Genomic DNA, 144,179 nt, shown 5'->3' on the forward strand with positions numbered 1-144,179 from the left:
TGATTAGTGGCGGGATGCTCTGGATTGCCGCCTGTTATAATTCAAAAGACGCACGCTCACAGCGAATATCAAAGATTATAAACCCGTAGAACGGTATTCATATTTTTTGAGAGTATCTGAAATCCAACATAAAGGAACCCGGCCGTTTAGGGGCCGTCTTCACAGGCGACTATCGTCGTGCCATGCATTTCTTTATAAATACTCTCATTTCTCCACACGGTTTTGTCCTTATCATTTCTAAGAAGTTTGCAATAACTTACTTAGCTATTAAACCATTTTTATATCGGGTAACCACTATACAGGCATTTAGCCTAGTGTGGAGACCACAGTAATTGGTGTTGTAATCTCTTTTTATTAAATAAATTCTGATTCTGATTCTAAATCACTATTTTAACTTTGCCTGGTCTACCTGATTAGCCAGCTGGACACCTGGACAGTCTGCAAACTGACTGACAATCAGACTAATTGGCTTTAATCTTTAATTGTTTTTTATTACTTCTAACTTCTAAATATGTCATGTCGCTTCTGCCCCTTGCTCCATGGCGCGATGACGCGGGCTGCACGCGGCCGGGCCATGCCGCCGCTCACAATTACTCGTAGCGCCGACGGAATAAGGATATGTCGTGGACCGGCCGCGGCCGCCATTAACTAACAATTACATGCAGCCATTACGCGGGGAGTTCTTTGCTCAACAATCATGGGACCAGCAATACAAACAGTGGAAAAACCTGCCAGCCATATTTACTTTTTTATAGACTTTTTCTATGCGTATGTGGCTTTGTGGGGCGTCCTTTCCATTCGTTTCATTGTGTACTATAGGAATAAATATCACAACGGAAAATACATACATACATGTCACGACTGTAATCCCTAAAGGAAAATAATGTCCCAATAACTGGCACAAAAGCTCGCTAACATTTCCTTCCCATTACTGTCATTCTGAGATAGTGTGATTGGTAGCTCCTCTCGTTTTCTCCTAGTGTTAACGTTTCAGAGAAATTGTGAAAATGAAATACATGACATCATGACATGACTGTGTCCATTACAAAGTTTTGCTTACGCTAACATTACGTTTGTGTGTAGGTCTCAAAAGTTTAAGATGAACTACTGAATACTTTGGTTTCATTTCTAACTCTGTAATAAATTTGGCCTATTTAATTAGCAACTCATTATTTATCAATCTCAGGCATAGAATTATAATCTATGATCGAAACATTTTAGTTTACTTGAATTTTGTTTGATCCTTGAAGAACTAATATTTGAGTGTTCCTTCAACAATTTGATTTTTAGAGGTTTTTTCCTGCGTTTGTGTACGTAACTAAAGCTGAAAGTAATTGTAGGTACGAGTATAAGGAAATGTGTAATTTGAATGTGTAATGGAATATTGCGAAGGGTGTCCTCGGCGTGACAATTATACCGGGACGGTGGCAATTGATGAATTCAAACGGGATCTATTAAAAGATAGGTAAATGCACCTATTCTTATCGCATGATGGATCTTGTACATCGTCTAATACCTATGGCTGAATCCAGACATGTATGTGTCCACTGCTGGACAAAGGCCCTATGCAACCATTATCGGTTAACTTTCATAGTTCAATTGGGCTGGAGAGCGTCCTAAGAAATAATTAATCTATTGTATCTTTGGTTAACTTTCCCTACATTATCCTTTGATTGTTCTGCAAAATATGTTGACAGAAGAAAGAACGCTTCAGTACGAAGTACTTCATCATACATTTAAGTACTAACAAGCTTAATAAGTTACTTACTTCTTCTTACAATGATAAAGTCGATCTATAATTTAAAAAAAAAAGATCTTACTTTAATTAATAACCCATCAAATAATTAAAGTACTTAATATTTAATAACAATGTAGTATTCAGTAAGATTGCAACCAGTTCCAACATTCAAAAGTTATTCAAATGTTATGCAAACTGTGAACCCACCGCCAAGTTCGTTCACAGTACAAGTGCTCCGAAGTTTGACGTCAGACCTATTATAGTTAAAAATAATCCAGTGTTTTGCCGCATTTCTGGTAAACGATCTAGGACACTCAGGAGGTGAGCACTAGGTCTAGACTGGGTCAGGTCAGTAAGGAACTGCATTTGTGCTAATGAAAGGATGGCCATACTTTCTTTTTTTTAAGTGGTATGTATGTCCTTAGAAATATTTTATTAAATACAAGGTTTACTCAATAAGATAATAATATAATTACGTAAGTCTTGTCATGCAAAACATGTGACATGAAACATCATCTAGAAGGTACACACACAAATCTTAATAACTTATATCCTGGAAAATATACTTAGCTCCGGTAAAATGATTCCATAGTCCTTAAAAAACCTAAAATTATTGTCGCTTTAAAGATCTTTTGAATGAATGACGTATTCTTTTATAACTTAATGGGTTATTTTTGTAATTATGAAAAATTACCTGAAATAAATGAATTTATTATTATTATTATAACACAATATTCTTTTATAGAATGTACCCCTTGAGTTACCCCATTTCGGCTTATTATATTCATTTTAACACCCAACACCTGTATGTATATAGGTATAGCGTAGATATGTAAGTAAAACGAGAATGCACCTTTATAAATGCACCTTTGTAATACCTTTACAACTTAGTTGCGAAAATTTTAATTCAGAAGTATCCAAATTTAATAATAATTTGTAAGTAGTAATATTGTGTACAATTTACCTGCTCAATCAGTATTGGTTTCATTCATTTTTCCTTCTGATAACTGCTTCAAAGGACCAATAATAATAATAATAATGTACGTGACTATTTTCATAAAAAACCACTCGTACCCTTGCTTTGATCCACTTTCCGCAAAAGGGTGAATATTTGAATTTCTTTAATAATACTTTTACCTATTTCAGTAATACAAATAGCTCGATTTCTTTTTTTATATGAAAACGGAGCCCCTATCGCTAAGGAAAGCCAATACAAGAAACTTTGATAAAGAGAATTGATAAGAATAAAATAGTTAGAAAGCAAATAGGCGCCTAAAATTTACTGTTGTTTGAACAAAATATTGCTCGTTAGATGAAGGGTGCCTTGCAGCAAAACATAAATTGAGTTTAAACATTTTAATCTATTGCAGTAACTTTATTAGTATAGCTGTCAAAGCTTGAGAAGAAAGATAACAACAAGGATTTAAGGATAGAGGTAGGAACTTTATTCAAAGCTTTGCAGAGCCTTTACATGTATGCATCAGTCAGTTGTAGGTTTCATTATACAAACGGCTACTAGAGGAGCAAAAATAATGATGCCTCTCGGATACTGTTGAGGCGGCCACGGCTCTGTGGTGCATCGGGCCGGTGTGGGAAGTCTAGAGTCCTGGAATTCAATGCGACTGATTAATTTAATGCGAAAGTTTCTGTGTACATCTCTTACTATTTCACCTATTATTTATGTACTTGATACTTTTTTATGAATGGCCCAGAACAGATGCGAATGGCCGGGTCAGAATCGGAAAGCCCGCCCCAAGCGCTCCTACGACTATAACATACGACTCAAGTGGCCGGCTCTTCTGCTGCACCTGCCGAAGGTATTCAAGTCGAAGTTCGGGTGCGCCAGCCACTGCCGAGCACACGCCCGGAACTAGCTCGGTGTCGCCGTCGACGGATACGTCGTGGATGACATCATCAGTATAAACAGATATTAAGTTGGTTTTTAAACCTTTAGCAACAACAAAACAATATATCATCGAAAAACCATCGCGTTTTTTTTATTATTAAAAAAATAAGAAACAAACATAGCATATGAAATAAACTATTAAGATCATTTACGAGTACCTACAGTTCCATCATGTAAGTATATATGTACCTACTTAGTGCATCATAACATTGCAACTGAAACTACCTACACTAGAAGCGTGCAAGCCGTTTAATGTATTTGCCCAGGACTCGTGCTGGCTATCAAGAGTTATCTGCTCGTCCATTGTATTACCATAAGCACCTTTATAACCTCAAGGTCAGCCCTGGTCGGTCAATGTCGCAGAACGGGCCGCTCATGGGATTCCCGCCCTTGCGTCGTGGGCGGGCGCAGGGAGGGATGTTTGGTTTGCCGTGGCGCGGTGCAGGGCTCGTCGAAATCGTAACGTAAGTAGAGTGGCGCGATCGTCGCATGTCATATTACCAGTGGTTGCCGGTGGGAAGGGGTCGCCAACATTTTTATGCGCCGATGATTTTTTAAGCGGTAATTTCAGAGGCGCGGCCAATGGTGGCCTGTATTCAGCGGGGTTTGTAGCAGTGTGACATGTTGAGAGTAACCAATCTAAAAGCCTTAAAATGGTTACTCATAATCATTAGCATAATATTTTATGGATAACTTAAAAAAAAAACTTATCATAATAAATTTCCGTTTCAGTATATTTACTTACTAGGTACTTACAAATTATTTTCATAAGAGCTTAACTTTATAATTTATTTACCGACTATTGATGAAGCATTCAGAAGGTTAATGAGGATAACTTTCAAGGGAATTATAGCACACTAAATATAGACATATTAAATTTTACACTGATGAAGTTTAGTATTCCAATTAATAGGTACCCTCGACACAAGTGAGGAAGCTCTCTTAAGTGGAACCTTTATACGCCCCTTTATTACATACATATGCTGTAAGCTGTACATGCCCGTACCTTACTTATTAAACAAAAAGCAATTAATAAACTATTTAATATACTAGCTTTGCCAGTGTTGAGTTTTTAATTTAAATTCTACCCCTGGATTAACTTAAATCACATAATTTATAATTTAGGCTACGTATGTAATGAAACAACGGTGTGCGTATTTTTACCCGACTGCCGAAGGAGGAGGGTAATGTTTTTTGACAAACGGTTGTGAAACTTGTGAAAACGATACGGTCGTGTTGTGGATTTGCTATATCTAATAGTGGAAACTTTACTGGTATATCTATTAATTAACAACTTAAATTTATTGTATTATTATACTGTATGTTTCCCTAAAACCAATAAACACACAAATAAAAAAAATGGGTACGTCATTGAAATATTTACGTAGGTATTGACAAAAAACTTTGCTTCCACATACAAACTTTGTTGGCCACGTGTCTTTTTCCTACTGGAGAGTTGGAGTAAGAACTGGTTCTAATTACCGACGAGCTAATGAAGAGAAGAGCCGCACAGCCACCATCTCAACTTAGAAATTAGTTCACTTCAAAGCTGCTACTTAGGTTGGTACACTGTTGGACCAACTATTTGTGTTTACTTACGCAAGACAAATAGGCACCTATTTAGCGGTTTCACTGAATTAGTAGAGGTGCAGAGGAATGAAGTATTCACGAGTAAAGGTAACAAACAATTGGCAGCCGACAACATGCGGTTGCAGGAGACGCCGTGTTGCGACGTCACTACTCTAATACTACTACATCTATTAACGTCTAAGGACTTCTCGTCGGTGTCGTGACGCTAACCACCGAATGAATCCCAGAAAACAGAGAAAAAGTTTTAATTTATTATTCATTTTCGGGGCTACTTTGTGCCGAGTTGTTAGTCCCAATTTAATGAGGACCGGGATATTTCCTTCTTTAGAGACAAATGTAAATGTTGTCAACGATGTACCCACATATTTATTTAAATATTTTGGGTTCGCTGCTCCAGTCGAGAATCGAACTAGCTACCTCTGTTAATATAGAGAATAATTTTATTCAATAACATCATTATTTGCTACCGGATGTTTTGAATGTAATCCTCTAGTTAGCTTAAGCCAATTTTATCAGCAAACACTTTATACGTTACACTGTAAGACATTTTCTTGTACCTACTGTATGCATGAAGCATGTCTATCAAATTAGCACAGAAGATAAAAATAAACTTAAGCATTTAAATCCAATATCAGGAAAACCAGTACACGAAGTGTAGAGCAAGAGAAAAGGCAGTGCAATAACGAAAAGTAGGAGTGAGTGTTAATACGTTTTTATTCAATAACGCTCAATCAAATGGTTGGCAACAACTGGGTAAGCGGGCGGTGGGTGTCTAACATCGTGGCCAGGCACGCAACCCGACTGTAACGACTTTTCAGTTAAAACTACCGCGAGGCCCGACCATACCGCGTCAAGACCTTTGCCTCCGTCGAAAAAGAAAACAAAAAAAAATAGGAACGCGCGCACACTGGCCGGTTGTGAAGTGATTGATATCTGTCATAGACAAAACCACTGTCTATGATATCTGTGTTCGTTTTTTGAAACTGTTGGACGTTCGGACTTGCAGCTGCAATGGAAGGTTTGGCGTGCTCGACATTCCGAACTTGGTAAGGCTTGTTGTATGCACAAACTTTTTGTACAGTATTTTTTATTGACTAATAGTTATAATAATTACAAAGGTTATACGGTGTATAGTACAATGTAGTAAATGTGCCTCACACTGCTTATTGTTAATTATTGTATGAACCTAATGATTCTAAAAACATTTAGGAACAGAAAATTAGTAATTATAAACAATCCTGCAAAGGTCAAACATGTGTTCACTGTCTCAATCACGTGGCTATGTAGAATCAATAGTTTAAAACTTTACTTACCTAAAAGGTATCCGAGGAATGAATTTCCATGTATTCATGGTCAAGTCATAACCAAGTAAGTAAAAGTTTTTGAAATAAGTCCCTTGATTCAGCAACCTTTATTAAAAATGGTTTTACTTTCATAGTTTGCATTTTCAGTCGCATTCATATGAGACTAACTACTACTATGTATAAAAAAACAGACACTCAATTATTCTTTGTAATTTCTGTACTGACCTTCTTCTGACACATCGCCCATGCGAACTTGTTTTGACAACGATTTTTGGATTCAAATTGTATAGAATTTGACACTTGTACCTCTTCTTACTCTTTTGATTATGAATTACAAGCTAGCAGTAGTTAAAGAAGGAAATAATCTCTCATCTTCTACCCGTTAGCATTGTCTTGTCAGACTCTAGTGGTCACTGCTTACATCGTTTATTTTGTGATGTCCCAGCTTGTTTCCCGTTTACTTTAACATTGTTGACGGTAGGAATCAAATATTATTATAGTAATTGCACTGTAAATAATGTACCGGTCTCTGTATTTGTAACAGTAGCTATGAATATGGATAGGTATTCTATTATACAGGCTGTTTCAAAAAGTGTGAGTGTGTAGGTAGAGCCTATACGGAGATATATTAACACCCAAGACCCGAGTTCAAAATATATTATATGTCTTTCAAACAAATATCTGGCCCGGCTGGGAATCGAACCCCCACGGTCACTAACCACTACACCATTCGGTCGTGTATTGGTCTTGAATTAGCACTTTAAAACCGTTTGCTACTACGTACCAAGTATAAAGTCGATACAAATAGGTACAGTTTATTTTTTATTGAACAAATATGTAGTTAATAGCGTTCAGTAAATGTGAAAGTTATCAATAGAAGCTTTCAAGAAACTTAATTGAATTCAAGTTAATAATAAGTTAAAGCAAACAACTTCGCATTCATTTAATAGTTGTAGCCGATTCAGAAGCAACCAATTTTATTCCTTTAATATCTAAATATTTATAACAATAGTACTTAAGAATAAGTTACTACTAGAACGATAAAAGTATTTAAAAACTTAATACCTGAAAACAAACTGAGGTTTCAACTGTTACTCAAAGCTGAAAACATAAATGAAATCGATGAAATGGCAATCGAATTTACATAAGTAACCTTAGAAACTTCTAATATAGATACTGGGGGCATTTAAAGTATTTGATATTTCTCTTTGACTTTTGGGTTTAATAATTATTATAACGATACTGAGATAAATTAGAATAAAAATACTTATGTATTTAAATCTGGTTTAACATATTTTCATCTGATTCGGACTTGGCTGGTTCTTAAATGAGTTCCCAGGGGCGAGCAGAGACGCGATCCTCGAGATAGGAACCCGACACTGAGCCAAAAATCAATAGAATACGCAATCAATTTTTATTGAAAACGACTGACACAGACTACTGCTCCGAAACCATCTTCAAAGGTAAAGCCAATTAAAAAATCTAAGCTTGTAATAACTCGTCGGTAAAGTTGAGATTTATTAAAGTCTGGAAATGGATTAAGATCTTCTAGTTTTCCGTTTATTGATATTTCCCTTTTTAATGAACTCATTATGATTAATCTGCTTAGAAAAGTATAATAATTAATTAAACCCTAGATTGTTCAGCAGTTGATTATGTGCTGATGATTGTTATTATTTCACTCATGGGACTGATGTGGATAACCAAGTTATTAAAATCATACCACCAGTGGAAACAACCAAAAAAAAGTAGGAACAAAGTTGATAAAAACTGACAACACCGATAAGCCAAAAATTACAATAAGTTTTATTATGTATGTGTTATTTATGTACTTATTATATAATAAAATATGATCTGATAGCATATTATTGGCATTGCGAGACCATTATAAGTACTAAGTCAAACCACTTAGTACTTATTTTGGTTTTGTATTTGGATAGCGCGGCATAGCTCCGAAACTTGGTATTCAGTCAAGCAACGTCCCAGGTGATGATGGGTGAAGCACAGGAAGGATCAGGATATTACGATGATTACCTAATAGCACCGTAGTGGAGCGTTGTGCAAGAATTGTTCTAAGTAGTCCACTTATTATCTTATTAGTGTTGAGTAGAAGGCCGCCAAATTTTACAAATTCAATGTCACAGACTGATACTAGGTGAAGACTGTAACCGCTCACGTCCCGACAGTCCATTAGCACGCCACACAATGAGGCACGGCACAACGCCTGGTGCCCAGTCAGACAGTCTCATTTCCTGAAATAGAAATATTATAGAGGAAATATTGGACTTTATGTAATTTAAATCATTTATTATAGTTAACAGCTTATTTATGTAGCCGCGCAATATAACATAATTATTATTAGATTTACAGAAAAAAAATCATAAGCATAAAGTAAGTCATAGTTTTACTATGATGTAGAGCTTAAAAAATGATTTTTGCTATGTTTAATCAGGTTTAAACTACATACATACTACATCTTGTAGTTATATCAGAGATATGCCAATGTTAATTTAAGAGATTTTGTAGTTTTACACATTCCAAACTTGTTACCAATAGTATTAAAAGAGAAAACGAAGAATGGAATTTTGAAACTACTTACCGTCTGCAAACTTATAAGATCAACGGCCGTTGATACGCGGGCCTTACTCTGACGATACCAATATGAGATGTGTGGCTTAAGATTCTGATAAACCAATTAGATAATTGTTTGATTTGAGTTTCATCTTGATCGTATATTATTGATCCCATGTGGTATACAATGTGTTTAAATTTAAATAATTCTTGATTGCCTGGACGTACAGATACCCTTTTTGGCATCATTGTTTAGCTTAACTCAAATACTTTTAAAAGAATACATAAAAATACCATCAAAGGGGGCTATTTTCAATGTTATTCAAATGTTATTCTTTCTTTCTAAATGTAAATTTTTGCTTTTTTTGTCAAAAAACTATATTAGGTTCTTGTAACTTATTTTATGTAACTTTTTAGCAGTTTTGCATATTTTTATTCGATAGAGATGACTTTTTGCGGATAAAAGCATTTTATTTCATGTCCGTAAGTCATTTGAATCTCGAGATATGATTTTTTATGAAAACTAAGGATCTAAAACTTTAAAATGGCCGCCATTTCTAGAATATTGAGATTTGACCCCACATATGGGGGTGTTTTCTCGATGAAATCACTCGTAGAATACACCCTTAAAGTTTGTCGGGTTCGAAAAACAACACATTGTATAATTATTAAGAGTGTTCACGTTTCGGTTCAAATAAACCGCTTATTACATACATAGATTTTTAACGGTTTTATCGAAAGTTTACAATTTTAATACCTACTTAATATTAAGACAAGAAGAACATACAAAAACAGGTCTAACCTAACTTTTGGACTTTGAAATTTGAAACGTAATACCAGCTAAATCCTTGCTGTCAAACATCTGTCAGATTTGACAGATAAGAGTTGATTGTTAATGTTCGGTGGTACGATAGCCCATTCGATCGTTTACGCAATCTCAGAGTAGGGACAGAGATTTTTCGCATTTGAATTTATCGTTTGTCTCCGCCCGGTGTGGCAGATTTATGTATCCCTATTAATAGGGGGCACAGCTGGCGAGAAAAAGATTTTTTTACTATTTTTTGTATAATAGATGAGTACCTACATTTGCCTCCGAACCCGATTGCCTTCCACGGAGATGTTGGCAATAAAGTTTAAAACTCACGTTTTAAACTTTATTGCCAACATCTTATTTGCGGACTTTTTATGTTTGCCTAAAAAAGTATTCACATTTCTGCGCGAGCCAGACTTATGGCTAGTTATAATATCTTTGTTTCATTTACTACAACCATTTTGAATAAGTATAGTTCCGTGTTCTAACCCAATATGAGTAGGTATTACACGATTAATTAACAAGCACGCTAAGGTCAAAAACCTACATATCACTATACTCATTCAAAACTTATGCTCATTAAAAATATTTTTTGTTGAGTAGGTACTTATTTAAAGTTATGAATAGTGAATATTATTATACTCACTGTTCTTATACTTACTAAACAAACAAAATAGCTTTTATGAAAACGCCATCACGGCAAAAGACGTATTTCTAAGCTTAAAAAAATAAACATAAACAATGCCAAATAACCTTTAACTGCATAATTTTAAAGTTTCATCTTGAGCGGCACGGCAAGCTGCTGTCGGGTATCGATTGATGGAATCGATGAAGTTATGAATAATTTAATTGCCTGCAATTGCCAGGGCCGAGACTTCACCAGGCACCGGTTAAATAGGACATTTAGGTCGCATTCGCAGTATTTGTCCTCACTACTTTTCCTCCCAAGGTGTGTTATTGCGGCAACCCGACGTAGATACCTAGGTGTTTGAAAAATGTACGCAGTCATATTGTGTATTACTATGAGTAATTCTGTAAGTACTTTACATACCCCTATACATTTAGAAGAGCAACTTTGTAATGTTTCGAAATTAGCAAGCCAAAAGGAGGTGACTCGCACGTACAGGACAAAATATTCGGAATGACATCGTGACTCGTGAGTCACTCTTTCGGCTCACCGTACGCTTTTAAACACCCTATGGACAGTATTCAGAATAAATAAATAGAAATTTCATACATTTACGGCAGGCTGTCGGATCAGATAATAAACCATTTGAATAATAAAATGTCGGGCTAAATAAACATATTTTTAGTATTCAGGTTTTTGCGATAATTAAAAAAGAAACAAAAAGAAAATCGCTTAAAGTCTTACAGCTCTACATGACCTAATTGTAAACCTATTGTGTATTTGGGATAATTAGGTATTCCAGGAGAGTTCGAGGGATAAGAGGATAAAGTGAAAGTCCTGACTCCTGACTAAGAAAACAAAACAATGCTAACTAATTTACTTCATTCATTAGTGCAAATGAGTACCGACAAAAACAGAGTCAGATTCGCATGTATACAAAAAGTTTTATCGCATCGTCCCTACACGATTTAATACAGTGAGTAGTTAGTTGTTTCCTTATCTAATAGAGATAGCATCAGGCAGGGCAATGAACCCGACCCAAATAATTAGTTAAAATTAAATTAAAAATGTTCTAGTTGGTATCTACCAAGAAAGTATTTATTCTTTCTGAAATTTATATGTTTCTTTTAGCAGATCCTTTTACAACCAATTTAATTTTTACTTTGAATCGGGCTATTAATTGAATATAAATTTAAGGAAATAAATGCATGACGCAGATATATAAAACCGATAATATTTTCAATACGTGTATCCTATTTCACAGTGTCTGGATAAAGTGTTGCCTTATATCTTCGAATTCGAGTAAAACGGCGGCAAGAGCAGATACCTCGATTTGTTTCCTACAATTCCACTCGGGACTGTCCGTTTGACCTTAGATTATGCAATATTCTCAGAAGGAAGCAGCTAATATTGGCTCATCCTCAGTGCGACTACTCGACGTCGCTGGAGCCGCAAGCCACGACATAACACAAGATTAATAGACGTCTACACACTGTTTAAGACGAAGTGAATTTGTTATGCCGTTCCGTCGGGAAAACCAATCTAGCCACAATCTGCTTCACACAATTTTAATTGCGACACGTGCCGCTTTAATTTTCCGTGTAAATGAGAGTTGCGGATTGTAATAAGTTGCTAATTATTCATGACCTAGGTTGTATCTCCATGATATGCATGAAGGATGCATGGAATAGCAAAATGTGGGCAAATGATAGTAGCTGAAAGTGAAGGTTATTTTACGATGCGCGGTTTATTGCACAAGTTTTCGAAGTTAAAAGGAGATTGCAGCATTTCGTACCCAAGATGTATACGGTTGGATCGTAACTATAAATGCCACTTAAAAGTTTACAGGAACTTCTAGAGTTAAATGTAAAGTTTTAAATATACAAATATACCATGCACTTCAGCAGCTGGGGTAAAACTTTCATAGAAAAATGTTCATTCTCTTCTGAATGAGCGTGTTCGTTTTAAATAAATGCTAGTAAGAAACTACAGGTCTTTACTAGCGTAAAATCGTAGTCTTTGTCAATGCAGTTGGAGTCTGAATTGAGCCCAATCCCACTGCATACAACAATAGGTTCTTCAGAATTCAAGCACAATAGCTGTAGTTTGGTTCCAGTGGCAGTGGATTTAAGATGCGTGACTATCATAATATCTTTACTTATACTTGTTTATTTACTTACTCACATCACAAATTTCAAAATATAATATATCTAAGTTCTCATTTTATTATGTTTTAAATTACGTATATGGTATTGAAAAGACTGGCTTTAAGATTTTATTGGCTTTTATTTCATTTTTTATAAAATAATTCCAAATAAGTACACGTCTTTCGTTGTCTTTCAATATTCTTTTTTCACTCACTGTCATTCCCTTCGATCACCATAGACACTTCCTTCCTCTTGAGTTCCAAACTCCACACGTATAAACCTTACCTTGTGATCGAAATTACCTTTCAACGGATAGCTAAAAATCTGTTTAGCTGTTATTAGGTGTGCTTTAGTGCCTACCGCACATGCTGAGCTGGTGATGTTTGAAGTTTCTGTAACAACAACAACCTGTATTTTAAGTTACTCTACGTTCAGTCAGTCGGCTGTGAAACGCCTCATAAATGTGTCAAGTTTTGATTTAAATACCCATTCATCAAAGTTTTTTTTATGATTAAATAGTAGGTAATACATTTATTCTTTATCTATACAGTGACATCATGAGTATTTTTTTATTATATTTTTTGTATTGACAGATGGCGTAACTCGGTGGTGATGCCCGCCGCGGCCGCCCCCGCGCCCCCGCCCCGCCCCGGCCGCCCCGATGATGATGCTACCTTATTCCTGGCAGACCACACTCATTTTCTTTATATGGTAAGTTAGCGTAATATAAGTAAACATATTAATTTTCTAATCATATTATTATTATATCAATTTCAACATACAGACGAATTGAGAACCTCCTCCTTTTTCGAAGTCGGTTAAAAAAGATATAAAAATATTCAGAATCGGCATATTTATAAGTATTTCACAAATTACCTACTTAGACTATGATAAATAATGGCGTTTCGGGAACCGGACAACTCTTTGTAACAGTATACATATACTGCCAGTTTCTATAACTCTATCTATCTATAACTGGTAGTTACTTTCATACGATTTTGACAGATTGTTACTTTTGATTATGTCAAAATCGTATGAAAGTAACTACCAGTTATGGATAGATAGAAACTGGCAGTTAGTCAGACTTCCTCTATAGCGAGAGTCGAAAACGACAACCTAACCTTTCGTATAGTTTAGCAACACAAAGCAAATTTTAGGAACTTAATGGAAAAATATACTTTCATCCACTAAACAGTGAACTGCAGATAAAGTTTGCCACTCGAGACTTACAAAGTAAATTGAGTGTCGAGTATTATGCACGCTCTCGCGCGTCGAGAATGCGAGAACGCTTTACTTTGTACGAGGAATATGCTCGGAATTGCAAGAAGGTGTTACGGAGTTTGGAGACTTTAAGAATTTTTATGCTTTGCGTTTGGTCAACATACATATTAATATACTCAGGATCACTGAAAAAGTTCTAGTGACAAAAGCACAAAATTCTCCTAAACAGAAAAGGCTAGCATAATGACGCCGATTGAAATACTAAAGTGTACGTAAATATTTCCAATAAAAAAGCGAATATTTTATGCATTCTAAATGATGCACACAATACCTGGAAATTTAAATGTTTAAAAGAAATTGGGTCATTTGGTGTTGTCATTTTGTAAGTTGAACTTTTTCATTGTTCGTCACCTCGTCAGTGTATATGCTCGCGACTGTAATTCCCGAAGTCAGCTGATGTGACTCGCTAGACACCCACTTCTAGCTGTAAATCTCGGCACACGGGCACATTTCAGATAGTTTTATAGATCAAACCCTGGTGTTGTGGGTTTGTGCCCGTCCGACTGACTCGCCTTGTAGTACGGTGACCTTGAATGCATAAATGCCTCCCTACGTTTATCGCGGGTGGACCGGAACAAACCGTGCATGAAATTAAGGCCTTTGAAGGTTTCACATGCACTATGCCTGCTGTTAAAATCTCGATGTCAGTAATCTTTGGTTTGAAATTTGAAAAAGCAAGATGAATATTGTTTCAAAGAAATTATGGTTATTGAACAGCTATATCACCGTTGAGACTTCCCAGGTTTGCATTCTGTTAGGGTCGACATTTTGTTTAAACAACAAGAGTCCACTCACCGACCACAACCAAGGGATGTTTCCTGTTCAGGCCCATGGATCTTTAAAAACATTAAATTTAGGGCAGTGAAATTTCCGCACCAAAATAAAGTAGAAGGCATTTTTTTATAAAAATTGTTTTTGACAGCTTTTTAATTGATATTTGATGGCATCGAAATCAGATATGGCGTATGCATAATAAATTTGTCGGTGGGTACTTACAAAGGTAAAAACTCATTATGTATGAATAACACTCAGTTGTATCCTACTTCCTACTAGGTAATTAATTAATTAAACTAGAAAATTTGTATTCATCGATGGATGGAAGAAGTGTGTTTCTTGATAAACAAACGCCTCGACCTAGACTTGTGTGGCGAGGGGGTAATCTTAACTGCAGACTTGACCTTTCACTGATTAATGGCTTCAGGGTTGCCAGAACTGATACCTTCCGGTCTAACACTAGCCTCAAGGCTAGATTAGCCGCAGCCTAGGTGACCTAACTGATAACATTTTTACAGCTGTTGGGCTCGGCCTTTTTAGGGATAATTTATGTAAAGACTATCGTAATTTCGTGATTCGCGCTTCGTTTTATTTCTAAACGAGTCTAGACTGTCTCGTAAAGTTTTATATCATTCAGGATCTTCTGCTGGCTGTTTTTGAAAGATAACGTTCCTCCGGTTTTGTTAATTACTCAGCAAATTTCAAGACTTTTATATTAGGTACAAAGTGCCTTGAAAATTAGGGACAAGTGTAATATTATTAGTGTTAAAAAATATCATCATAATGAGAAACAAACACAGATATTTGTATCTCGGCGTAAGTTCTAACAAAATCTTACTGTACATACGAGTACATGTAAATGCCAAGTTCCACCATTTGTCACAAACTCATAATCATAAGTATTATCAAATATTGGGTAATGTGGTTCGATTATGTGAAGGTGGTTCATGGCCCTGACTCCTGGCCTCGGCGCAGCTCGAGCCGGCACACTGCGGTGGATGAGGGGTTACGTAAAATACAAGTAGAGAGTTTTCTCACTATCAAAGAGACTTACAAAATACCTTTATGAAAACGAAAATTTTATGGATGTAAAAAATGAAAAGTGCTCAAAGTAAAGTTTATGTTTGTACCTATTGTTTGGAGAGGACGTCGACTTCTACTAAATATATAGCATATTATTAATTATCACGAAATGGCATAATTATTATGAAACGCTTCTTTTCACGGTTATTGTTTGTTTTGTTCTTACGACGTTGTACCGGTGAATCCCTTAAGCCAATGAATGAAATCAATATGGATTATTATTTTAATCATAATGATGTAATTTAAGTAGCTGTTATTTTTTTATGTTCAATAAAGAATTGAGAGAGGTATTTTTAAAAGTTAACTAGTAGGTATTGCTTTAGTATAATAAAGGACCATGGTTCTTAACGATAGCGGCCTCCATCCGCTAAAATTGCAGGTGCGTGAAATGATTCAGATTTAGTTGTATTGAGCAAAAGCAAAAAAAACATTTCTTTATCAAATAGCAGCAGATTATGGAACAACATACATAATAAGGTCTTACTTTCTTTTACTGGGGCGATGGGATATAAGCCGCCTTTTACTGGTAAATGAAAGAGAAATATAATTATTAATAACAATTTATATAATGTCTAGGTCTCAGTGTAATCTGCCATAAAATATGATTCCACTTTTCATTTAGTGGTTACCTATTTTACATTATACATGTGGTTGTCTGGAAGAGATTACTTTTAGTAATAAGGCCACCGATTGTACTATTTATTTTATTTTCTATGTTTGTGAAACTGTTTCTGTTTGTGTGCAATAAAGAGTATTTTATCTTTATCTTTATACGTTAGCCGCCATTACCAATTGCCGCTTAACTATAGGTAGGTTGGTAACCTAAAAATATTAATAAAATTAACTACTACTTCATTAATTACTACTGCTTCATTAACAACAGCAAAAATTGGCCAGACAGAGGTGGATCAAACTATTAATTACTTTTAATTATTGCGGTAAATTTCAAACGAGCCAATTAATTACTTATTCATGCTTTAACCAAAACCTGTATCCGCTCGGTTAATAAAAATATATTAAGTAAGTATCATTATATTAACCGCTTCATTACAATGTGTTTTAACTTCATTAAAACGGATTCTGAAAATGTCGTGTACATTTTATATATAAGTAGTTCATACAGTATTCAATCTTTCATTATTTAAAGCCGTTAACCATTCTGATAAATATTAAATCACTTGACAGGATGAAAGTGATTGGTTGTTTGAATTTTTACATATAGATTGTTTGTCCATGTAATAATTATATACTGTAATAATTATATATAATATTTACTTGTTAATAGTAAGTATTGAAATGCAATACGTGTACGCCTTCCAAAATTTATTCCTTGGGGTTCGCCAATTTTCACTGACAAGGGGTTTTCGCAAAAATGCCTGCCACCGATGAGAGGTTCCATGTCTTTCATACACTCAAAGGTTGCCTGGTAGAGATCGCTTGTATCTCTTAGTGTAACGTAATTCATGATGTGTGTTTCCGCCTTACTACTTATACCGTGCTTGCAACACTCTGTAGATTACAAATAGTACGGACCCATCGTATGGGACTCCGACTCGCATTTGGCTGGCTTATATTTTATCAGACACTTATAAAGAATATGATCTATACTCTCTACACAGCAATCCCATCATTTCTTGTAAAAAATACATCACATAGAGGTGAGAAGGTGCTCAAATAGTCATACCTCAGAACGGCACTCGTGACCTTTCTAGCTCGCGCGCGCCTCACGAGCAATTCCACTACTTATTAATGTCTGAACCTAAATCTGGTACCTAATGCTGTTTGCTAATGAAAAGCTTCACCTAACTGCGGGTTGCACGGAGCACGCGAAGTGACATGGAGTTTGATAAATTGCAGTCGAAAGTTTTCGTGATAAAGGATTTTGAACGTTTACGTGGTGTGTACCTAGAGGTCGAAACTCTGATAGCGAAGCTAATATAATAATTTATTACCTATTTATTACCAATGGGTGTAATGTCGGGGAACTGGGATGGGGGTGATTAATGTTTGTGTTTATAGAAGGTAGTTTTTAGATAGGTAGTACACAATTATTATGAGTAAAAAAGGAGAGTAGTAGGTTAAAATAAGCATTTTATACCAGTTAATTAGTTAGTAATTCTAGATTACGTAAGTTTATTCCTAAAATTAAGCAATCGTTAATCGGTTACCATAGATAGATAATACGCGCAATTGTCCTATTCAAGATCCAAATGCAGACATGTACACCCCCTCAGAATAGAATAGGAAGAAATAGGTTTTGAAAATACTTTTTTAAGTTTAGATATTGCTTTTTAATCGGCGCATTTTTTTCTAGCTAATCAGAGTGAATAACTGTACAATCGATTTTGAGGTTATTTATAGCATCGCGATGGCGTGACAAGCATATAATAACGATTGCGTTGCCTTGGCCTGCTTTTCGATAACGTTGTGAAATGGCACATTTGTTTGTTTATGTGCCAATTTAAAGAGCATTGATTGCCATATTTTAGCCTATAAAAGAAATGGGGAGTTTTACCTTAGGTATATGTATAATCTGAGGCAACGTAGAGTTGAAATGACTGGTTGTGTCCGTTTATAAGGTAAGATACCTACTATAAACGGACACAAAAGAAAGAAAAAAGTTATATTTTATGTCGAAAACAGTTAAAGCTATTGAAAGTCACTTAAAGTCAACATTAAGGTTAAAGAAATCAAGTATCACAAAAAATTATAATCAACCAGTCTAGTAAGCACCCAGTTAAGAACTCTTCAAAAACCAGATCAAATATATTTACGATCCATTTCCTTTCCTTCGTCATAATATTTAAAGCCAATATTTAAAATCCACAATATCATCTTTAGCTCTAACAAGAGTCTCCTTCACTAGAACTCTAATCGATTCAGAGAACATCTAACGGGTTCTATTAAAGTCTGGTGCAGCGCTTCAATTTCCTTTTTTATACAAATAAGTGCTTACTTTTAATTTAAAACTTCATTTATAAACTGTATATTTTCACTCGCTACAGTGTGTCTAGATAACTTGGTTGTTGTTATGCTGGGAACATGGTTGTACCATTTTTTTGGGACTGCAAATATTACGTGATCGGTACATGACGAGCCCAAGGTACAGAGATCTGATACGGGGAAATGGTACAAAGCGAAGGTGTAATTTTGCTGAATGTCCGCATTACGTCTGTGTCGAATGCATAATCATCATAATCATCAGTCCACTATATGACAATTGGACTGCAGGGCGTCCCACGCTACGCTTCCTTGGCAGTGGTATCTTGCAGCAGTGATCTTATATATGTATAATGTCTGGATTTTACGTTTGTAACTACTTTATTAGATAAATGTTTGTTTTTCTTTACAGGTTGTGCGATGACGTAGTGTCTAAAAGGAATCATACACTTAAGCCTAGAGTAGTGTTACCAGAAAGTTATGTAAAAGGTAAGCGTATATTATGAAACTATCACACACTATTAAAAAAAATTGCTACGGCTACGGCGTAGCCACGTAGCAAAATATTCGTAGCTCGTAGACAGTGTCGTAGTAGGCCGTAGTAAAATTATAATCAGTGCAGTTTATTATAAAAGTATGACGATATTCTTGAGTTATTTGATGTCGTAATAATATCATAAGCAATACAAAATGTTTGCTCTATTTTCGTTTCAGAAATGCGCCCTCCAGCTAGAAAAGGCCAACCAGTAATGGTAGAATTTAGTATTTACGTGGTAGATGTCAATTCTATTAACGTTGAAGACATGGACTTCAGGTGACATTTTTATTTTTTTTATTGGGTAAGTTGTCACTGCGCAGACCCCATGCGGTCAGGGTGATAGAATGTAGCGGCCATAATGTCTGCTGCAAGACCGATGCTGGTTCAGGGAGACGAGTTATTTGGATAAACATGAGAAGTAACTTAAAATTAGAAGAGTTGCAGTTAATGAGTGTTTACATCAACATTTAGAATCCTCTGTCAATGAATCTCTGGAACCAAGTCTGTCTGCACAACAAATATAATTCGATAGTTATAAGTTAACGATGATTGGAGAGCATTACGTGATTTATAAATAGAAAATATTATGCATGAGTGATGTTCGTATGTGTATCAAACAATAAATCATTTTTTGTAAATATTCGCTTGGCGGCCCACTGGAATATGACAAATTTTGCCTGTGAAAGTACTTTACATAATTATAATATTAAATTGGAATACTATTTTGGAAGCAATTAGCAAGATTAATAAGACTATAATTAAATATTTTAAACATACAAGACCTTTGAATTTGGCGTGTTTATATTTAAAATTCTCATGAAATCGTTGTATAAAGTCTTATTATTAGAATATTTCGTGTAATCGTATTACATATTAATTTAAGCTCAATATACTCTTTATCTTTAAATAGGCATCATAAGTACTTTAAATTGATGGATGCTTTAGTGCACAACATTTCTCAACTTTTCAACATTTCTGGGTTTAGGACTAGACCGACGACTTAAAACTGATTGTTTATCCCGTGAAAATTTGAGATAGGTCGTTACTGTACCTACTAAAGGTGCGGTGTGCCAAGCTGTAAATTAACAAAAATCACAACTTTTATCTTTATAATAATAACACGGTATTTTCACCAACAGAGTAGACATGTTCATCAGACAGACTTGGAGAGAGACGAGACTACAACTTCCAGAAGACATCTTCGAGGAGGGCGACGACCACGTCACCCTGCCGCCAGAGTTCTTCGACAATCTATGGCACCCTGACCCTTATTTCCTAAACTCTAAGGTCACTGGTAAGTTTTTTTTATAGTATGATTAAAGTATACCATGTTTAATAGGTGTAAATATTAAAAAGTAATAATGATACAAAGTACAAGTACATAATAGGTCTAGTTACGTCTAGAATAGGTTTTTAGTTTGTCGAAAGCAATAAAACTTTACGTTTTTCGCATCAAAGTGGTGCCTATAGCGAAAACTATCATGAAACTTTTGGCCCTTATAGAACAATGGTTTTTCTCGTATGATTCGGTGATCGATGTACACTTGCAATAACTAGAGGTTTAGCGATAGTAAATAACCGTTCGAAATTGGACTCAACTCATATTTGGCACTTTATTTAGTTTATTTTGAGTAGAGTTGCCCGGAGGCATGCAGAGTGTGTTATTAGTGGTTGCTGAAGTTAGATTTCGTGTCTCTTTTTTAGTCTAAGTACTAACTTAAAAGCTACTAAAGTAATATTTAAAACATCATTATTCAACACAAAAACTATTAAAACGTATCATACATAGGTGTTTACAATATACGTTAGTAAATAAGATCTGTTTTGGTTTCCGTACACATAAATAAGTTATTTATATCTACAGTAAATAAATCGATACAGTGGGGAATGTTTACATTGAACGGGCGATAAATCTATAAGCATGTGAAATATTAATGAAGGTTCACGCACAATCAATATCCGGACCACACCGGAATACTTTGAGCATGTAAAAATTGCATTGTGTTATCGGTAATAACTTTTTTTGATTCATAAAGAAATGATAATTATTATCTTCAATTATTTTAAAGAGTATTTAATAATCATGCATAAATCTTGTGCTACTTCCGTATGAAAATACCTACATAATTTGTGATGTTTACTCGCATTTTCCTGGTAACAAGAATATATTCATTTGCCTCAGCACATCTACTAGTGTAAATGCATTAAAATCACCCCCACTAATTGGTCACTACGATGAAACAAAATGAAAGATGAAAACGCAATCCTTGCTTTTTAAATAATAATTGTTTACACTCTATGGAAGGTCAACCATTCTTTTTTTTCTAAACTGTATTTTAAGCTGAAAGGAACTGACATATAATTCGATTAAACCCTATACCTTTTGTTTGCCTCGAACTCAACAATGAAAATCGAAAAATTAAATGATACGATTTCTAAGGTTTTTTTTCGCTCTCATAACAACTTTGCTGTACGATATTGGACATAAGACACGTTAGAAATTTAATTTCTTGATTCTTTAATTAATTATGTTACAGACACTACCTATCCATATACCTATATGAAGGAACTATTATTGGTAATTTAATTAACCTCATTACTCTCGTAGATCCTGAAACACTTCTATCAAGTTCCATTAACTTCCGAAATGAGATGGCTCTACCGAAATAGGCATTTTTACTTAATAAATACTTATAGCTTTTTGTACTCTTTAGCTTTAGTAGCAAAATTACCTAGAAATTTTAATCAAAATGTCCAATATTGAATACTATCTGCTTTAATGAGTACTTTATAAAGAAAATAAGAATTTAGTTATATTTACGTTTTGTTATTACTGAATCTGATGAAGTTATTTTCATTTTATTAGCTTTACTGGACCGTTTTGGTAAGATAAAACATTTTATTTGGCATTTTTTATACCTTGCACTGTTTTTAATTAAAAATCTTATTTATTAAATATTTTTTGTTTATTTTAAATAAACCAACCACTATACAACGAACAGTAAAAGGGTAAAACAAATATTGGAATTCTCATGCTTATTCACATAATATGCACTGCCAAGTTTACATAACAATCTACTGATATGTTACATAATTTTATTTTAGTGTCTCTATTCCTACCTACTTCAAAATGTAAACTTTAGGGCAAACTAACCTTACCTAACCTAACTTATAAGACTTTATGATGTAATAATACATAATTTTAATTGATATTATGTTGGGCTAACAGTCCTAAAGGTTTTGGCGTCCACTTTTCGATCGGCAATACCGCGGAGCGCCCGTTGCGGACATGTAGACACTTAGCTTTAACTTAACATCAATAATCAACGTGAACTGGAGTAAAAATATACATACTCAATACATATACATAAATTAGTAGGTAGGTATGTAAGTAGTAAGTACACAACCTTATTTTATGTATGTTTTCTATTGGTATTGATCCGTACATATAAATTGTAGAGCAACACCAGACCGTTGGAAGAATTAGAATCACAATACATGGAATATACATGTATATTCCATGTATTGTTTTTTAGCCAAAGCACACGACTACCTACGCCAACATACTTATTTGAAACGTGCTGATGCGGAGAGTGTAGGAGATGCTGATTGTAGCGTTTGAATTCTATCTGACATTCCCGTTGACAAGGATATCTGCGCACATGGTTGAGTAGTCACTAGTCAGCCAGAATGTTTGGTATTGCTGTATTTTTTCGCAGTTGTAGATAAATGTAACAATAAGCAAATTGGCACACACAGTTTTCCCAAAAATGCTTCTCACTAATAATAGGAAATTGATTTCTAATTTTTTTCCATTGATCGATATCATAATTTTAATGTTATATTCTTAAAACTGTTATCTAAATACAATACCTGAAGAACTCAACATTAAAATGACTAATTTAACCACAAGAACACAAATTCTATCCACCCGTAACGAAAATGCTAAAACACAAGTAATTATAATTTAATTTGCTTATCGTAATTCCTCTCTATTGTTTTAACAAAGAGTGTATTTTTATTTGCAGAAATTGCAGAGCTGACGCACAAATTTTCTTCGGTCACATTGTACAGAAACCAGACGGTGCGGTACGCGGCCCGCATGCACGCCATCATCGCCTGCCAGATGGAGTTCCAACTCTATCCCATGGACATACAGTCCTGTCCCATCTACATTGAGAGCTGTTAGTATTTAGCTTCTTTTTTAACCTTCTTTTAAAAAGGCAAAGATAAGCAGAAGTTATTAAAAAGAAAATTCAAGCTCTAAGCCTGGTTTTTTGATACATTTGTAACTGGGTAGTCTTGTGATAAATCAATAGAGACAAGATATCAAAGGAAAATTTCCAATAAGCGTTATCCTCGGTATGCGTTTTCGAGATTACCGTGATTCTGAGAAAAAAGTATAAGAGTTGTATAGGACTTTATTTATGAGTTTGGGGATATCTTTAGCTATTACTTATGTTTTTTTTTTAAAGCTATCGTTTAGAATGTCTGATTATTGTTCAAAGCTAATGTGTTATTTAAATTCTTTTAAGGTGTTTAAATAAATATTTTTGTTTTTTTTTTTATTCAAACTGATTCTCTTTAAAGCAGATCATGCAATCATGTAGGCACTTAACTTAAAACAATGTGTTAAGTTATTATCATCATCAGACCGTAATCCCACGCCGGTTCTAGTAAGAATCCAACATTCTGACTGACATTATGATTTGTTTCCAGTCTCGTACAGTAACCAGAAGGTGCGTTTCCGCTGGAGTGAGGCCGGCGTGACCATCAACCCGGAGCTGAAGCTGCTGCAGTACCACATCGGGGAGCCGCTTCGGCTCGAGGAGACCAATGGATACATGATCGATAAGGACGGTATGCGCGTTACTAACATTTAAATTCGTAGTTTGTGAGTGAATACAAATACCTACACTAAGGGTACGGCTAGCTAGATGGTTGTGACGACTTGCGAAAGGTGGCTGGTTATGATTTTGGAAGCGGAAAGCTATAGATCGCATCCAGTGGCGTTACTTTGTTGTTGTTAATGTGATTATCTAAAGAAAGAAAGAAAAATAGTATTGCCACATTGCAGAAAATATGGTTTAAACAAAGAAATAATTACATTTACAAAGTAAAATAATCTAGAATCTTCTTCTTGTTCAGCTTTCCTCATGATGTTTTTCTTGAAAATAATTCGTTGGTGTTTGGCCTTTTCGATATGAAGTTTGTTTATAGGTATTTTTATCTTGTCTATTACCGAATATAAATAAAGGTGCAGTAATCCCATCCTCGTCGCCAAATGTTGTATTTATATATTTTGCAGGAGTTGCTGCACCTTCATTTATAGGTACCTAATTAACAATATAAAAGTACCAATAAACAAACTTCATATCAAAAAGGCCAAACACCACATTGGTACCTATATACCAGGATTTGAAACCACAGCATCTCGAATGAAAGAATGAGACCTTACCCGCTACGCAGCAGCAAGAGCCTGCCAGTACCATGTCTGCTGAACTAAAAGCGAGCAGCTTACGTTACAGGCAACTACTCGCGGCTGGTGGTGTACTTCCGCTTCGAGCGGCAGATCGGCCACCACCTCATCCAGACCTTCGCGCCCTCCTCGCTCGTGGTGAGCAAGAATCCATACTATACTGTTTTCATTCTTATTTGGCACAAAAGGTAAACAATATTTGTGTGTCTTTTTAATTAAAATACTATTAAACAAATAAACTACAGCCAAGAAAAATTGTTTGATTACCAAATCAATCAATTTTCGTATGTATTTAATTTGTCATTATGTTTTATTTTATAACTTAGTTTTTAAATTACTTAATACAAATAAAAAGACACTCCGAGACTGCTCAAAATCTGTGCCCAGTAAGAAAAAATGCATTATACTCAGTAGACGATTATCTAGATGTTAATATAAGCGTATGGTTATAAATCGACCATTAATCATCACCATGCTACTCATTATGTTTTGACGTTTTCTGTATTAGTTTATTTATATGAAATTGTTGTATATGAATTGTGACATGCCTAATTTTTTTAATTTACTGTATTATATTGTTAATAATAATTCTATCTATGATGATTTATTGAACTGTCCCTGCAGCACGGGGCGCTATTAAGACGTGATAAAAGCTCTCCGTCGCGCTCGCTCTTGAGGCTGCTGCGCGATGTGAGTGAGCGCGATGCAAAACTCTTGTCACATCTTAGGGAGAGGCCCCACTAGTGCGTTACGTCGTCGCAGCGACGTCGCTGCCATACATTTTTGGGACGATCGTTTCTTTGGGGCAACGCAGCTCAACTCACTAATGGGGCCTCGCCCTAAAATGCGCCCCGTACTAGCCCTCCTGAATAAATGACTATGAATGCAGGTGATGCTGTCGTGGTTCAGCTTCTGGCTGGACCTGGACGCGATCCCGGGCCGGGTCACGCTGCTGGTGACCTGCATGCTCACGCTGGTCACCATGTTCACTGGACTCCGGGCTGATATTCCACCCGTCGCCTATGTCAAGGTTGGTGTAGCTGTGTTTATCGCTTTTTTATTGGGTATTGTATAGTGTATAGTATACAGGTGTTGCAAAAAGTGTATACTAAGCCAAAACCTGTATGGTATATCTAAGCCTGAAAATGAAATAGGATTCGGCTTAGTTTACCCTTTTTGCAACACCTTGTATAATCATTTTATGGATTGTAAAAAAAGGGTAGGTAGATAGTCTTCGGAAGTTATTCTGAACAACTTTTGTTTTAAAAAAAATTAAGTCGTTTTAAAAAAGTGTTTTTAGAATGAGAGGCTGATTGACCTGCTTTTGGGTTACTATACTGTATAACTTTAGCAATAATTATTAAACAGGAGGCTAATATTATAATCACTGCTAAAATTGCACCCTATAATATTTTACTACAGAACTTTTGTCATTCAATCATTCAACTTTTAAAATGTAAATTTTTGACATCGGAATAGAAAAGTTTTAAATGAAAATTAATTAAACAGTTAACTAAAGTTTAGCCGAACAAAGGGTCTCCGAAGTTCAATATTAATGATAATTCTTAAAGGTATCTTATTAAAATTTGAATAGAATCAGAGATGGCGAAATTGGTGGATTTGGAAATACGTAAATATTTAGCTAATTGTTTTAGTTCAATTTTGTAAGGTCTATAAACGTTAACGCGATCCCATAGCGCCGCAAACAACGTTTAACAACTCCATGTCTCCAGTTTTATATCAGTCGGTTCTGTTCCTAGCAGAATACCAGCGCTGTGATTATTTATTAATAATCATAGGATTATGCTGAACCAGAACCCTTTTGCTACCATGATCAATACACATTTTGCTTATCATCTCTCTGTCTTTTATATTAATGTCGTGTGTTTATGTAATCTTAATCGTATTAACCTTTCTATGTAATCAATACTCAATACTCAGTAATATGTGGCATCCATAAGTTTAACCTGTGTATGTATTGTGTTAAGGAAATAAATAATTTATCTCATATCTCTTCTCCCTCAGGCGCTGGACCTGTGGATGGCGGGCTGCATGATGTTCGTGTTCGCGGCGCTGGCCGAGTTCGTGGTGGTGAAGGTGCTGGACAAGCAGTACCAGCTCAACAAGACCCGCGCCCAGGACAGCCTGCCCAGGATCATCCCCGTGGTAAATATACAAGCAGTAGCAGAAGGGCTAGTACAGGGCGCATTTAAGACGTGACAAAAGTTCTCCGTCGAGCTCGCTCTTGAGGCTGCGCGATGTGAGCCAGTCCAGGATCATCCCCGTGGTCAATATACCAGTGTACACCCGGGACACAGATAAAAACGGTCATCGCCCTTTGTAGCACAGAAATGCCCGCCTGTAACTGACAGCCTCGCTCAACCCACCCTGTACCAAGTGAAAGCTGTACAAAAGTGGCAGAAGTGCAAGAAAGCCGTTTATTTTGGCTTACTATAAAACTTTTGCAACACTTTTCAACTTAAGTATAAATTTCCACCGAAATTCGAGTAGCAAAATGCACTCACAAACTTTCACCTTTATAATAATTTTAGTCTGTAAATTACATCTGCAGTTACGCAATTCAGTATCTACCATATTATATAATACAATCGTAACTTAACAAATCGGTTCTGCTGTTCGGTTGTGAAACGTGGAGAGTGACTAAGGGATTGATGAACAAACTACAAGTGTTCGTCAACAAATCCCTGAGGTCGATCCTCCGCATCTTCTGGCCGAACACAATCCGGAACGTTGACCTGTGGAACGTGTGTAAGCAGACCTCCATCGAACAAGAAATCGCATTGCGAAAATGGAGATGGATTGGCCACACAATCAGAAAAGGAGCCGAGAGCAAAGCGAGCATTGCCTTCGAATGGAAACCGCCGGGCGGCCACCGCAGACGCGGTCGCCCTGTGCACACATGGCGGCGCACAGTGGACGGCGAGCTGCGAGCGCAAGGCCTGAGCTGGACGGAAGCCAGAGCGGTTGCTGAGGACAGAACGGCGTGGCGCACGCTTGTGAAGGCCCTCTGTACCACTGGGGTACCATAGGACAGCAACAATCGTAACTTCAGAGAATTCGGAGTTTGACCGTACGCCAAGTTAGTTCCCAACATAGCTTTATCTTTGACCGACTCGAATAACTAGAAGACAGGAACTAACGTTATTCCCTATGTTTATGTTGGATTCTAAAACTAGTCTTTGAACTAATTGAGTCAAACCACACAAATATGTTACCTAAGGTTAAGTTAGGTCTTAAAATAGATTCTGATATAAGTTAAGTATCAGGAATTCTGGGAAATTTCCCCATTCACTCGAGCATGTTCAATATAATACGTTTTTGTGCTCAATAATATTGTTGGGTATCGTTTCATTTGTGTCACAAAGAACAGAAATAAAGTAACTAAGTCGGAAGAAACTTTAAACAACTCGTAATTCTAGAAGAATTTTTTATTTTAAGCTTCTCTTTCATTATGTGTCTATTTGTATACTTATTCCAAAAATACGGCATACTTAAAGAAAGGCAGTAAATACAAATTTTAATACAAGCTAAGGTCTAGATTATTTTCATCTCGTACCTATACTTAATCTTCTAGCTCGGCTAAGCGTTAGCGACTTTTTTTATAAACCTTTAAAAACAGAGTGTTTTCAAGATTTCTTAAGTAAGAGACGTCGTAAAGTAGACGAGCGTTTAGCTTCAAGTCATCACGTTTTGGTGCTTAAATGTTTACGATTCAATTTGAATAAACATCCTAATATGCAGTTTACAGCGTAAAAAGAGAACATATTTGGAATTTCATTGAGATGGATGTGCCATAAATTTTACGGTTTACGTACCGTTGTCTGACTCGTTGTTGTTTTAATAAAATGTAGTTATTAAACTTTTAGGAATATTTTTATTAAAATAACAGTGTTTCACAAATATATTGCGTCAAGGAGGATGCAGGGCGCATACAATTTGTAGAGGGCTGCATTCTGCAGCTTCATACTATGACATATTATTTTTTTATTGAAGAGTTGTTTCCATAATGAAAATATGTCGATTATACTATACTACTCATACTTGTATAAAACGGACAAAGTCTACAACATTTTCCGCAAATTCTTAGCAGTCTAAAATGTGTTTATTTAATTGTTAAGAATGACGCTCTATTTCACTTATTTTCCGCTTACTATACCCTTTCTAAACACCCTGTATAAATCAGAGTAGGCAATCAATTAGGTACTACACATATTTAATGCCGTTTTCCCCGGAACATAACATATTTCACGGCACACTTCCCGTAATTACAACCCTATCAAACCAGAGAACATCTGCCGCCGCAATCATATTCCCATCATGTGAAAGAGCGGTTGGCCGGTGTGGTAGCTCAGTTGGGTAAGCACGTCTGCCTTTCACGCTAGATATGAGGGTTCGAATCCCGGCGCTGGCATGTAGCTCTAAGTTCTTTGTAATTTAAGTACAATATACCGTCGCATCATGAGATTGCAGATGATGTGTACCGTAAATGCGTTGTACTCATGCAGAAACGGCGATACGGCTAGCGACCTATCACGTGAGTACAAATGTACAGCGAAGAGCAGGTAATGCGAGTCACTTCTGACTTTTCCGACAGCCGTGAGAATTACCTATGTATGTATTCATGTATGTATGTGAATGATTGCAGAGGATAAACGGCGAGAAGGGCTCGTGCGGCACAGTCGCTGCCTGGGAGGGGGGCGGCGTGCGGTGCCGCAAGCTGGACATGGCGTCGCCGACCTCGCCCCCCGCGCCCGCCGCGCACCCCGCGCACCCCGTGCACCCCGCCCCCGCCGCCGCCTCGCCGCCGCACCCACACATCGTTGGCGTTGAGCGACGACAGAGCATATTACAGGTGAGTGTTCTATACAGCATTCATTCTTACTTGGCACAAAAGGTAAACAATCTTTGTGTGACTTTTTATTTTAATTTATTTAAAAACTAGGTTTTAAAATACCCTAATTACGTCTACCGAGGCGAGAGGTCGGGACAGTATCCTTGGCTGAGAACTCGGTCAATTGCTAGCCGTTCACTGGTCGAGGATCGGCCGAACTAGGCCTAAACCGTCCTTCGTTGGAAGGAGACTTGTGCCCCAGCAGTGGGGACGTAATGGGTCGTGATGAAGCAAGCTGCCTGCCTTTCCAGCCCCTGGCTTACATTATTATTATAATTGTAAATAGACTAAAATAGATTGTCAAATTCATAACACTGCTAATTACAAGTTTTACCTTTAACTAGACCAAATCTGTATTTCTTCGAAAAAAGTTAATAGCTACATACTAAACAATAAATTACCAACTTCATTTAATTATTGATAATCCTACTTAATTTACGTTGGTTGCTTATGGGCAAGATACTCAAGTTTTTAACGCCGTAACCCTAAAAGGATGCCATATTCACATCAAGATTACAAAGCACAGACTTCAGAGGGACTGCTCTAATTTCTTGTCGTTTTCCTCCACAATCTATCAAATGGATCTCTTCATGCTCACAGCCACTAGCTTCCTTTCTTTCTTTAGCTCAAAAGAAAAAAAGAAAGACTACTTTTACAAAGATTTTCATAATGTTGTGGCTTTTTTATGGTTCCGTTCCGTACCTCAATAGGTAAAACCGGAACCCTTTTCAATACCATTATTGGAGATTGGAATAGCATTTCTTTTCACATCGAGGTTCTTAATTATTTAAATAGTTTTTGTCGTCAAGATTCACTTAACTTTAAAAGAATTTAAATGAGAGTCTTTAGCTATTCAGGAGGAAGCGGTGACCCTAATCGGGAAACGCTTGTTCCTTTTTTAACCGACTTTGAAAAAGTGAGGAGGTTCTGAGCAAGTTAAGTCAATTTCATACAAGTCAAGTATAAATGGTGTCCCAATAATAAAGATACTTTTTTGAAAGTTTCAACTACATTGTAGTCATGTTCACGGCAGATGAGAAATCTGTACTTTGGTGCGATAATTCGCATAATCATTTCAAAATTATTAATCGAAGTGAAGTGCGTAGAAGCGCGCCTGAATATGAGGAAAAAAAATAGTAATAAAGACTTATGAGTACACATTTCATTATATTCAACTAGTTCAGCTCAGCTGTACAAATGTGATTAGCCATTTTTCATAATAATTAATGTAACGCAACAAATTATTATTATCTTCCTATACAATTATTTATTTAGTTCTTTAAACAGCTGAATTTAGGATCCAAATTTTATTTGCTTTTTTATTCAGCTTCAAATGCCTATTTTATTATAATTCAGTGATGTTTAAAATTATTTCAATACTTACTTGAAAAACCTAATTTCTGTATATTTTAAACTTGGTTAACATGTACACTCTGGAATACTCTTCATAATTGCATAAAAGCATTGAAAATGACTTAAACAATTATGCGGTCGCCATTCCAGGCCGTGGCGGGAATGCTCCGCTACTTGGAATACTATTGGATAATGTGAATCGATGCGCCATCTATTTCAAGCTTATATTATGCTGGACTATTATGTAAATAAGCTTAAAATCACTGTGTCTGTGTATGTCTAGCCGAGCCTGCTAATCCGAAGGTCCCGTGTTCGATTCCCGGCCGGGGTAGATATTGGTTTACAGACAGATAGACAGGAGTATTGTGTGTTAATATATATATCTATGTTGATATTACTTTTTTTTAAATCAACCCCGTCCGGGATTCGATCCCATGCAGGACCTTCAGCACCTACCAAGTTGTAATGTAAGGCTGTTTTTAACAGCATGCGGATTTCATCAGGCATGCGGGATTGCCACACTTTCCCGCGTCTCACGTGCATATACCACGCATTACAATGAATAGTATGACCGCGTGCCGGGCAAACCCACGTGCGTGATCAAATCCGCATGCTGTTTTGATCACGCACGCCGATCAAATCAAGATGCTGGTAAAAACAGCCTAACATGTATGTGGTTGTATGTACAGGTGGCGTGGCTGGATGCGGACACGGGTCAGGAGCGGGTGCTCTGGCGCGAGATCGACAAGCTGTCGCGCGTGGTGTTCCCGGCGCTGTTCCTGCTCTTCGTCACCATGTACTGGCCCGTGCTGCTGCTCAAGACCAAGACCGTCTCATAACAATCAGTCGAGGCGTGAGAGAGTTGCTGCTTTACGTCGTGGAGTCGTTTGTCCACCGCACGACGTCAACGTCACGAGATCGAGATTATTTCAGGGCCTCTAGTACGGGTTTGGCAATTTACGTAAACGAAAAAAGTTTTGGTTTTCTTCTGTCACCTGCATACATTATCTGTCAAAAGTTTCATGATAGTTTCCGCTAGAGGCGCCACTTTGTATGCGAGAAAACTGAAACTTCGACAATCTATCAAACCTGTACTAGACCTACAGGTCGAGTTTAGTATGATGGTGGACACGCGGCTAAGCAAAATATATGTGCCGATACTTCAACGACGTCATCTCGTTCTCGTGACGTTGACGGCGTGCGGTGGACAAATGATGGTTTGTCAATGAAAGTTCTGGAGTTTCGAAACGGCTAGCGTTGAAATTCAGCTTCAAAGTTAGGCGTAGCTCTGTTGTAATGAATCGGTTTCGCTGAATTTTGTTGGAACAAAGCATGTACAAATATACTGAACATATTATATTTTTATTCCAATCGTCACGATGCGAGTGACAACCCTGTCGTTTGGCCATAAACTCATAATTGAATGGCACGCGATGATTCGTGCTTCGTATTGTTTGTTGATTTTTAGACCGAGCCGGCACTTGGCCGGTTTATAATAAGTTAATCCACTAATTAATAGCATAGTTAAGGAAAGTAAGTACCTACCTACTAAAGTTTGTACTTGATATCTTTAGTTGTTTATATCGTATGGAATGATATCGTGTAAGTATATAAAATATTAATATTATATATGCGGCCAATTAACTAAAATATACACATTAAATCAGAAAAAAGCTATTTAACTGAATAAGTAGTTATGCTCATTCAATAACAGTTGGGTCAGATAACCTTTCTATGGTATTTATTGTTCAAATCTACCTGAAATAACTTTCTACTGATGACGATGTGGCAAAAGCATACCAACTGAATTGTTTGTGCCTTCAAGTATGCTTAACAAAATTGAAAAACATACCTAATATGTAATAAAAGCATAGTTTCCGTAAACTCTAAGCTTCGTTATACCTGTGGAATAAAGAATAATGTAGGTATATAATTTTATTTGAAACACTGTGTTAATAAGGTAAGTACGGTATACTAAGATCAGTAGAGTGTAAACTATACCTAAACACGCATAATTAATTAACTTATATCAATACTTTTATTATGAGAAGAAAGGGACTAGAAATAAAATATATATGCTAATTATATATTGTAAAAATGATTAAAATTGAGAGAACTCTGTAAATAAGACGTATTGCTTTGTAGTTAAACAGATTGTGGAGCTTTTTCTGTAATTAAATGTATCTAAATGAAAAGTTAGAAAAGCTTTGAAATGACAATATGGATGGTGCTTAAAAATAAGAAACGTACCTTACATGAAAAAATAGTGAGTATATAAAGTGGATTCGTTTAAATTCTGTGAAAATACAAGGACATAGTAGGCTATATTTTTATTTATCTTACTTTACTTTAATATTTTATAATGTTGTTTTTTGTTTCAGTTATATTTATATAAGTTATCAAACACACACATGAATAAAATAGTGTCTAGTACTTAATAAAAATAGTATGAACCCGGTTTATCACAAATTGCAGTTAGTAGTTTCTATAATATTTACATTATTTTGTGTAACTAAAAAGTGAAGTATAATGAACCTAAAATAAGTCTGTGTAAGATAAACTGGTCACGTTGTGGTAGTAGAACCTTGCCGATATAAGCTCAATGAGATTTGATGTTGAAAATATGTCGACGATGATGACCAAAGCAAGTTAACTATGAGAAAGTAGTTACATATTTTGTAATGAGGTAAGTACATAGCTACGGTTATAAAATTATTTGTTAGTAAATAAATAAAACAATAAATATTTGCTTATGTTAGTGAATCTGCCATTATGATTGTGATATTGTGATTGTAAAGTTCAAATGTTTAAGAAAAGTTGCTACTTTAAATTTTAATGTAGATAGTACCCAACAAAAATCATTTTGCACAATTAAATATGCTTTAAAATAAAGTTTAGGAATATAAAATCGTGTTCTATTATTGTACAGTCTCAAAGAGCTCATTAAAATGATTTAATTAAACGTGTCGAAGGGAAATATTTTCTTTTAAATATTTTTTTTGTTTTAATTTACAGAGGTTACCAAATTTAGTAGATACCAAAGTAGGTGTTAAACAACCCAACTTGTAAAACACCACTTCAATTTCAATAAATCTGTTAAGAAGTAACTTTACTAGCAAAGCACTCACGATCATCAATCAAAATAATTTAAGCAAGTAGGTATCTTAGCTGGAGCGAGGCCAAAAGTACAGCCGAAGATTTTATTTTATTTTTTATTTTAATTTATTGCATGGAAAACCAACAGCTTTATTCTAATAACAAGTTAATCTTATTTAAACATAAATAGACGAAAAGCTAATTATAGGTTTTCGCATATGGAGACGATATTACAATAACAACACATACTCACCTAATAATAAATTCTACTTAGATTATACTTATGCTACTTATTTATTTGGTATCTATTACGTACTAAAGTTAGTTATAATATGTTTTCTAATAGAACATAAGCTGCCGCTAAAGAGGTCCACACTATTACTATTACACATCTGGTTAAAAGTATTACTAGCTCTTACTAAGAATGAATTTTGTCTGAAGTTGCTGTTACATTGAGGAATACTAAGAAGCGGTCTGTTACGCGTTCTTCGCCACGGAACTCTTAAACCAAGTTTACCTAGCAGATCCGGACAGTCAACGTAACCTCGAAATATTTTAATTAAATAAATTATATCACCGATATCCCTTCTTAATTTAAGAGGAAGCAAGTGAAGTTTGATACATTTACATTCGTAACTTGAATCAATAAGTTTGAATTTAAAGCCGAGATACCTAACAAACCTTTTTTGGATACGTTCGAGTCTGTCGATATAAATATCATACTGGGGATTCCAGATCTGGGAAGCATACTCAAGGTGGCTTCGGACATAGGCGCAGTATAATATTTTAACTGTCTTCATGCATTTGAACGGGCGAGAAGAACGTATTAAGAAACCGAGGGCCTTAGAAGCTTTTGTGATTATGCTATCGATATGTGAATCAAAAAGAAGCTTACTATCATGCACTACACCAAGGTCTCTAATTTCTGATACGCTTGTAAGGCTCTGATTCTGAAGCATGTACGTACTCATATGTTTGTTGCGTTTTCGAGTGAATGAGATATGAAAACATTTATCTACATTTATGTCGAGTTTATTATTGAGGCAGTACACACTAAGTCGATCTAGGTCATCCTGCAGGAGTTCCTCATCAATTGAGTTATTTACAGCTTTGAAAATTTTCATGTCATCAGCAAACATTAGATATTCGGAATTACGAAAGCAATCATTGATGTCATTTATAAATATAATAAATAGAAGGGGCCCCAGAAGAGATCCTTGCGGGACACCAGATGGAATGTTTATCCACGAGGATGTAAAGCCATTTAAAACAACTGCTTGAGATCTTCCCGTGACATAAGATTGGAACCAGGAGAGCAATGCACCGTTAACACCTATTCTACTCAACTTTTTTAATAATAAACTATGGTCTATACGATCAAATGCTTTACTATAGTCAGTGTAAATAACATCTACCTGACTACCACCATCCATTTTCTCGGTGACAAAGTCATTGAATAACGCAAGATTAGAGACAGTAGATCGCCCTTTTAAGAACCCGTGTTGCATGGGGCTGAAAGAAGATTTAATGCAACTATATAATTGGGTATAGACTAATCGCTCAAGTACCTTAGCCAGAAGACAGAGCTTAGATATTGGCCTGTAATTGTCAATCTTATGTTTACTGCCCTTTTTATGTATAGGAGATATAAAAGCACGTTTCCAATTTACAGGCATAGTACCTTCAGATAATATCTTCTTGAAAATTAAGGACACAGGAATGGATAGTTCAGCAGCACAGGGCACTACAAACATAGCAGGTAACGGGCGGTAATGGCGGAAGTTAGTGGAGACCCTCTGCACCTCTGGAGTGCCATAGGACTTCAACACAAGTAGGTATCTGTAGGTTTCACAAGTTAAATAGTTAACAGTGTCACGAAGCACTGTGATTGACTGAATTTTTATTGAGTATGAAAGTACGGATTAAATTTACTTAGATACGAAACTGGTCCTCAAAATGAATGCAAAACTTCGAGCCAAGCTTCCTACGTGGCAAATACGTAGTTGGTTGAATTGGTATGCACACTTATAAAATATATATTATGATATTATGTATATCAAGGGTCTATGATATCAAGGTACTATAAAAACTATTTTTGGAAATAGACATTTCAAATATTCCAAACACTTTTACTTCGTCCGGCATATATCTCAAGAATTTGCAGGAAACTCAGAAAATAATTTAGAATATTCCTGTTTATGGTTGCTTGAAAGAGTGACTTTGATTTTTATCTTTCCAAAATGCGGAGAGGAGGCCAGCGCAGTGGAGATGATATTAGGTATACATTTACAGTTGACTCTAACAGTACCTACCAGTATTTACTTAGCAGTTGTTTATGTGACAACATTAATACCTACTTACGTAGAAAACAAGTTAGAAAACATAGCTTAAGGTTTCTCTGTCCTCTTTTCCAGGTAAAATAAGAAATGTTTAAATAGTTCGTATTGAACGAGAAATGGAAAATACAATCCATACTGTTTTTCTTTGCAAGACTTATGTTATTTACAGTTACTATTCTTAGAAAGTATTACTCGCTGGGAGGGTTCACAAAGAACCAAAGTAAGCTTAACAAACGACCTATACATAGTCAGTAAAGCAATTTATTTCCGCTCGGTTTTGATTTTATTTCTATAGGTACATTGTCTAATTATGTTACCAATACAAATAGGGTAAGTATATTTGAAGATAGTATAAATACTAGATTTGGCACAGTCACAAATACAGGTTATAATCATTAAATACCTATCTTTTATATAGTTTCCTAATAGGCGGAGCATTGCTGCTGGGAGTTAGGTTCGGGCACTGTGCGCTGTACAGGAGAGATTCTAACTGAAGAATGACGTCGAATGGACGTTTCAGTGGACACGGTGACCTTGCCCCGCGGGAAGAACCTGCTCGAGAACGTCACCTCTCCTGATCCGCAGAACAGCTCAACAGAACTGGCATCCACTAGTATCTTCCAGGTGAGGTACCTCCCTTCAGGCCTCCACTGGGTGCGGCGGACGCTGTCGGCGCCCTGGCGGTCGAGCGTCACCGTTCCGTTGACAGGATCGTAGTGAATCCTCACACTCGTGTAATCTTCATCAGTAGCATCTTTCTGGGCAATCACGACATCAACCGCACTGTCTTTTTGGGCGCGAATACTTATTTCTGCAGTCTTGTCAGGAAGCTCCAGAGCAGCGTCAGCGTGGGGAGGCCCTGGTTGGTGGAGAGCGTGGTGCCTGTGGGCGTGTTGTCTGATCGGCTTCTGGACGATGTTGAGCTGTCTATCGAGAGTCAGCACCCGCGGCACGGTCATGAGGCCCGCGAACCCGTCAGCTCGCTCGGGGTACACGTTGTCCCACATGTCCATCCACGCAACCATTATCCTCTTGCCATGATCATCAATAGTTTGTGTAGCATAAAAATCGTGGCCGTGGTCCAACTCCTTGAATTCGGTCAGAGGAGTAAACTCGTTAGTAGCATAGTCAAAATCTCCGACTACATACCCTGTTTGATACAAATTGTTGTATTTATCACCCTCTGCCTTGATTCCTTGAGGAGAGAACAGTAGAACGAACTTTCCGTTCAATTCAAAGAAATCGGGACACTCGAACATGAAGCCCAACGAGCCGTTGGACTGCAGCAGCGTGGACGCCTGCGTCCATTGTATCTTATCGTCCGACGTGAACAAAAGTGCCTCACCGTCAGTTCCGTTAATGGAATGTCCGAGAACCATATAAAATTTGTTGTTGTGCTCCCAAACCTTAGGATCCCGAATATTTGGCTGTAAATCAGCTCCAGCTATAATAGGGTTCTGTTCGTATTTCTTGAAATTTAGACCATCTGTGGAGGTGGCTAGCGCCTGATGCTGCTCGTGGTCGGGAGTCTGCCCCGGGTGGTCCAGGTTGCTGGTGTAGTACAGGTACATGGTGTCATTGTCGACGAGGGCACTTCCTGAAAACACTCCGTTCTTGTCGTACCATTGATCAGGGAACAGAGCGATGGGCAGATGTTCCCAATGGACCAGGTCCTTGCTCTTGGCGTGACCCCAGTGCACGTTGCCGGGCTTCTGGCTGCTGTAAGGGTTGTGTTGGTAGAAGAGGTGGTACTCATTCCTGAACTTGCTAAACCCGTTGGGGTCGTTCATCCAGCCATAAGGAGGGGCCAAGTGGTATCGAGGGTAGTACTCATCTTTCACCTCAATGCACTGACACTGACATTGATAGTAAGATAATGCTAAGAGAGCAATTAATTTATTAATTGTCCCCGCCATTTTTTATTGGTTAAATAAATTTTAGCTCACGACCGTACTTTGCGTTAATTGCCAGAGAAATGATAGCCGTCGGGTAATTTTCTTTATTTTATACCTACTTAGTATCTATTAACAATCGTGGCTCAATGGATAATACGTTGGAATATAACCTACTTAAAGAAAACACCTTTTCATACTTTAATGATATACCATATTTTTCCACGAATAAATATATTCCATAGACAAATAAACATCTTACAGAGATTCGGAAACAATATGAGGAAATCAGATAGCCAAGCATTGTAGACATAACAATACATCATTTACTAAGTATGGAAACTGTTATGATGTTATTTATAACATCATACAGTGTCTACGTGATCTACCTCAATAGATGTTTTTCAAGACTCTTAGATAATAATATCGTAGGTCGTAGAATTAAAATTTATCAGAATCGGTAGCTTAATCAACCCCTTTCGGCTTAATATTCCTTTTTAACACCCTATTAATTTAAAACACTCGGGGTGGACGTAATACGCCACTTTTAATGACTTTACATAGGCGATCTTACTGTTAATAGCATTATCTACCAGTTAACTTTGGATGTTTTGGATGGTAATTAGGTTAGATACTCACAAGCCACAGCTAATGGGGATGTGGCTTGCGGAGGTCGACTAAAAGTGCCGCGAGCGATAAGTAACAAAACAAAAGAGGGAGTTTTGTAACCGTTCGAGCATTGAAAATTAACACGAATTTGTATAGGGTAGTGTAGCGCGGTACTTCTAGGTGGCGACTTTACTCTCCCGGGACATATACATTCAAGTTTACTCGTCACGACTCCAGCGGTGTAAAAAAATCGCACTCTACGGCTTCGTAAGTAAGTATTCTGTCGAACTTGAGAAACCATTATCCAGGTTTTCCTGTTTAGTAAAGGTTTTAGTATCCTAAACTGACCCCCATTAAACCTTTAGCTAGTATTAGTACATAATAACTCAATGAGCTAGTTATTTGTTTTTCGCCTACGCCACGAAATCAAATGTTGGATGAGTTTCGCCCCCGTAGGCGCGGAGCGGTGTCGATTTCATACGCTAAATAAAAGCAACATTGCATTTTCAGCAGTTTGTTTCACAAAACTTTTTCCATCAAACAGTAGCCATGTATTTTTTGAGCTTCTGCATCTGAAAAATGCCAACAGGACACATAAATACCCTGCCTGTCAGTGGGTTCCAAGTTTGCAAACGCCGAAATATTCACATTTTGCATTTTAATTGCCGCTATAGCAAATTTATTTCTGCAGTTATTTATTCATATATTTTTTTCTGTACGTTTTTGTTATTTTGCTCGACATGGCTTACATCCCTTTATCTTTAAACTGTTACTTTCTGATAATATCTGTAGGAAAATGTTAAGAAATTCGTCTTCAATAAGATGTTAACGTGCTTCTCCACGTGCACCTGCACCAGGGGGGTCACTACAGCAGGCGGCAATGAACGAGACTTGTCAGGTAATCGGCACGTTCAAAAATTCACATTTGAATTGCATTGTACCTACTACATACATTTGAAAGTAATTTACCTGTGGGTAGGTACCCGTCTAAGATGCGGAGAAGGTTTTATTTTGATAATATTTTTTTATTGTAAACGTTCCTGATGTAATGTTTCGCAGTACTCTCTTACCTTGGCGTGTTTTATCAGTAATTCATGGTGGCGCTTGCAACAATTGCACACTGCAAGGGGTCCAGATGGTGATCTCATGACGTTTCATTAACTGTCTTACTAAACTTACATAGTTTCCTCGCTGACCAGGACCCTATCTCGTTATATTAAGCGTTTCGATTTTATTACAGCTCCCTCTTAACTTCTGTAGTGAGCCCCCAGTGCCAGAGATAGTGGTGAAATTATGGCCAGCTTATTTTATTTTAAATCTAGGTTTTCCATCTAACTTAAATAAATTTTAAAACTAGCTTTTTCTGTGAGATTCGAAAAGGTTATCTCGTGGGAATTTCGAGATAACACAAAGCCTGTTTGTTTTTCTGATAAAGGTAGTACTTATAAGCTATGTTACAGCAATTTTTCATGTGAATCCATCAATTATTAGTCTTTGCATAAAATTGTATAATTTGATTCATACAATTTACCTTAGGTCAATAAAATTATTATAGATAAAAAACTATGATATTAAAAACGTAGTTTTGGGGTGGCACATTTGAAAGTTCTGAATTGTTGTGAAATGGGTTAAACACCGTGTTTACTTTAGTTCATAAATCATCAGCTACTTCCTTGATTCTCGTCTGTAGCTGACAGTCGAAGATTCAATTCATTATAACTTCATAAAGTATTCTCCATTTCTGACGTTCCTGTGGATTGGGCGCATAAAGTTAGATAAGGTATTGAGTATTATCAATTTATTTAGGTAGGTACCAGGCAGAGATTTGTAAGAAGGATTTTATCATAACCAAGGCCTGAGTGTTTGTTTTCTTGAATCCATTTTTTTCAATTGAATAGAAACTTCTTCCTACTTATCAGGTTTTTCTTGGAATCCCAATATTACTAATAGTTCAGTGAAAATTGCACATTTGAGACAAGATAACAAAACTCGTATAATTTATGAAAAAATATTTATTTCAAAATATATGATTGCTTACGAAAACTTGTGATTTTTTTATTGAAATAAAGACTGTACACGTGCGAGTATACAGTTGAAAAACTGTATGCAACTACATTTAGACTGACAAAAATACAAATAAAGACTCTTCTACAGCTATTCAATTAAAGACTGATATACTATTTGTTGAAGCCCTGGACGGTTCAGTAATAAATATTCTATAGGCCAGTGTGTTTCTTGAAAAATCTCCCGATGGGTGATGCAATAAGGATTCCACAATTATACAATTAAAGACTTGTATGTTCTTTGATGAAGACTATATTAAAGACTCTACAATAGCTATAGACCTAAAGTCCACAGTCTTTCTTGATGAAGCTCCCGACGGGCTATACAATAAGGACTTAAAGTCCAGTGTGTTCCGTGATGAAGTTCCAGATGGGCTATGCTCTAGTACATGGATGGATGGTACAGTAATGAATAGTCTATAGCTACACCTAAAGTCCGGTGTGTTCCCTGATGAAGTTGCGTATGGTGGGCGCGGCGACGTCGGCGAACACGCTGGGTGACAGGCGCTGCCCGCAGCCGCGCCCGAACGACACGATGCCCACCGCCATGCCGTCCTGGATGGCCGCGCCGCCGGAGTCACCCTGCGGATACATACAAACAAACAGTATTATATAAGCTATATAGCGGGTCTTTCTCTATCATCTCCTGAAAGGATCAGGTCTACTTGCAAATAACCCTGTATAAGCTGTACTTAATCAAAACAGCTACACTTCGATTTAATCTATAGAAGCTATAATCAAAACAGGATATCTCTGCAACAAACTGATAGCTGCTAAAAGAAAGGTGGGGTTACCAACACCGAACATTACCAACAAACAATGCTTAAGCAACATCGCTCGCTTGTCAAAGCTATCGTAACTTTGTATGGATCTGACATGATGTTTGACAGGTTAGCGACACTGCTTATGAATGTCGGTGGTGGTATGGTTGCTGTTATAGATTCCAATAAGTACTGATAAATATTAAATTTATTTATATTTTAACTCTGATATTTAGTTAAATTTTAGACTATCCTCATCACACACCCGAGTCCGCGAATAATGGTCATCACTATCAGCAGCCCATAGTCCTTCACATAGGCCTTCTCTGCTTGAGCGCCACAACACTCTGTCCTCGATCATCCACATCAAGACACTACCAGCTACTTGTCTAATGTCGTATCGAGAACTCGTTTAATCGACCGGTCATCGATTCTTCAGCATAAATGCTGCTAAAGCTTGCATACTTTACTGCATATAGTTTTTTATACTGCGCAAACAGTAAAGGGTCACTTTAGCCTTACAAAACCGAACGAAAGCTATCATACGAAATCGTCCCCGGGCTAAAATTGAATAGGTAGACAAGAGATACGAAGCTACGTTCGACATGACACAATATACGGCCGTGCTGGTGCCGTGCTGTCACAGGCGGGCGGAATTGCAGTCTTTTTATTTCAAAACGTGGCAACATTGGTCCGCAGTTTTCTTTTCATAAATTTTCTTTAGAATTGAGCATCGAATGAGCCGTTTTCCTTGACAGCTGTCAGTTGAGCTTTTGGGTAAGCCGATAGATGGCGTGAAAACGCAGTGTACCAACTGTCAAAAATTACATAGAGAGCAAAGAGTACTAAACTCAGAATAAGAACTCACTAGTTGTGATTAAATGTCGGGTGGTAGCGCGAGCCATCCTTCCGAGGCTCAGACTGCATGTGGCTTGGGATAGTGCTAAGTATTCTGTGAATAGTTCTACCCGCACCGTCACGTAGTGTTCTTTTCTCTATGCGCGCCGTTTGAACGGGTGCTGCGTGCGAGAACTGATTTTCTATTTTTATTTATTGTATGATCCTAAATAAGATTTCCATACAAAGGTTCTAGAACCTTTTCAAAACCTTTCTAAAACCAAAAATGTTACTTGGGTATACTTTCCATTTACTTCACCTTTTACAAAGGATTTGGATGACAATGACAAAGCAAATATAACATAAGCACTACTACGTTGCTACTATATTATTATTGTAAATGCTTTGATCAAACTTACCTCTGAACCAAGACGGCTTTCCGTCCAGTTAGTTTGGCATTCCGTTTTCGTAACTCTATCTTCAGATTGGCAAGGGACCATGATCCATAGTCCTTAGGCATTATTACAGTATAGCAGTCACTATCACAAGAGTCACTATCTCAAAAGAGTCACTATCTCAAGTGCACTAACTCTACAGTATCAAGGGAGGAGGAGCAGATAGCTCAACTAAAACTCAATTAATACAGGAGAAACACAAGGAAACTGAGAAAACTTGAAAAGAACGGCTGTACGCACAATCGCACTGAACCATTGACAAAGGAATAAAGATTAATAATCCTTCCTTAAATTCCTTTGTCAATGCACTGAACGCTGAAGCAACAGTGACATCGACATCATAGAGAAAATAATACTACAATTCTACCTACCTACGTCACTTTCACATTTCGTTAGCCTCACAGAATAACATATTGTGATCTGAGTGTGTTCTGAGGGGGTTCCGCTCATCTGGCATAATCTTTATTGACCAAAACTCATTTCGCATAACTCGTATGGTCTAAACTTTTTTGGCCGAACCATCACTTTGCCAAGACTTATGTGGCATAAGGCTCGTTTCGTCTAAAACTCTTTAGGCACAATCTTTAAACACCTAAGTTTCGTTTGCTCAAATTTATGTTCGTCTATACCTATGTATAATCTTGTTTCTCCTAATGTTATCTTAATAAATAATATATTAAGTATGTAGTAAATGTACAAATTGTGATATTTTTCTCCTACATCGCGAAAATCACGATATTGTATGATCAAAAAATCGAAAGTTAACGACCAGTATAATTATTACAAACCCCATGAGATCGAATCCTAAAAATAGGTGCGACGACGAGCAAAGCGAGGAGGAGCGTGTTAGGTGCACATGTTCATCAAAACCAAAGCGGAGCGCAGCGAAGCGGAGCGGAGCGTTTTCCAAACAGCGGAAACAATACAAGGTACCAGTTTGCGCTATGTAGGGAGACGCTCCGTCAAAGTTAAAGCCAAACGAATATTATTACTTTGTATAAACCTATGCCATAGCATTATTAGGCTATTCAAGATTTGGCCATACCATTATTAGGCTAAACAATGTTATGCGAAATAACTTTTTACTAAACGAGATTTATGCCATACGATTTTCGGCGTAACGAGACTTTGACCAAACGTTACTATGCAATACGAGATTAGGCAAAAAAAACTTATGCCAAAAAAGGTAGAACCGTTCTGAGGGTTTGAAAGTTGGTACAACCCCAGACAACGCCATCTATTTCTCCAAAAAGGAACTTTTTTTTTTTTTAACAAACGCCTCATTGAAATGCCACTTTTTGCAGGAACGTGGACCGTGGGACAGAACAGTTCAACTAAGGTTCTCGTATAATATAATATTATAATATTTCAAGAAGCTATGTTTAGATTTAGTAGTTTGAGCAAAGCCCTGTGCTATTTTTAGATGACTAGATAGGTAAGTATTTAAAGGGCCTTTGCCGAATGGAGAGTAGTTTGCACAGAAATATAGCTTGATCGTATCCGGAAATTGTACCTCTGGGATATCTGTAAGAATAATAGCTATTAAACATCACATTTGGTACTTCAGTTTACTCGCTGTAATTCCATTTAAGGGTCTCTATTTGCGTATCTATTTCCTGAGAGACTGATATTGTTTCCCCATATTACAGCTTCAGTATTCTGAGGAAAATACAAGGGTGATTAATTCATCGCAGTACATTGCTGCGCCGGCTGAAACCTGCTTTGTCCTAGAAACTCAACGCATGAGCGTTTACGTTCTAAGAATCCATAACCATCTCTTTGAAACGCTGAGTACCCCTTAACTATTCAGGACAGTGTAGCGTATTAGTGTTTATACACAGCACATTGAGATTTTACAGGATGAAAATTTAATATGATTTTATACCATGTATATATTCTTATGTTCTTTACATTCTTGCTGACATAGATACCTAATAATAGTTCCTTTTGCTGTCTGCTACAGATATGAGGGCGGTACGAAGTTATAATATTTGTTGGATACCTTCCAACATTCGTCGAACGCGCGACAGAACTCTGTTGCTATTTTTATAAAAGTAGTTCGTAGGTGAAGCCTTCCGCCCGTATTGTAAGAACTTACAGAACATTTGATAAAATGAGTATAAAAGTAAAATACGTTCATCAGAAAATACCTATACGATGAATAAAGCATTTGACTTTGATAAAGATTTTAATAAGAGCCTACGCGCACTGCATTAGCATCACATTTTTGTAGCGCGACTCTCATTGATACAATTTTTCAAGCCAAGCTATTCATATAATTTCTCCACGTGTTCTTTGTCTCTTCTCATTTTTAATCTTTAGTGCACCTTTTCTAAGTAATGCCTGGTTTCACCATAGTGTGTTAGATCATTAACATCACTGTTACAATGTAATGTCATCAATTATATAGTGCCACAATCTTATCTGTTCCGGTGGTCAAAATGTGCAACAACGAGACGTCATTGTCAAACGTCATTTCATACTCTGTGCGTTATTTGAGTTGTCAATTTCTGCGAAGAAGCTGATGCTACGTTATTTAATTTGTTTTGGGATTTTCTGGGTGAAATACTGCCAAAAACGCTGTAATGTGATGCAAGAAAAGTAGTACTATATATATTGGCTTTTATGCAGGAAGAATAACGTATTCAGGCGCCTTTAATTCCGTTTGAAAAATTGGAAGAACGAGTTGCAGCGGCTACAGGTTAGTGTTGCCAAATATGACGAATAATTTTACCCATAAATATACTCCATGTAATTTTATGAAATATTTTCCCGAGAGGCCCGTGCCCCAGCAGTGGGGACGGGATGGGTCGTGGTACTCGTGATGAAAAGTATATAATCTTTATTTTTCTTTGGTTACAGGTGTGAGGACGTGACATGATACTTTAAATCTTAGGCAATATACCAAGAAGAATTTCGCGCACCTGCAGCGATTTTAGACGAAATAATGATGATTTATGATATGTCATTGTTTTCCCAACTTATCAAGAGTTGGCTGAAAGAAATTGCTTTTTAGCAATTAGCCTTTTGAAGGAGACCCGTGCCCCAGCAGTGGGGACGTGATGGGTCGAGATGATGATGATGATGAATTAGCCTGTGCACACTGTCTGAATTTCTTTTAATTGTTTGCTTTTGTTTCTTGTTACTTTAGAAAATGTAAAATAAAGTGTTCAAAAATAATACTTAATTAATAGTTTTTTTTTTGTCTATCTATCTCGTTATACTAATCTCCTATATCAGAAGCAGAACATAATCAGAACCAATTTTATTTCTGTTCGCCGTGGACAAATTTTCCATACAACAAATGTCGTTTGATATATTATATCCACTTTCATTTACTATCGACCCTATATTTTGATTTATGTATACTTATGAATGTATTAAATTTTGCCTATTTCTGGTTTAAAATTATAACAATAGGTAATAGCAGAAATGCATTGTCGTTTAAACCAGAAAAAGGCAAAATTTAATCGATGGCATCACTGGATTCCATGACAGCGACGTCGCCACCGGAACAGATAAGATTGTGGCACTATACGTTATCTCCATAATTAAATTCTTGACAGATGTGTCAACATACCAAAACTAATCTGGTGCTTAGCTGTCCATACCTGGCAAGTCCCCTGCCCCCCCAGGAAGAAGTTCCCGCCGCAGAACTCGTTCTCTGTCAGCACGGTGATGTAGGCGGCCTGGCACTCGGCGCGGTACACCACCGGGATCTGCACGTCGTACAGCCGCTCCGGGATGCCCTTCGCGTCTTGCTGTCGGAGGAAATGGAACTTTTAGTCTGCGGGTACGAAACTTGTGATGGGTGGAGCGACGGCAGGGCGGCGTGGCGGCGATGTAATCATGCATTATAAACATAGCGTTGCTATTGCTCTACCCGTCGCAGGTTTCGCACCCGCAGCCTTATACCTCATAAACTAGAACTTGCTTGCGAACGCATCCTCTTATATGGTAATGAAAGTTGTTAGCTCGATATTGCTGCAGCTAAAAAAACTGTGAATATTATCTTCTGCTGCAACGACTTTTTGTGCTACGGACAAAATTCCGCTGGAATGCCATAACGTTGCTATGAACGAGCGATCAGTTTCGAGTGTCATATATGACGAAATTTTATCTAACTACTCTCTGACCTTCAACCTCCCCCAGCCACTGACAACAATCTCCGTCCCGCCGACCATCCTCCGATTCTTCCACGGCAGGGATATCGGCTGGACCGCCTCGGAGAACTCGATGGGGTCGACTGTCTTCATCACGGCCACGTCTTTGTCGAAGGCGGGACTGTCGTACTGCGGGTGCGGGGTGACGGTGGCGATGGGGATCACGGTGCCATTCTTCCTGAAGGAACTGCCGGCGCGGAGGACCACGGTCGCTGGGTCCACTCTGTGAATTTGGTTTTTGATTTTATTAATTACATTATTACTCGTAGGACATTATTCGGAAAAATGTACGTTACCAAAAACCGTGCTCAAAACGACAATCAAAAACACATTCCATCATAAACTAGAGCATATTAATGCAATGTAAAGAAATTGATGATAGAATCATCAAAATTGCCGAGACACCTGTAAGTACATTATTTTTCAATCTCTAGCCTAAACCCAAAATTTTAAGATTAGCCCCTTTAGGGGTGGAGTTTTTTAAATTCCTTTTTTAGTACTCACAAGGTTGTAGTTAACAAGTGTTTGCAGATTCATAGGGCATTTGACAACGCTAAACATCTGTTAAATACTACCTTAGTTTTCCTTATAATGCCCTTACTTCTGAGCGCAGTGCGCGGCGGTGACGATGTACCGCTCGCTGACGATGAAGCCGCCGCAGAAGTACGAGTTGTTGACGACGAATGATACCTGAAATTGAAATTGATATATCGTTTATTTGACGTAGAATTTTACAATTACTTGTCAATAGTCGTGTAATAATACTCTACCACCATCTTTCAAAAGCCCTACCACCATCTCACAAAAGCCCCGTCATTAAGGAGGAAAGAAAGAAAGAAACTCCTCGAGCATCTTTTCAACTTTTTGCTGATATCTAGTACAAATTTACTCAAATACATAATTTACCCAACAACCTTAGCTGATGTGGACAAGACCACGTTTACCTGGTACGGGTGGTCCTCGATGTTGGCCTCCTGCCCGCCGACTATGCGCCCGTCGTACGTATAGTCCGGGCGCACCACCCAGTTCAACGCGTTGCTGAACGAAGAGGATAGCGTGCTGAAGTTTAGCTCTGGAAAAATTATAATGCATGATCGCCTTTTGAGGTACGGAACTCTGAAAAGGTTTCAGAAAATATTATGGTAAATATAATAACTATACCTAAGCCTGTAAAAGCAGGATATTAACAGTAGGTATTTTAATTTTTAAAATAATGGTTTGGTAATGGCGTCTTCTATTGTGTGTCTTGTTGTAATGCCTCGATGCCTCGCTCCTCAAAATTTGCCAAAATACCGCGCCCATTCTACAGTCTTAATAAATAATTGATAAATTAAATTGAAGTCTGATGCCGATGCCAACAAAGTCAAAATATTATGAGCTCGTCCAGGTTTATCTGACACTTTTTTACTCAAATATTTTCCAACTTCATTAGCTGTACCATTATTTGCATTTCAGATTTGACGAATATTTTTACAAACATTATGTAAGTTGCTTAATTTTGTATTATTTTCAAAGGCGGTAACAATAAACTCACCAAAAGTATTAACAACTCCGCAGACTATAAAAAACAAAGTTACGGCCTTAAACATTTTATTTTCCTTAATGAAGTAAACAAAGCGATATCACAACTTTCCTGATTTTCACATGGAAGCTAAATTTATTATTAAACTAAAAAAAAAAACTATTATTTACTGGCACTAACTCTCTCGAAGTGACAGATTTTTAGTCGGTTTTGGCTTTTATCCTTTAGGAAATACCTATGATGCTTCTGTATAATAAATCACCCACATGTTTTAAATATTCACTTACATAATTATTCTGAAACCGTTAAAACATTAGCAGAGTGTTATCGGAACGAAATTTCTAAAATATAAACACAATTTGCCTTGTGCAGGCACGTACACTCAGATCTAGTAATCAATAGTTACCTACTTACCATAGAATATGTTGTTTTTTAAACGTTCCGTTTATGCTATTTTAAAATTTAAAGTTGCAATTCCATGCATCACGGACGGCTTACGACTGTCGCACGCGGCTCATGCGAGTTCGACCCGACGACGGCTGTACGGTGTACGGTTTACGGTGCCATTACTTATTCATCGTTAACAACCATCGACATTCGACAGCACGGATGCCGTGATCCATGGAATTAAAATATTACCTTAGAATCCGTTCACACAGACCTGCTTCCAAATATGCAAATGTTTCCAATGGAAAACGATCGACTTTAAAACAGTAGTCTAGGGGTCTCGTAATACATAATGTGAAACGTTCGGGCATATCTTGCGTACCTAACCAATTAGGCTCACCCTCAGAACTCAAAACATTAAAATAACAATCTACAGAACTTCACTCGATGGTCGTAAACATTCATGGTAATTTGCCTTCTACCTCACCGCGCGCGCTCAGACGCACGTAGTTATACAACCGTTTATTTACACTAACGTTGATTACACATACACATATACCTCTACAGGGTGTTGCTAAAATGGTATAGAAATCAAATAGGGAACCGTGACTATTCTTCTTCCTAGAAACATTATTCTAGAATTAAGTATTAAAAAAGTGTATAGAATAAGCTCCTGAGATACTCGCTTTCGGCTAACTATACCACTTTAGCAACACCCTGTATACTAAACGAGGCTAAATGCCTAACGCGTTCCTGGAAATTATTACGCTCACTGGCATTGCAGTGTTGTGATTACCAATATTGACCCATAGACTAAAAAGGGGATGTGTGGCTGTACGTAGATTCAAAACGTTAGATACTATTAAGTAATGTAAATATGCACACGTAAGTACATAAACTATATATAATTATAAACTTTTCTTGTTTCATACAAAATATGCACCCGCTCAAAAAATATGCGTCAAGTTTTGAATATAAAATTGATGATGGATTTTTAATTTAGAAGGACGTATGTTATGCTATTAGCATTTCTTGATCGCTGTACACGCAGATATCTGAACCCAAATCACAAATTCAGAATGCGACGGTTCGCAGGCTCAATAAAGCCTGTCCTAATGGCCAGGAGGACACTTTATTTTTATTACGATACGCAGTCGTACACTAGAATATTCTATGCTGGTAATAGGTGTAGTGGCCAAGCTACTACGCATGATATTCAAACTCTAATAGGTAATATAAAAGAAAAAGTAAGAAATCAATACAAAAACAGGAGAAGGTATTGGAAATAGCCATCATAGTATTATCTACCCAAGATGTCAGCGGATAGCTGGTATTGTACATACTTGTATAGAAAGAGAGGTTAGTGAACTATTTACAGTCAGCAAAAGAGATATGGTAAGATACGTTCCTTTTTATCATAATTTTGGCCACAGTAGTGAAGTCCATTGTTTGTGCAAAGCCCCACTCAATTAAATTATTACCAACCTCAGCAAACAAAAGAAGACCCTTTGGTGTTGCTTGCTGGCGCCTTATCCAGGACAAACAAGCGTTTCTAAAGCGATCGAATCTACAATGCAAGAAGTCAAAGTCAAATGTTTTTATTAATCGTATACTTAAATATAAAATTATCTGATGAACGTAAATTTTTACAAACTACTCATATAAACGCAATATATGTTACAACTAATATTAAATAGGATGGTTTAGTACGATTACTAAGTATAAACACCGTGTGAAGGCTAGACTTGGATCATCAATCATCATCTAAAAACACTCGTATAATTATTTAATTAAGGATCGAATTTCACTTACAGGTAAGTTCGTTTGCTCTTAGATAACGTTAATGCCTAACGTTATTGAGTAGCAATGATACCGATATGATACTGGTCCTGATTGGCTGGCTGACGGAGGACTGAAGTTCATGCTTAAGTAGACTAGGCCTACATAGTTTTCACTTTACCCAAGTAAATGAAGTTTTCCTTAATTGTGCGTATGATAATCTCATCACTTATGTTAAAAAAAGATTTTAGTAATCAAATAAAAATACTCTACTAAATAGTCCTATTATTTGATATGTAATACCATTAGTAGGTACAAGCGATGGAATTACTATATAGTTTATTCATGGACATAATTTAGGGCCTTCGCCTTCCATGTTCGCTCATCATAATTCTCACCAAATAATAATAACCTCTATCACTGAAAGGCCATCAGAACATATTACTTTAATCTGTCAGTAAAAATCGTCTGTTATTGTCCTGTATAATTTTCTATTTCAGCTGACATTATCTATTGATGCAATTATGTTCTGGTTGGCGTGTCGGTTTAATATGAGCATATCGTGCCGAGCCCTGAACCAGTAATAATGTACCCGGCCGTCAGTCGGTGTCAATATCAAAGCCAATGAGACCTAGTCTTTGACTTTGTGACTAGAAAAATTACAAGGAAACCGTGGAATTGTTCGCCATCAAGACATAATAAGTAGTAGTTGAACAATCGCCGTCTTGGTCGCCGTCAACATGCGATTTTAAATTTAGAATCTTGTTTTTTTCTGCTTCGTTTAAGTGAAATGAGTTCGAATTTCGTAATTTGAAAAAAAAAAAGTTTTTATTCTCTTTCGAATCGGACTGTTGCTTTGTTGTGTTTGTCTTTAATTAGCAAAATGTTGGGAAAACATCTGAGGCTGGGATTTGCAATCTCTCTAGTTGTTTTAGTAGTAGCGATATTAATGGCTGCCTGGGGGTTCCCGAAAATTGTTCAGACACAAATTAAAAAGGTAAGCTCATATCTGTCATTATCAACTATCAGCAGTGGTAGGTAGTACCTAGGGCTCTTCGTGAGAGGTTTAAACATGGCGGCAAAGAAACCTGACCACTCTCAGATGGATTGTTATGATGATGAAGGGTATTTAATTATTCTCATTCCTAAGTCCAAACCAACAACCTCGGTAGATCTCAAGATATGTCACATGACCTCTCACCTCTGACTACTCCTTTAGGGAATACATAGTGAGTTATTAACTAATAATGCAAACTATAAAAGATTTTATGGGCTAGCATTATAGGTAGGTACATATTTTATAATTATTCCTCAGATTCATTCCTACCACCGATTGCGTCTCGCTGATTCAGTTTAAAATAAATCTTCGCTTATGACTGTATTGGATATTGCAATAAGTACCACCAAACTATCGCAGCTTCATTAATTAAGTTACTCAGACTGACATCCTGAGTCACCCCTTTCAGCTTACTATACCGCTTTTATAACACCCTGTAGGTATATTATGATGGAGAGTAAACTGATTTCCAAATTACCAATTTTATCTGCACACATTTATAATGTGTAATGTTTGTAACTGCGTTTTCAGTGGTTATTTTATGAATATATCAACCAAAAATAACAAACCACAGGAATGAATAACAAGATTTATTCGTTATTTATGTAACACACGATTATTATTCAACGAAACCATGACATGAGGGTAAATTTATTTTCGCTTCGACGGACTATGTCAGTTCTGATTTTCAGCAAATTCTAAAATATCGATAACAATTTCACCACCATGTCGTCACGCCAAGCCGTTATGTATTATATTTGATATACAGAATATTTAAAAAGTGTAAGTATAGTAATTCATCATTGGGGATGACTAGTTATTAAGAACCAGTTTAGTTCCACGACTTTTGGAATTAGTGAAAAAAAAATAGTGTAGCCTCCTCATTATTCACATCATGCGAGTACGCCGCCGACATAATCAATCCGTACTCACATGCCCACATTGTGCTAGGGGGTTCGCCGCAAAGATCGGCTATATAAGCCATCTTAGGGCGAACGCGCGCCAACAGAACTAGGGGTCGAAGTGGTCGCCATGGCCGAAATCGGTCGGACCAATCATCATCATCATTCACATCATTCATACTTACACTTATTTTCACAAATAAAGAAATTTAATTAAATTAAGGGCAAATTTGTCAAAATTATCATATAAAAGTTAGGTATCTGGGTAATAATGTTTATGCGGTTGCATATGAATTTTTGTAATAACCAAATTATTCCTCAGATATAATTTATGTGACTATTGAAAAATTTGCCCCAAGTATGATTTTTTTTAGTCACTACGGCGAAGCATAGGAGGGTTATTATTTATTATAATGTTCGACTGGTATACGTCATTATTGTAGTAACATAACTTATCCTCTTGTCACAGAACATCCAGCTGGCCGACGGCTCGCTGATGTTTGACAAGTGGAAGAAACTCCCGATGCCGCTGTCCTTCAAGGTGTACGTGTTCAACGTGACCAACCCCGGCGCCGTGGACGCGGGAGAGCGGCCGCGCCTGCAGGAGGTGGGGCCCTTCGTCTACAAGTGAGTCTCGTCAGCATCACCAGTGGGGTTACCACCGACAGACATTGGCAATTTACTATCCTTACGGCGCTATACACCCAGATCCAGAGCTGCCAATGGGGAGAAAAACTAAAAGCTATAATAAGCTAATTACAGATGGCGCCTTAACGAGACTGTGCCTAATTCCCCAGCTCTAATTGGTTGGTTCAGTCGCCATTTTTTCTTCCCAACAATGTAATTGGTCAGAACCTGAAAGGCTCGATTGTGCTGCCAAAGTAAGGTGTAGATAAACCTGACCCCCCTCAGAAGCATTGTTACTATAAGAGGGGGGTCAGGTTTCTCTGCACCTGACCGTATCACTTGGATTTCTTCCCCATTGAAAAAAAGTCTCAACTTCCTTTTAAAAGCGTCTTTCCTAAAAACTGCCAAGGTGGTACGACCTGACCATAACTGTACAGAACAAATTGAATGCTTATCGGACAGATGTTTATTACATAGGTACAGATAAGCGATGTTGGTTAATGCTTGAGGGTTGTTGATTGCTAATGTGTCGGCGGTGGTTATTTCGCTGAAATAGGTCCAAAAACACAACAATTCTTCGAGCTTCGAATTTCCTTATTAAGGTAAGTACATCAACTATACGTGGCCGGTAATGGTTGAGGTTTCGGCGCCGTATGTTGCAATTTTATTATCATAATAAAACAGAAATAGCGGTCTTGTTTGTGTCATATTTCGCAATAAATATCTTATAGGTACACATTCATCTCCATAAAACTATTTGATCCCAAACCATTAAAGTATAAGATGCCCAATGGCAAACCTAGAAGAGGTTTTTGTATCTTCAATCTCAAATCATGAGTATGGTTTAAAATTTTCATTCTTAGGTAGGTAGTTAATTAATTAAAATGCTTAAACCCACCTAATTGTACCGGTACAGTTTTTTTCCTCTGTCACGATACATAGGGTAACGTAACGTACCTAGGGACATTTTCGACTACCCCAACTTTGAATGAAGCTATTGCAGCGTACAACTAAGATATTAATGTGAAATTTTCTTTATTCGGTAGGATATATAATCTATTATCACTAGTATTTGTGCTAAAGCTTTAGTGTGGCCAGATTTTATTAAATTAAGATAAAAGTAAAAATGCTTGTTTTGGCCCAAGGTACGTTACACGTTTGTACCTTGGGACACTGTTTCCTATAGCTTTGTACTATGGAAAATGCAAACTTCTAAATAATGCCTTATATCTCTGTTCTTATTGATTTACTGCATCTCTCTTCTGTCTAGTTTTACTCTGGCACTAATAAGAACAGAGATATAAGGCGTTATTTAGATGTTTGCATTTTCCATAGTACAAAGCCATAGGAAAAAGTGTCCCAAGGTACAAATTTAATCGTGTCCCAAGGTACAAAAAAGCAATATTTAACCAAAATTTATATATTTTTATTTTTAATTAATAGGAATCTTTCAGATAATGGCCATGTCATAAAATTAAATATCTGAAAAGTTATACGTGACATCCATGTCTTTATTTTGAGCATGCCTCAATGAGATAAAGCAACACAAAAAACTATACAAAAGCTACTTTTGACTTCAAAAAACTTCATATTGTCTTCACCACACACTCGATGCTGGTATGATCACGAGACTCACTAGTTTTGCCAAGCGAGTAAAATACTATGCCTAGGGTAGAATTTTAATGTGTTTATTTAGCCGGTTTTTAAAATACAATCAATGTCCCGAGGTACAAGCGTCCCAAGGTACGTTACGTTACCCTACTTACTCGGAACCTTGACAAAGGTAGGCACTATTGGACGCACTCTATAATTTGTGTTTCCTCTGGCCGTCTAATAAAAATGTGATCACCGTGACGCGGTCATACAGAGGCTCTGTAACCTGCCTTTACTATCGCCAAGTCACACTTCCGCTATTAACATGCTCGTCAGCTACGTGAACTTGTAGAAAAAAGCAAGGCTCATTGTCAAAATACATTAAAAGAAAATGTAAAAAAAAAACATATTTTCCAACAACAAAAATACTCATCAAAATATTAGGTATATTACTTACCTACTTAGAACTTTTGCAATCCTACAAACGTGTATATAATTTCCCTATTAAGTACATAAATATATTATATTATAATATTAACTCTATCTAATGAGTTACCATCTGCTCTTCTATGACATTAGATGACTAAACTATATTGAAGTTAGTAGGTATGTGAGACCTACCAACACATAAACAGTTTCGAAGTACCTAATTTGTATTGTCTTGATAGTAGTTTGATAGCTTCAATATTGCGTTCATTATTGTTATTGTAGATACCAAACTTGTTCCGTTCTTGTATCGATAGCAATAAACATAATCTAGGATAGCGCAATGTTGTCCGATATCCTAAAAGTTTTTCGTTCATAGTACACATTGCGCTTGGTAGTTTTCTTATTGCTTTACATTATAATGTAGGGATTGAAAAATTCATTGTTCATTTCAAATATTAAGTAGGTATCTTGCTGTGCGATTTTCTCTGATACCCGTAGGTTATAAGAAAGCATTATTATTTTTAATCCAGAGTACCTAACCATTATATTCATTATTGCAGACATTAGGTAGGAGAAAAATTAAATTATAATGTACAATTATATTAATACCTATTTAATGAAATCTTAATCTGCTTCCCGGATATACCGATACTCTATGTATACGTACTCTCTTTTCGCTGTACAACAATTCAAAACACAACATAAACAGCCAGTCATTGTATACTGCAGGACATGACTACTCCAAGATTTGAGGGTTATTGCCACAATCTCCACGCTGGGGAGGCGAGTTGGAGATTTCATAGAGCAAAAAATTTACTGTACTACGGTACTACCACAAAAAACTTAAAACACTGTTTGACAAGTGTTTATAAAGAAATTTGACTGATTTTGTAGCGCCCAAGAATCGAGAAAGCCGCGAACGATCCGCCGCGGACAGGGATCAAACTCGGGACCTTTGGCATAGTAGTAAGAGCCACTAACTGCACCATCCGGTACAACCACACTCTAACATCTTACTTAAATAATTATTTCACATCATTTAACACCCATGGTGAAATTCACCATAGCTACTCATCTAAAAGATACTACACTCGCGCACAATGAAAAAGTTCCAGTCACGGAAGTAAACGGTAAATTATAGATATTAAAAGTACATTTAACAGCGCATCAAGGTATTACCAACTATAACTACCTATGTACTTACCTAGAAAAACAAAAATTTGCAATGGAATAATTAGGTAAGTATGTAATAATACTCATAAAGGTATAACTATAGACCGTAAAGCAATAAATAAATATTTTCAATTGTTTATTTTTCTTTTAACTACATTTTTTATGCAAATGAAAAATGACACAAATGGAAACTACACTCGCGCTCTACAATCTAAAACTAGCAATGTATAAAATTATAATTGAAAGGAATTGACGTCACCGAGTTATAAAGTGACGCGAGATTAATTGTATTTCTGCTAAAGTGTTTTTCCTTGTTGCTCCATGCTCGGGCTCGTGAATACATTATGGATTATACACGTAATTACAATCACGAGATTTGTGTTCTTCATTTACAAAATATGTCACACAGTGGAATATTTTAGACAAACTTATTTGAAATTGTGAAATTGGGAACGTATGAAAATATAAATGAACTTAACTTTTACGTTAAAAGTCTGTTGAATAACCCAACCAACGTTAAAAACCTCGACATCCCAAAAGTCAGGCAACTTTGAACAGCTAAGCCGATTTTGAGAAAATAAATGGAACATAAGGACACTCGGGCTGTCATTATACAGGGTGATTGGTAATTAGTGGCGGACCCGTTAAGGGGTGATAGAAGAGGTCAATTCTAGTCGATTTCAATAAGGCATGTATTATCCGAAAGTGAAACGAAAACACGCGAAAATACGACGAAAAATCTAGTCATTGTATCGAATTCAACGCTTCAGAGATGAGATGAGAGTGCCACTGGTAGGTATGCTTCACAAACTGCAATTCCATAGATGCAGCGTTCGGAATTTTATTATGTGGAGCAAACCAGTTACAGTTATTAGTGACCCGTTTCAGCCCCGGAGGTCAGTAAGGGCAGGTATGTGCCAATAAGATCAAAAACGTGTTGCTATGCGAAGTCCCCGATTTGACCTCTGATTTAATTAATTCGTATTTTATTTTTACCAAAGATATATTTGTAAGTTTTCTCTAGTTGTACAAAGTACTTAGTAAAGTAAATTGTAATTATTGAGTGAAGCCATAATTGGGAAGAACATTTACTTAATCAAATTATTAACGTACCTAACAAATAATCATGATTCCTTTCAATTTCAGAGAGTATCGAGAAAAAACTATACTTGGGTACGGTGAAAACGACACGATAAAGTATACTTTAAAGAAAACCTTCATATTCGACCAAGAAGCGTCGGGCTCACTCACAGAAGATGATGTGCTCACTGTTCTTAACTTTTCTTACATGGTAAGTTTGTCATATTAGATACATAACATACCTAATATCATTAAACATTTTTGCAGATTGAACACACAAACACACACACAAAAATTATACTCTTTTATCTTTTTATTAATATTAGTTCGTGTAGATGTAGATTATTATGATACAACCAATCTCAAAACAACAAACGCGAGGGAAAAACTGCTATAACATATTTCTTAACTGTAGTATTATAATATGTCTTCTCTATCTCATAAGATAATTTAATCAGTTTAAAAGTAGAGCCAAATTTAATAAATTTCGTCCAGATGCTCAAAATACTTGTAGTGTTTTTACTGGTTTTTACTTAGTTTTGAAATTGCTTCTCTTTATTAAAAACTAATAGCTGTAATTTAGGCCAGCTGAGCCAGCAGAGTAAATTAAATATTATATGAGAGGAAAATGTAATTCCGAAGTCCCTTTTTTAACTAGCCCAAAAGTTAGTACCTGGCTGGTGCTTCTATGGTTTTCTATTAATTTGTAACGCTTGGAATTCGCAAATTATCAGCAACGCTTATCCTTCTCGAGAAAACACATAAAATATTATTATATAGGTACACATATGCACTCACGACTGTAATCCCCGAAGGGGTAGTCAGAGGTGGCTCACTAGGTGTGTCACCCACTTTTCTCAGCACATTTGTACTCACGTGATAGGTTGCGAACCATATCGCCGTTTTGGGATAAGAACAATGCACTTAGGATACATCTAGAATCTAGATGTGCAGGTTTCCTCACGATGTTTTCCGTCACCGTAAGAGCTCGCGATATTATTGTACTTAAACTCAAATTTATATTAATATTCGGCTCTTTTTGTAATAGTTTATTAGAGATAACTAGCATAGTATATGTTTTGTAATGACTGTTTGTAGCCAAAATAAAGAAAATAAAATAAAATTAAACTCCTCAATTGAAAACACAATTGAAAGAATCTTTGGTATAGGCTAGGATTTGAACCCACGGCCTCTCGATTGAGAAGACGAGGCCTTATCCATTACGCCACCACCGCTCTTTATATCTTCATATATTTATTCCAGGGAGCACTACTATCAGTGTTCGAGATAATGCCGGGGCTCATCCCGATGATCAACCAGGCGCTCGGGGTCATGTTCGAGAACCTGACTGATCCCTTCCTGCGCGTCAAGGCGAGGGACTTGTTCTTCGACGGAATCTACTTGAACTGCGTGGGAGAGAGCTCCGCTCTTGGTAAGTATAATTATTAAAGGAATAGATTTATTGAATTGTTTCATAAATAAAAACTATCTTCTCAAAAATTTTACCAAAGATGTTAAGCTTTGAAATCGGCCTGTAATTAGGTAGGTACATGTTGTTTGTTACCACTTTTGTAGATAGGGGTGCTATTGTAGCACGCTTCCGGGAAACAGCCTTCATGTATAGATTTTTTATATATGATGGAAAGGGGCACGACTAGCTGCTTAGCACACTTAGAAATAAGGAGGGGGTGAATACCATCACAACCAGCGCCCTTACTGACATCAACAACAATAACATGCTGCACACGTAGGTTTCGGCTTAGTATAGGTACATACCTACCCTTTTTGCAACACCCAGCTGTAGACGCGCTTAACTTGTTCTGTGCAGAATCCACACATGAAACATGAGGTTAAATTAAATTAATCATAAAACAATTCCTTCATAAGTACACAAGGTATTTTCTTCAGCTCTGGCAACGAGATAAAAACTAAACGGATTTTATGCAAAATTCCACAAATACGTAGTTTTCCAATAAAATCCTCGTTCTCTATGTAGGTAAGATAAAGAATTCGCGCGAGTAGGTCAAAGAGAGTGTATCCGAATGTTTTCTTAAACCCACCACGTTTTTTACGTAGGAGGATAATAGGTAATATAATAGTATTTTATAATAATTTACTGCCTACCTTTGTGTTACGGAAAAAATAATAATTGTGTACTATTTTTAGACAAACTATCCAAGAGAATAAATATGTAAGGCATAGGTGTACAATACATATATATGTTAAACATAATTACGTACACGATGTAGAATATTGTGCGTTTATGAATCACTCATGCTTGATTGGTCTATAATGGGAAGCTGAGATAAATTGACACCAATAACTTTCCTTTTGTCTACTCGCTTCGAGGGACCTAGGTCTACTAACACAATCTAGAATCTAGACCTAAATTTACATGTGTTGGTATGTAAATAGTTTCACGCCTGGCAAGAAGGGTAAGGGTACATATCTAACTGATAGATTTCCATTTAAAACGGATGCTATTGAGTCTGGGATCCTTTATTTATCCCATCTGTTTCGTTTCTGTTTTATTTACTTTGGCCTCTTTTTCGAACTCGACAAAAGGTTATTTGTTTGCTGGTCACAAATTGTATCAAACAAACAAACTCATCAGGGCCCGTTTTGTTAATTGTAGCGATAGCTTACAGAGAGATGTTTGCGTTTTCATCTGTCAACTGCACACAACTGTCAGTTGTGTCGTCGTGGTGAGTGACATTTACCGTACGTGGTTAGGTGGTTAGGGATTCCATGGTTATTCCACTCTACATTTTTTTTATTTATAAAATGGATATGTCGCAGGCAACTGGTTTAATCTCCTGTTTGATTGAACCACTAGCCCGTTCATTGGATGGCGCTGTTCAGTTGTATGACTAGGCCGAACGTTGATTGTACAAGTGTCACAAAACGTCCAACTAGTTAGCTGACTTAAAATCAGTCAGGTGGTGAATAAAACAAATATGGCGTCTAACAGCTAACAGCTGACACAAAAAGCACCTATATTGTTAGTTTTTTCAAATAAATTAGCTTTAAAGTGCGTTATTTGTGTTAAAATAGTGTGACAACATGGATTTACCTATTATTACGGCGCGGGCGGATAGTTTCAAAGAAAAAAAGTGGCGAAACTGGATAATTATGAAGAACAATATGAAGGTACGTTTATTGTTATTGTTTAGTTAATTTGTGAGATAAGAGCTTTGTAACATAGTCTTTTTGTTGACTCTTGTCTGGTGATGTTCACCCTAACCAGACATTACAAAGTTGCTATACTATATCCCATTCAACGACTTCGCTGAATGACGTTCAGTCAAGACGTCGAACGTTACAATCAACGACTTGACGAGTTGTCCTTTAGTCATACAACTGAATAGCGCCATCCAATGAACGGGCTAGTGGTTCAATCAAACAGGAGATTAAACCAGTTGCCTGCGACAGATATACTATATTGAGCGTACTTAATACATTTTTAATAATGCTACTGATACGATCGTTATAATGAATTATCTATCATTTAGTTGAATTCAATTCTGTATGATAGCGGTCCGGTTATTAATCCTATTAGAGTAGATTATTAATAAAATTATAATGTAATATAACTAATTATTTCTACGGAACAGCACAGCACCAAAGCCCACACAATCACGCACACACGACGTACCAACTCGGTAATTAGGAGTTTCTGGACCTTAAACCTAACCATTAATGTATTTCAATCCCCTCTGACACATGACATTTGTTCCAGGAATCGTCTGCGGTAAGATCCGAGCGGACGCGCCGCCCACCATGAGGCCTTCTGAAGATGGAAATGGATTCTACTTCTCTATGTTTTCCCATGTAAGTAACATGAGGCATTTGAGTTTATTTACATGAGGTAATTTAAAAAAACTGGGGAGCCCGTTCGGGGATCCCTTACATCCATACGACGTTATTTTGGAAGTCCGAAATACGTTACGAACGCTAAAACATTTTTTTCCGGTTTTTTTAATTGTATTAGTGAATATTTGTTACGATGATGCGACGAAAGAAGGAGTGAGAGAGGAAGACCCAGCAAAGTGGTTAGAGTACATATCTAGAATCTATATTATGTACAGTTTTCCTCACGATGTGAGTTTTCCTTCACTGTAAGAAAAATGCCGCAACATAACACTCAAATCTTTTTCGATCGCTCAACTTTGGATAATTACACATACATACGCTAAATGTTTTGCAGCCAGGAGATGAATATAAAATTATTTATTGATTAAAACCGACGTCCTATATATAAATATACCTAAGAAGAAACTGTTCTTTTTTGAAGTTGGTGCCATATTTCTTCAGATTACTTTGTCACCGCACCAACATCAAAAAAGAACAGTTCCTGCTTAGGTATATTTGTACTGTCTCATATAATTTGTGTAAACCTTAAATTATTTCTTACATTTTAGTGGTTTTTTGAAGTCGGTTTTTTAATTTTTTAAATTATTATTTTATTTTACAGTTTTTAGTTTATTTGCAATAATTTTTAATCAAAAGTAAGATGCAAATGATACCAAAAAGTCCTACTAATCAATACGAATCATTCAAGCCTAAACACGAGGTAGTTGCTATATACCGTTGAGGAGTTCCCTTGACTGCCTTCTGTTTCCATCATCAGATCAGCTCAAGGTCACCATCATATTTTTTTGTTATAAGAACTATATTTACGTTCTTAATTTCATTAGAATCGGTTAATATGTGTCCAAAATGGAAATTCATACCCTGTTTTTACCCCTTTACCCTCCCTTAGGGGTGAGATAAAATTCTGAAAAAAAATGGGACCACCTGGGAGCTCAACCCAATACAACAAAAAAAGAATTTTCAAAATCGGTTCATAAACGGCGGAGTAATCGGTGAACATACATAAAAAAAAAATATCCCGACGAATTGAGAACCTCCTCCTTTTTTTGAAGTCGGTTAAAAACTAAAATTAATATAACTTGGTGTACCGATCTATGTTTACCAAACTGCCAATTCAATGTAGACTTCGCCAAAATGCGCAAAAGTTAAACATAATATTTTCTAACAATGATTTACTTATACAGTCTGAATTTTTGAAATTAAAATTAGGTCAGCAAAACTCCATACTAAATGGGGTATTCAAAATGATTTATTTGTCTCTCGTTTCAATTTCGTAAAGGCTTACGAAACCTAAGTAATAAATTGTGTCTGATTTTCAAGCATAAAATTTACATTATTTCATTGATGGTTGAATACAAAAAACAAATTAAGTTGAATCAAGTTGATTGGCCTAAGCTATAAAGTCCTACAATAGATTATTAAATTTCTTCCATTATAGGCACATAATTGGTGGATTTTTTTAATAACCCAAGAACCTAAATATCGCAAAATTGCCTTGTGTAACCCAATTCAATAGACACAAGTAAAGCACTTCACTCTTCCCACTCCAGATGAACCTGTCAGAAGCAGGTCCGTTCGAGATGGTCCGCGGCACCGAGGACGTGTCGCAGCTGGGCCACATCGTGTCCTACAAGGGCAAGACCAGCATGAACACGTGGGGGGACAAGTACTGCGGCCAGCTCAACGGGAGCGACTCCTCCATCTTCCCCCCCATAGACAGGAGCAGAGTGCCTGAAAGACTGTACACGTTTGAGCCGGATATTTGTCGGTAAGGGGTTTAGTTTTATAGATGGTAGCTTATTAGGCGGTAGGAAACTTGTCTGTGAAGCTTGCGGCCGCGGGTTCGAATCCCGCCCAGGGTAAACATTTGTGCGATGAGCATTTGTGTTTGTTTGTAAAGTGTTTCTATGTAAGTATATATTTCTCGGTGCAGGTAGACCAGATATCCGACGCCCACGTTACAGGCTCTGCCAAGTTTGGGGTCGGATAGCCTGTGTGAGACGTCCCCACATTGTATTTATTTTTATGATTTAAGTTAAGAATTATCAGGTCAGGCTAACAAATACTAGATAGACGACTTACTTTGCCGAAGAATCGATAACCATTGCGATAGAATTCTCGCTCAAATTACGAGAGACAAAACGAGATTACAGGCAAATGTGGTGAACTGAGAGTGCACTTTATCTAGTCCACGTGGTTCCATTTACTTACGGAATCACATCCTGAAAAGAAAGGTGCCATTTGCCCGCCAAAGACATGAAGTTGCAGCATGCGACATGTCATAAACTTAATTATTCATTTCTTTAGAATTCATTTGGCGACCTTCGGCGTGACACTCAAAGATAGTATCCATATATAGAGACATGGAAACTAGTAGTGACTTCGCGGAGTCCGCGGCAACCTATGTCGTCGCGTCGTCGGCCAATTTATACCTTTATTGTTTGGAGAGAGGTGTTTCACCAAGGAATCCCTGTTCACTCTACATACACCAATCTACAGATAATTACATATTCAATTGTAATACTCGCTTTTTCTAATATTTTGTTCGTTGGAAAATTTCATCTTTGCCAAGCCGCGCCCGACTGGCTGTAGGCTGGGATTTTATATTAGGGTTCTCTTACAAAATGTAACTAAACCAATTACTTAAAAACCTCTTGGAGCAACCAGCATGACATAATGGTTTCTGTAAAATAATAAAAAAAACAACTTTATTTTATACGCTAAAGTGCGGTGGCTACTAAAGATTGATGAGGACATTTTAATTTATTAGTTCATTTTATAGTAGCTATGAGAAAAAAACCTTCTTAATTCATTTGGTTCCACGCTTGGCAGTTATAAATCCGATTAATAATTCCCTCACATTACCACCTAAAGCTTTTGGTGAAAAAATACTATTCCATTTTTTATTCGGAGCATGATCATCCGAGCGAATTCGTCTCTTTGTAGGTTATTCAAGGGCATCAAATTAGCATTTGTGCCTTGAAAGGGTATAAAATCACAATTCTGTGTAACAAGGTTCTTTGCGCACTGGTCGCAGGGCGCCGCTCTGTAAGCCGCACGAAATGGATGGAACCTTATTATTATGTTTCTCTACGTTTCCTTTATTGTAGAATTTATTTTGTGTGTTAAACAGTGGACACTGGACATAGTATGCCACAAGGAGGTGACGGTGCACAATTTGAAAAATAAAAACTCTTTAAAAACATTGTAGCTCACGTGATTTTTTAAAATGATAGGTAGGTACTTAATTGTTTTTTTTTTAATTTACCCTATTGCCGCAGAAATCTAATATGCTTAATACGATTTTTACAATATGTTTTTTTTTTGTTTCAGGTCCCTTTACGCTACTTTGGTGGGTGAGACTACCCACTTCAACATGTCTGCTTTCTACTATGAGATTCACGAGTCGGCCCTGGCGGCCAAGAGCGCCAACCGCGATAACAAGTGCTTCTGTCGCAGGTACGCACATGTATACTTCTCTACAACACATTCTGGCCGGGGATCTGCCTTTACCATATACTAGAAGTTCCCGCAAGCTTCGCTTTGACTTAAGGCTGTCACTAAAGCTGGAAGAAAATCAGAATCTGTCAAATCTAGTGAGGGGGGGTTGAGGTATGCGGGGCGTTCTCCGGACAATGACATGAAATTTTAACATAGTACTCGAAAACATAAAAGTGAAGACATGCCACTTTGTTAAAAATATACTAAGTAAGTAATATTGTTTTGTGATACGAAAATATTTATTTTTATTTGAAAGTATTTTTAATATTTAATAATTAATTATATATAAAGTCGTACCCGTGCCGATATTTATACAGGTTGTTGCAAAAAGGGTTTAATACTATGCCGAAACCTACGTGTGCAGCATGTTATTGATATTATTTCTAAGCCAGGAAATGAAATCAGAATGTAAAAAAATCGCGAAAATATTATCAGAGTTTAATAGTTTAGGGTGTTGTATTAAACTCTGCCCCCGTGTAATATAAAAATTATAGTTAGCCGAAAGGGCGTTACTCAGGCGTCACTCTGAAAAACTTTTATCCTACGTAATTTTTTATATTCATGAAAAAAACGCTTCTTCATATAATTTTTTTTTGGTCACGTGACCTTTTAGTTAGACGACCTGTTTTTTTTTGGTGTTTCAAAAGCAGAACAGTAGTTTGCAGAACTCTGCATATACAGGGTGTCACAAAAGGTTACGTAGCTGGCAAAGGGATATGGGGAGGTCACCAGAAAAATAATAACATGTAAGTACCCCCGCAAGGGGGTACATTAGTACAAGGCGAGAGTGTGTATTTTTTTTTTAAGTACTTATGTGTATTTGGGATATGATAGAAATAATATTTTTGTTTCTTAAAAACCAAAAAATTTACACCTTGCTGCGCTCTTTTGCTCACTGTAAGTACACCTACAAATATTGCTGTATTAAAAAAAACGGTTTTGTTATAACGATTATAAAAAAAAAGTTATTTTCATGTCAAGGAGTCATTTACCTAATTACGATTTCACTCAACAGCAGGTGAACTGAAAAAATAAGTTCTAGTTCTATCATCACTTTAGATCGCAAACATTGTAACTCCACTTTTCTCGGCGAAAAGTACTCTTTGGTGTCAATAGAAACGTTTTTTGAATTCACATGTTTTCCTCTTTATTCGAAAAAAAAAACTGTATTCCGCATTTTACCATTTGTTTTCCTCTAAACCCCAAACCGTGATTTTTAAACAAGAAAACTTAGTAATTATACCCTTTATTCTCATATACAACGTGCGATGTAGGCGAACGTGAACGAAAACTATGCAATAAGCCTTTGTTTTTATTACTGCTTTAGTAAATTTCAATAACATACTCAACAATGTTAATTTTTCTTTTGCAATGTTATGTTGTTAAATTAAGATCTAATATTTTATTAACATGAAGTTACTTTCAACTTTTTTTTGCATCTATGCGTCGAATCACAGCATGACGGCTGCTGCAGCTTCCTGCTGTCCTGTCCTCCAACCAATCCCACCAGTACTGCAGGTTGCGTCGAATACGAGCCATTCTCTTCGACTTGACAAGACAGGTGCTCCCGGAAGGATCATAGATCGCACGGAACCCGTACCGTATAGAGGCAACGGACTCCTTTGCAACAGCCCCCCAGATTCGGAAGTAGCCCATGCACTGCATGGCGAGCACAGCTGCAGCAATTTTTTCGTAATGAATCATTGGGATGTCATCCCCGAAGGAGGCTCTCAGCCTACCTCACGACCTGTGTGACATTAGAAAAATGCACTGTGCTAACGCCGTTTGCGAGCTTGATTTGCAGGACCGCGTTGTATGCCAAGTTCCACAGCAGAGGGGTCCAAGACCTACCGCTGTGGAACTCCGCAACTGAACTTCTTCAGTGAAAACAAACCCTCTCTTTTCGCATCCTTAATGTACTTGTTAGACACGTATGACCTCTGTCAATTTTCTGCAGATAAGAAGACAAGTGATGGTATAGATGGAAGGTTCGCCCTCTAGGGGATAGAGTTGAACGCGGTTACTATTTTTAAGCAAACAGCCAGCGCAACAACTCGCCCGTGGTTCTTATCCTGCTCCGACAGTGAACGAACGCAAAGTATTGACTGTGCTAACGCCGTTTGCGAGCTTGATTTGCAGGACCGCGTTGTATGCCAAGTTCCACAGCAGAGGGGTCCAAGACCTACCGCTGTGGAACTCCGCAACTGAACTTCTTCAGTGAAAACAAACCCTCTCTTTTCGCATCCTTAATGTACTTGTTAGACACGTATGACCTCTGTCAATTTTCTGCAGATAAGAAGACAAGTGATGGTATAGATGGAAGGTTCGCCCTCTAGGGGATAGAGTTGAACGCGGTTACTATTTTTAAGCAAACAGCCAGCGCAACAACTCGCCCGTGGTTCTTATCCTGCTCCGACAGTGAACGAACGCAAAGTATTGTACCCACTATTCGAATCCGCATTTCGGATGCCAAACTGACTGTCCGAAAGGTCGAAACCGTACCACCACAGAGGTATGACTCGTTCGAAGAGCTTATCAGGCTCTTACAGCAATCAGATGTGTCGGTACACTGAAAGATAATCTACAGGCCTGCTTTATTTATTTAGGAGCACTAATGGCCTCCTTTCAGTCATTGAGTCACTGGCACTCAGGCTGCGGTTGAACAGGAAGATAGACTGTCTAAACAAATCATTTTTAGGCTAGTTAAAAAAAACTTTAGGTGGGTAGTATGCCAACTAGAACTACAAATAAAACAGTATTTTTGTCTCCTCTAAAATTTGGTCACGAGGAGTTACGATGATTACGATCTAAGGTTTTTTTTTTTTTTTTTTTTTTTTTTTTCTAAGGGATACCTATTTGTTGCGGTCCTGCGACCTCTGCAACTTTGCCTAACGTTTGGGGAAGGCGTCGTAAGGCGCCTTCTCCCGTTATAAAGCGACTAAGATGAGGTCACTTCAGGAGGCTTGCCTCCTGAAGTGTCCTCAGCTTAGGACGTCGCGGTGGGTGGGGGGTGGCGTGAAGCGCCCTGGCACATGTCTAAATCGATTGTAAGTTTGGAGGCTACGGCGTCTGCGCCGGGTAGCCTCCTCTAATAGAGATGATGATGCCGCTACTCGGACTTGGGAGTGGGGAGATCTGATGTTTAACGGCGCTGTCGCCAACCTAGCAGTGAGTCTGTCATCTGGGTCTGTAAGTATGTTCTTGGGACGTCTCCACCCCTTTGGAGCGTCCACCCTAACTGTATAATCGCATGATGAGGATATAAGCGGATTAAGATGCTCCGAACTTTTGTCGAAATATTTTGTTGAGGAATCCTTAATAAATTTCCTGATGGTCGGAATTTGAAGGTCCTTATGCAAGTTGTAATTTCGGACAAAGTAGGGAGCACCAGTGGCACGACGAAGAAAACGATTTTGAATGACCTGAAGTCGAGCAATGGAGGGCGAATGGGCAAACACTACGCTAGCATAGGTCATGACTGGTCTAATGCATGTCAGATACAAGCGTACTTTGCTGCGTAGTGAGAGCTTGGGGTTGCGAATGAGAGGAGCAAGTCGGCATAAATAGAATGCCGCCTTGTTCCTCACTTTGTTGATGTGGGCCTTAAAGTTCAATCTGCAGTCAAGAGTGACTCCAAGATATTTTACTTTGTTAGCCCATGGAATAGGTTTGCCGAACATGCGAATGTTCGGCTGGATCGATCTGTAATAGGCGTTAGTCCGGGAAAAGTACACTGCTGTGCTTTTCTCGGGGTTAACATCCATCCTCCACTTACGAAACCAATCGCCTAAGGCATCGGTTGCGTCTTGGAGTAGTTTGCGGCGAATGGTGTGGTTATGAATGTCTGTGACATAGATAGCCGTGTCGTCCGCATAGAGTGCGAGCGAGACTTGTGGATGTCTCGGAATGTCACTTGTGTAAAGTGAGAAAAGCAGAGGTGCTAGAACCGAGCCCTGAGGGACACCAGCGGTGACCGTCCTGAGTGAAGAGCGAGTGCCTTCGACGCGATACCTAAAAAGCCTATTCGAGAGGAAGTCCTTAATAATCAGAACGAGCCTGTCTGGTAACTTCAAATCGTAGAGTTTGTAGACTAGGCCGTTGTGCCAAACCTTATCAAAGGCTTTGGCTAGGTCAAAGAGGAGGGCAGCAGTGCCCTTTGGCTTCCTCCTAGCAAAGCCCTTGAGTACGTGCTCGGTGATTCGATGCACTTGGTGAGTGCAAGAATGACCGGCTCGAAAGCCAAACTGCTCAGCTGGAATGAGGCCTTTGGCGAAAACGAATTGTTTGAGCCTGGCTTGGATGAGTCTTTCGTAGACTTTGCCTAAGGATATCACGATCTAAGGTGACGCTGACGATATTTTATACAAGGTATTGAAAAAAGGGTATAAAGCTTAGCCAAAAGTGGATTTAGGTGCCATTCTGATCCACTTTTCTTCTACAATTTTGAAAATTCACGTAACAAAACCTTTTACATAGAAACTTATTCGATCACGTGACTTTTTACTATAGAGACCGAATTTATTTTTCGAGAATTTCCAAAACTTGGAGAACAAAAGTTGTTCAGAATAACCCCTGAGTCAAACCCTTTCGGCACAGTATACCCTTTTTGCAACATCCTGTATAGGTAATATCAGGTTTATAAAAGACCTGGGCCTGTAGAGTGAGACTCGGCATGGGGAGTCATAATTTATAGATCTTTTAGGTTGCAGTGGCGAATGGGCATTGGTAGCCCTGCCCTTTTCTATAACTATAACTATAGGTACACTGCCTCTGTGGTCTAGTTGTAGAAGCTTCGCTTCATGACCCAGAGGTCCCGGGTTCGATTCCCGGGTGGGACCATCAATTTGTGTTTCTAAATTGTGGTTCTAAGTTTGGTTAGGACATAGAAGGCTGATCACCTGATGTCCGAAACAGTGAAACGATCCATGCTGTCGGATGGGCATGTAAAGCAGTCGGTCCTGCGCCTAGCTCTCTCCAGTCGTGTCGGTCAATCCGTCCCATTGGGCTATGAGAGTGATGGAACAGAGAGTGCTCCTGTGTACTGCGCACACACTTGGGCACTATAATCTACTCCTGCGTAGATGGCTGATCTCAATTGAGATTGGCCGCCGTGGCCGAAATTCGGCTAGGAGGACAACTATAGGTAATTTTATGGCAATTTAAAAATGGTATAACATTTATCTATTTGAAAAAATCATTAAAAATATACATTACCTATCACCCTAATTTAAAAAAAAAATTCAGCCCTTACTTTAAACTTATAACACCCCTCTATTTCCTTCAGGGGTTAAAAAACCTGTGTATTTAATATTTTCTTATGAGTTTTTTTTAAATACTAGGCTCTTACATAGTTGTACATAATATTATGCGGTATTTTATTCCACTTGTAACGCATAAAATTCATAGCTACAGTAAACATTTAATTTTTTTCATGGCGAGATACAGTCGCACTTAACCGCTTTTTTGCAAAGCTTGTTAAATAGATTTAAAAAATTATGTAAATTTTAGATCTTCAATTTTTTAAAATACTTACTTATTTTTAACAACCTGTAGTGTACAGACTACCACATCTTAAAATATATATATTTTTAATTAACTACGGTTTTTGGTTTCAAATAAAACAAATTATGAACTTACTTTTCAACACCCTGTATATTGTGTAGCTTACCTACCATACACAACCGTTAAAATAAAATAAATTACCCCTCAGAATATAAACAGGCTCGCGCTTTGGCATACTGCATTGACCGTATAGTTCTTATTCGGAGAATCTAATAAGTGTCATTATGTGCAATGTTTACCTTTATCTATGCATCTGTAACTCTATAGTAAAAAATGTAAACAAATCGAAAAGGCGAAATGTTTTCTAAGAATTTTCGGCTTTTCTGCATCTAAAATGATTAGAAAATTAACTTTCCATAGCAAATGCATATGTATTATAATACTTGTAGTCATAATTTGTTGATTTAATCAGTTTTTGTGAAATATTTGATAAAAAATAAAATGGCGTGGGTATCGCTCCTAACAGGCCGCCACCAGGGCGACGACTGAAGAAATCTGAAATCTGTCACGGTGTCATCATTTTTAAACCGGAATTTATTAGTTTTTTGCAAAAAAAGTTGACTTCTGGTCCATTAAATCCAACTCTTTAAGGTAACTTTGTTAAGAATTTAATTACCTACACATACATATAAGATTCCATGAAAATGGGCCCTCTGATTTCGAGGGTTTTTTCATAATAAGTCAAAAAATGGCAAAAGACATGGTGTGTTTGCAATTTTTTTTAACATACTTATTATAATCCTGCACCAATTTATAAGCAACTAACATGTTCAGTATACCCTCTGCTACAAAATATATTTTTATCAATGTGATAGAAGCCACCGTTTTTCCAATCTAATCAAGTATATCAAGCCGACTTTAGCATTTTAGCTTTAGGGATCCCCTTAAAAAGGTTTCCCGTGGCAATTCCGGGATAAAAAGTAGCCAATGTGATAATGCAGGGGGTCAGTTAACTGCATACCAAATTTCATTTAAATCGTTTCAGACGTTTTTACGTGAAGAGGTTACACACGCCTTTATAATATTAGTAGGACTTAATTTGCTTTGTAGCATAAAGCATTGGTGTGGGTGCCTTGACAAAGACAAGAAATGACATTTGAAGCCCTAAAATACAGAAATGAAAGGCCTATTTAGTCATGCCTGTTGCATAAATAATTAATATGAAGCAATGAATCTACAACGAGAACCGAAAGGCACAGCGGTTTGAAATACTGAGTCTTGTGCCAAACGCCTAGGGCTTCAATCCCAGCTGCGGCTTTTATTTGAGAAATGGGAGCCTGCCAAGTGTGAAAATGTGGCTAGATGCAGTGGACTATAAAACATGTCTCTACCCTTGAGTTGAAAGATACTTGTGGAGGTCCAAACTTTCTTCTCTTTCATAACCGATCCCTTTTGAAGTGGTGGTAGACTAATTACAATATTTTGACCATTGATAAATAATTCCTAAGTTTTACGTTTGATGGATAATACTGAATTCATTTTAATTAATCTCATGTCAATTCATTTCATCTCATCTCTTTTTTTGTTATTTTAACGAAGTATTTCATTTTCACTTCTCCTTAGAATCTTAATTCCGTAGGTCTGTGTTCGGAAAGGTCTACAAACAAATTTTGGCACACGATTTGGCTTTTATTATTAACGTGTTACAAGCAGCTAGCCAACACTAGAAAGTCCCTAGATTGTAGTGCCGAAATACACAATAAAGCCACTGAGTCAACAATTACATTAATTTTACAACCAAATTGCAAAAAAAAAACATTTGTTTTATTTTTTGCCTTACCTGAAACCTGATTAAAGGGACCTTTTTACAAGCTATTTATGTGTGACACGTTCCAAAACACGATTGTTCTTCACGTTTATTAGCTAAATTAATTTAATAAAACCAGCCTCTCTCATAAAAATGTGTAATTTTGAACTGAAAGCAGATGCTGCATCATAACAAGAATCGTGACTCTACAATAAAATAAAAAACAGGTCTGTTCTGACAGCCCTATATGGAAATGAAGTCAAATAAAATGTTTTGCTATTGAACAAAAATAGAACATTGGAACCTACATTATACCTAATATTGCATTACTATGCCTCGTTCCATTTCTAAATTCAAGACTTAATTCTATTCTATTAAAAAATCTGAAAGTAGATTGGCTGGTAACTTATTTACTTCTTCTTAGCGTTTCGTTCGGTGACAAACACGAGACACTGTAGCAAGTTTAGAGTTTTTTACAGTGGATACGTCACTCGGATGGGGTCCTTTTGTGCACCCCCTACAGTATTGGTTCATACATCAAATATACCAACAACCACCAAACTTCCTATAAACAAGAACGCAATTCACCACACTTCTTTTTCCAATTTAAAATTTTTATTTACATAAATTAACACATTAAAAATACATATTTCGTTCATTTAAATTCTACTAATCAAAATCAATTCAAAATCTACGATCCACAAAGAGCTTCGTCAAAATTTTTCCAATTATCCCAGAAACTGGAGCGCGAACCACGACGGCTGCCTGCTGATGGGTCTGCTGAACCTGATGCCGTGCCAGGGCGCGCCCGTCATCGCGTCGCTGCCACACTTCTACCTCGCCTCGGAGGAGCTGCTGGAGTTCTTCGACGGAGGGGTGAAGCCCGACAAGGAGAAGCACAACACTTACGTGTACCTCGATCCGGTGAGAGCATGGATTTGGATGAAATGTTATGGAATGACGGTAAATCTGTCGTGCAGGAGGCAACTGTCACGAAGTTGAAGACGTGGCAAAGGACTTGTCAGAGTGAAAATCTACTCTCGAGCTCTATGTCCCTGATTAGGGATTCCAGGACCTGATGACGATGAGTGACGGTAATGCTGTTATATGCTAGGAAATTTGACGCATTAAGGGCCCGTACAGGGTGACGTGCCGCGCCAATTTTGGGTTTTCAATGCTCTTCTCACAGCACACGCAGTGACACGCACACATGTAAGTTTGCACAGTGGGTCGATAAACTTTTACTCGCCAACTTTATTGACAATTATGTTCAAGTACATTTTGGGTGATTTTAGGGTAAGTAAGTATAATTCTTACTTACACTGGTAGGCACCAGGAAAGAGTAGAAATTAATAGGGGTGCCACTTTACTCTATACTCGGAACCCGATTAGCTTTCTCAAACAAATGTGGTATTTACTTGTAGAAAGGTAACTACAAGTATTAAAGTGTAGATAATAAGTTTCGGGCATCCTCCAGCCAACTGAACCCCGACGACAAAGCAAAGTAAATACATAGTGTCGCAAAAGGGCTATACTAAGCCAAAAGGGGATGACTCAAGGGGTCATTCTGAACAACTTCTACGAGATTTGCAAATTCGCGAAAAAAAATATTCGTTTTCCATGGTAAAAAGTCACATGTCCAACAAAGTTAATTTCCAAAACTCGTAGAGCAAAAGTTCAGAATGACCCCCTGTCTTACTCCTTTTTACCGGACTGCCGAAAGAGGAGGGTAATGTTTTTTGATTGTATGTATGTATGTTTGTCTGTTTCTTTGTTCCCTCCTGTAGCCTAAACGGCTTGATAGATTTTGATGTATGAGGTATTGTTGGAAGCGTATTGATGGCGCGATGGTTATAGGCTATGTGACGTTCTATTAAAATGTACATAGCGCCCTCTAGAGGACATAACGTGATGATCGAAAAAATAATAATTCAACTTTGCCGTGTAAGGTATCAAATGAAAGGGCTTGATTTTCACATTATAAAAATATGCATATTGAAGGTATTTAAATAACAACATCAAAATTATTGAAATAAAAAATGATCATGAACTACTGACGTAAAATTTCATAAAATAAAAACAACTAAAAAGTTACAAATAAAAAAATACAATTATAAACAAACGAAAAACCCGACTGTACGCTAAAAACATGAAAACAAGTCCCAATGTTAATGGAAAGTATCGCAGGCGGGGACCAACTTGACCGCCACTCAAGGCCGTTTTCTAAGTAACATTCAGCTAAATGGTGAACCCTCTGCTGGTCCCCGCCTACGATACTTTCCATTAACATTGGGACTTGTTTTCATATTTTTAGCGTGCAGTCGGGTTTTTTGTTTGTTTATAATTTGTTTAGTACTATATACCGCTTTTTCAATATCTGTAAGTAAGTAATATTTTTTGGTAGCAGCATAATATTTTTAATTAATTTTAGGGTTTCTAACGTCAAAAGAAAAAAAGCAACCGTTATAGGATCTCTTTGTTGTCCGTCTGTCACCGCCCTTTTTCTCAGAAACGGGTAAAGATATCAAGCTGATATTTCACATAGATGGGGAGTAACCCAAAAAAAATATTATGGTACTCCCTGTCCCACACAAGTAAATTGGGGCTTATATTTTTTCCAGTTATTTTGATGTGTATCCTTTTTTTTCTTTGTTGTTTTGTATAAGTATGTGTTTGTTTTCTTTAAATCTGTATTTTTTTTGTTGTTGCTGTCTATGTGTCGAATAAATGTATCTTTATCTTCAAGTCACGCTATCTATCGTTTGTTTTTTTTGTGGCTACTGTCTATAGAAGAAATTCCGTCATTGACAATTTTACGTTATGAATTTATTTTTATTTATTTTATTTTTATTTTTACATTTTCGTGGAGAACCAACAGCATTTTGTTAATAAATAATTATTACTTATGAACACATAACAACTTGATGCCATTAACAGAATGAACTTAGTAAACCCAGTAAACCTAACACATCCAGAGGAAAAATAAAATCTCTTTCTCTCTCTCTGAAAAACATACCCAAACTGCCCAAACTCGATGCTTTTAGCTATTAACATCTATGAAATAAAATTGAGCCACCACCGTGTTACTGCCCTCATCAGATCCTCACGAGGCCATACCTCAACCAGCACCAAGAGACTGTATTTTTGATCCCTAACCTAATGTTCGTGGGTATTGTCATCACTTAGATCCATTCGCTATATTCCTGCTCCTCATCAGACCTTTACGAGACTGTAATGTCACGAGAATATCGCACACTATCTAATTTAATTTAATGTATTGAATATACCTACTGGAAGAATTATGCTTCCTCAATTTCAAATCAAATTATGTTGGTGTCATAAAAGTTGAAAAAGTGCAATGACAACCAATGTGCAGTGATTTTGTATCTGTACACGATAAGATCGCGAGCTGTCAGTGCTGCCTAAACCGACGTGACCCTTCTTTGGAGGCCAGCGGCCAACTGAGTCAAACGTCACTTGTGTTTATGATTTTATAACACAGAAAGCCGCCATAGATATTTGTATGAAGATTTGAGGGAAAAAAATTGCTGAAGTTTGGGATTAATTTACACAAAATAAGTGTATGTTTATTAAAAAACAAGGTATTTAGCGCCTAGTCCAAGCCTTTAACTTTATAATTTGATAAGAATCATATGAAAATTCTTGATGATTACGACACAGTTGTTACAATACGGGAGTGGTTTTTCGTCATATTCTGAATTTAATTTACAGTTATCCATAAGCATTTACTTAAATTCGAATGATTCAGCACCTAGCTAGACTCTTCGACTACCGGTGTGATTTTTTTCAAGGCTGTAGAGCATCATTTACTACATAATTCTATGACAATGCCAACCCTCGATTACCTATTGCTGACCCTTAATTGTAGTAAGTAATTTAAATTGCGCAACTATTTGATATGGCCAAAAGGATTATGAAGTCTGAGGGGCTAGTATTATAGAACTTATTTAGATCTAGGTACTTACTTATTAACTTTTCTGTGTTTTTATGAGTATCCGATAGCGGCAAGCGATTTTTATAAATCTTTCTTCCAAATTCCAGACCTATTGAGAGCAAATACCTATCATTGGACATATCAGAATAACACCTCCTTGCCACAGCATCATCAAGTAAACTATAATTTATTTTGATTTCGCTGGGTAACTTACGTTTTGATAATTTCCAGGTAACAGGAGTGATATTGGAAGGCGTTCGTCGCCTTCAGTTTAACTTGGAACTTCGGAATATGAAAGGGGTTCCGCAGTTAGAGAACGTTCCAACTGGGCTGTTTCCATTACTTTGGATTGAAGAGGTTAGTTTTAAAGTTATTTATGTAGGTAATTAATCTAATCCTGTTTACAGTGCTCTTTGTTTATGTTTACCAAGAGGAAGAAAATTAGGCCGACGCTAAAAGCGAACCTTAAGAATCTTCATACAGCCCTTCAACAGTTCAACCACAATAACTATAACATACCACATTTCAATTATATTATTAAGTATTTACTTATGTTTATGTCCTTTTATGTTTAGTCTAATTTTGCAAATAATTGCGATTTTTCTTTATTTTTGTTGTACCTACTTAATGAACATTTATCTTTCTCTCTCTCCCAGGGTGCCATCCTGCCGCAATCCGTGATCGACGAGCTGCAGCACTCGCACACGCTGCTCTCGTACGTGGAGGCGGTGCGGTGGATCGTCCTCGGGATCGCCATCCTCGCCTTCCTCGGGCTCGCCATCGCCGTCATCAGGACCGGCAACATCCCCATCTTCCCCAAACAGGCTAATTCCGTCAGCTTTATCTTGCGGCCTGGCAGCTTCAATCCCACCGACGCCCATAAGGCGCAGTAGAATAAAATAAGGTTTTATTTAAGAAAACAAATTTGAGATATACATTGGTACATCCAAAAAACCAAATGTAGATAGATATGGTTTGTCTGTAAGTAAGGAGTCTCACTTAATATGTAGTTGTTTTTCAGTGTTGACGCAATCCCTAAAAAACAGATAGCATAGAACTCAGATAGCATTCAGATATCAGAAATGTGATTCCCGTGTAGTAAAGACAACTGTAACGAAAATGACATAAAATACTATTTCCCACGGAAAGTAGGTACCTATAACAAAAAATATTTAACACGATATTCATGCCATTTATTTTATAGCAAGTGTTTTTATACTTGTATCAGTATCAGTATTATTGTTTAAATATTGTTAAAGCTTAATAGAAAAATTTGAGTGATGGTATTAGTTCTATTTAAAAGTGTTATACATATAACGTTCCAGGAAAAATCTTGTAAGTCCTCATACTTAGGAGACTTTTCTGAGAAATGGAAAATGAGAAGTTGGCTTTTTTTCACATTGTGAGAATAATATTGACGTTATGTTTTTAGATTGTTTCGAAATATAATTTATTTTTAACATAGAGATACGTTACAACTTACAATAAATAAAAACTGTCATGAATGTGTTGTACCCTTGTATCCCCTAAAGTATAGCTTGATCTCTATGTTATTATAACAGGGAACTATTTGACGAAGCCTAACTACCAATTTTTTTACCATATGTACCTACGCAGTACCTGCATAAAAAAATACAGGGCCCTTGTTATAGGTGTGAGAAAATTGTGTGAAATTAGTAATATTGTTGTTGTATTAGATGGTTTTGATGTATCATTTTATTTGTGAATTTATTGTTTGTAACGGTCAAAAATAAAATAAGATGTATACTATTAATATATTTAAGTACCTCAGAACTAAACGAAATGAAATCAATGTAGGTAACATGTTTAAATAAATTCCATACAACCACAACATATTTTATATCCCCTCCATATAGGACAAGTATAGTGCATACTGGTATGTTTTCACGAAAGCTCAAGATTTAATGTTATTAACCCCTGATAATCAAACCTTTAATATCAAATACATATATTAAAAACTAATTTCTAAACATAAAAAGGTTAATATAAACTCGAAGTCAGTTTCGTGGAAAAAAATGTGAAATAGACATTGATATTAAAGTTTTATTATCCTTTACGTATCAAAATGTCTTCGCAGCAGCAGCGGTTCAGCTGGTGATTGAAGGTTTATGAAAATTCATCTTTAGCTTATCGATAAAATTATTATTAAAATAAAAATATATTTTAATAACCGAGTCGATAGGTCCGTGTACCTACTACATAATTTGTGTATATTAAAACTATGTATTAGAATACTCTGGGTACTTCGATACATTCAATTTTGTACACTGGGTATTTCAGTACATTCAATTTTAAACATTAGGTTACACCTTTTGCTCATATATAATTATGTTAAACTCACAGGTTATGTCTCTTTTATTTCCTCTGCTAATACAATTTCATAAACTAAGTAGGTACCAACCTAAGTAATACGTTCTATAAAAAAATAATTCAATAATTAATAAGGCATTTTTTACTGAGGTATTTGAACTCCCAAGCTAGATAAATCAACAAATTCGATGATAAAATAAAACAACTTTTGTTTAGCTAACAGGCGCAAATGGAGTTTGTTTAAATTATTATCTTCTTTTCTTTGAGTTTAATATAATAAAATATTTGTGGAGAAAAGTAACAACTATAATATTATTATGGAAGTCAAAAAAGCCAGGGAAATTGAAAATAGTTTCAACGAAACATACTCTACAATTTTTAAAAGTTAGTTTAGTTAGTTAAAAACGTGAGTTCGTACTTTAATATAATTATCAAAAATGCGGTCTATTTTCATTTAAAGAATTTATTTATACGAGTACCTAACAAGATTTTCAATAAAGATAATTTTCAACCGTTTTGAATTGTTTAAAATGCTTTTATAGGCTTTATAAAGGAATACTTAGATAAACAATTTCATCGAACAATGGGTTAAAAATAAGTTTTTAGATGGTTCAGCCAGTGAACTGAAGGAAGATAAAACTTAATTCAACATTCCAACTTTGAATTGAATTTTGGAGAAAATAAATTAGTAAGTACTTCATCACGAAGCAGCGCGCCAGTAATTATTAAAGTATCTGTGTAGGTACCAGTCTGGTACCAACCTGTCTGTAGTAGCTTGGCTCGAAATCGGCTGCATTGATTTTTGTTTTGTTTTTGTGAAAAAAACTATATACTTTCAAAAATTATAACATAAGTCCTATGAATAAAGTTCTTTTTCCCTTGAAAAGAAACAAATGTCAGATAAAATTTATATGGATTTGACTGCTGTTATAGATTTTATAAAATATCTAAACAACTTTTGTTTAGCTAACATGCGCAAAATGGTCACCGACAGACGCACCAAATACGCATTCATAAAATTCACATATGTCATACATATTTTTTTATCAAAATGCCGTGTCTGTAAAATTGCTTCACAATCACACGTCATTGATATCGATTCTGAAGGCAGAAATTTTAAATTTAGCGATGTCAAAACCTTAATTTCTTTGTTTAAAATTCGACTCTATGATTGTTTCCGTAAATGACATTTTATGCTAGCAAATTTTTTAGTTTGACAGCGTTAAAATTAGAATTTCTGCCTTCAGAATCAACATCATTGTCCCTGGAGCGCCCCTCACCCCTCAAGTTCACCTCGCTACTTTTGACAGATTCTCATTTTCATTCGAGGAAGGCGGAAGGCTTAAGGACATAAAAAATATGTAAAATTTGCACTCAGCGAGTCGGAATAGCACTTTCACCTGACGTGGTACTATGATACTGTGAGAATGGGCCCGAGCTGTCATGGTCCAATGATGGTCACTGACTCTATACTATTGAAGTAGGGAGACGACACGCTTCCTAATAAATCCGTATCCGTATAGTTATCAGAATAAATAAAAATTGTAGGTAATTTTGTTTCTTTTACGAAATATTACCAGTGTTATTAAAAAAAGTGTTGGCATTTAAAAAGTATGTATGGGTAGCACCATTTCAGTATACAAGTTTAGCGGAATAACTAACTACAGACAATAACTAAGTTCACGCACAATTCAGGTTATCTGGTAGATATCTAGACTATCAGTGTTACTTGACATTATTAATCCTCTTGAAGTTAAGACTCGTGCAGGCATATAGCTGCAATCGCAAGATTAGAGAAGGACAGTACTTATAGAAATATTGATCATTTTTATTAATAGTCCAAACGAGCAAAATTACAGAATTTCTCAATATTATAATTATACAAAAATAGATTTGGTAGTGCTGGCTAATTTCATTGGAGACTCAATATAATAAAAGTCCTGCATTTTAATTTACTGTCTATTTCCAGCACATTGGCAACCCAAGAAAAAAATATTGTACCTAGTCATCGAATCGAACTCACAACCTTCAGCGCCAGTGATCAACACCAGTCGGAAACTAAATTCGCTTCTAAAAGGGACCCAAAGTAATTAGAGTCCAAAAAAGCTGACTTTGCAATAGAAACAAGTGCACAACAAAGTTTATAAAACAACAAAGTCTTTATAATTTTTGACACAAACGTGGTACGTCTTACCCATGTCTGGCCCTTTTTCGATCGGAAATAATAATATCCAATCATTACGTGTTGCAAAGTCTGCATTGCCGGACTCTAATTGATCTGAACAAGCCGGGGCATACCCATACCCTTGACGCGGCGGCGCGCAGTGACTACTAACCTAACTTGTATTTTTATCACACATGAACAATTATTGAGCAAAAAGTGGTTTTCTGCTCGGTAAACAGGTTTCATTGACTGTTATCTTTGTTTTATAATTTCCAACTCTCAGTCGCGATGTTGTGCTCCCGACAGTAGATTGTCAGATTCAAGTGTATCATTTTTGACAGACGTAACTACGGACTAGAAAGCGTCTTTATTTAGACGGTTTACGTGATAAATGTTTTTTTGTAACGTGACAGATTTTCTTTAAAATTATCATTTATGAATAAGTGGACCGTAAAATGTTTACGCTTAATGTGTTTAAATAATATTTTGGCAAAACGTCGATGTACTCACATAAAACAACATCTGTGCTAGTGGCATTTTAAATACTATAAGTGCTTCTGGGATTGCTTGACAAAATGTATGAATTGGATCACAAAAAGGAAGCGTGAGTATTTATTTTGTATTTTTATTAAGTGCTTTTCTCTAATGGTTCGTTGTGTCTTTGGTAAAGATGAACCACCATAATAGACCACCATCTCTGGTTGAAATAGACAACTGCCGTGTGAAAAGATAATATTTTGTTTACTTGCTACATGCCAAATTCCATTAAAATTGGTCCAGCAGTTCTCCAATATAAACTCAGTCTAAATCTGGTTGCAGTAATCCACCGTAGAGTACAGGAGATAAGGTCGTGAGTGTAAGTGATATTGATAAGATAACACACATCAGCGGTTTACTTACGAGTAAATTTTTGTAATGTATGTAGATTACCGTCAGTTACTATCTCTCACTGAGATAGAGCTATCTATGTCTATACAAAAATCTTCTTCATCTTAATTAAAACAAAACAATGCAGACAAAAAAGTTGAAACACAAAGATTATTTTGAATATTTCTCATATTTTCCTTAAAAAAACTTTAAAATAAATATTATATGGAAAGCCATTATTTGTATCACTTTGCATTCATTTTAACTTTGAAGAGAAAACCAACTATCTTTTTTATTGGGGGCTGGCCATAAGAAGTAGTACCTATTGTATCACTTTCGAAATAAACAAAAATTGCGTAACAAATAAAACAGCTGCACATAGTTGTACATTTCTATAATTAAATAATGATACTAAACTCTAAACTACTACAGTAAAACATTCTCTTCTCAGAGTCATTGTGTATGTGTGTTGCAAATATTAGTAAACCAAAATTCCCTTTTTTTTGTGTACTATGACTTTTAAATTCGTAAAAACTGTGATAAGAATGCGCCAAATTAGTAGGAAGATTAGTACACTACACCCACTCACATAACAGGAGAAATCATAATATAGGTAGGTATACCTAAATAACGCCAAATTATTTTGGGTTCAAAGTCAAAGGTATTAACAGGTATTACCCGTACCTTGACTATGACAACACGCAATTTTGTTCTGCTACATACAACAGAACTTATATCTAGATCGAGCCAAGGGCACCGTGATTCCGACTGAGATTTATTCACAAGGTCAAAGTATCGATTTATTATGCCTTACAATATTAATATTGGTTGATAGGTATAGTATAGCTGCATGACATAAACGGACAAACCATTTATACAATACAGGATGTTGCAAAAGTCCTAAAGCCTAAGTAGTAAGCTAAAGTTTGTAAGTAGTACGATCTTTTGATGTAAATTGACTCCTTCTAGAAGCCTTCTCTTTTTAAACCGGTGGTGCTACTTAACAAAACAACAACAAAATTCATAATACCTGTCTTATTATCATTTTAACAAGTCAAACAGCTGTTTACTGGGGGCTACTTTCCATTCGCCAATACTTTCACGAAAGTACTTAAATTATGTTTTAAACGTGTTTACACTTTAGTACAGAAATTAGTAGAGTTCAACTATACCGTCTATACCCAGTCGATTTACAAGGTAGTAAACCATTTCACCCCCGCCCCCGGCAGGTTTATTGTCCTATAGATAGCCCGACGGATGGATCGTAAACCTGAAAAGATTGGATTTGGATTTGGACAATTAAATTGCTGCGTAACGAATAAAATATCCATTTATGATGGAACTCGAGTGTGCTTTGTATTGATTCACTTCTATTATTCAGTGATAAACCTAGATTTTTTTATTTATACCTACAGTCATCAATTTATTACCTCTATTATCACTTTGACTACCTTGCAGGTCTATAGAAACAGTTTTTAACAGGAAAGATAGATTTAGCAATTAAAAAATCTCTATCTAAACAATATTTTTATTGTTAATAATGTTACATTATTTTCCAGTAGCTGCGATTCAATAAATGACGACGTCACGCCTTCACAAACCCAATCAACGATCACATTGCACCGAGACGGGAAATATGAAGACACTCTCAAATATGACCCATTCCAGCACCGCAACGTCGCCCACCCTACATCGTATGTAATCCAAATTTTCATTATGTTCATATTGAGCATTGATCACACAAATTATAGTTTCTTCTTCTTCATCTTTTCCTATGCCTTCTCCTTTGGCTTTTGGCATTAAGTATGCTACGCAATATTACCAAAAACATTTCTATATCCCCTGTTATAACGTCCTCAACTTCTCACCATAACATAATTCTTAACATTTATAACCATATCATGAAAAGTCTAAACCAATGTTGGGAAATCGTCCGACGCTTAAATCCACTCGGAGTCTACCCACACATACAGTAAAAGCTTTCGCGACATTAACTTCAGTTTTTTTCCAATTTCAGCACGTTGGGTTCGTTTTGTCACCTTCTGAAGTCGTCCCTGGGCTCGGGTCTGTTCGCGATGCCCGCGGCGTTCAAGCACGCGGGGTTGATTCCCGGCTGCCTCGGCAGCTTCCTCGTCGGGTTCATAGCCACACACTGTGTTCACATATTGGTGAGTTACCAAACAACTATAGGTATTTTACAATTTAAGTGATTACTTCTGAGACCTCTCGCTCGTACTTATGTTCGCTTTCCGGTACTATTTTAAATGCGACTTAGAGATATGATAAGATGGTGATTGCTCAAACAAATTAATAATTCTCCAAATACTGGTGTTCTAAATATAAATATGTACATGTGTATTTCTATAAAACTGCTAAGCTGTACAGAATGATATGAGCTGAGTCACCCCCTTTTGGCTTACTATAACGCTTTTGAAACACAAAAACACCCTGTAGAAATCTGATGGCCTTATGGTCTCTTCATCCTTCACCACAACTTGTATCTATATCTCTGGTGGATTTGAGATTACCTCAATCGATGAGGATCACGTAGTTAGCATGAATATTAGTATTTTATGCGTCGAAGCTGCCGTAGCGGCTCTACCGTCGATACTAAAAAGATATTCAATTGCAATAATATTAAAGCTCACACTTTGAGATGCAACTTGAAGTGGTTTATCGCGTAGTACCTAATGTATACGTACACGAGCTTATTTATAAATTCAATTTCTATTATGTCAATAACCCGTATGGCATTTTAACTACGTCGTAAATCGTGATATAATGCCTCTGGGATAGGATCATTACGAATATACAGTGTTGATAAAAGTACTCTACTAGAGCTTTACTTAGCTGAGGGTATTCACCGGAGTGATAGGATTAGCCAATCAGATAAGCGTCTGTCGCTGACTCCCAGTGCCCCGGGTGCGCCGGGCGCATACAAGCAACATTTGACACTTAAGGGCTCAAGGAGGCTACTTTCTTGGACCACATTCGCATTGAGTAGTGTTCACATGTACATAATATAATTTATTATATAATTTCCGTATACCGGAGTGTTTGACACTGTGACATAAAAAGTAAATAAAAAGATAGGAACTTACAGAAGGTTTTCTAGCGAACTTACTCCTACCAATGGAATTTTGTCGCATAGCGCACAGCACAGGCGTAGTACCTAATGAAAGGTTAGTTAGCTGTTATTTGTCCCGTAGTGGCAGTTAAACGAGAGACAATAGCGCAATTTGGTCTGCGTCAAGCCATTTACAGGACTGCTGAAGAAACTTTCGCTGTGCTCAGGCCGGTATAGTTGGAAGTATTTTTTCTTGTTATTGTTTGTAATTTTTTTTATTGCACTCTATCATTGACAGTTAATAAATAGCTACCCGCACATGCGATGCAGAAGTTTTCGAGTTACCTATATACCTAGACCTACCTAATAATTTTGAAACGGCCGAGGAGTCTGCAATATTCTGTGTATATATTTTTGGTATTTTGCTTTCATGAATAGTTTCCTTCGTAGTGAATTTTCGTACCCCCCGTGGTCTAATTGCCTCCCGACACGAGGCAGGCAACTTAGTTAGGTTTCTGTTTTTTATAATAATAATATTCTAAGAATCTTCTTTCAGCATTTCCGCGGGATACCTTAGTTTTTATGGTGGTTTTTGATGAAATATATCCGTCACTAATAGCAAAAGGAAGCTGGTAGTACTAAACATAAATAAGAAAAAAAGTGGCTTATTTCAAATGTTGAGCATACGTATCATTAAAAAATCTCTCTAACTGGAATTTTCACTACTACGAGTACAGAATAAGTTTTATAAAGGGTCTAGGTATATTATTATTACAAAGCGCACAAAATTTAGTCGCTGCGACGCCGCCGCTTCCGCAAAAGTTTAGGGGTACGTGAATCTTGAGTTTGACACTGAGGCCCACTCTCCACCAATGCAGAGACCAGACGAGCGAAGAGGAGATGTTTTTTACCGACTAAATGAAATCCTTTATTTATACATCTTTATTTATATTTATAAATTATTTTATTCACTACGGTCTACAATGGAAGCGGAGATGTGAGCTGGGGTGTCACTCTATGTGACGAAAAACAATTTTTTGGAACGCGGCGTGAGCCACGACTCTATCTCGTTGTATTAAACGATTGCACTTGCATTTTCGTAAGATTTTCGTCAGTATAGATTAACTACCGAGTGACTTATGAATTGAGTACCGCTCACCGCTCTCCATTTCTCAGACCTCTTAGATCCACCCAACCTGAAAAACATCGCTTACCTTTTCCGCATTGAACATCTCCACATATCTCCGCAGCAATGGTGGAGTGTGAGCTTAATTACTTAACTTTTTCCCAGGTGCGCACTTCCCGGGAGTTGTGCGAAGAATTCCGAGTGCCGTCGCTGAGTTACACCGACACTTGCGAGACGGCCTTCTCACACGGCCCGAAAAGAGTTCGACAGTACTCCAGACACGTCAGGTAATTGACAAAAGGCGTAATTATGTACAGGGTGTTTAAAATTGATAAGGGTTTAAGACTAAGAAAAAGTTGTTTAGAGTGAGGAGCTGAGTCAGATTTATTCAGTTTATTGCTATAGATTTATACCTAAATATTTTTGTTATATTTTCAGATATTTCGCCGATTTTGCTATGGCGGGGGTCTGTATAGGCGGGACTAGTGTTTATGTGAGCTTTGTCTCATCTTCACTCAAAGATGTAAGTAAGTTTTCATTTAAATACTTATATCATTTTCATTTTATTTAATGCTAACAAATCTACGCTTCGCCGACGATATAGTCTTGTTTGCTCCGTCCGCATCAGTATTGACAGAAATGCTACAAGACCTTAGCACGGCGAGCCTTGAGGTGGGACTAAAGATGAATAGGTCTAAGACTCAAGCCATGACCAATAGCGTCAAAAGTAGGGTCGAGGTAGACGGGCAGGAAATAGGATATGTCGATGAGTATATCTACTTGGGCCAGATAGCATCCTTCGAAAACAGGCAGGACAAGGAAGTCGAAAGACGCATTACCAACGCCTGGAAGAGCTTCTGGTCCATGAAAGATCTAATGAAGGGTACTCTCCCTCTAACTCTCAAACGCCAACTCATCGACATGTGTATTCTGCCTGTCCTAACCTACGGCGCACAGACTTGGTCTCTGACCGAATATCAGAAGTCCAAACTCAAGGTTTGCCAAAGAGCGATGGAGCGTACCATACTTGGTGTACGAAGGATTGACCGAATCCGGAACACCACGCTACGCTCCTCGACTCGTATCACTGATGTGGGCGCACAGACTGCGAAGCTGAAGTGGGCCTGGGCAGGCCACGTCTGTCGCATGCACCCGGACCGGTGGGCCAGAATTGTCACCGAGTGGGTGCCCAGTGATGGACGTCGGCGTCGCGGAAGACCCAGACGGAGATGGCGGGACGACCTCGACAGGTTTTTGCCTCAATGGCCGAAAGAAGCACAGGATCGGGAACGGTGGTCATTATCTAAGGAGGCATTTGCCCAGCAGTGGGACACGATGCAGGCTACATAAAAAAAAAAAAAAAAAAACATTTTCATAGCATATTCTATAAATACATAACCAGCCAGAATCACATCTCAATAAGGTTTCAAAAATACTTAATTATAACAGAATGTTGTTTGTTTCAGATATTCGATAGTTTTTTCCCGGACTACAAACTAGGCTACACAGCATACTGCGCACTCATACTCTTACCTTTAATACTAATAACGCAATTCAGATACCTCAAGTTTCTGGTTCCGTTCTCTATAGCAGCGAATATGTGCCTAGTCGTTACTTTTCTCATAACTTTCTATTACATATTTACTCATATACCTGCGAAGTTTGAGAGCTCGTTATCGGTCAGTGCTCAAGAATGGCCCCTGTTTGTAAGGTATGTAAATAGATTTGTGGGCTCTGGTTTGACGAAATTGAATACCAGTTTCGCAGAAATGACTTGCATTGCACGATATAATATTTAATTTAGTCTAAAATATGGTTTTCGTGAAACCATCAGAGGGACCTAATACGACTGCTGACCATGATGTCCTAAAAGTCATGGATAATTTTAAATTAATGCTAATTAAAAGTTAGAGAACCTAGATTTTATTTCTGAAATACTGGCAGATAAATGTAAGCGTGCTAGGTACTATAAATAGTACGTGAAAGTTACATAATATCTCCGTGGAGGTATAATTTGTAAATGTACTTCATATGAACCACTAAAAGGCTTTATTTGGGTAGCGACCGGTCCGTTAAATCAGCAGCCGTCCGAGTCCGTTTACAAACTTGTTGATTTTCCGTGCAGACTTGAATAAATACAAAATATCCTTAAATATTGAGATAGCCGTAAAGCTTTTCATAAATAAAAGTGTTGTTTTTTTCCAGCACAGTATTATTTGCGATGGAAGGGATAAACGTGGTGATGCCGGTGGAGAACGAGATGGCCAAGCCGCAGCACTTCCTGGGCTGTCCCGGGGTGCTCAACGCCACCATGATCCTGGTCACCCTACTGTACACGGCTATCGGCGCGACCGGCTACCTGGCGTACGGTGACCAGGTGCTGGGGAGTGTCACCTTGAATTTACCGCAACATGAAATGTAAGTTTTATTTACGGACGCTCAACGCTGAAGTGGCAAGTTTCGAGCGCTGTCGCTGCTGAGCTAACTACGACTCTATCTCATTGCATTATACGTTCGATTTCAAGACAACTCTCGTTTAATATTTTTTGTTAAGCCTGTGTGAATCTCCTGATAGCTATTAAGAATAATCTTGTCTCATTTGTTCATTGGTTTTGAATATCGAGTATTGACTGTTTGAGAAAAACAACAGCATTTGGTATATTTAGGCATTTTGTTTAGTGGCTATGTCAGTTTTTGATTCAATTATACTGATAAAGTTTCGCCCTACAATTTAAGATCTCTATCGCACTTAGCCTTGACATTTTCGCGTGTATAGAATCAATTCCAATAAGTATAATATTGAATTATTCATTTTGGCTAGTTTGCCAAATCGATATTGAAGACATTTGACTTGGCTAAAAACTTGCAATGCAATCTACTTTTCATATAACTTTTCTGATTCAATATAACCATGTCAAAACAATCCCAAAAAAAAGGAAATTACTTACCTACATTATTTAAAAATAACATGTTACCATTTTTATGCCAATTTTTGCACGAACGCTTGTCACTAGCGCGTTGGGCAAATGCAATATACAAACATACTCTACCCGTAAACATGATCCACTGTAGGACATTGGGCTTTGACATGGAGATCACACTACACAAACATTTGACATCCAAGACCTAAGAGCAAATATCTGTCTTTAAACAAATATGTGCCCCTACCAGGTATTGAACCCGAAACCTTAGGCAGTCATGCGCTATCCAGTCATCATGCAATATACTACCTGTACCTACAGATTGATTAAATCTCAGTATTATTGACTCGATAGGTTTCCTACTAATATATCCTGGTTATTTATATTATCAGGGAGATAAAAGGAAAATTGGCACTTTCAGATAGATAGATAGAATATTATTTATTTGTACATTCACAAGAACATAATTTACAAAGTCTATAGGTACATATATATACAAACACATAGGTACAAAAAAGGCGGTCTTATTACTAAAAGACAAGCTTTGGGTGGAAGAATATTTATGTTCAAATACTTTTAGTCAGTAAAGTAAAATCTATACTTGTAGGTATTATGAGTCCAAAAAAACAACGTAAAACGCAAAAGATATTACATAGGTAATTATAATTACATAGAGTTAGCGTTCAGTCGCCATCACTCAGAGACACTCCATGCATGGCTCTAAGACTCTACAGGTACAGCACACTGAACCACTTTCAATCACGTTTCTGCACAACTCACGAATTACGAAATTCTCGTGAAAATCTTTGAATCTTTATTGAAAATCGCGATCGACCAATCCGCCTACAAAGCTTTGTAACTTCTGTGAATACGGGGGCAGTTAGCACAATACATCATTTTCATTCATCAATAATTAAGATAAACTATATTTTCCGTGCTAAATTCGCTCTCCAATTTTTGTGTACCTACGAAATAAATAATGTTGGTGAAAGATTTTTGAAATCTGTTTAGTATACTTAGCTAATTAGTTTTTGGGAGTTTTGTTACATTCTTACACCATACGCAATATTATATTTATCCTCAAAATCCTCTACCTACATTTTTTTTTGGTTAGCCATATTTTAATATTTTTATTTTCTTTCCAGATTTGCATTAATAGCTAAGTGTCTAGTCGCAGTGGCCGTGTTCTTTACCTACTGCCTGCAGATGTACGCCCCCATGGACATCATATGGACAAGGATGAGGAGCAGGGTCGAGGAGAAATACCATAACGTGGCCCAAATTGTGCTGAGGACTGGAATTGTTGTTGTCACAGGTACCTATTATTAATGTTGTAGATATAGGGTCAAACAACGCGAACTTGATATTGGGTAAAACTTTGTGAAGAAGAGTAAGACGTACCGAAATCGAAAGTACAAACGTCGATGTCAGAAATTACATTGAATAACAAAGTCAAGTTATTTTAGTGCTGGCACTTGTTTCAGTTGCAAAGTTAGCATTGTCGGACTATATTTTATTCATCTATACATGGACAATTGGACAGATTTAGCTGTAAATTGGCAGACGACATCTGGTTAATTGCAGCAGTCGATGTGTGTAGCAAAGTCACTTCTAAAACCTACATAATTATATTTATGTATCTCAATGGACGTATTGTCGATTATCATATGTATGTAGATACATAAAACATGCAACACGTCGGCTAGTATAACAACATGTCCGCCGTGAATTTACAGCTTTATTTATATAAAAAAGTATTAAATAGAGTGGACGTAAATTCTCGTTTGCACTCCAATATCACGCAAAAGCAATATTCATTTTATTACTTAATTACTCACTCGTAAATTTTATACAACCCAGACGAAATAATTGATTGATTTCGTGCCAATTTTTCAAATTATAGTTATTGATTGATTACGAATTGGCCGAAGTCGACCGATCATAGAGAGAGCAGTATAGTTACCCAGTAGTTGTAGTATTCAATCTACAGTTGTTACGTTACGTCACGCGGAAAAGCTCCTTTCGAGCCCCCCAAAGTAAAATAATATATAATAAACCATCTATTAACACATTAATTATCCCTTTCAGTGATACTAGCTATAGCGGTGCCAGATCTGGAGCTGCTGATCGGCGTGGTCGGGGCCATCTTCTTCTCGACCCTCGGCCTGCTGATCCCCATCGTGGTGGAGACGGTCCACAAGTGGGACCGCGGCCTGGGTCCGTTCAAATATGTCCTGTGGAAGAACGTGCTTCTGCTTCTGTTCTATATTGTAGTGCTGTGCTCCGGCTGTTATGCCTCAATAAGTGCTATTGTTGCTAAGTACTCCACACATTTGTAAAGTGGCTGTTGGAATTTGAGAGGTTAATTAGTGAGATTTTTGCAAATAAAACATTCAGCTTAGATCTGTTGATTGAGTTGGTTTACATTTCACTTCGCTAGTTGAATATGCAACGAGCGCAGACTAGTTCCCACTACATTCCTGATCTGAAAGTTCAATAGTGCAAATTGTTCTAACTCTACATCAGATGATCTATAACATTCTGCACATTGTTCGGTCGGACAAGTTGTTGCTGCTTGCGGATCGTTCATTCATTAAATTCCACCCGCGTAGATAGAAGGTCATCATTAGAGTTTTCTGCAACATTACCGGGTAGAATACCTACAATGAAAAATAACAGTTCAAAATGAGAAATCAATTCCCAATTTAATAGGCCCATAGGGCGGGCGAGTGTTTAGGTGAGAGATAATAATAGTCCGTATTCGTACACAGCACCTTTGACACACTCACGCCAAAAAAATTATGGCAAAGGCGATATTTTCATTCATTATTTACATATTTTAAACCTACCTTTATGATACTTAACCTTCATTTTGGAAACCCACGCTTATAATGTGTGCCTAAATGTAAATTTATGATAATCTTATCGCTTCGTGATTCTGAATCTGTCTTACTCGTGTAACTGAAGTATTAAATTATCGAGATTGCCTTCGTCTAGTTAATGAGGGTAGTGTAATAGTAATTCGGTATTACAGAACACTGATAGATACTTGATCTTAATTGCAGCATCGAGGATAATTCATGTTTACGTAAGATTTAATTTGACATACATGATAACTATCTGAATCATATCCATGTAACTATCAGCCATTTATTATTCTCTTATACAATACAATACAATACAAAACACTTTATTTGCACCAAGAACAAAAATTACAAAAAACAAAACTTAAAAATAAAATAGTACAAAAAGGCGGCCTTATTGCTTATAGCAATCTCTACCAGACAACCAATAATTATAATAATCAGTCAATCAGATTCCGCAATCGCTCCCCTATGACCAATTCGCTATTGGACGGCTCGTCGACAGGACGTTTCATTTCTTTCCATTTCCCCAACATGATCTTTCACGTAAATTTACGTCGACTGGTACCTAACTCTTACCTACATTGGAGTCCACCACTGACAAATTAGTATACGTCGTGAATTACGGTGTATTTTTCTTCCATAATACCTTCCAGTATCTACAGTGGCCTTAGCTCTAGCCCCTTTTGCTGAAAAAACAACGCGCCACCTGGCTCAGTGCTACAGTAATGTATTAACATTGCGGTAAAATGTTTCTGTATTTTTCCCTGAGAGTAGTTACCTATATAAAAGGATGCACTAAGAAAAATGTCCCATGTTTAGACATAATATATCGCCTCTAACGCAGAATTGCACGAAGGAACTTTATACTAAGTTGTTGTTGTTGTTGCAGTTCTATGGCACCCCAGAGGTGCAGAGACTTTATACTAAGGTCTAGCTTAAATGTATTGCCGCCGTGGCAAACAGTAAAGATTGTGCTCATGTGAAAAACTATCTAAAATTTATTTCGTTTATCACACGAAATACCTTTTGTTTACAGTAGTCAATAGTCGCAAGTGGAAAGTCAACGATGGATGTAGCTTTACTGTGATAAATGCGCGAGCTGCGCCGGGGCGGTCCGGAAATTAGAAATTTACTTTATTATCTCCTTTGCGGTAAATTACTGGCAATTTGTCTTTGTACAGCGTAAATATCACCAAGTCACATATTTTTAAACGGCTGCTTTAGCCAGACCTTTATAAAAATTAATGAGTTTTAATAAAAGGCACCTAGGTATTTCAAATCTCTTTTCTTCTTTACGTCCTTCTATATGGAGCTGAAGCCTGGACACTCACCGAGAGAATGGCCAAGCGCCTTGAAGCGTTTGAGATGTGGGTTTACCGGAGAATGCTCAAAATATCGTGGGTCCAGAAGGTTCGGAATGTAACAGTCCTTCAAAGATTAAATAAAAAAGGCACAGAGGTACTGAATACCATAAAAAGACGCAAGCTGGAATACTTCGGCCACATAATGCGAAACCCCAAGTACGAACTCCTCCAAGTAATAACACAGGGGAAAATACAAGGCAGGAGGAGGCCTGGGCGGCCAATGACATCATGGCTGCAAAATCTACGCCAGTGGTTCCAGCTGAGCACAGGAGAATTGTTCCGTGCGGCGGCCTCCAAGACGGAAATCAGCAGGATGATTGCCAACCTTCGATAGGAGACGGCACCAGAAGAAGAAGAAGAAGTGAGGAAGAAAGTTCAAGGAAAAATATGCCTAGTAACTAATATCTTCAAATACTCGTCTAATATCACAAAATATTTCATTTAACTACAAATTACCTGCTACTCATTTGAAATGTTACATTATATATACTTACCTAAATACTTTCAGACATTATAATATAGCATAGCCTTTATACCAAGGAATATTACAAAATATTTCTCTAACGAGAAGCCATGATCTATACATATTAATTAAGTATGTAGCCCATTATATAATTTCCTAGCGTCACATGAACAATTTTGTATTCCTAAAGAGTCTCACTCAGCTGTTGTTGCGTTTATTTGACGTCACTAAATTGGTCTGCTACAAAATCCCCGGCGGAACACAAATCCAATTTGATTTCACTTTAGATGTATTCAGTAAACTTTACATAGCGCATTCAATTTAAACAGTTATTAAGTTCAGGAGTTCTACATTTAGCTACCTAAAGAATTAAGTTTGTCGAGTGGACTGGTATTCGTAATTAGTCTATGGTAGCTGGATACCGTACCACCTGGTACCACCAACACACAGGCGGTCCTCACACTGACACCCATCACGCCGCATGTTATGTGAATGCGTGTCCGAAGGATTGCTGTAAGTATCTCCAATATATTTTAGAAAACACGAAGATTATAACACAGATAAATCACATAAAGTTCATACGATTCAAGAAAATCATAGCGTTTGAGAAAAGCCTTTAGAAAACAAAAAAACGTAGGTACCTCTGTTGATGGAAATTCCGACACAGAAATTGACTCTCGGTAATTGGTAAGAAAACTCTGGTAACCTACCTAGCACTTAAAATCTACATGCCGAAGAACAGATATGCAGGCAACCAGTTACCTACCTGTAGAAAAATAACCTCAGATCGTTTACACGTAACAAAGTTATCGTTGACGGTCTCTATTAATGTCAATCAATCAATCTTTGGTTGTGGCACTATGCCGTGTGTGACTGACACAGCAAATTCCGCCAAATTCAATTGTAATAAGGAACACACATGTATATTATAACTGTCTTTACGGTAATTTAGATATATTTACAGGGTTAATACCTGGAACAAACAGACAAACACAATATATATACAGGACATCACAAATAGGGGTTAGTATAGTTTTAGTATATATAATGACAATATACAAATTTACAGTTTAATATTATTAGTCTTGAGAAATCTGTACAGAATGTTAGCAACTGGAGTATGTACAAGTGTTAGTAGATAATTAATATTTACAGGTTTAGGAATGGACGGGGGGAGGAAATCGTGGAGGGAGGTTTGAAGATTGGGACACTCAAAGAAAAGATGATCAACAGATCCTTCGCTGGTACCGCAGTCACATACAGAACTATCACGCACCCGAATCCTAGCCAGGTGCACAGGGGTGCACACATGACCCAGACGGAGCCTGCAAATAGTGGAGGTAGCAGGTTTATCAAGAAATCTTGCTTTAAAAAACCATGGCCTTTTGGGGATATGGGGTTGAATGTCGGAGTAAAACTTACCTTTGAGATTCCTGGAAGTGTCCCAGGACACTTTCCAGGATCTATCTAGCCTCGGACCTGCGAGCGAGGCAAGGTCATGAGCGAAGTTTTGGTAATGAGTATCCAGGCCCAAGCTAACGGCTTCCTTAGCGAAGGAATCTGCACACTCATTACCAATGATGCCACTGTGTCCGGGAATCCAGGCAATAGCTACCTCAATACCCTGAGTCACACAGCGATGAAGAGTTTCTCTAATTTTGAGAATTATTGGAAATTTTGATTTAGATTTAAATGGACAAGCGATGATAGCTTGTAAACAGCTGGCCGAATCTGATAAAATGATAGTTTTATTTAATTTGTGGGACTCAGTGTAGAGAAGAGCTTCTAAGATAGCTGTTGCCTCGCCCGTGAAGACCGAGGTTTCAGGAGGACACTTGAAACTCAACACAACCCTGTATCTGGGCAGCCATACAGCCAAACCCACGTTGCCATCTTCAGATAATTTAGAGGCATCGGTGTAGATGGGGAGCCAGTCCGGCCACTCAGTATTGAGTTTCTCATTTAGGGCTCTATCAGCCCCAGGGGAGTCCTTTCTGATGCCCAAATCCAGGGCTATGTTGGGTTGAAAAACTAGGGTGTCATAGGGGACTTCGAAAAGGGGGTTAGTTTTAAATTTCACAGTGGGATGAGGGAGGTTAGTGCAAAAAATGAATGTTTTAAGGAGGAAAGAAAGACCATGGTTTTCTTGGGAGTTACATAACCGCCTAAGGGAATCAAGCTTGGCCAATAAGGGGTGAGAGTCGGATTGCCAAATTTTGAAGAAGAAACGATCACACAAATACTGCCTCCGGAGTGAAAGAGGGGGATCAACGCACTCCACCTGCAGGGCATTGGTGGGAGAAGATCTCATCGCACCCGATATAATACGAAGACACTTGTACTGTATTTTGTCGAGTTTTTCCAATGCAGCCTTGTTACAGGGGTCCAGTACAAAGGAAGCATAATCGAAATGGCTTCGAACAATAGCATTGTACAAGAGTTTCTGTGAGTAGGGATGAGACCCCCACCACACGCCCGACAGAGATCTAAGGACGTTGACGCCCCTCTCGCACTTCTGAGCCACATAATTCATGTGATGGGTTCCCGATAATCGTGAATCTAAAATAACGCCTAAAAATTTCACTTTGTTGGCTACAGCAATTGTATCTTCTCCAACAACGAGATCGACATCAGGGATGTGGCGTTTTCTGGTGAATACAACTGCTGTGCATTTTGGGGGGGAGAGAGATAACCCATGACCATCCAGCCAATCCGTGAGGTACCTAAGCGCCAGGTTCAGCTGTACATTTGTCTCTTCTAACGAAGGAGATGCATAGTAGAGAGCCAGGTCGTCGGCGTACTGTAGAATGTCGCAAAAGCAGTCAACGGATTTATCAAGATCATAAGTATAAAGACTGTAAAGAAGGGGGCTTAAGACCGATCCCTGGGGAAGGCCTTTCCATACAAATTTTGGGGAGTCCAAGGTCGAAGGGGATTTTATGTAGATAGATCTCTCCATGAATAGGCTGCAAACCAAACGGGTAAGCTTCACTGGAATGCTCAGCTGGCGCATTTTCTGCCTGAGCACAGGAAGAAGGACGTTATCGTAGGCAGACGCTATGTCAAGAAAGACACCCACAAGGTATTCTTTCCTCTTAAATGCGATGTGAATATCTGTAGTAAGAATTGCAAGACTGTCTAGGGTGCTCATACCTTTCCTAAAACCAAACTGGGTTTTGGCGAGGATTCCCCTGTTTTCAACTAACCATTCCAGCCTGCATTTAATCATGTGTTCCAAGATTTTCGACAAAGCAGAGGAGAGGGCGATTGGACGTCGGGAGTTAGGGTCACGGGGGTCTTTTCCGGCCTTCAATATGGGAACGACTATTTGCTTACTCCAAGAGCATGGAGTAACTCCATACTCAAGAAAGTAGTTTATCAGCTCCAAGTAGAAGCACTTGACCTTGAGGCTTGATTTTGAAAGGAAAGAGTATGGAATGCCATCAATACCTGGAGAAGAATCGGTTAAGCCAGATAAAGCAGATTGAAGTTCATCCATAGAGAATGGAGAATCCAACCTGTCTGAAGATGGTAAGGGAGCTGGTGGAGGACGGAGAGCACTAGAGTGTGGGACATAAGGTGGAGCCAGTTTATCGCTGAACCCTTCTAGCCATAGAGAGGGATCGTTGCATAAGATATCTTCGACATTAAGGGAACCGCGATATCGCCGAATGTATCTCCACACCAGAGAGGAGGGAGACCTAGGAGAAAGATTTTCACAAAATCTGATCCAACCCTGTTTCTTTTTCTTTTTAAGAAGCCGTTTGGTTCGTGCGGCTATTCTTTTGTAACTTATGAAATTTTCCATGCTCATATTAGCTAGATAAACATCCTCTGCGTTTTTTCGATCTTCAATAGCCGAAGTGCAGTCAGAATCCCACCAAGGTGGTGAGACTCTTAGGCCCTTACGAGATTTTTTATTTTTAGCAGAGGATGTGAGAGCTTTTTCGAATAGTTCATAGTTACCAAGAAAGTTGTCACTGGAACAGGGTTGGATCAGATTAAGTTTATCTTCAACAGAGGTGATGAATGTGGACCAGTCATTCCTACCTATCATGTATCTTGGGAAGGCACATGAATCAGCAGGAACGCTAGTTCTGTTAGGTATAGTAATAGAAATTGGAAAATGATCACTCCCAAAAGTATTTGGAAGGACCCTCCAGAATATTGATGTTGAAAGAAGAGGAGAAGAAAAAGTGAGATCAACAGCACTTTTTGGGTTCTGACGTGGAAGGACTCGACGGGTAGGAGAGCCGTCATTTAAAATACAAACATCTAAGGTATCAAGCATGTCTAAGAGGGCGATTGCAAAAGCGTCAGTGTGATAAGAACCCCATGAGGTATGATGGGCGTTAAAGTCCCCCATGATCAGGAGAGGTTGGGGGAGGGAAGAAATGATGTTATAAAAAGATGGAAGCAGAGAGGGATGAGGATTAGGGAAATACACGGACACGAAAGTAATGTCTAAAGCCCTAAGAGCCACAACATTAAATTCCTGTCCGTGAGGGGGGGTAGGGATAGAGGAGAAGATAAGGGAACGCTTCACAAGTAAAGCGCACCCAGCAAACCCGTCATCCCTGTCATCCCGCAGACACGAGTAGCCCGGAACTCGGAAACGAGAACCTGGCGCTAGCCATGACTCCGAGATGGCAACGACAACGGGCTTGATATCGTCAATGAGAGTGAGTAATTCATGTGATTTATTTTTAAGGCTCTGAGCATTCCACTGGAGGACCCGGATCGGGTTCAGAGCCATTCTGGGTGAAGGATGTAAGTTCCTTGAGTTTTAGGGCAACGTGGGGCGGTATTGTGTCGCTGAATTTAGCCAGCAGACTAACAACTAAGGAAAGAAGATTGTCTAATAAGTTGTCATTAGGGGTGATAGAAGTGATAGAGTTGAGGGCACTTCCATTAGGAAGTGAGGAAGATGGGGAAGAGATAAGTGCCTGATGGGCAAGTCTGTCGTAACCAGGACTGAGGGGAGACCTAGGCCTACGCTGTGTGTATACAGTCTTTTTGTATGATTTGTTTGCAGGTGGGCCAATAGGTTGTGAAGCAGTAACTTCAGCGAATGATTTTCTGCTCTTAGGAAGTCGAGCATCGGCTTCAGCGAAAGAGATGCTGTCCTGCGACATAATGACTTTAATGGATTTCTGTCTGGCTTGCTCAGGACAATTTTTACTAGTGGAGGCATGACTTCCGGAACAGTAGATGCAAGTGGGAGGGTCGGCATCGCAAGTCTCACCCAAGTGTGGCTGGGCACACTTGTAGCAGCGAGGCTTGGACCGGCAACTAGCCTTCATATGGCCAAACCTGCAGCAAGCATGGCACTGAATTGTCGGGTAAGTATACCTTTCAATTTCTACCGCTGCGCGGTAGGAGAAAATTTTCTCTGGGAGAAGTTGACCTCTAAAGGTGATGACAATGGTCTGAGTGGGGACGTAGGAAGTATTTCCATTGTTAACTACTTTTCGGCTAATTCTCCGGGCTTTTAGGACAATACCACAGCCAGCCGGGAGGTCCAAGGAACCTACAAACTCATCCATGGAGAGATCAACTGGTACTCGCCTAGCAACACCCATCCGGGTGATGTGGTAGGTTGGAATTACAGCCTTAAATTTGTTTGCAGTCAGGGCAGGATGCTTGATAAATTCATTGGCTGCCTTCGCAGACCTAAATTCTACAGTGACCCTGTTGCGGCCTGTCATTTTGACACCATCCCTTGTGATGTCGGAAATTTTATTTTTGTACAAAAATTGACCGAACTTGATAGCCCTAAGCGGGGATGAAGCAGCTGGAGCTGTACTTCCCGACGAGCTTTCCTGGGTGACATGTACGATGAATGGGCCGGGGTCAGAGTCGTCGTACACCTTGGTGGCGTCGAGACTAGGGTGCGTGAATATGGTTTGGATGCTTGCGGATGCTAAGTCGGGGTCGACAATAACACGCTTACCTTTTGGTGTTGAACTTTGTTCATCATCCCTAGGGCGCTTTCGCGTCTCCTGGGAAGAGTCCGTAAGTATATCAGGTGAGGAAGACATCTGTTGATCATCTGGGGGATCAGGGTCTGGGGGGCGATCCGAGTGGTGCTCCATTATATTGAAATGGAGCTAAAATACGAGTTTACGGACGAACACAACACTTACCACTAACCACCACCACACTTACAACAACAAACAAGTATTAACACTGTAAATTGGCACAGAAAAGGCTCGAAATCGCGCTGATAATTAGGACCACGTGGGTACCCTAGTTACGCTCGAAACCCAATCGTCTCTATTAATGTTATCGCAATCACTCGGTGCTGTCAGAAACAGCAGACTTGGCGCTGTGCTCAGATGGAGTACAAACATTACATAGTCTAAGTAGTCTCAGTACCTACCTACAGTTTCTCTCTTGAGTAAATATACTGCGTGAACTTAAGCCCTACACCACGACAAAGCAGTCACGTGACACGTGCGACAAGTTCTTGACTTTCAGGTGTGACACTGACAGTAAGTAAGGTATTATAAAATAGCTACTTTATATTAAAACTTTTATACGAATATAATAGGTATATATATATATGATTAGTTGAAAAGTTTTAATAAGTATTGGATATTTTTGTCAAAATAGATAGACCCTTAAAATAACTAGCTATTCTCCCGATATTAAAAAAAACAGAAAAATTCAAAGGCTAAACGAGTTTCTTACTGTACCAGGTGTTAGTATCGTAAAAAAACTTATCTTCTTTCGGCAACCTAACAGGCTGTAAACTGAGAAAGTTGACGTTGATATTTTTTATGACACTAACGACTTCAGAAATTCTCACAGCTCTTAACAAAATTACTCACCTGAAATGGGCCTAGAAAAAATAATTAAAAGAAATTATGTTTCTACTTTGATGCTATCACCTCTGACCCAGTTTTAATATATTTTTACACGATGAAAATCCTACAAATCTGATTATGGGTAACTGGATTTTTGATAAATCTCAATGTTTACAGTTATTTTATATTTCCTACAAGTTAGGTACTGCATGTTTACTAGTCAACTAATACACTCACAAGCGCACGTGAGTTTAGTATACCGCTTTTGACTTCTATATTATTTTATTAAGTTTCATATCAAGATTCCCTCTGGGAAGGCTCTAGTTTAAAGATCAGTTTCTGAATTCATCGGTTTCCTTGCTGAGAAAATTGCATTCTGTCATAGAGTAGATAGAGTTATTAAAACTGGCACGAGGATCATCTTATTGTATGTCTGTCAATTAAAATATCATCGCCAGGTGGTACAGTTATCCCTTTTGATGACTGTACATTCGACCGGCAATCTGCTGAATCCATTAATTAATTACCAGTCACTCCTCGCCCAAGACGCGGCCGCAGCGAAGCGCAATATTGCAATTTTGCTGATGACTGCGCTTGCATAATCACTTTATTATCAATACACCAAACTTTGAATAGCCACCTGAGGACAAACTCGTTAATATCTGTAGCGAACGAGGAAATGACAAACTGGGTGACAGGATCCTTGTTACACGGATATTGCTAGTGATTCTGAAAACAACAATTTTTAATTATGTCGAGATAATTAAAAACGATAATTGCGGGACCTATCCCACACATTTTCATCACGTGAGTCAAAAATAATGTCCTGGCACCGAAGGGTCACTGGCAATAGATAACGAAATAATAATTAGGTACATTTTATTTATTAAATCATATGCTATTCCTTCACTGTACTCCTAGAACTTCTGGAAGAGGCACCTTTTTGGTATACCTACAGCCACTTATTTTATACTTTATCGTGGCACCGCGCACCGGGTCGGGTGTAAAATTAAAAGTACTTACGTAAAAGTTGTTTGCGTAATACCTCTAGTTAAGCAATAATAAGACCCTTCTTCGAAAACCGTTTTGCCCCGAACATGTTATACCTATTAGGCCTTTACCAGGAAGGGCTCTTGAACTTTATTACTATCTTCATTAATATTATGAATCTTTGACCGTAATGAAATAATAATGAAGTTACCACATTCATTACCTAACGAAAGTTATAAGCCCCAGAAAGCATCCAACTTTATCTTCTTCCGATTGAGTTCTAGAGTCAACCTTAAAGTTTGTCTGTAAAAATCGCTTTTAGTGATAAGTTCTATACTGTACTATTTTGGTGTATTATTTCATTTCAGATCATCTTTCATGCTAACTTACTGAATTCTTTCCACTCTCTTTCCAATTTTCATTCACTCCAGCCAGCTACTCAGCAGCTCTGAGATCCATCCTCAACGATCTCAAATCCATCGAAATCTCCTGGCACGAAGCCAAGGAAAGAGCCCAGCACAGAAACGTCTGGAGAAAAACTGAGGAGGCCTTATGGTCACCGCACATATATACTCGCAACTTAACCCCTTTATGCTCCTCGTTGAGTTAGATAAACCATCATCACACCAACCAGTTAACCATTAATTATTTTTTTTTGGAGGAATCATAGTTTCATTGCTTTTATTAACCAATTCAAAAAAAGGAGGAAGTTGTCAATTCGTGGGGATCTTTTTTTATGAATACCAAGGTAAGTAGTCTGAACAAAAACACAATAGGTATTTAACATATTTTTATTTATTATTTTTTTCAAATAAAATTCGACATTTTATACAAAAATATTTTCATGACACATTTTAATCTTTTATTGTAGTAACGATGAAACGAATATGAACAGTAAGTCTATGGAACATTATTTACAGGCTTGAAGCCGAATCTGACAACAAAATGGGACTATTTCATACGAACAGTGAAACTTTCGATGTTACCTTCATCATTGAAAGCGTACAAATAAAATGTACCTACTTATCTCTTAATTGTAGAACTTTATTTTTTATAATACTGCCAATTTACATACAAATTATAAAAGCTACATGAATACTTATATAATTACAATTACTTACCTACATTAATGGTAGACAATATTTACATAATTCGTTGAATTTCACATTAAATTAATAAATTGTTTTTTTTTTATTAAGTATTAAAAGTCGACACAGTTTTGTACATATAATGATGGCGTGATAGTGCACTGTATTCTGACTGAATATTTTATAAATTAAATGTTTATATCCCTTTATAATTGAAATTAATTTTGTCATATCGTAGCCTCCTTTTAAGTCTACCACCCGTTCCTCAAAACTATGAGCAATTTCTTAATATCGTGCGCACAATATCTCGGAAAACCATCCCTCGAGGTTGCCGCAGCTCATACATTCCGGGACTACCAATCGATGCGGCTGATCTAATCTCCAGATATGAGTCACTTTACGCCCTGGACCCTTTCTCGGAAGAGACCATAATTGCCGGAGAGGAGCTCATGCTTAAGTTAAGTGACAGCCGTCAACAAAAATGGATGAACATGGTCTCTAACATCAACATGACCCATAATAGCAAGAAAGCGTGGTCGATGGTGCGTAAACTCACAGACGACCCACCTGCAGCTACACAACCAGGGCAAGTTACCGCAAACCAAGTCGCCCACCAGCTGATACTTAATGGCAAACCACCATGCAGACTTCCCAGACTACCCAAACAAGTAAACCAGGAAGAACCTTCCACCAACATCAGCAAGCCGTTTACGCTCAGTGAAATTATCTGTGTCATAAAATCACTTAAGACTGGTAAAGCTGCTGGAGTCGACGACATCATGGTGGAGCAAATAAAAGAGTTCGGCCCTGGGACTGTGTCCTGGTTACTTGCCCTTTGCAACAACTGCACTGATTCGGCAAGAATCCCTAAGCCATGGAGGAAAGCAAAAGTTGTAGCGCTCTTAAAGCCGGGTAAGCCTGCTTCTGAAACTAAGAGCTACCGACCAATATCTCTTCTGTGCCATACATATAAGCTGTTCGAAAGGCTCATCCTTAACCGTCTCACAAGCGAAATAGAGCCAAAACTTATACCTGAACAGGCTGGCTTTAGACCAGGAAAGTCCTGCACCAGTCAGACCTTAAATTTGACTCAATCCATTGAGGATGGTTTTGAAACTGGAAAGGTGACTGGTGTGGTGTTTGTCGACCTATCAGCCGCCTATGACACAGTCAATATAAAGAGACTACTGGTGAAGGTCGGTGCACTCACTGACGATAACAACTTCGTCAAACTTTTAAGTGAGATGCTCCACAACCGCCGTTTCCAAGTTTGCATTAACTCGGAAAAAAGTAGATGGCGCTCTCAGAGAAATGGATTGCCTCAGGGAAGTGTGTTGGCGCCAACTCTTTTTAACATATATACCAACGACCAGCCCCGCGATGCAGGAACAGCTCGATTCCTCTACGCTGACGACCTTGCACTGGCATCGCAGGCAGCTACGTTCGAAGAAGTGGAAGGCACGTTGACTGCAGCTTTGCGGAAGCTGGGTGACTACTACAGTCAAAACGCTTTGAGGCCAAACCCATCAAAAACTCAGTCATGTGCTTTCCACCTACGCAACCACCAGGCAAATCGAGAGCTGGACATAACATGGGAAGGGGTAAAAATCCAGCACTGCTCGTCACCAAAATACCTCGGAGTGACCCTGGATAGATCCCTCACGTACAAAACTCACTGCCAAATCACCAAGAAGAAAGTCAGCTCCCGAAACAACCTTCTGCGACGGCTTACGTCTACCAGCTGGGGCGCCTCTCCGCAAGTTCTACGAACAAGTAGCTTAGCACTCTGCTTCTCAGCTGCAGAATATGCCTGCCCCATATGGGCAAGGTCCGCGCATGCTAGAGAAGTAGATGTTGCTCTTAACGACACAGTTCGTATAGTTACGGGATGCCTCAAACCGACACCGCTCCACAAACTCTACTCTCTGGCTGGGATAGCACCCCCTAGCATACGGCGTAAAGTGGCATGTTCTGTTGAGAAAGCCAAACAAGAATGCGACTCCAGACATCCACTTTACTCACATACTGCCGCACCTTCCCGCCTTAAGAGCCGCAAAGCGTTTCTAAATAGTGAGGTGTCTTTAACGGATGAAAACCCACAAAACGCAAGGCTAAGGCTCTGGGAGGAAAAGCAGCCCCAGGATCCTTTCCTACCTCTTGAGGAAAAACTTGCTCCCGGTAACAGTCTTCCCTGGCACATCTGGAAGACTCTAAATCGGTTGCGAGCAGAGGTAGGCTGCTGCAAGGACAATCTCTGTAAGTGGGGCTATACCGTTGGTACCAACCTATGCGACTGTGGTACCGCCCCCCAGACTATGGAGCATTTACTCTCCTGTCCCCTGTGCCCTTCCACCTGCACACGGGAAGACTTACTCCAGGCCAACCAGAATGCTATCAAAGTTGCTTCTTTTTGGTCTGGACAAATATAAAAAATCGCATTTCACTGACACGAAAGAAGAAGAAGAAGAAGTAGCCTCCTTCTTTAAGACGCGATGCCGCTACAAAGAAAATCATTATCCAGGAACCATCTCAATCGGGTACAGTTAAATCACAACTTTTTTGCCACATTTCAGTTTCTCCGACTCAAGTAACGACTGACTCACACATTTTTTAAAATAATCACAACTTAGATTACATAGATATGCGCTGGAGGGTTACTCTATACTGACGAAAAACTAACGACCGGGAACTGTCGTGTAGTCGGCACGTTTAACATAAAGAGATAGAGTCGCAGCTCGCGTAGCAGCGCTCCAAAACTCGTCATATTGTACAAGTTGTTGCAAAAAGGGTATACTAATCCGAAACCTACATGTGCAGCATGGTATATTGATCAACACAGTTTCTATGGAAAATGATTTATTAATGTTAATGAATTTTACCATGCGGCACATGTAGGTTTCGGCTCTCTGTAGTGTAGAGTGACTCCCCTGGTTTCCAGTTTGTATTTTCCTTCGCCGCCGGAGCATAGCTAATCTATTTACACAGAGACTCTTGAAATTCATACGCGCATCCACTCGGCAACTTCACGAAAGACCTAGTTGCAGTGACACATTAATTACGACTGTTGCAATGATATTACTTACTATAGACACTAATTAATGCTTTCAGATAAATATTTTTATGCCAATTTTATTGCGGAAACTATTTAAGTAATAATTCATTAACATATTTGCTGGATCTCATAAATTGAGTTAGTTACATATCTATCTATCTAATTTATACAAGGTGGAAACAAAAAAATAAAGTACAGTACAGTTCTCAGAATTATCATAAAATATCTACCTAGTTAAGTAAGATGGATTTGATGGATTGTAATAAGAGTCAGTAATTATAATACCTAATTAATATTTTTAAAATACCCATACAAATTAACAACCGTAGGTAATCACTCAAGAACTATAAAACTTGAAAACTTATTAACAAAAACATAGTACCTACCTAATATTTCATATGTAAGCTCCAGAAGAGTAAGTACTCACGTAAAGCTTAACTTTTTATATGCTTAATGACGATTTATGTTATCGGCTCTATATTTACAACTTACAACCGTACAATAAAATTACTTAAACTTAACAATAGAACAACCAGTCTTTGTAACACGGATTAATATACATACCATTGTTCATTGTCAGTATTCATCACATCACTCAAGCGAGCACAAATAGTCTGACGTCACTAGTGTAACGACTCACAGACTCCATGTATATAATGTACATATGTATCAACACGTGAGTATTCACATCAACTGCCTCGTCGTAGGAATTTTCACCAGGACCTGAAATAATGGACTCATTTAGTCAATGTATTGTTGAAGTGGCGAGTGTGGGCGCCGCATTAAATTATTAACTGTGTAGAACGACACGCGTCATAGATCTACATTTTCCCGTGAGCTTATATTAACAATATACGAAGAAGATGATTGTGTCACATGCAAAAACAAAGCAAAAAACAGTTTGCATTTTGTTTACTGTCAAACCAATATTATTATGATCCATTGTACCAATAAATAAAGTCACAAATGTTCTATCCAAAATACCTAAGTCAAAATAAGAGCTCAGTGGTAGAGTGTTATTTGTCGAGACGTTTCTTTTGCACTGAAACTCCATCTAGTTAACCCTAGAGTGCTCGCGCTATGAGCATTTTGCCGCCCTCAGCAAATAATGTTTATTATTTTGTGAACTATACACTCCTCAAGGTCCAGCGTCCATGTAGCTGCCCTCTCGGTCTTCTCCTACATGTTACGTAAATTTGGAGAAATTCAGTGCACAGGTTACAGCAGGAAGAGAGAATTGAAGAGAGTGTGTCGCACGGGGCGGCAAAATGCTCACTGCGCGAGCACTCGCGTCAGTGAAATTAAAGTTTTTTTTTTTACAATTGTTATGAAATATTGTTAGTTTTTCAGTCTTTTTTGGTAATAATAATGTAAATTAATTTAGGTATGTGTCTATTTCAGTTTACATTCGATTTACGATATAACTTTGTTAATTTACTAACAAGTTAATTTTACGAAGAATTTACCTGGAAAAAATAGCTCTGCTTATAACTACACCACGTATAACAATAGAATCTTACATATGGACAGTACATAAGTGTTTTTTATTGGTCCGGTGGTACAAATCTCCCGTTTTGTACCACCGGACCAACAAAAAACACCCTAAAGAAGAGAGGGTACATGCGTATAACTATGTCCATATAAGAAAAATAGCAGGTCAAAAAAGGGTGCAATACATGAAGAAAGTTAATGTGCAACGAACACCTTGTGTTCATGTTTCAGTACTGTGTTGCTAAAATAAATGCTGTAGATGACGATAACGTCTAATTTTTTTAATAATTTTGAGATTTGTTGATTTTGTGTGGCTTAAGACAAATTTATACCTAAAAGATCAAATTTTTTCCCAAAGCATGAACGATAGCTCATATATTGAATAATTATAATATAAAAACTATAAATATTACTTTTTCTAATACCATATGATTCATTTTATTCAAATAATATGAATTTATAAGTTTTCGTAATTATTAAGTGTCCAAAAAATACATTTTAAAATGGGCGGCAAAATGCCGCCACGCGAGCACTCGCGTCACAAAAAATGGCGCGACTACTCTAGGGTATTAAAATGTCGTTGTCTGCGAGTTCTGTTTCACTTTGAATAAATTATTAAAACCGCCATTTGCACATGACGTGTACTGTAAGGTACTTTTATAAGTAAGATGAAACATTTACGACACGGTAACAGTAGATGTTTAAGAAGATTCTCTATATTTCTGAGTCATGTCACTTAAAGTTTTTTTTCTTACGACAAATATAAGGCATGGTTTTGACGTCTGTCAAACGGATATCATAGCGTCCAAGCGTAGCGGATTAACGTGACACTTGCGTAGCTAAACGGCGTATTTGTTTTTTGCCATCACGTTAACATGTTATTGATTGCTAATGTATCGGTGCCGTGGCGGTAATGCCTCTGATATTAAGTTAATCCGGTCTGGTTGTACTTGTACTTATACTACTTATACCCGGGTTGTACTTACGTTCGTGTGGTCGGCTACTCATATAGTGGTCGTGTCTGCGAGCCCCGCATGCCTGCCCGTGCCCACGTGATGCGATACAGGAACTTGCTTCCTTCTTCGCCGGTTTCTATTACCTGATGGACGCAAAAAACGATTAAAACATAGGGTCAGATGTAATATAAATTATTTGTTTTGGATTGGCCACTCGTGAAGATAGTAGATATGCAATAAAAAAATCAATAACGGCAAAATATCGAAGTAAATTTGATAAACGAATAAAAATCCTTTCGTATTCCTCTCTTCCCTCGGCGAAATCAAAATAGGTTATAGAATGATAGGATGCAGCTATTTTTCCAATTGATATCTGATAGCTACGGATAACGTTTGAATATTTGCACAAAAATATTTGGATTTTTCATGTTTTAAGTGCTATTAATAACTTTATCTCATTTAAAAAATAAATAAAACATTTTGAACTGCGCGGGAATATATTTTTAATTTACCTACGAAGGTATTTTTTGCATATTGATTTTTTTACTATCACAAAAACTATTTAGACACACGTAAAAAATATTAAACGCTGCCAAATATCATGTCAAACACCCGTTAAACCTCGTTTAAACCTTTTTAGAAGTTGATACAATTATATTATCCCTTCACGAGTGGTGCGTGTGGTGAGTTATATCTTATCCGCTTAGTATAATACAATTTATTTCACAAATTGAAACGAAATTTCTGTCGTAATATCATCTTCAAAAGACGTATTAAGTAGAATTTGATTTAATTAAATGGATAGCTTCAAAGGACTTGGTCGTTGGCAAATATTTCCCAATGGTATAATTTCAATGGCTTTTTGCAAAATACGTGTTGACTACGCGACGCCATATTTTGAGGCACCGCATTTTATGAAGAACAAATCATCATCACTTACTTTGTTTGCCTTTACTGGTGAAACTTTTCATTAAGTCCGCGCCACTACTAAAGTCTTACGGCAAAAGCAGGAACTACAATTTATGGGGCATATGGGGCAAAACTGGGTTCTACGCGTGCAGCACCACGTCTATATCAGATTATTCAGTAGTGGCGTGGACACTCGTATTATAAATTATCCAAGCGAAAACATAAATAATAAAACCTAACCTAACTCAGCAGACTGGCAGCATCGATAGAAATACCTATTTATGAAAACGAAACATGGTCCCATAATGTAGAAAGTTTTAATATTTTTCGTCGTCCAAAGTGGCTCATTGATTCTGACTCATGCCGTTGACACATTTTATATCAACGAACGGCAGCACTTTTCGTCTTCTTTAACAAAAATAAATACATTGTTGATTTTTTAAAATCCAGACCAAATAATATATACCTATCATTCAGTATTTCTCATTCACAGCATGGCTCAATAGGGTTTAAATCATCTCACGAAATCCTTTGTATTTTAATCTATTGGTATTACCTTACTTAGCCTTTGTTTCACTGTAAAAAAGTGAGAATTCGAATTTCATTGAGAATATTGTGCTGAATTCCATTTTAATTTAGAATTTTTCATCAAGTTCCCTCCGGGCTAAGATGAGTTCTAAAAATAAGAAGAGTTTAGGTACTCGCTCTTCTGAAGCAACTCATGCATGAAATTTCGATAAGAAAGTAAATATTTAGCAATAGGATGATGATGAATATACATAACATCCGTAGTGTTATTTGCTAAAATAATGCTTAAATTAAAATCTGTACCATTGGAATTTTTCTCAGCGTGTCGTGACAAAATTACCTATATAGAGCTACGACTAGGGTTTGTCACCGGAGGCTGAGTTGTGGCTGGGGAGGGCTGATGGTGTATCGACTGATACATGAATAAATGCAACGTGGAAAGAAAGGAAATAAATAAAAAGATTGTGCCGCAATTGTTTGATGCTGTAACGCTTTATCCATAGTTAAATAATACAATGTAATAACCAACGTTCCGCCCCACCGAATTTTTCGTCTAAACAAACAATAATACCCTAGCTAGGTCGTAGTCTAAACTACGAACCAAATGTGTGGGCGTTACAGCAAATCAACTGTGAATAGAATAGAATAGAATATTTTTATTTGCATGAATGTAGGTAAATGGCAAGTTATTACAAATTATAAGTACAGCTACATCCTCCCCTTTGGGGGCGTACAAATATTATTACATGAGTATTTGTGGATGAAGCGTTCTACGCTCCCATTTTTGGTTATTTGCACACAAAACACAGTCTAAATACATCAGAAATTACCGTGCAAAGGCATACAAGGACGGGGTAGTGCCAAAATCAACTTCTCACAAACAAAATCTTCCAGCCAATCGTTGTGTGAGTTATATTATTAAAAGGTAGGTACCTACAATAAAATACTAGTAGGGTACATTTACATAATAGAGGTCTGTGCTAATAGGTTTTCTTTCATGAGTGCGAGTGTACCTGGGTTGTAGGTCTGGGCGGCGCGGGCGCGGCGGGGCGCGGGGCGGGCGCGGGGGGCGTGGCCGCGTAGCCAGAGCAGGAGCCGCTGCTAAACACATTCCTCCACTTCCAGCCCCTCCAGCTCTGTTGAACAATGCATTCACTAGAGTTATTACCCGGATGGGTTCAGACTAGCGTATAAATAAGGTCAAGTTTGCACTCACGAGTCTCACGACTAATGAAAGAGTTCCAGTGACATAGCTGATAGCACAAAATTTCCCCTAAACGGAAAAGGCTAGCTTAAGCTTAATGACGCCGTCTGCAATATTGAAGTACGTTTAACAGCGCATCAGAATACTACCAAATAAAAACGTCACATAAAAAAAATATTTTGTTACTGGAACTTTTTCATTGCTGAATACGAGCGAGCGTTATAACACGTTTCTTCGCGGGCAGGGGTTAGCTCGTATGCTGATAGAGTCGCGCAGTACGCTAGTCTGAAACCGCTTTTAATCGGGAAATATAATTAAATTAATTATTGCAACATTCCCAAGTTACATAGACCTTACAGGTTTCCTAAAATCATCATTCATTTCACAATATTTATACAAACCCATCCGCTAAATTAGGTGTACTTTCCGGACCCTATCGGTATAATTTCTGATGGATTATGGAAAGTTTCTTACTTATACTTGTTTACCTTTCCATCTGGTATATTGATGTAGTTCTCAACTCAATTTTCTAGGCGAATTTCCTGTTTGAGCGAGAGTGGTGTTTTTGTATGTTAATTTGTTTTCATTGTTACAAGGAAAACAGAACTTACCGACACGAGTAATTCTGTTTATTTAAGGGATGTACAATTGTACGTCTACTATACATACTTTAAAATACCTTTCCAGGAAAATTAAGTAACAGTCTAATTAGACACCAGTGCCTTTTCATACAAATAATCTCGCTGATTATTATTAGGTACCACATAATTCTCCCTAACTCCAAATAGATGTTAAAACTTTCGATAGTTTTAAGCCCCGTGAAATGCTAAAGCGCCTAAAGTTTAGTCGAAGTGATACAACATTATCAAAATGTCGCCGATATAACTCAATACCACAGTCGAAATGATACGCTTTTGTCTTCTAGATCGTTGATAACATGAATGTGATTAAATGTTAATTATTAGGTAGGTACATGCGGTGGCCATTAGCAGCCAGGCGCAATACCATTTTCCGGGTTTTATACGACAGATAACAAAAAAAAACCATACCAGTGCGCCCGGTGTGACTGCCCCTAATGACACACGCTGTCATATCCTGGCTGGACGGCTGTGGGGTGGGGGGCTTTCCATTATCCAACTTATCTGGGACGCAGCATCTGAAAACAGCCTTTGTGTTAAAGCAATTGAGTTTACAACTGAGCACGTATTGGATGCGTTCAGAAGTAGCTGCTTGTTTTCAGTTGCAGCTGCTTTGAAACTCGTCCAATTTTTACGTTCTGAGGCGGCACGTGCACAAGAAACATCCAAGATCGCTGGGAGCTGTCGCAGTGTTCGAACGTTGTGATTAATTGTGCGACGATGACAAATTGCCGGTGTGGTTGGAGGAAGGCGAAAAACAGTGTAGTGGGGCTTTAAAGAGGGATAATATCTTGTCCCATGGTGATTACGAGCTTCTTATGATGATGATGATGATGTTGATGAATAATGAGGGCGTAGTTCTCGCACTCTCGTTACGCTTGCATAGATTTTGGTCAAGTCATTTTTTTAACAAATAAATTTATTAATAACATTGTAAATTGTCCTTGTTACAAACACAAATCAGTCTCACATATAATTATACTTTCATACAAGATAACACCCATCTTTGTGGGTCAGGGCTTCAATTGGATGCATAGCACCGTGGTTAAATAGAGGGTAGGCTAGATTGATGATGATAGTGGGATTTTCTGCTGTAATTGATCGCTGGCTAGATGTTTTGCGTCGGAAATCTCAATGTGGGTCTTGACTTGACATTTCTGTATGTACCTGAATGTGATAAATCAATAGAACTAGTTTCTGGCCTCCTTATAAAATTTGCCATGACAAAAAGACATTTTATTTAAGACGTTTAGTTACAGTCTTTGTCTCAATTTTTCAAGATTCATAGATAGAGTAGAAAAAAAATCATAAAGGAGCTGAATTTCTAACCTCTTTTTGCTAATAAATTCAGTTTTATAACCCCAGTATACAATGATAATATCTAGCGTTATCCCGCCAAATAGTATTTACTTACCTAAAAATCTTGCAACTCCTGAACAAAGTGATGAAACCTTGTCTGAACTTCCTGTTCATGAAACAGTAGGTGATGGGGTTGCAGCAAGACGAACAGTAGGCCAACAGCTGGAGCAGAATGATTCCTTTTGATCCGATATGCTGGTACAACTCATCCGGGTAGAACAAGTATATCTGTAAAGAAATTATGTTTGTAAAAATTGTTTGGACTATTCGTCACCATTAGAGGCCTATTCAAAAACTCGCGATATTTTTTTAGCTAGCGGCGAATATCTGACGTGTGCGACTCAATTTAGGTTTTACGTTTACTATTTCTTTCATTATGCAAAATAAAAATGTTATTTTGACCGGTACATTTTTAATAAATCTAGTCTTTAACGCAGTTCACCATCTATGTAAGTTGTCTCCCAACACAGATGTTTCCATTCTTTTTATGGTGAAATAAATATACCTTAAATCTTTTAAGAAGGTAAGTCTAAGCTCTTACACGGTACATAGTAATAAAATCGGAGGATACTAAGTGCTCACAACATTTCTCTGAAGATTTTTACAGACGTCGCGTCGCGTCGCTTATTGGACGCAAATATCTTGTAAGTCAACAGCAAACTCTATTTAATCAAACGCAGAACAAAATCCAATCTAAGCAAACATGTAGCAGTATTTTTTATGTTCGAAATAAAGCTTTCTTTTATTTGAGCCATATAAATTTTTATATGACCTGCAACATCAAATGTTGCGGCTGCGTGAAATATTTGTTACACTCACGATACATCGCATAACCCTCATAACCCTGAAGTGTGGAAGTATCCAGTACGGTTCGTTTCGATTGTCAACTTGAATTCCACACTTGATTTAGGCAGTTGTCCCACTTACGGTGACTACCTATTTTATAGCTCATCTCGCTTCTGTTTATCCCACCGATATAAGCCCTATCCATAAGGAAACTTAACTTATATTATGTCAATCAAATGTCATAGGGCTCATGTTATATTTTACAAAGTATAGTTAGTCGTTGTTTATTTTGAGGTATTCCTTCTGTAAAACACAAAATTAATGAACATACGGTATTGATCACGTGTAGCGGTGCCCAGCATACGAAGAATTCCACAATTATAACAAATAGCATCCTTATTACCTGCAACAAGAAAAAACTATAAATACGGGGTTGTGCAATAGTATGCCGAAAGTGTGACTCAGATCATCCAAACTGTTTTTTTTTTATCTAAGACTTCTGAAAATACTGTATGTATTTTTAGGTCGCATTATACCCACTTGGTAGGTAGGTACTTACGTGATTGGTGAAAGAAAACTCAAAAAACAGCAGAGGTTGCTTGTCCTCAAGCGTTTCTCCGAAAATTTCGTATCCTTCAGTAAATAAAAGGGAACACTAAAAATATACTTGTTTTTAGGAAACAGCTCTAGGTAAACAAACAAACAACTCTTCAACAAAATGTCAACGCTTTTTCTCTGATTCTTGTCGGTAATGTAATTTCCTTAGAACTACTGACTAAAAATGTATGTATTTTTATAAATCACCTAAATGCTTCAAGTTATTTCTAACTTGATTTAATCCTAGTTCTCCTTCATATAATATTCGCACTAGAAATAGCAAAAGGTTTAGCGCTATAATAAATCCACAGGATTCTGCTGTGACGAATGGCTACAGCTATAATAGATGAGCTCCATCTAACAAACGAACCTTCAGAGGTGAGAACAGGGATATAAAGGATCATTGCGTTTTTACCATTCCTTTATAAACTCTGTTAATGTTGTAATAATTGTATCGTTGAATTCTGTACGTTGCTCACTGGGCAACCCAACTCCATGGGAATCAAACATCCTTGTGCAAAAATCTGAACCTTTCTCAGATAGTATTTTAACTATTAATACTACATTATCTCTATTATGCAATTATTTAATTTACGTAAATTGATTTAGAGGAGGTAGCGTGGCTCCCTAACGACGACTTTAGTGTCGATTTTTGGTGGATTCAAACGTTGGTTAGGTAATAACGGGGCAGATATTTGTTTAAAAGAGAGATATTTGTACTCTGGTCTTCTTGGGTTAATATTTATATAATTAAGTATATAATATATATCTATGTATCCGTGTAGATATGGGTACCAGCTGTCCGGTACCCATATTACAGTCTCTGCCTACTTTGGGGTCGACGGGGCCGACTGGCCGTGTGTGAGATGTCCCTACTTATTACTTAAACTTCTCGGTGGGTGGTCTTACTTTCCGCTTGGCCTCGATGCTCTTGTCGATGTGCGTGGAGCGCACGGCGTGGCGGAAGTCCAGCTCCAGAGCCGTGTGCATGCAGTACGTCTGCGTGCCGTTGTTCTCGTCCGCCTCGGCTGCCGGCTCGTCCTCCTGTGAGGAAATACGTATTTGTTATTGTATACTAATGTGAGAGCAGTGAAAAAGATTCAGTGACAATAGCACCGAATCAGGTATTTTGTCTACCGCACATCCGTCACGTCGACGTCAACTCATACTAAACTCGTCCTGAAATAATCTCTTTGACATGCCGTCTGCAATATTGAAGTAAATAAGTCAATCTACATTTAACAGCGCATCAGAATGTTGGTAACTAAAAACGTAAGTAAATATTTTAAGAAATTCTTAATTTAATTTTAATTTTTAAATTGGAGACATTTTGGTCTCAATAGAGGCGACGATTTGTAAACTGGATTTTTTTCATTGCCCGTGAGTGTATTATAAGGATAGATTTTTACAATGTTGTACATAAGAGTTCTAGGTTGTAGTACAAACAAGCATCGAAAGAATGTTCTTGTTCTAACTCTGGTGCTATGTTCGTTTGTTGTACATAAATGGAACTTGAAATGGTATGTCTATCTATATCTCTTCAAAGCGTTCCTGCTTTTATTCTCTCTCTAGGCTAACTATTTGTTCTTTTGAATACGAGTTTTCGTTTATTCAATGATCACGGAAAAGTGATCTTCTTCGTTTCACGTTTAAAAATATTTTTTAACAACATACAAAATACGTTCATGTATCTTTGTTAGAAATATAAGTACATTCAAAAACTATTGAACCGATGTCTAAAATTCTTTGTCCAGCATAATGATACATTCTTCCTGACAAAGGATACTTATTAAAACGAAGCATGCGGAATAAAGCTTCTTGTATGTATTGTATAATTTCATACACAACAATCTATTGCCATAATCGGACTCATCCAAGGCCAGATGTGGAGGGTAAATATTTAATCCCCAACCGGAAATTGGACCGGGATCGGTTTTCAGTGGTTATCCCGGGGTTTAAAGTCACAACAACGCAACGTTATTTTTCAGCTGGGCCGTAAAAATATAAAGTTGCATTGTGAATGGAGTCGACTTAGGTTTTCTTTTATCATAAATTTTCACAGGAAGCAATACCTGCAAAGACTAAAACAAACTTGCGCTAAGAGAGCTAATTTAAATGCCTTTATCATACCAACGATTAATGTTTATATTCAAATTGATCAAGTTTGTATAGTTAACTGTAAGTATGTATATACTTCATCCTACATGCTTTCTATGTAATAGTTGTTAGGCGGAAACTCAAAGGTAGTCAAAGGAGTTAAAGTAGACAAAGTCCTTGTTTGAGGAAGCACAGCACTCACCCAAACTCACGACATGTCTACAAACTCTACAGCTTTCACTAAACAATGCGATCTAGAAGGAATGCGGAGGACGTCGACTCAACATTAACATTTTAACTTTTTCATTTCAAACATGTTTGCTATTATGATGAAGTTTGTTTTCTGCGTAAGGCTCTTCTTCGTTGCATACCAAGAAAGAGCAGCAAGCTTGTATGCGCTACTTTACAATAAAGTTTTTGCTTATGTCAACAGCTTTTATGTTTGTTTAGTTACTATTGTACAGCTAAAATTTTGATAAAATTTATCCTAAACCTAAGTAAGGACATTTAATTAAAATATAGGCGACTTTTATCCCCGCATCTCCCCTTAAAACCTTTTGTCCCTCAGTCTCCCTCAAAGCTAGTCTGAAATACGTGCTACAAGTTCTAACTACATACCCTGAGCAGTATTTTGGAGTTCCAGGTGAATCTGAAATCTGTCCTACAAGTTCTAACTATGTACCCTGAGCAGTATCTTGGAGTTCCAAGTGTCGAGCGACTTGTAGCAGAGGCTCGGCGAGGCGCGCGGCAGCACGGGCTCCGCGGCCGGCAGGAGGTGGTTGGTCTGGCAACTCTTGCAGCTCGCTTGACCCGTCACTGTAACAGAACTAGATGTTAAGGACATATATATTTTTTTAATTTTGCTGCCTAACAAGGAGGTTCAGTAAGGGGCAGAGAAACCTGACCCCACTCAGAAGCATTGTTACTATGAGAGGGGGGTCAGGTTTCTCTGCACCTGACCGTACTGTACCCTAAATTATCTCCTCTCATTGTACAGTTAGGTCTAAACAACTCGATGGTTCTGATTCTAAAGATGGCAGCGAATAAACCTTTTTACCTTGTCAAATGAACAAACCACCTAGTAATTATTTTAAAGATTGTCACTTGATTAGTTTGACAAAATTATCAAGTTGTTTGGACTGAAAAGTTGTTTATATTCACACTGAAAACGCAGTCTTATAATAACAACTTGTGGTTTGTGTAAACAAAGTCAAAGTCAAAGTCAAAATTTTTTATTCATCGTACAAATATAAAATTTTCTGATGAACGTCAATTTTTACAAATTACTCTCCGTTCGGATAAGGGGGGGCTCTTTCTGTCTAAGGAGAAGAACGGAGGCAAGAAACTCCTGAGCCATCTTTTCAAAAAAAAGACTTAAAACTAGTTGGTATACAATAGGTACTTATAAGCTTAATAATGATTATTATAATAATATGAGCAGAGCTAACTACTTATCACAGCCATGCATTAACGTCCTCTAAGTAATCATCAATTTTATAATAAGCTTTTTTACAGAGTTTCTCTTTAATGTAACACTTAAACTTATTCTCTGGCATTTGAGCAACTTCTGTTGGAAGCTTATTATAAAATCTAATACAGTACCCTAAAAACGATTTATTAACTTTCGCCAGACGCATCGCTGGAAAAGCCAGCTTATGCTTGTTCCTAGTATTAATGTCATGATTACTGCCAATTGTATCAAAAGTTGAAATATTCTTTCGTACATACATTAAATTGGAAAAAATGAACTGACATGGAACTGTAAGGATGTTAATTTCTTTAAATAGTTCTCTCAATGAATCCCTGGAACCTAGTTTGTATATAGAGCGGATGGCTCTTTTCTGTAATACAAATATAGTTTCAATATCAGCGGCTCTACCCCAAAGCAAAATGCCATACGACAATAAGCTGTGGAAATAACTAAAGTAAACTAATCTGGCGGTTTCAACGTCGGTCAGTTGTCTAATTTTCCGTACAGCAAAAGCTGCGGAGCTCAACCTTCCAGCCAATTTTTCAATGTGAGGTCCCCACTGTAACTTTGAATCTATAGTCATCCCAAGAAAAACAGTATCATTAACTAGGTCCAATTTATTCCCATCTAGAATAATGTTAGTATCGCATTGTCTAACATTCGGCAGTGTAAATTTAATACATTTCGTTTTCTTAGAATTCAATAGAAGATTATTAACGGTAAACCAATCGTGTATGTCAGATAGAATAGAATTAATTTCATTAAAATTATTTTCACTTCTTTTAACTTTAAAAAGCAAAGAAGTATCATCAGCAAATAAAACTATATTAGTCAATTTTTCAACCATAAAAGGCAAGTCATTAATATAAATGAGGAATAAAAATGGTCCTAGAATAGATCCTTGAGGGACGCCTATCTTTACATGAGCCCCCTGTGATTTAGTATTGTTAATATCGACCCTTTGTTGCCTCTTGTCTAAATAAGAAACTATCAAATCTAAAGCCTTTCCTCCTATTCCATAGTATCTCAGTTTCGAAATTAAAGTCTGATGGTCTACACAATCAAACGCCTTCGATAGATCACAGAAGACTCCAATAGCATCGTGATGGTCTTCCCAGGCGTCAAATATGTGCTTAATTAACGCAGTACCGGCATCGGTTGTTGATTTGCCTTTTGTAACATACCTCTAGATTCTAATCATTCACAAGAGTCGTTATTGGCTCGAGCAATACCACTTAATGATAAGATAAGGATTGGATTAGAAATTCACAATGAACTATTACGTACACAATACATTTTAGTGTAAAAGTACTCAGCTTTAAAAGTGTGAGAAAATAATACCTATAATATTTGACATGTATAATATTTGGACCGGTGCGGCGACCAACTAAAAATAAATTTGTAATTTTGAACTTGAATGTTACACTCGACTTTGTTACCCGCAATATTGTATTGGAGCGGTCCGAAAGGGGCAACTGGGCAATAGTGACTTCGTAGTATCTATTTTTTGCAAGATAAATTGGTTTACACTGTTGAGGGCATTTAATTTTGTGACCTAAAACTGGTTTCACGAATTGCTATCTGAATTCGTGGTAAAAATATAAATAACTAACGTTAATTTTCGTGCACCCAACCTTTATTATAAATTCCAATCATTTCCAGTAGGAAAACTGTGCACCGTGTGAATTAGTGGCGTATCAGATTACGCGCACATATTAACGGGGAGCAGTTGTTTGCAGTTAGCCCACTGAGAACGCAGCCTTAACTGGTTGCTAATTGAAAACCAATAACCCTAATAAAACCGCAAACCACACCACAAGCTACTGGCGAGGCTCGTGGGCGGAAGATAGATAATGATATGTTATATTAACAATATACGAACAAGATGGAGAGTTTCTGCAAAAGAAATATCTCGGCAAATAACACCCCACTTCTACCACAGAGCTCTGGCAATACAGCTTGCAAAGTTTTTGTGATAACAAAACGTATTGAGGAAATTGGGTCTCACTTGCGACCTAACTCTAACTACCCCTTCGGGGATTAGTTACTGTAAGGATATATATTTTTTTCAAATTACAGGATGTTGAACTATTGTCACTTTAAAAAAACACACACACGCACTCACGCCTTGTACTAATGTACTCCCTTGCGGGGTAGGCAGAGGTGCATTGCTGCACCCACTTTTCGCCAGAGTGTTATGTTAGTCCCAATGTAATAGGGGGAGGGCCTATTGCCATTTTACGGGCACATCCAAGACCCGAGAACAAATATCTGTGTTTAAACAAATATCTGCCCCAGCCGGGAATCGAACCCGGGACCATCGGCTCAGTAGTCAGGGTCACTAACCACTACGCCATTCGGTCGTCAAAAAAGTTGCCGCAGAATATAATTTAAGAACTGTGAGAATTAATTAATATACTTAAAGACTGGATGTTACTTTGCTTAATATTTATTTTTCAGACTAGTCGAGTTTATAATAATTTTCGAGTTATAAGCAAAAATCTTATGGGCCTCGAATTATCCACTTTTCTACGATTTACTCAATGTTTAACCTGTTCATAATTTTAAAAATAACTCTTAGATTCTGATTCAGCGTCCCAAAAGTGGTAGTCCAACCCGAAATGATTTATAAGCTGTCATTTACACTTTGATGAATGAGGTGAAATTATCCCGGCTGGAGGTGTGACCTGCGCTTTATAAAGGCAAAATATATTCACATTCAACCATTATTAAGGTTATTAAAATAACCAAATATTAAATTATGTACTTAAATCAATGACAGTACAAATATTTATAAACAAAAAACAGAATTGGAAACATAGAACAATGCGGTCTATTGTGTACAAAATTACAATTTGTTTTACCAATAGGTCCCAATTTCCACAAGTACCAGTGTTGCTATTTGAGATCTAGGTCAACTGCCATATTCCAATAAACTGAATAGGTTCTGGCAAGTTACATCACATGAACCACTGGGACACTAATTTGATCCATCAACTAACGAGGAATCAAAGGCTTGTGGTCTAATACTTGTAATAGCATTTTGGTACCTATCACATTGAAGGCAACACGTGTTTCCAAAGCTGTTCCAAAGTACATTCTAAGTACATTGACGCTCAGGCATTTATAGTAAGACAAGATTCCGGAAACGTAAACTTTGCAACGGGTACAAGATGGAAGAGTATTAGTAACGGGCTTCGAAAAAAAGAGTAAGTTCTAATTCGTCTGTATGATATATTTTTTGCCAGTTATGGACCAATTTTGATAATTCCATGGTGACGAAATATCTGTTTTATTTAGTTATACCTCTCTGCATTACTATGGGAGCTAAATACAGAACAAGAATACGCAAAGCGGCTTCTTTTCAACACCGCGCATGCAAATTTAATTGTACAAAATTTTGTTGCAACAGTTTGCTCGCTGAGTTGAGAAGAAGCTCTAAGGACTTGTAAACTTTAGCTTTTCCTTGATTCCATAGAGTGTTTGTTCGTGTTTATCCCGTAATTTCACACAACGTGCTTGCTTCGCGCAAACTTTGTAAAATGATGTTGTGAAACAATATGTCAAGTAGTTTCGTAACTACACTGACAATAATTTTAACAACAAATCAATTCAAGGAGCGGTGTAGGGCATGCAATACCGGTAATATTTTCAATACCGGTATTGAGTTCCGGTATTAGTACTCAATACCGGGATCCCGGTATTAATACCGGTATTAGATTTCCTTGTTATAAATGGCATATATTTTGTTTAAAGGTCGTATAGGGCAATATACAACAAGAAAAAGCAATCAAATTCTGTATTATGTAATATTTTTTACGAGAATTGAGTATTAGAGTTAAAATTTTAGAACGCATGGACAAAAAGTAGGTTTCCAAAGGCCAAAAACCGCATGTAACGGTTGAAAACAAGTGCACTTTCATAGTATATAGGAGCACAAGGCTAACTATATCTTAATCGCTTGATTTATAGCCTAAAAAATGTCCGATTCCGGTATTACTTCAATACCGGTATTAACTTTCAATACCGGTATTGAAAAAGCGTGGATTTTGTCCGGGATCCCGGTATTACGCAATACCGGTATTGCGGTATTGCATGCCCTAGAGCGGTGGCAGCTTACGAAATTTATGGAAACCTGCACATCTTGATTCAAGAAATCGCAATTTTCAAATTGCATTACTCATTCAAAAACAGCATTACGGCTCGCGACCTATCACGTGAGTACAAAATATGTGTAATGAAAAGCGGGTGACTTGATTTGACAGCATCAGAAAGTGTATATGACTCACAATTATTCTGCCAATTGAAGTTGTGCTGTATCTCATGGCGCATCCCCCGCCACAGCTTCCTGACGATGAGGCAGTAGGCGGCGCCCATGACGAGCAGCGGCAGCAGCAGCAGCGCCGCGTCCAGCGCCAGGTTGAACCCGCGCTCCAGCTGCGGGGACGCCCACACCTCGCGGCATTTGTACGCTGTAGATAAACGTATTAGATTAAAATTTTGGTATCATCTGTAAAAATCTTTAAACATTGTTTAACAAGTGTTTTAAACTAAATTTGGCGTTTGACAGCGGTAAATATCTGTTAAATATTGTTTAAATTTTTGTGGTAAGTAATTTGAGTATTTTGTCCGGGGTGGCCGAGATAGCACCGAACTGCGATATGTGGACTCTACTTCCATTTTTATTTTTAGAAAAATTCCTTGATCAACAACATTACTGCGAAGGTTGCTCTTAAAATATGAAACAAGAAAAATGTTCTCGTAGTTATCATAAAAAAAATCGATAGGTGAGCACTTCTTTACATCCGTTTGATGCTTTTAGTGTACACATTCAGTAACTAAAAAAACAAGAGCGATACAGCGTAACGAAGGGAGGGAGATTCTGTCACTTTCAGTAAGCAGTTTTTTTATGTAGAAATATAGCGATCAGAAACTGTTTGTCTGTCGAAATTGGCTATAAGTACTCTTGTGATAACGATTACGACAGAAAATAGAGTCAGTTACAATGTTTGCTGCTGAACGGCAAATGTTTTACTGTTCAACAGCGTTAAAATAAAGTACTTAAGTATTTAATGTTGCTGTAAACGCAAACATTTACTTCAACTCGTTTAACTTGTGAATAACACGGGAAAAACTGCAGTTAGTAGAAATAAGTAAACCTACTTATCATTAAGATTAAAAAAGGACAGAATTCATCATGATGTGTGTTTAAATATTGCACTAAGCATTGTATTTATGTTTATCTGATAACTTATAAGTAATTCTTCAAAATAATCAACGACATGTTTAAGGCTCACGTCGGTCATGTCAAAATTCATATCAAAAATATGACGGTTTCATCCGTGAACTCGTCGATGATGCCTTACATCCCCCAGTCTCCCACAGCCTCGCAATAATTAGTCCCCCGATCGATGCCAATATTATAGATGGAAAGGCATGTCAAAGCTGTTTGTTTTTCCTTATTTTACGGAAGAGGAGAGGAACTTTGAAAATAATTGGCTCATCAATAAACATGGCTTCGGCATCGCACGGACGGACACTAGTTTTATTTCTTAGGGAAACTTAACCAGTTACATTACATAGGTTATACAAGTAGAAAATACGCGGAAAACAAATATTGGCCATAGAAACTTTATTTGTCACGTAACTTTTTATAGCAGTAGATTTTAACGCCGGTATCATCATCAGATCTTTTTGACGCTCTTTTTTTATTGGTGTTATTTTTTGGACCTTTTACGGTATTGCATTGTTTCCTGTATTTCTTGTTTTTGTAAGTGTTTCAAATTAAAAAATATAAGCATTCACTCTAAAACTCGTATACCAATCATCAGTTCTTATCGGTACATCATTGGTCATGAAGGTTACCTGAATTATTCACATGAAATCTAAATATGAAATAATGTACTTCTTATCTCGAACACAAAACGATGTAGGCCTAGTTTCACCATACTCTGTTAGATCATTAACATCCCTGTTAGATTGTCATTAAATTGTTGACAGATGTGTCAAAAGTCAACAACTAATCCCTTGTTATGATGTAACAGAGTATGGTGAAACTGGGGCTTAGACTGTCAGGTGTATTGTATACCTACATGTATATTCTTTAATTTTGCTGAACCATATTCCAACTTTATATAGGTATAAAGACACACTGAATTATCAGCCGGTTGTAATATTTAAATCACATAAAGTAAATATGCAGAAATAATAATTATAATAATTGATCAAATGTTCCATAATTTAATCTCCAGGTTTATCGAGCCAGAATGATATTGCTAAACCGACTGTCACTGATGAAAGCTACCTATATGGATCATTGCTCTCATTATCAGGGTCGGAATTAAACATAAGGGTCTTAAAGTGAAGCTGACAAAAAAATATTTACATGATCTACGTACAGATGAAAATGACTCAAAAAAACAAATCCTCACAAATAAACTTTATTTTTCTGGATCTCTTGTATAAACTTTGATAGTAGGTGTACTGTGGAATTTTCGGGAGCATGTCATTTTATGCACCGTTTCCCATGAATTACGCAAGGCATATTTTTCTACCTAAATGCCTATCTCATGTTTGCAGGAAACGTTAAGCATAGCCTGAATCAAGCCACTTTTCATCACACTTCCTTTTCTTCGCTAATACTCCCGAGACTCTAGAGTAAAATATAAGGAAACTATGTATTATTTGGCGATATAAGATTGCAGCAGGCAACGACGCGAAAAATAATAGCGACACTGCACTCAAAGACCTCTTTTAACGATAGTGTTCGTAATATATTTTTTTGACTAATCGTCCATTTGTGCTCACATAAATTTTATTCCACTTTAATGAATGACTCTGAGTACGGCAGCTAGACTACAACCTAATGTCATTCGCCGCCAATCAGCACCTTAATGTACTCACCATTCCCGCGCATAGACTGCAGCGTAGAAACATAGAGGATGGGCGAGTTGAGCACAACGGACAGCAGCCACACCATCGCGATCATCTTGTAGGCGTGGCACTGCGTCTGCCAGCGCCGCGACTTCAGCGGCCGGCAGATCGCGAAGTAGCGCTCCAGCGAGATCGCCACCAGCGTCCACACGTCCACTGACACTGATACCGCTGGAACAAGGGAAAACGTTGAGAGAATGAATGTGGTTTATCTCAGTAGAATGGCAGCTTCCGCTACGCGGGTTCGTTATCGATGTAGATAAACGTTACTATATGGCAATTAGCCGTATACGGCGCTGTGTTAGATGGACCGAGCATTAAAATAATTTATCGATATCGATAACGAAACCGTGTTGCGGGCGCAGATCCGTGTAATGATCGTCATTACCATTCCTCACGAGTTTCTAAGAATACAACATTGCTGTAGATTCAAAACTAGTAGCTTAAGATCGTTTCTTATCTGTGGCATCTAGGTAGGTGCATAAATGTATATTTCACCCGGTTTAAGGTTTAAGATACTTTATTTCTCATATGAACATTATTAAAAACATTTAAGTACTCAAAATGAGAACTTCAAATTCTAAATATTGTTACTTTGTTAATTATACTTAAGGATAGCTAGTAAATAACGTGTTTCACGAAAATTAAGAACAGAAACCAATGTTTTGCATTCGAAAATGTTTCATGAAATTAGGAGGAAAACGTATTACTGCCTACTATGTCTCAATCTTAAATACTTATCACATTAGCTGCTGAGATGTTGATTAAACTTGTGGGATTGCAGTGTCAAAGTTGCCACAGTGCAGCCGCGATAATTATAGAAGCAGTTACCGCAGACTGGCTTGGGCTAAGCTTAGTCTTTCTGCCAAGTTTTGTGTGGTTAATTAAGAATGTTGTGCAGCTGCAGAATCTTGAGACATTTTATCAGTGAAAGATGCAGATCTAGAGACATGGCTGTAGTTAGCCGAAGTTTAAATTTACATACATAATTAAAACTATACATATATAGGACAAACAAAATACCACGAGGTTGTTGTCGTTAAGCACCAAGTGAACACCAAATAAATGACCTAATTCATAAAGAGCCAGACGCGACGACAGCACCACCCACGCCATTTCAAGCCAGTGAAGTGAGATGAGTCCTACTAGTATTACAAACGTGAAAATATGTGTACAAATAGTATACCTACATGGATAAATTTATATGAAATTCCACACGAGGTAAACTAGGCATTAACATAGGTTACTATTAGGGTGAATTTCCCGCGGCCAAAAATTGATAGTTAAACTTAGTTTCATTTGATACATTAATAGTTAAAGTATTGTCACGGAATGCATTTATTGAAATATATAAAGAATATAACGAACGGTAAGTGAAAATTCATGTGTCCCAGAACTTCTGTTCATCGTCGTGTCCTAAACATGTTCAAGGATATTGTTTTACCTATGAACTTGGGTGCCCCTCTGAGTGCGCTAATCGTTTCTTACAAGTGTCGCCTAACTGCTAGACGTGGCAGGAGGTTCATCGGTGCCCGCGTTTTTGCGCAATAGTGAAAATCAGTAAAATTTTTGGGGACTGGACAATTTTTCTTTCATTGCCGTGGATAGATATAACTTCTATAAAATTAAGTTTGTCTTCTAGAATAAGCATTCAAAAGAAAGCTTCTTGAAAATATTTACCTTATAAAGTGTTTATTTCTTCGAATAGTTAATACTTTTTTAGTTATTTATATTTAATGCCATGGTTTTCATCGCCATGCTTTCATTTCCGTGGCTTCCGTGGCCAATATTTGCTATGGCAATGAAAAAAAAGCCACGGCAATGAAAAAAAATTCATTGCCATGTCTTGTTAAATAAATTGTATTCATTGCCGTGGTTAGGTTATTCATTTCCGTGGCCAGGTTATTCATTTCCGTGACTTATATTTTCATCGCCGTGGTATGTATGATTAGGCAAAGTAACATATCTTTACCATCTTTTACCTGTAATACAGGTAATACCGATCACTGTCATTACCTACAGGACTAGTCAAATTACCTCTTTTTGCAGTGCGTTAAAACGGGTGCGTATAGCGACGTATAAAAAAGAAATATATAGGTAATATTACATTAATAATAACAATCACAACATAATTATAATGAACGTTATGTATAAATAAGATCGGTGGTAGCTCAGTCGGGTAAGCGCCCGCTTCCCACGCCAATGATGCGGGTGCGAATTCCGGCACTGATATGTACCAATACCAATGTGTTCCTTTGAATTTAAATACAATGTATACCATCACTCTTACGGTGAAGGAAAACATCGTGAAGTATCCTGCATATCTACCTATAGATTTAGCACATCTAGATAATATGTGAACCCACCAACCCGCTGTGGACCAGCGTGGTGGGAAATATTCCAAGCTTAGAAAGGCAGCTTAGACCTTGTGGATATGCACATTGCACAAAGGTCCCATTCGAGAGAGCCAGGTGCAGGTACTTACACTTCCCACAGATAGTAGAATAGAATATAATAGAACAAACATCTCTGCAGGAACTCAGCTGGATGCTAAGTGGCCTTAATGCTGCTTGCACCGTGTAGGCCTCCGTATGAACTTGTTCGTGAGACAACTATCGAAGTTGTGCAATAATATGACTACCTGAGGCAGACTATTCGGCTAGGCAGAAGCAACTTCGACAAGAAGGCTGAAAGGCGCATCCAACAGTCTTCAACCATTGCGCCCTGCCAGTTATGACATATGGTGCATATACATGGATACTGATGGTGGGACTGGTCCACCAATTTAAAGTCACTAAGCGTGCTATGGAGAGAGCTATGCTTGGGGTTTCTCTAATGGATGGTATCAGAAAAGAGGTTATACGTCAGAGGACTAAGGTTACCAACATAGCTGTCAAAATATGCAAGCTTAGGCAGGTAGCCGGTAGTGGCTGGATTCGGAAGACCGAGGACCGAGTCTTGTGGCGCTCCTTGGGAGAGGCCTATGTCCAGCATTAGATGATTATAGGCTGATGATGATAACATGTACATTTCATATTATTATACCAATTAAAATATACTATGATTTAGCATAAAGTTCATAAAATATTCTATCATATCACATAATCTGTTAAATTACAAAACAGCATCAAAACCTCTAGCACCACAACCTAAAGATAGGTGCGATGACGAGAAAAGCGAGGAGGAGCGGTTAAGTGCACATGTTCATCAAAAGCGAAGCAGGGCTACATGGGGAGACGCTCTATGTTTAGGTTTTGGTGCAAGGAGTTTTGACTGCGTTATTATTATTGGCGCTATGTAGGGAGACGCTTAGCTGACCAACATGTGCACCTAACCGCACCTATCTTTATATTTTGGTGCTAGGTGTTTTGCCGGTGTTGTGTGATTCAGCACAGATTTTTTGTCATATTATAGTATATTTTATGAATTTTACATAAAATGAACATTATACGAATTGGATATTATACCTTATGAAAATATAGATGTTACAGGTAAGGTTTATCATATGTTGTGAACATTATTAGTGTGAAATGAAACATTTTGTTTAATACGTCGCAATACGGACCCCACAATGCTACTTAGAGAATTCCATACTATATTCTTATTTTTTTATACATACTGTCGTTCTTTCTTTCGTTCCAATATCTATCCAAATATTTCTGCCATACATATCTGTCTAAGTTTGCGTTTCCCACACAGTCTTTTTAAAAAATTGCAGTGGATTGATTCTTTCATTTCCATTGTATACAGTTCTTTCATTGCCGTGGAAGTTTGTTTCATTGCCGTGGGCCTTTGTTTCATTGCCGTGGACGCTTGTTTCATTGCCGTGAACGCATGTTTCATCGCCGTGGCACGAAATTTTTAATCACCCGTATCTCGGTAAGTTTTTAACTTATCGGCTACCCATTTAGTAAGAACACTAACATTAACAAAAACTTTAATAAAAGCGTTTTTCTAATATAAAAAACCTGAAGATAAAAAAGTCCACGGAAATGAAGATTTTTTAGGACTTGTTGAAATCCACCCATTAACCCGAAATTCCCATGGGAAAACCTTATAAAGCAAAGCAAAGCTCGCAGGAAAAGCTAGTTTATCAGTAAATTTAATATGATTAGCACCGTCTGTCGTTACGCTAAAAGCACAAGTACTAGTGAATAGAGCAAATAGTGGTTTTCTGAAAATTTACGCGCTATTTTGGTAAGTATTTTATTTTTGTTCAGTGTTTAATTAGAAAATGTTACATCAACATAGTTATATGTAGTGTATGTTCATTGTTTGTCATCTATTTTATTCGTACCTAATTATTTCTTAATCTATATCAAGTTATATCCGTGGTGATTCAATTAATCTGTAATTATACCTATCTGTTACAGGAAATGTGTGGATTCTAGGATTTGTATAAGTACGAGGAAATGTGTCTTATATCATCATCACTCTTTTCCGGGTGTTTTCTCCTTTTACGGGGATTTAATAATAATAAACTACCAATTATTAACTTATAAATAATACTGTATTTATTATTATTAACATACATATATTATTATCGTTTATGAATAACCGTTTAACCAATACCACCCAATACTAATCATATTAGTACAACTTAGGGTGATCTATACTAGTCTTGAACTGAAATAATGATGTTCTATTTTAGTCTAAATATTCTTAAATCGACTTTAGTCCCTGTAATAAATCGACTTTAGCCGTCGAGTCCGCGTTGTTCTCTCATTAGGGTCGATTTACATCAAATGAACACATACCTAGCTAGAGGTAGAACAGGGCATTCTTTCGATCACCTATCTTCCTCTAGTTCTAACTCTGTATTCGTTTGATGTAAAAGTACCTTCAGCGGTCTTGTATTCTTGTTCTAGCACTTTGTTCGTTTGAATATGAGTATTCGTTTACAACAAAAGATCACGAAAGCATGCTTTTGTTCCAGCTCTCTGATCGTTTGATGTAAATCGAGCTTAACAGAGGACGCTAACAAGCGCTTCACAAGTAATTAGCAATTCTTTGTGGCCCCGGCCTTTGAGGCCACGAACTATGCAGCAGGAAAGTACCTTCGTTTTTTATTGATGCACAAACAGATACTTTGATATTATAATATGAATACCCTAGCTTTTACGTTTTTTATTCGGTTTGATGGGATTCTAATTAAGCCAAACGATGCGTGATTTTTCGTTGGCTTTATTCGATTATTTATATTTTGTACTTCGTCCCTCATTGTTGGAGATTCACTCGAATCAATTTAATGAGACGAGCAGCGAAGTGAAATAAGCGGTCACAATGTCGACATTTCCGTCATTTCAGCTAGCCTATAGCACGGGGCGCAAGACGCACGTCAACTTATAACAAAAGTTCTTCGTCCGAGCACGATGTAAACTTATTACACCCCTATTTTTCCGTGGGCGGTTAAAAAATGTTGTGGTATGGCAATTTGTAGTAAACTATAATTCCGACGATATCGTGTAGTTATTGTGTCGTTAAAGTGAGCTTACAATATGAAATGGAAAGTATTTTATCGGCCATGACTTTAGTCATCTTTATCATCACAAAGCGTCAAAACATGATGGTCATATATCGAATTGTGCCCGTAAATTTATTATAACAGTATTTATGTAGGTATTAATGACAGGTACCTACCTACCTACTAAGAAAGAAAGAAAGAAAGATACATTTATTTGACACACTGAACAATAAAAAACAGAAACAAAAAGAAAAAGAATACTACAAAAAAATATATGAAAAAAACAGAAAATAATACAAACAAACAAGGTTGCTGTCCAGAGCGTCAAAAAGGCACCAGCTCAGCGGGTACTAAATGAGGCCGTATACAGAAAGAAAGCTGGATACTTATGAGAGCGCTTACTTTTTCATACCTTGCCGAACCAGCGCCTTTCTTTCTGTATACGGACATACTTTGTAACTTTATATACAGTGCCACAAACTTATCTGTTCCGGGGACAGCTCACGTAAATGTCTAATATTTTATTAATTCTATAAGATTTTAAGTTTGCCAGTAGTGGTAATTCGCTCTTGTGGTTTATTAAAATAAACCCATCTAATCTATATCAATAATATAATTCATCAGTAAATAATGAGATACGGATCAATTTATTTCGCTCTCACCGGAACAGATAAGTTTGTCGCACTGTACCCCTTATGTTCGTAGAACAAAATGTAAATTTAGAGGCAACTGTCAGTTTTTAAAAACTCAAAAAATATTTATTTATTATAACTACACTCACCTTGAATAAATGGTATTAACTTGCACATGACTGCTCCGAAGAAGAACCTCCTGTATATTTGTCCGACCAGCGTGAACGGAAGGCAGAACACCCCCAGTAGGAAGTCGGACACTGCCTGTGAACAAATAAATAACTTAGTCCGTTTCATAAATCCTTGTGCTATACCTACCTATATCTGGACTTTTATTAGGTGCAGCGTGGTGAAAGGGAAATGTAGCCATTCGTGGACTCCGTGGAAGTAGATTTTGGCATCCTCATCTGAGAGTGTTAAGTACAAATTAATGGCCATGCCAAATTGCCTTGTCTAAATTGTCATTGAGCGGCGCTTACTTAGTTCATGCTAAGTTAGATTTACTCAAATAAGTAACTGAGCATACCTATGCTAAATAATAATAATATTTAAACAAATCATAATTTTACTTGTCTAATCACCTTCCTTGTTTTGGAAATGTGCGTGACTCTGTACACTTTGTAAGAGTTTGAGTATCGTAAGTACAGTCCACGCCATATTCCAACGAGTATTTAAAAACGAGTGATTTTTGTAACTGAAGTGATTGTATTCAGCGTTCCGCAGTGACGTAGTGACGCCTACTTAGTAGTCTAATTAATATAACCTACTATGCCTAAGTCTCGTTAGGTTTAGGCATAACGCAAAAGAGGCTGAATGTGTTTTAGGCACCGAGCGACGAACGGACAAAAGGACAAACTTGAAGGAACGCAGAAAAAAACTTGATGAACAGCTATGGCTCAGAAATAACACACCCAATCCATCTGTTTTAAGTAAAAAGTGTAAAAAGACAAGCACAAAATAAAAATATTAAAATAGGTAGGTAAGTACTTTTACTTTTGTTGATAACCATACACACCACAATGGAAGCTATTTTCTAAATGACCACGATATAATGTATTATAAACTACTGTTTGCCCTTCGCTGCCTTAATTTCTCAAGGCATTTAGAGTTCATGGAACTGTACAATTATGTTACTTCAGCAGGAATAGCTACGTTAGAAATATTAAATTTATCTAATTATATTATATGCACCGGAAAATGATAAACTACATAGATGTCCGTAATTATTATTTTAAGTACAATGATACAATACAATACAATACAATAATCTTTATTTGCACACCATAAAAAACTTAAATCTAACTTAAATAACAGAGATGCACAAATGGCGGTCTTATCGCTAAAAGCGATCTCTTCCAGACAACCGTTGTAAGAAAAGAACTAAACATAGAAAAGGGCATTTACAAGGTGTATTTACAAATAATATTTTAAAAAGAAAAATACATATCCAAATAACATTGATACTTACTAACTATTATTAATTAAATACTCATATAAATACATACAATAAATACATAAATAAATAAATATATAATATATATATATTATATACATATATAGTATGGATAAATATACAATATACCTATATCAGCTCAAAGTACGCTTAATACAACAAAAAATATATTAGATAAATAGAATTTAACATAGATTAATAAAATAATATATTTATTCTTGAAGATAATGGTTTTTTACCATGCGTTTGAAAGATGCAGGTGATGGGGCTTGCCTTATGTTCAAGGGGAGAGCGTTCCAAAGATGGATGGCTTGGACAGTAAAAGAGTTTGAGTAAAAACTGGTTGTATGGGACGGAATATTTATTCGCAGGTTTTCATTGGAACGCAGATTTCTATTGTGAGTCGTGAAACGAAACTCAAAACGTTCCTTAAGATATGCAGGTGAAGATGGGTTAAACAGTATCGAATAAAGCAGAGAGAGAATATGGGTATTCCGGCGAAGGCGAATAGGGAGCCACTTGAGTTTGCGACGAAATTCAGAAACATGGTCATATTTGCGCAAACCATATATGAACCGAATGCAGAAGTTTTGTAGTCTCTCAAGTTTATTGAGTTGCTCCTCGGTTAAATCAATATAGCAACTGTCGGCATAATCAAGAATAGGGAGAAGGAGAGATTGTGCGAGCGCAATTTTGGTGGCTGTTGGGAGAAAGTTCCGCAGTCTGCGAAGACACGCTGCCGAAGCAAACACCTTCCGACTAACCTCTCCAACCTACAATGATTTAAATTACTTTAAAATTGTTACTATAAAACGTAACTTTTGCCTAGCTAGTCTAACTTATACCTATCGCTCTAGATACAATTAAGGGCTTAGTAGTAAACTGTTATTTTATCGGCCTATCAATTCATCAACAACTTTCCAGACTTCACAAGTACCTAACTTTATTTAATTGAGTGTGATCGCTGAGCATTATGTATGATAATTGAGGGCAAAATTATTAGTTACGGGACTGAAATTCTGTATAATTATTGTGAACTACTGCGGACATTTTTGTGTACCTATTCGCTTTATAATTATGTAGATAGGTATAGACACGTATACACATTTTTACCTTTTCAAAGTATAAATTCAGAAAGCGTACCTGCAGAGTAGTTTCTGCTTGCAACATTTACATATTTTATCCCAAGGAGTGGAGTTTCAATGCAGATTTTTTAGTTGAAGCTCTGGTACGTCTACTGTACTACCACTAAATTTGAGACATTAAACAACTTGGCAAAATGTTATCTTCATTTCTCCAGCTACGACTGTGAAATGTCAACTGAAATGAGGAAGATTTAATGGAATTTTAGGACAAACAACAACAGTTACAGCGCGATGGGAACGGGGAAAATACAATAAATATGAAATTTGTAAGTGGAGTTTTTTTAGTAGTAGGATCGCGTACCGTCTTATGGCCAAGACACAGTTTCTCATATGTGTAAATTTACTTAAGCATAAAACCTACATGTTTCCTGAATTCCATACTGTAGTTTTTCATTATTATTATTATCACGGATGAGAAATTCGGACATCTCACCAAGTTGAGCAACTTTTATTTTTACCAAGTTTTATTTTTATTTCCCAAAACAGGCTCCACCTATTTCAATCGGCTGTATGTAAAATTACTGTCCCCAGAAGGCCTAGCACGAAGCGAAGACGCATACGCCAAGACATGTAAAAAAATAGCGTTACGATCACATCGCGCGGCTTCGAGACTGAGTGACTTCGAACTTTTGTCACGTCTTGAACGCGTTGCTCCCTGCTAAGCCTTCGGATATATAGTATCACCTGTAAAAACACAAGTAGCTATAGACTCACCAAGTTGAGCAAATACACGTTGGTGACGGTGCGCATGCGGCGGTTGCTGGCCAGCGTGGCGATGACCAGGCAGTTCCCGGACACCGACAGCAGGAAGATCAGGATGTACGGCGGCAAGATGAACCGCCACTCGTACGCCGTGCTCATGGCATTCTTGGACACTGAGGAGTTGGACACCGTGAGGGTGCCCGCGCTGGAGACTGAGTCGGGGAGGAGGGTGAAGTTGGCAGTCAAGGAGCTGCTCGTTGAATCCATGGTGCGGTTTGGACCTGTTGAGAAAGAGAAATGTGGTTTGGTAAACTTGGACGGTAAGTATATTTTATTTTTACATCATAATTATGATGATAATGATCATAGGGTGATGGATCTGCCTATGGTTAGTAAGTAACTATCTCTACCGAAGCACAATAGGCCTGTCGATAGTTGACTATCAAGCGGCCGTACTCTAGTATGTATAGTCTTCTAAGCTTCGTACATACAATACGAGAGCCGCTCGAGTAGCTGCATCTGCTTTGGGCGGGTGTCTGACGCTGACTGCTCGTCAGCGATCAGCGGATTACTGCTCGAGCAGTCTAGACTACCGAGGGGTAAATCAAACATCATCAGTGGTTCTATCGCGAAGTAAAACATAATACCATTTACGAAGTAATCAGTGACAATTTCAATACATTTTGAATTCGAAAATCATTGTCAAACTAGTTTGCTATAGGTACACTCAGCTATGTTCAATCACTGACAACTATAACGGCTATAAAAAAATTGTACAGCAGCTGCGCTTTACTATTTGTTACAGTAGCTAATTGGTTTTATTGGCTAATTGATCCGTTACAGTAAGTATCTTTTATGAAAGTTTTATTTCACAATCCTCCTGATAATTACGTTGACGTACAAAAAGAAACTTTAATCCTAAGCAGCACTCAAAATTTGGTTAAATCATTGCGGTAAGTTAATTAGTTTACCTCTCACACCTCACAGGGTACGAGCATCACCACTTCTGTAAAACTTTTTGCTCAATGTCCTCTGGGAGCTTGAATTGCTACAAACTTAGATCGTTTTACCTGAGCCCGCAGTTTAGCGTCACGTTCGCAACAGCTCTTTGGCTTTCTTTTATGTTATTGACGTGTGCATTGTGTATTTGTGACAAGTCTAGGTATATGGCCACGGAGCTCCAAAAGAGACGGATCGATACGTACAGATAGTCAGACTTTTTCAGGCTTACTTTACAACCGGGTAAACTATAGAATTCTTTAATTGGTCTTTCTAGATAAATGAAGAAGAATATTTTGGTGACGTAATGAATTTTCTAATTACACCTTAGAAATACACCCGAGTCCGCGTTGTTCTATGCCTTAAAACGTGAATTTCGTAGTATGGGGATTTGACATTTAAAATTTAATAAACAGAAGTTGTTCAGTATTATGTGCGAAGCCACCCTCTTATGTACTTACGACGTACATTACAAATTTTACTCCACCTGTTTTAATTTACAATAATATGTATTTTTATTAAGTACTACTTATTTTTGCAGACCGCAGTACGCATAAATTTAAATACAAATGCCCGACAATTACGATAAATTATAATGTACTTATCATTCATTTACACACGACGACAGAACGGTGCGGTTATATTAAAATAAATTTAATTTATTAATTTTAGTACTTATTCAAATTGAAATATCATTGAGGACAACGGCTTGTATCTCTACTTACATTGAATGATGAAAAGTTTTCGCGGAATTTATGCTGTTTACATCATGGTTTTTTATTAACTTACAACTTTCCATGGTTTACTGATTGTAATTATCATAGTTAGTACAGCCTTAGCCCTGATTGCCAATTACGCGATAAGAAAAGAGTCCATTTCATCACGCAATTTTCGTTTCGTATTTCGTATTTGAAATTAACGAATCCACTTACGAAAATTGTAATAGAAAAAAGCTATTTTTTATTTTAGTTCAATTAATAATTTACTAGGTACTTACGTTTTTTATCCGACTGCCGAAGGAGGAGGGTAATGTTTTTATTTGCAGGTGTAATCAAATTCAACACAAAATTGTAACATGCAGTGCTCCTTGCTTTCCATGAAGAAATATTATGGATCAGCTGCTGCTCTTGACATCTCGTTGACCTACATACTTATAGTAAGGTGAAATTTTATTTTAGAAGATACACTCATGTACCTACTTCTGTGTATAAAAATACGAGGCTTTTGGGCCACACTTATATTTGGAAATGCCTAGAAATCTTTTAGATGTCAAAATATCGAACTTGCCAACTTCTGACTAAAAATAATAGTTTGTGTAGGCGGTCAACCCACACTACTCGTCGAGACCTCGGGTTGTCCAGGGACCAAGTTCAAGAAGTAGCTTACACTATTAGATAGTTTAGGCCACTCACTTTACGAAAGCACCTAAAAAGTCACTTGTAGAGGTCACTTACACATTGTAAGTAACTTTAAAAGTACCTAGGCACTACGTAAGTACGCAGAGTGATAATTTTATTGCAAAAGTTCTATTACTAAGACAGGACAGACGGACAAAACTGCACCAAACACTTTACCTATAATTTAAGAAACTTCGTTTACTTTTTGACTACGAAAGAATTGGACTATTCAGGTAAGCGTCCACCACCACCACCACCAATCCGCATGCGTACGGATTTTTATTTATTTTTTATTTTTATTATTGTTAAGGAAACATACAGAGCAGATGGATGCATTAATCTTAAAATACATAAATAACACTTTTTCCAATAAAGTTTCCATTAAGTAATATCTTAAGACATTTAGGTTTAAAAATCCACAATAGGTACACTTTGACAACTTAACACACACAAAACATGGATCGTATCAAACGGATTGTCATAAATGTAGGTATGGAGCAACGGCGTCGGCAATGCCGATGAAGTGGACGCATTTGTTTGAATTTATATACAAAGAATATATTTTATATACATATCAAGCGATGCGTCTGTTGCGTACCATACCGATAAGTAGTCGCTTGATTTGAGGCAATAATGATGAATGTGGGAAGACAAATAGTTTCCGGATAGCTACCAGAGTCTCGTGTAGGTCTCAACGAACTTATTCAATTTGCCGCGAACTTTGTGGGTGTGGAGTGACACGTGGACGCGTTCCCCAGAAACAGGAAGGACTTCATACAAACTTAATGGGAATTCAGTTATACCCACCTATTTCTAAACTATTCTTTGAAGTAAAAGGAGGAAAAAGGCATGATAAAAAGGACAATAAGTTTTGTATAGCATGGAAATCAAAGTTATACCTAGTGGACCCCAACACAAGCAAGCTTGTGCTGAGAGAGTTGTCGGGTAAGTGGGCAACCCGACTGTCGGATGTTTTCAAGCTGCCCGAAGGCCTCTGACTAGGCTTAACGACTGCTGCCGAAGCAGCAACCGGGACCCACAGCTTAACGTGCCGTCCAAAGCACGGAAGCGTCCAGAAAAGAACCACTTGAAATCGGTCACCCATCCAATAATGGCTGACCTTGCCAGTGGTTGCTTACTTAACCTCAGTGATCAGTTTAGATCACTGAAGCTAGCTCGACTACGGTCGCTTCGCTAAACTTTATATTGTTTTAAGTCAAACGGTCTGAGTCAAGTAAAATTACAATTCTATTCTGGGAGTGTGTAAACTTCCTGTACGTGGCTCTCTCGAGTACTGACTCACTTTGTACATGTCCCCTTGTTTTCAGCTAAGCTAGCTTAGCTTCTATGTAAACTGGAGCAGCAAACCAATGTACAGGAATACACAATCATACATAATATATTATATTATGCTGGGTTTAAGGACTTATCTTTGGCCATACCCCTGCCATACCTACCTATTACGATTCAGTCGTCACTATACATACCGATGATAGACAAAACTCAGTTGAACCACGTTTCCCACTTGACATGCGGATGCCGTGGCACTCGCGGGCATATGTCCGCGTCCGGCCCTCAATTTCCGATACCTTTGTCTCCGCAATATTGCCTATTAGGATCCGTTCACACAGACTGACTAGGTGAGGGGAGCAGATTCTTCGAAATTGACACTTGAGGCATTGTAGCAAAAAGGGTATATTTTTGTATTTTGATGAGACTCAAGATGAGTGCACATGCAAAAAATATGTTATTGCCTTAACTACTCGCGAAAAAAATAAAAATTTAGGCTAAAACTTCATTTAATCTGTCTTATGGGTGAGGTAGGTACGTAATTCATGTTTACTTCTACCAATTATAATTACACTCACGGGCAATGAAATGGTTCCACTCAAAAAATGACGACACCAAACGACTCAAATTTTTGCAAACATTTAGGTACTTGAAAATTTTAACAAAATACTACCTTTTTTAGTTGGTAATATCCTGATGCTCTGTTTAATACAGAGTTGTAGAAGGCGTCATTAAGCTAGCCTTTTCCGGATAGGAGTAATTTGGTGCTTTTCTCAGTGGAACCTTTTCATTGCCCGTAAGTGTATTTAAGGTAGGTACTTAGAGTCAGTATTGTGCTAATACCCAAGTACGGCGAAGCAAAAGTATCCTTAATAATATATACCTACTAGCGAGCAATTAAAAAGGTTCCAGTGACATAGCAAAAACCGTGGAAGAAATATTTAAACTGGCCAAGAGTAGAGAGCGCTGCAAAGAGCTGACTGCCAACCTCCAATGATGGAGAGTCACTTTAAGAAGAAGAAGTGACATAACACCAAAAGATTCACTCTGTGAAACTACTACGACTATGTTTGATTTCAGTAAATTATAGAATGTGTATACAGATATTTTATACTATTATAATAAAAATATCAAATTGCACCATTGTTTCGCTCATTCATAACAAAATATTTATTATCATATTTATACACTCATTCACGTATTGATATCAAACACCTTGGAATTATATATCTAAACATAATTTTTGTATAAAAATATTCCAAATTAGCTTATATTTTTTCGCATTTAACTTACATAGCAACACTAAAACTTCGCATCACAAATTATTATTATTAACACCTACGTGGAAAAAGTTCTGATAATAATTACAGGGCCAGAACAAGTTTTAGTTTGCTTGGCTATTGTTGAAGGTAAATTAATGGAACCTATCACAACTTTCAGTGTAGCGACTAAATTGCCCATTAGAGATTATGACGGTCCACACGCAAAAAAATGATTAAGTATAATATTTGTAGGAAATTTTTGGTTCAACTTCTAAAATAAGTTTTTGACAGGCGGCTAAATACTCGTATGGTGTGTAAAATTACGTTCAGCAGATAAGTCCACAAATTAACTTATAATACGATGCGACAATATAATACCAGTATATTTAATTATAATACGATGAATAAAAGCATGATTTTGACTCAGACACAATTGTACCTAATTGTATTGTGTCTCGCGGGAACAAAGGAAAAGTACATATACTTAAAATTTTGTATCGTTTTCCTACTACCGGATAAGACAAAGATACTAAACGGATTAAGATAAAGTGCCTGACATTCATCCCGAGATTCTCAAGAAAAAACTTTTTTTAAATATTATAAATTCATACGAAAATTTGTGATATAGGTACCTACTATTTATTTTAAATTAGGTACTATTTTTTAATCAGAATTCATATAAATTAAAAGCTTCTATAGCATAAAGTTCAAACAGAATAGCTGATTAAAACTTATATAAAAATGACAAGGACTTTATTAAAACTTTGAACAAAGAACTTGGTCTTAATAGTTATTGACTTAACTCAATGGCCCTATGGATATTTAAAAGCTGTAGGGACTCTTTTATCTTCATCTTCTACGACCTAGGTACAGTCCACTCCAAAAAACTTCATAGTTCCTGAAGTTTGCTGCGATTACACTTTTGTGTTTTGTCAAACTAACCAACTGTCATTATTTGAAAGAATGATTGTCAGTCAGACAAAGTACAAAAGTGCATTCGCTGCTAACTTCAAAACTACCAAGTTATTTGAACCGAACTGTACTGTACTATGATTAGAATAAACATACAAGATACAGTTTTAGAATTTAAGAACTTGGATAGTGTGTACTGGGGTTAATACTACTCTAGCTGTTCGCGAGCTTCCTTAGACAGCAGTTTGATCCTAGAGTCACAAGTGAACGAGAACAGTGTTAATAACCTAGATACAAACACACAAGCTCTATTAAATCTTTGAATAATCTATGTTTAGATTCATTAAAGTTTTTTACATAAAAGTGAAAGCGCTCGAGGTGGAAACTTTTCTCTTTTGCTGACTGCACTTACACAGAGACACCGCTCTGCTCCAATCCCCAAGATCTTGAGAGTTAAATTGTTAATATTATAAGTATTTACTGGCGTCAAGAAAAGTATTTTTCATTTTCGTTTCTGCGGCGGCTACGCCCATGTACAGAGGGGTCGTGATCTGCATAACTATCTATTGGTCTGCATAAGGTCTATTGTCAGACACACAATCTGTAAACAATCCACTGTCGGACACGGGATGTGCCCTACGATGGAGGATAATTGGCATAATACTTATACTTACACCCTTTACTGGCTGTATCAAAATGGACGTTTGGTAACAGCACACAATGTTATTGTACTACGAGTATTTTAATTAACATAGCTGACAGCTCAACACTTCAGGAACTCGTATAGGATCACTATGTGATCCGACTGTCCATCTGTCCGTGTTCAAGCAAGATCCTTTATCTCGCGTGATTTCAATCACACACCTATTTATCAAGTTCTTGAGTTGTATAAACTTACTCTGTTATGTTAACTTTTAAAATACGTAAATTTTGTGGCAAAATCGTAAATTTTTAAGCTCTGAAATCTTTATTTCTGGTAAGTAAGTATATACTTACTATTTTTTTTTAGTCTATGTCTTACGTAACTAAGCGTATGTACTCGTATTCGTATAGCGTCAGAAACAACTACTGTGAAAATAAAAGCTCACTTACAATGGAGACTCAAAAAAAATCGAATATCAAAGCATTATCAACGATACATATGACTAGACTAATGAAAGTGAGACTATCATTAATTTATTAATAGTTATAGCATTATTTTCCAAATAAGTACTTAAATAAAAAACCTATATAAAATAATTCCACAAGATTATAAATTATTAGTCATCGAAAGTTTGTAAAATTAAAAAGTCTCGGGTACTTACTATTTATAAATTTCTCCAGCTTATGTCACACTGACACACACATCAAAAATATGTATATCCAATTCACGTACTCTACACTCTCATGTTATCACTGGAATGTACAACACACTTTTGATAACACCTTAAACTTTTTAAAACTTATCTAGGTACTTCTGAACTTTTTAAACTTTACACAAAATGCACAAATAACACAAAACAACACTATGTTCACACACAGATTTAACACACACAAAACATTTCGAATAATCTATTTTTTTTATTCATCACGCACATAGCACTGGCCGAAAACTTTCAAATAGTTTGCGCGTCGAAAGAGGTTTTACATCGCGACATCACAGAGTAAGAGAACGCTGCGGGCGCGGACCGCCGCCACCAACCCTCGACTGAACACCGCGCAGGTACAGAACAAAGAGAATAACATCACATCTCTCGGAGGGTCCAATAGGAACAACCCTTTAAGCTTTAAGGCTTTCAGCTAAAACTCCTTGTTATTTTGTACAAAAGAAGATTGGAAATTAATACTCACAGGGGATCATTAAAACGTAAACAATATTAGTAATTTTAATTAATTGGGGGCGTAAAGGATAAGGCCTTATTTGCGAGGCTGTTGGTCCAAATCCTGGCATGTACCATGGAATATTTTTTAAGGAAATTAAACCTCATACTCAAAACATCGAAAGGAAAGCTGCACGTCTCGCGATCTATGAAAAGGTACAAAATATAAAAACAAGTGGCTCGCCGTGTTATCTGAAATCTTATCCGTTACGTCACCAACTCACCACGACTCAAAATTAATTAAGAAAATTAAAGTCATTTAAAATCAGGAACGGATGCTTTCAATGACAGTAATCTTCAGGGAATTAAAACGTTGTGCTCGTCCATACGGATTCGAATTAAATTAAAATAAATGAACACTTTTTAAACAAAAGGGTAATCTGTGATATATTATTATCATCGCCTTGATTTTAGGGATTCACAGTAAACATCAATTTAAAAGTATAATTTAATATTTAAACTATTACGCCTAAATTCATAGAGCTTTTTAACTCTTACAAAAGGTTTAAAATTGACGTATTGATATACGAATTTCAACTTTTTGAGTCGAAACCCGTGTGGCACTTTTAACCTCGTTGTTAATTTATAATACTTACGGTCTATGAATTTGAGTGCCAATATTTAAGGATTAATGCCCAATTGAAATGAGCTTTACGAGGGGTTTTGGTTTGCTAAGGATGCCCGCCATTTAGATCTGACTTGCGGTATCATAAACTGTCAAATATATGTTGCTCACATTTTAACGCAACACAGTACCTATACATAATTTCGGCAGTTTATAAAAATATATCGTCTCGTGCAATAGATAAATTACCTAAAAGATTCGGGCGTTAAATTGTGAACTGTCCGAGGCCTGTACTGATTGATGGGTCTAACAAAGCCCGTTCTGTGTTCATAGAGTTCGCAGTGCAACGCTGGTGATAGTAATGAAGTAAAATAAATTCATCGTCTATGTCACGAAGGCTACGATCAAAGTAGGCAAACTGTTCACCGCCGACTAAGTTAGCGACGGCGGCGCGGGGCGCATGGCGGAGTATCGGTTCAATAAAGAAAATAAATAAGTATACACAAAAAAGTAATAAAAACGAAATTAATAGTGTAAGTACCTACTGTAATATAATGGTGGCCATACTGTGTTTGTGGTGCATCAGCGCAGCGTCAAAAAGGCCCCGAGCATTAGTTATTATTCTGCGCCCGAGCTCAGAAATTTCTGCAAGTATACATGTGTTCAGCATGTCGAGTGTCCGCAGTTTGATACTTTTGTGCTCACTCTGCATAATTTGCATCATTACGCGCCTGGTAGTGGCTGACATTTGTCCACTGTTGACGCAGCCTAATATAGCCGATTCATATATTGTTTAGTGCGAGTGTTAAGACGTACATTGCTGAGTACCTATGTATGGCAGATTCATAAGTTTTATGTAGGTACTAAACAACAAGCCCAGCAGTTTACAAAACAGTGTGTGAATCCTGTGTTAATAGAATTCGAATGCAGCAGGAGCATAAACAACAAAAGCAATAATTGTTGATCATCAGATTAAATGAATCCCTCGTTTAAGGTCGTCGATGCAGCGGGCTTATTTCATTCATAACGGAATTATTATTATTATAAACGTCAACATTTTAGTATGTCTGATACTTTTAACTAATGAACGGATTTTCATGAAATTTAGTATATCGAAAGCTGACCCTGGATCCCTTGAGTGATGATGCCTTGAGTCACCCTCTTTCGGCTTAGTATACCACCATTGCAACACCCTGCATATTTAATTACATATCAGTTAATGGTCGACATGACAGATTTTAATTCATATAGGTATTAAGATTAAATTATAAACTAATATTCAATATCACCGCCTAAATTATTATCTAAGTTAAACATCAAAGAAAATTAATTTTCCATTAGGGTTTTCATCCAGTGAATGTGCTGGAACGGTTTTTAAACGGTTTGGTAGACAAACAAGTACCTAATCCCTTTTAGTATTCTGCTTCACGTTCTTCGACCCTAAACGTGATTTATACAGGGTGTTTCAAAAGGGGTACATCCAGTCGAAATGGGTCAGCTCGTCATTCTGAAAAACTTTTATTAACAACATTTTTGAATTCATGAAAATTTTACTCCTTATTAATTTATTAGTTCGAAAATAAATTACGTCGCCATAATAAAAGAAAAAAAAAACGTGACCAACAATTTTTCTAATTAAGTATAATTTGGTAAGAGAGATCTTTTCTTAACTATCTAGCTAGGCTGTTGGACCCAATTCTTCAAGTCTTATTTTCAGCGTATTTCTCAAGAAATCACTATTAAGTCTTCCAGTAATACGAAATTACCGGCTAATTGCACTCAGCGGTCGAGATCAAGGTGAATTTCCTGTTACTCTAAAGCCCTTTTTATATCTCTCATAGAAGGAAGTGTGATAAAGGGACGAAGTAATTGGGGCCAGAGTGAAGAGCCAATCAAGCGGAGAATCTCCAGTATTGAGCGATATCGGCCGGTACGATATCTAAGCCGTGTGAGACAATCAGCTC

The 144,179-nt window shown here is 37.3% G+C and overlaps 7 protein-coding genes across 14 annotated transcripts; 3 read left to right on the top strand and 4 right to left on the bottom strand.

Moving 5' to 3' along the window:
- The first annotated feature begins 5,886 nt into the window (after positions 1–5,886).
- Positions 5,887–33,963, top strand: LOC105382753 (glycine receptor subunit alpha-4). 6 transcript variants are annotated; one of them, XM_048625109.1, is made up of 13 exons: positions 5,887–6,280; positions 13,289–13,406; positions 19,186–19,262; positions 19,488–19,612; positions 20,451–20,605; positions 22,178–22,195; positions 23,340–23,495; positions 24,031–24,171; positions 24,828–24,928; positions 25,680–25,820; positions 26,816–26,956; positions 29,457–29,663; positions 31,745–33,963. In XM_048625109.1, the coding sequence occupies exons 4-13, from the start codon at positions 19,551–19,553 to the stop codon at positions 31,892–31,894; spliced, it is 1,272 nt and encodes a 423-aa protein (XP_048481066.1). In that variant the 5' UTR covers positions 5,887–6,280; positions 13,289–13,406; positions 19,186–19,262; positions 19,488–19,550; the 3' UTR covers positions 31,895–33,963. The 6 variants fall into 6 exon arrangements, with proteins under 6 accessions (XP_048481066.1, XP_048481061.1, XP_048481064.1 ...); XM_048625104.1 differs by having other exon boundaries at positions 5,888–6,280; positions 19,488–19,587; XM_048625105.1 differs by having other exon boundaries at positions 5,889–6,280; positions 19,488–19,587; positions 24,840–24,928.
- Positions 33,964–36,904: 2,941 nt separating this feature from the next.
- LOC105382722 (sucrose-6-phosphate hydrolase) lies at positions 36,905–38,455 on the bottom strand. The gene has a single exon (XM_011552648.3). It carries the CDS (start codon positions 38,404–38,406, stop codon positions 36,913–36,915), a length of 1,494 nt encoding a protein of 497 aa, XP_011550950.3. The 5' UTR covers positions 38,407–38,455; the 3' UTR covers positions 36,905–36,912.
- A 2,572-nt stretch (positions 38,456–41,027) lies between these two features.
- Positions 41,028–48,963, bottom strand: LOC105382752 (trypsin 3A1). 2 transcript variants are annotated; one of them, XM_048625219.1, is made up of 7 exons: positions 48,805–48,963; positions 48,215–48,342; positions 47,872–47,960; positions 47,244–47,493; positions 46,719–46,868; positions 41,484–41,636; positions 41,028–41,336 (listed from the first exon to the last, which is right to left on the bottom strand). In XM_048625219.1, exons 1-6 carry the CDS (start codon positions 48,857–48,859, stop codon positions 41,484–41,486), a joined length of 825 nt encoding a protein of 274 aa, XP_048481176.1. In that variant the 5' UTR covers positions 48,860–48,963; the 3' UTR covers positions 41,028–41,336. The 2 variants fall into 2 exon arrangements, with proteins under 2 accessions (XP_048481176.1, XP_037967742.2); XM_038111814.2 differs by having other exon boundaries at positions 41,028–41,636.
- A 2,571-nt stretch (positions 48,964–51,534) lies between these two features.
- LOC105382751 (sensory neuron membrane protein 2) lies at positions 51,535–78,631 on the top strand. Its single transcript, XM_048624944.1, has 10 exons — positions 51,535–51,955; positions 53,387–53,544; positions 57,886–58,030; positions 59,083–59,251; positions 61,559–61,650; positions 63,243–63,460; positions 65,026–65,151; positions 73,240–73,426; positions 76,689–76,814; positions 77,114–78,631. The coding sequence occupies exons 1-10, from the start codon at positions 51,842–51,844 to the stop codon at positions 77,348–77,350; spliced, it is 1,572 nt and encodes a 523-aa protein (XP_048480901.1). The 5' UTR covers positions 51,535–51,841; the 3' UTR covers positions 77,351–78,631.
- Positions 78,632–81,152: 2,521 nt separating this feature from the next.
- LOC105381145 (proton-coupled amino acid transporter-like protein CG1139) lies at positions 81,153–91,344 on the top strand. 2 transcript variants are annotated; one of them, XM_048624946.1, is made up of 9 exons: positions 81,153–81,556; positions 83,382–83,513; positions 83,837–83,987; positions 86,178–86,299; positions 86,451–86,535; positions 87,479–87,723; positions 88,218–88,430; positions 90,079–90,248; positions 91,022–91,344. In XM_048624946.1, exons 1-9 carry the CDS (start codon positions 81,528–81,530, stop codon positions 91,270–91,272), a joined length of 1,398 nt encoding a protein of 465 aa, XP_048480903.1. In that variant the 5' UTR covers positions 81,153–81,527; the 3' UTR covers positions 91,273–91,344. The 2 variants fall into 2 exon arrangements, with proteins under 2 accessions (XP_048480903.1, XP_048480902.1); XM_048624945.1 differs by having other exon boundaries at positions 81,154–81,556; positions 83,379–83,513.
- Positions 91,345–94,681: 3,337 nt separating this feature from the next.
- On the bottom strand, positions 94,682–99,879 carry LOC125489357. Its single transcript, XM_048625057.1, has 2 exons — positions 99,774–99,879; positions 94,682–99,694 (listed from the first exon to the last, which is right to left on the bottom strand). The coding sequence occupies exon 2, from the start codon at positions 99,666–99,668 to the stop codon at positions 98,334–98,336; it is 1,335 nt and encodes a 444-aa protein (XP_048481014.1). The 5' UTR covers positions 99,669–99,694; positions 99,774–99,879; the 3' UTR covers positions 94,682–98,333.
- A 5,563-nt stretch (positions 99,880–105,442) lies between these two features.
- LOC105381922 (gastrin/cholecystokinin type B receptor) lies at positions 105,443–134,208 on the bottom strand. The gene is made up of 12 exons (XM_048625117.1): positions 133,944–134,208; positions 130,781–130,895; positions 124,506–124,706; positions 121,892–122,074; positions 116,814–116,947; positions 114,944–115,078; positions 113,769–113,840; positions 112,707–112,879; positions 111,704–111,810; positions 110,464–110,586; positions 108,044–108,156; positions 105,443–106,289 (listed from the first exon to the last, which is right to left on the bottom strand). Exons 1-10 carry the CDS (start codon positions 134,196–134,198, stop codon positions 110,552–110,554), a joined length of 1,410 nt encoding a protein of 469 aa, XP_048481074.1. The 5' UTR covers positions 134,199–134,208; the 3' UTR covers positions 105,443–106,289; positions 108,044–108,156; positions 110,464–110,551.
- Positions 134,209–144,179: the final 9,971 nt, after the last annotated feature.

Source organism: Plutella xylostella, chromosome 13 (assembly GCF_932276165.1).
Source record: "Plutella xylostella chromosome 13, ilPluXylo3.1, whole genome shotgun sequence".
Classification (NCBI taxonomy): domain Eukaryota; kingdom Metazoa; phylum Arthropoda; class Insecta; order Lepidoptera; family Plutellidae; genus Plutella; species Plutella xylostella.

What these genes read in the sequence shown, in the direction of transcription:
- LOC125489357 (XM_048625057.1), bottom strand. Translation starts at nt 99,668, where the DNA reads ATGTCTTCCTCACCTGATATACTTACGGACTCTTCCCAGGAGACGCGA.
- LOC105381145 (XM_048624945.1), top strand. Translation starts at nt 81,528, where the DNA reads ATGTATGAATTGGATCACAAAAAGGAAGC. An exon ending in TTGGATCACAAAAAGGAAGC is followed by an intron (nt 81,557 to 83,378) that starts GTGAGTATTTAT and finishes ATTATTTTCCAG; the next exon opens with TAGCTGCGATTCAATAAATG. An exon ending in AACGTCGCCCACCCTACATC is followed by an intron (nt 83,514 to 83,836) that starts GTATGTAATCCA and finishes TTCCAATTTCAG; the next exon opens with CACGTTGGGTTCGTTTTGTC.
- LOC105381922 (XM_048625117.1), bottom strand. Translation starts at nt 134,198, where the DNA reads ATGGATTCAACGAGCAGCTCCTTGACTGCCAACTTCACCCTCCTCCCC. An exon ending in GCATCGAGGCCAAGCGGAAA is followed by an intron (nt 113,841 to 114,943) that starts GTAAGACCACCC and finishes TTCTTGTTGCAG; the next exon opens with GTAATAAGGATGCTATTTGT. An exon ending in CAGTCACACCGGGCGCACTG is followed by an intron (nt 110,587 to 111,703) that starts GTATGGTTTTTT and finishes ATTGTTCAACAG; the next exon opens with AGCTGGAGGGGCTGGAAGTG.
- LOC105382751 (XM_048624944.1), top strand. Translation starts at nt 51,842, where the DNA reads ATGTTGGGAAAACATCTGAGGCTGGGATTTGCAATCTCTCTAGTTGTT. An exon ending in TTCAGACACAAATTAAAAAG is followed by an intron (nt 51,956 to 53,386) that starts GTAAGCTCATAT and finishes CTCTTGTCACAG; the next exon opens with AACATCCAGCTGGCCGACGG. An exon ending in TTCTTAACTTTTCTTACATG is followed by an intron (nt 58,031 to 59,082) that starts GTAAGTTTGTCA and finishes TATTTATTCCAG; the next exon opens with GGAGCACTACTATCAGTGTT.
- LOC105382752 (XM_048625219.1), bottom strand. Translation starts at nt 48,859, where the DNA reads ATGTTTAAGGCCGTAACTTTGTTTTTTATAGTCTGCGGAGTTGTTAAT. An exon ending in GCCGCGCACTGCGCTCAGAA is followed by an intron (nt 47,494 to 47,871) that starts GTAAGGGCATTA and finishes CCAAATTCACAG; the next exon opens with AGTGGACCCAGCGACCGTGG. An exon ending in GTGGCTGGGGGAGGTTGAAG is followed by an intron (nt 46,869 to 47,243) that starts GTCAGAGAGTAG and finishes TTCCTCCGACAG; the next exon opens with CAAGACGCGAAGGGCATCCC.
- LOC105382722 (XM_011552648.3), bottom strand. Translation starts at nt 38,406, where the DNA reads ATGGCGGGGACAATTAATAAATTAATTGCTCTCTTAGCATTATCTTAC.
- LOC105382753 (XM_048625104.1), top strand. Translation starts at nt 13,357, where the DNA reads ATGATGATGCTACCTTATTCCTGGCAGACCACACTCATTTTCTTTATA. An exon ending in TGCCCAGGATCATCCCCGTG is followed by an intron (nt 26,957 to 29,456) that starts GTAAATATACAA and finishes GAATGATTGCAG; the next exon opens with AGGATAAACGGCGAGAAGGG. An exon ending in GACGACAGAGCATATTACAG is followed by an intron (nt 29,664 to 31,744) that starts GTGAGTGTTCTA and finishes TTGTATGTACAG; the next exon opens with GTGGCGTGGCTGGATGCGGA.